This window comes from Rhineura floridana, chromosome 1 (genome assembly GCF_030035675.1).
Source record: "Rhineura floridana isolate rRhiFlo1 chromosome 1, rRhiFlo1.hap2, whole genome shotgun sequence".
Lineage (NCBI taxonomy): Eukaryota > Metazoa > Chordata > Lepidosauria > Squamata > Rhineuridae > Rhineura > Rhineura floridana.
The window spans coordinates 148,532,265-148,654,160 of NC_084480.1; the positions used below are offsets into that span (position 1 = coordinate 148,532,265).

A 121,896-nucleotide genomic window follows, 5' to 3' on the forward strand; every position below is an offset into this window, starting at 1 on the left:
TATGTCCACTGGATCACCTCTATCTATATGCTTGTTGACACTCTCAAACAATTCTAATAGGTTACTGAGACAGGACTTTCCCTTGCAGAAGCCATGCTGGCTCTGCTTCAGCAAGACTTGTTCTTCTATGTGCTTAGTTAATCTAGCTTTAATAATACTTTCTACCAGTTTCCCAGGGACAGAAGTTAAGCTAACTGGCCTGTAATTTCCGGGATCCCCTCTGGATCCCTTTTTGAAGATTGGCGTTACATTTGCCACTTTCCAGTCCTCAGGCACGGAGGAGGACCCAAGGGACAAGTTACATATTTTAGTTAGCAGATCAGCAATTTCACCTTTGAGTTCTTTGAGAACTCTTGGGTGGATGCCATCCGGGCCCGGTGATTTGTCAGTTTTTATATTGTCCATTAAGCTTAGAACTTCCTCTCTCGTTACCACTATTTGTCTCAGTTCCTCAGAATCCCTTCCTGCAAATGTTAGTTCAGGTTCAGGGATCTGCCCTATATCTTCCACTGTGAAGACAGATGCAAAGAATTCATTTAGCTTCTCTGCAATCTCCTTATCGTTCTTTAGTACACCTTTGACTCCCTTATCATCCAAGGGTCCAATTGTCTCCCTAGATGGTCTCCTGCTTTGAATGTATTTATAGAATTTTTTGTTGTTGGTTTTTATGTTCTTAGCAATGTGCTCCTCAAATTCTTTTTTAGCATCCCTTATTGTCTTCTTGCATTTCTTTTGCCAGAGTTTGTGTTCTTTTTTATTTTCTTCATTCGGACAAGACTTCCATTTTCTGAAGGAAGACTTTTTGCCTCTAAGAGCTTCCTTGACTTTGCTCGTTAACCATGCTGGCATCTTCTTGGCCCTGGCGGTACCTTTTCTGATCTGCGGTATGCACTCCAGTTGAGCTTCTAATATAGTGTTTTTAAACAACTTCCAAGCATTTTCGAGTGATGTGGCCCTCTGGACTTTGTTTTTCAGCTTTCTTTTTACCAATCCCTTCATTTTTGTGAAGTTTCCTCTTTTGAAGTCAACTGTGACCGTGTTGGATTTTCTTGGCAATTGGCCATTTACATGTATGTTTAATTTAATAGCACTGTGGTCACTGCTCCCAATCGGTTCAACAACACTTACATCTCGCACCAGGTCCCGGTCCCCACTGAGGATTAAGTCCAGGGTTGCCGTCCCTCTGGTCGGTTCCATGACCAACTGGTCTAGGGAATAGTCATTTAGAATATCTAGAAACTTTGCTTCTTTGTCATGACTGGAACACATATGCGGCCAGTCTATGTCCGGGTAGTTGAAGTCACCCATTACTACCACATTTCCTAGTTTGGATGCTTCCTCAATTTCATATCTCATCTCAAGGTCTCCCTGAGCATTTTGATCAGGGGGACGATAGATCGTTCCCAGTATTAAGTCCCTCCTGGGGCATGGTATCACCACCCACAACGATTCTGTGGAGGAGTCCGCCTCTTTTGGGGTTTCAAGCTTGCTGGATTCAATGCCTTCTTTCACGTATATAGCGACTCCGCCACCAATACGTCCTTCCCTGTCCTTCCGATATAGTTTATATCCAGGGATAACCGTATCCCACTGGTTTTCTCCATTCCACCAGGTCTCCGTTATGCTCACTATATCAATGCTCTCCTCTAAGACCAAGCACTCCAGTTCTCCCATCTTGGTTCGGAGGCTCCTAGCATTAGCGTACAGGCACTTGTAAGCAGTGTCTCTCTTCAAGTGTCTTTGGCACTTGTGGTTTGGCCTGTGGTAATTTTGCTCTTCTGAATTTATATCCTGTGCCCCTGCTCTCACAATGCCTACTTCTAGGCCTACCCCTTTTAAAATTTCATCATTTCTTTGGTTTTTATCCCAGGGGGGAGGTTTATTCCGAACCGGACCTTTCTCAGCTCCTGTCGGGTTTCCCCCCTCAGTCAGTTTAAAAGCTGCTCTGCTACCTTTTTAATTTTAAGTGCCAGCAGTCTGGTTCCATTCTGGTTCAAGTGGAGCCTGTCCCTTTTGTACAGGCCCGGCTTATCCCAAAATGTTCCCCAGTGCCTAACAAATCCAAACCCTTCCACCCGACACCATCGTCTCATCCACGCATTGAGACTGCGAAGCTGGGCCTGTCTGGCTGGTCCTGCGCATGGAACCGGTAGCATTTCAGAGAAAGCCACCTTGGAGGTCCTGGCTTTCAGCATCCTACCTAGCAACCTAAATTTTGCTTCCAGGACCTCACGGCTGCATTTCCCCATGTCATTGGTGCCAACGTGAACCACGACCACTGACTCCTTCCCAGCACTGTCTACCAAACTATCTAAACGACAGGCGATATCCGCAACCTTCGCACAAGGCAGTCAAAACACCTTGCGGTCTACACGCCCATCACACACCCCACTGTCTATGTTCCTAATGATCGAATCACCCACTACAAGGATCCCTCCACCCCCTGGAGATATATCCTCGGCACGAGAGGACAGCTGCTCATCCCCCAAGGAATGGGTCCCTTCTAAGGGATCGTTTCCCTCTTCCTCAGCTGGATGCTCTCCTTCCCCGAGACCATCGTTCTCCATGATAGCAGGAGAGCTATCATCGTTGGAGTGGGACACAGCTATAACGTCCCGGAAGGCCTCCACACACCTCTCTGCCTCTCTCAGCTTTTCCAGGTCCGCCACCTTGGCCTCAAGGAAATGAAGTCGTTCCCGGAGAGCCAGGAGCTCATTGCACCGAGAGCACACCCATGACTTCTGTCCAACAGGCAGATAGTCGTACATGCTGCAGGCGGTGCAGGCAGTGCAAAACACTGGAAAGCCCCCACACCCCTGCTGGCTTCTTACCTGCATAGTTTTGTTTAAGGTTTATTATGTCAATGGGTTGGAGACTGCAGTTTAGTTGAGGTCAGGGAACAGACGGGCAGAGTAGGGGGCCCTGGCCTCCTCGCCCTGCTGCCGAACTCGCTCTGCTGCTCATAATCCCACGGAGGGGAGTGTTCTGTAAACTGAGATGATGGCAATATAATCCACTGATTATAAAGGTTGGGATGGGGCTGCGGCTGAAAGACCGTACACTATTATTATTATTATTATTATTATTATTATTTATACCCCGCCCTTTACTGGAACTCAAGGCGGCTTCCAGATAAAAAGTACACATAATTAAGAACATACAAAAATCTGCATTAAAATATAATTAAACTATTGAAATATTAAAACCATTTAACAACATTTAAAATACTGCAAACTCAGTTTAAATAGCCATGCAGATAAAACAGTGACAGTACAGCACCCACTTCAAGCCCTGTCCTTAAGACCTTCAGGTCCCAAAGCCTGTAGGATGAGAAAAGTCTTTACCTGCCGATGGAAGGACTGCACAGAGGAGGCCATTCTTACCTCCCTATGAAGGGAGTTCCACAACCTAGAGGCCACCACCGAAAAGGCCCTATCTCGCATCCCCACCAGTCTAGCTTGTGAAGGTGTTGGGACGAGAGAAGGGCCTCTCCTGAAGATCTCAGGGCCCGGGCAGGTTCATATAGGGAGATATGGTCTGAAAGATAGCCTGGACCTAAGCCATATAGAGCTTTATAGGTTATAACCAGCACTTTGAATTTTGTCCGGAAACAGACTGGCAGCCAGTGGAGCTGTTGTAACAAGGGGGTTCTATGATCCCTGTAACCAGCCCCAGTTAGCATTCTGGCTGCAGCTCGTTGCACCAGCTGAAGTTTCCGAACAGTCTTCAAAAGCAGCCCTACGTGGAGCACTATCCTGCATTGTATTCCAGTGCTATTATACCCGCAGGGGTTGTCATAGCAGTCCACCTATATCATGTTCTCCATCATATCAGATGAGAGTACATATTGATAAATAACTAGTTTAAGGCTGTCATCTACATTTTATTAAATACACAACAGCACAGATCAGTGGCACAGGAAATAATGCAAGAATTAGTAGTTTGATTTTTTTTTAATAGTTTACATTGACCATAACAATATCTCCAATATTACAGGTTGGGAGGGACGATTGGTGAGAATTGCTTTCAACTCTAACTGCACAAACGAAGTTCCTCTCGCCGCGCAGCTGATGAGCGGGGCATGATTGCAGGTGGGGGTGAAGACGCTGCCCCCATCTGTTAATGGGGCAACGTCGCGTGTCGCGCCCGTGACGTCAGCGCAATGTGCAGTGTAAGGGGCGGGGTCTATAGGACTATTTGAGTCCAGCCGCCCCTTCCACCTTCCTCTTCTGCTGCTTGACGCACGTGGGCCTCCGGAGGCTTTCTGAGGCCAGGCTGACTGTGCGGCGGCGAGCCCCCCCCCCCAGCCTCATCGGGAGACAGGGAGGCAGCGGCGGCGAGGTGGCGCATAGCGAGGCTTGGTGGCTGGCACCAAGGCCTACGCGGCAAGGCTCCTGGCGTTGGGAGGCCCTGCGGCAGCAGCGGCAGTGCAGTCACTACGAGGCGGCAGCGCAGGATTGGAGCCAGCAGCGGCGAGGACCACAGGCGAGATGGCCTTTGGCGGGCAATTTTTAAATTTAAATTTTAATTTTAATTAACACGGGGGTAGGTGGTGCACGACCCCAACCACCAATCCTTGCCGCGTGCAGGCCAATTAGGCTCCCCCCCTGGATAATTGGGTGCTGGGAGGGGGTATAGAATAAGCAGGCAGGCCCCTTCACAACGTTTTGAAATCACGTCGTTTTGTAAGCGGGGCCCCAATCTCCCTCTCTAGACAGGGTTGGGCCAGGGAGACCCAAATCAGCTAGCTATGCCACCCAAGAAAGGACAAGGGGGGCCAAAAGGGAAAGGAAAGGCCCCCAAAGCGGGGGGGAGATGCCCACCCCCAGCGGCGGTGGGGGCAAGGAGCGGGGAGGGGCCACCGTGGGTGGCCATAAGTAGAGAGTGGCAGAGGCGCCATCCAGGGCGACAGAGTGGGTATAACAGGAGCCCTGCTGGATCAGGCCAGAGGCCTACCTAGTCCAGGGCTCTGTTCTCAAAATGGCCAACCAAATGCCCAGTATGGGAAGCTCGCAAGCAGGTCGTGAGCCATGGGCGTCCCCAACGGAGAGGCCAAGGGGGCACTTGTTCCTTCCTGGGTGAATAATGCTCCCAGCTTTCATTTAAAAAATAAAAATAAAAATAAAAATAGTATGTTTCTAGCATTTGTAGAACCTGAGACAAAACGTACAAGGGAAAACAAGTGAACAGGCAGAGGCTGATCTCTGGCAGCAGCATAGGGCCTAGTCCTCAGCATGTGCTGTCTGGGGTTATACTCTTTTCCCCTGCCTCCTTTCTCTCTAGATGCCCCTTTGTTCCAAGTTCTCTTTGCCATGCCAACTGGGGAGAGGGGGCAGAGGCAAGAGCAGTTGCCACCTCCTCTTCCTCATTTGCATTGTCTCCCGTGGCAGTTCAGTGCTCCTCATCCTTGCTGTTACACAGCCAGGCCTAGAGCAAGAGGGCAGGCGTGGCACTGGAGGCAGTGGCAACTGCTCCTTGCAACACTACTCACTTTCTGAGGCGTGAGAGCAGCAATTGCCCTGTGCCACTGGACTTCTGAGAAGGAGGTGTTGCTGTGCATGGCACAAAGTGGGGGGGAGGCATAGCAGACAACCACCCACCCACGCAATGGGGCTTGTAACTCCAAGGAGCTGCTGCTCCCAAGTAGTGTCTGTGAGTTTACCTGAGGCAGTGAGATCTTAGCAGCTGCCTTACAGTGCCAATCCCTGGAAAAAAAGGGTTGATGCTAGCACCATAGAATCATAGAGTGGGAAGGGGCCTTATAGGCCATCGAGTCCAACCCCCTGCTCACAGCAGGAAATCCACAGCTGGAGCATCTCCCGCAGATGGCTGTCCAGCCTCTGCTTGAAGACATCCAGCGAAGTGGATCCCACCACCTCCCTAGGCAGTCAGTTCCATTGCCGAACTGCCTTTACTGTCATGAAGTTCCTTCTACTGTCCAATCTGAATCTACGCTCCTGCAACTTAAAACCATTAGACCTAGCCCTACCCTCTGGGACAGCAGAGAACAAATCTGTACCCTCCTCTGTGCCTCCTCACCAGACTGAACATGCCAAGTTCCTTCAACCTTTCCTCATAAGACTTGTTCTCCATACCAGCTATCATCCTCGTTGCCCTCTTCTGAGCCCGCTCTAACTTGTCTATATCTTTCTTAAAGTGAGGCGCCCAGAGCTGAGCGCAGTATTCCAGATGAGGCCTGACTAATGCAGAATATAGTGGGACTATTACTTCCCTCGACCTGGAAACTATGGCTCTGTTTATGCAGCCCAAAACCGCGTTTGCCCTTTTTGCTGCAGCATCACACTGCTGGGTCATGTTCAACGGATATGTGCAACAGGGAGATAGGAGTCAAGAGGCCTTCAAAAGGGTAAGAAGGAGCCACCAGCTGCTTAGGGACAGGTGTCCCTTCCCAGTTAGACTCCGGGTACTATGAACTTGGTTAGCAGGCTACCCGGTTTAAGGGGAGGTTTGTTATGTTATGGTGTTTGCCTTTTGTTTCCCAGTCTCATACACCAACTCCTGGCTGGCCTTCATGGCCTCCAACTCACGGCTGGCCCTCATGGCCTACAATCTTCACCCCGTTTAGTCATGGCAATAACGGCTGTGGTCAGAATGTACAGAAGTACACTTGGTCACGCCAGTCTTATTCAAAGGGGCAGGCAGTGAGGGGTCCACACTAGTTAGTCTAGGATCAGTGAGCTGCACTCCATCATCATAGTGCGCGCATATGCCTTATGCATTTGTAGTGGCAGAACATTACCTACGGAATGCTATAATTCTCGCATGGAGTGCTTCAGAGCCTTCCGTGAGGGGGCAGTCAGGAGACAAGTGGGCTCCTAAGCAGTGGGGCACTATCTGTCTGAGTGGATGTTCATAGGTATGGCAGCTTGTGGGAGGCATGTTAGCACCTGAGGTTTCAGCTTATAGCATGAAGGATCCTGCCCCGGTGTTCACATTTCTGTAACAAGATTGACTCTTGCCCAGGGCTGAAAGCTGCACATGGGCAAGCTTGAACCGTCCCAGATGAGATCCTGGATTGGGACCATGAAGTGTTTCCTTTCGGCCCTCTTGATGTTAGGGGTCTTTAATGGGGTTATTATGCTATGATGGGGCTTGAACACCCATACTACGAATTCAGGGTTATGGCTGCCTTATGCACCGACCTGGCCGTGTGGTTCCCTTTCCTGTGGTTGCAAACCTGGATTCGGGAAGGGGTTTTAACTATGAATGTTACCTTTCATTAACTCTTTTCCGGGGTTGGAAGGTGACTTTTGGACAGAAGAGCTCATGGCCTGGGGTCGGGTCTCATAACTCTCTTATAATTAGGAACACTAGAATTCATGGCCCTTGCCTGTCCCGTTCTGGGAGAAATTTATGCAGGGAGTCAGAGAAGGCCATAAGCCTATCTATTGCCCTAGCATGATCACCAGCTATCAGAATGCAGAATAGGGCAGCAGGGGCAGTGTGAAGGGGGGCTAATCCCGTGAGCTGCGCGCTGGAATTCCCTTGGATTCAATGGGTTACATTGCCCCCAGCATGCTCGCCAGCTTCCAGAAACAGGTATTCAGGAATTCTGGGCCGGCAAGGGCTATATGCCAGAGTGGCCTTTCCGGTGACTCACCTGCTGATATTCCTGATAGACGGCACGGCAGGAGAAGGGGCATGGCAGTGGGAACACTTAGAGGTAAGCTTTCTTAGCCAGGCTGGCGGTTTTTTCCCTATCCCCATCGACCCTTCTCGCTGGACACTTTATGGGTGTAGTGGACCAGTGGGAAATGGTCTGTTCCTTCAGTGAAGACCCAAGCTATTCCAGGCAGTGGCTCATACACTGTTTTGAGGCTTTCAGGAGAAAAGAGGTGGTGGCTGGCTCTACGTGAGACCTCTCTCAACATGCCCTCCAGTTTTGATGTTTCCAGGGAGGGGGGGTTATGCTTGCTCAACGTGGAAGGTCTAGAACGGACCAGAGGTGTAAGGGAAGGCACGTACGGTTGACCTTGCCTCAGCGCCCAACCTCTGCCGAAGGATATTTATTCACCCAGGCTAATCTGGACCCCCTAGCTATAGGCCATATATGCCTGTCTGGGTCAACAATACCAGTTTTGGCGTTAACAAAACAAGCATTGCAGGGGCTGGGGTATGACCCCTTCCAGTCTGGAACCTATTCAATTAAAATGGGAGCTGCTTCTATGGCAGCAGGTTTTTGGTTTCCTCCCGGCACTGGTACAGGATGTGGGACTTTGGGCCTCTGATGCATATAATGGCTATATTCCCCCCTTTTAGAGGGCAGGGGGATGCGGCAGACTCACAAACGAGCATTGTAGGGGCTGGGGTACGACACCTTACAGTTGGAACCTATTCATCTCGAATTGGGGCTGCTTTTACGGCAGCAGGTTTTAGTTTCCCACAGGCACTGGTACAGGGCGTGGGACTTTGGTCCTCTGATGCGTACAAGGGCTATATTCCCCACTTTTAGAGGGCAAGGGAATGTAGCGGCCTCACAATCTTCATTGTTTTGACAGGTTGCTGGACAGGGATGGAGCAGATGCACATCATAATATGCGGCCACAGCATGGTCTTCCGGGCACCCTGGAGGGCAGCGAATTTGAGCATGGGCTCGCAGTTGGGCCTCAGTAGAGGGGCTGTTGTGCAGTGGCTGGACCGGCAAGGAATGCACGGGGAGTGGCTCCTACCCGCTCTGTTCCAGCAAGGTGTGGTGCAGATATTTCTGCAGGCAATGGTCATCCACCTCGGTGGTAATGACCGCGGCGTGAAGCAGGGCAAGGCCCTCAGCGTACAGGCATGTAAGGACATGCAAGTGATAAGGCAGCGTTGGCCTTTGGTGCGTCTGATGTGGTCAGACATGGCACGGCATATGGGATCCAGCTGGAATTGATCATGCATGGAAGAAGGTCAACCGGCAAATTCGGTGGGCTCTTCTTGGGCAGGGGGTGTTGGCCATTCCTCATCCCCGCATTCAGCACTGGAAGGGTGAACCGTACAGGGCCGATGGCGTTCACCTGTCTCATGCAGGTAACGACTTATTTTGGGCGACCTGCAGGGGTGTCTGCGAGAGATGTTTCTCGGCAGTGGGGTAAAGGGGGACTAAATAGAGATTTGTCCCCCTTTTGTGGCGGGAAGGTGCGGGAAGGGAAATAGGTAAAGACAGCTAGGTGGCCCCCTTAGGCACCTTTGGAGGTGATTGGCAGTTCCAGAGGCCTGTCTCTCAGGGCTTTACGGCTCGAGGGCAGGATATGGGCTGCTTCTGGGGCCAACTTATCCTCATCTACCCAGGGGTTATACGGCCCTGGGTGGGGATGATGTGGGAAGGCCCGCCTACTCACCTGCAGGGTGTGGCTGGGGTAAAGGGTAAGCAGATGGGCTTGCCCTTGCCCCAGCAGGGGCTGGTCGCCCGAGAGCTGTATGGCAAGCTACTTGCTTATAGACAGTTCCGCACCTAGGTTTCCCTCTGCAGGTCACTTTAAATTGGGTTTTGTTCTATAATTTAAATAAAGTGGCCCTTGTTCAACCCAAGCTGACGTCTCTGTGTTTTATTTCACCCCTCAACTGCAATGATTTGTCGACTCTAACGTCCTAGTTTCCATGGTCTCAAGTCTTGTGTTTTCCACAAAGCTACACTTCCTGCTGTCTACACCACAGACTCATAATGAAAGATTGAACTGGAGGGTGATTTCCATTTTCGTTATAACTTTTCTTTTTTCCCTCAGGTGTGGAAATGAGAGCTATCCACAGAAATCAATGGAGAAATCCAAGATTTTAGTGCAGATTTAACTGGACATCAGCCTGTCCGTCCAGAAATTAAATGTTCCAGCAAAGACAGAAGTTCCTGCTCTTTTGTCTGGAAATTTTATCTTTTACATTTAAAAGTGCAACATGGCTGCCCGCAAGTCAATGAAACGCAAGGTTTCTCTGTTCAACTAAGCACTGGATTTGGGCTGGGAGAGGGCTTTGCTGCAACCTGAAGAGCGTTTAGTTTAAGGAATGTTTGGCAGGAAATTCAAACCAGGTTCAGACCCACCTGTAGCCTGCAATATTAATACTTGGCTATATTGCAGTATTGTAAATGCCTCTCTGTCTCAACCTCAACCTGACCCTCAACCTGCAATAAGGGTATAAATGATCCTCCAACATCAACTTCGCTGGACCGGCCATGTTGTTCGAATGTCTGATCACCGTCTTCCAAAGCAGCTACTTTATTCCCAACTTAAGGATGGAAAATGGAATATCGGTGGACAGCAAAAGAGGTTTAAAGATGTTCTCAAAGCTAATCTAAAAAAATGTTACATAAGCATTGAGAACTGGGAAGCCTTGGCCCATGAGCGTCCCAATTGGAGGTCGGCCATTATCAAAGGTGCTATGGACGTTGAAGAAGCAGGAGTACAGGGCGAAAGGGACAAACGAGCTAAGCGAAAGGCACGTCAAGCAAATCCTCATCGTGACCATCTTCCATCTGGAAACCTGTGTCCTCACTGTGGGAGGCTGTGTGTATCCAGAATTGTCACTGTTAAAGACCTTACCCTGGAAGACAATCTTACTCGGCCACAAGTGATCGCAAATGAATGAATGACACTGTACTGTTGTGTAGCAGCCTCAGGCTGGCCCCAAATCTGCTATATAAACTCTGGACTACATTGCAGGGCTGTTGTAAGCCATTTTCTTTCATCCTCAGCTCCCCGCAATATTTTCAGTTAGAGCTATTTCTTAAAATATTTGAAACTCCCAAAATGTAAATGTTTCATATGAAATGATGTGAGTTAGAAAAGGCAAGAACTCCTCTTTTTGCTTGTACCTGGGGGAAGGGGTGTCAATGTTGAGGAACGTGCTGGTACCTGATCAATACAGGAAAATCTCATATTTTTCCATTCATTGCTATTTGGACAACTCTCACTTTAGCACCAGGCTTTTCCAATGTAAACCAATAAATTACCTATGCAGACAATGAGATTCTCCTGTTTTTCTTATTTCTGTGCTCTGCAAAGTTTTTTCCAGCCATATTGCACCATTCACCATATGCTCAGAGGCACATGTTACCAAATTCTTCCAAGCTATACAGGAAGTGGGTTGGACTGTGAAGAATGGAAATGGACTGCCTTCAAGTCAATCCCGACTTATGGTGACCCTATGAATAGAGTTTTCATGGTAAGGGATATTCAGAGGAGGGTACCATTGCCTCCCTCTGAGGCTAGTCGTTTCCAGCTGGCTAGGACCTGCTCAGCTTGCCACAGCTGCACAAGCCAGCCCCTTCCTTGTCCACAACTGCCAGCTGGGGGATCATTGGGCTCCTTGGGACTATGCAGCTTGCCCATAGCTGAAAGGGTGGCAGGGCACGTAACCCCTGGGCCACTCACTGTGGGGTGATCTTTAGCTGGCCCTTGACACCCAGGAGACACGAACGGGGATTTGAACTCACAGACTCTGGACTCCCAGCCAGGCTCTCCTCCCCACTGTGCAAGACCAACCCAAATTGTGTTTTCATTTTTACAAATTTGTAGGGCAGTACAATATCTCAGACAGGAGGTCAGGTTTCCTGCTCCCCTTGTGCATTCACTATACCTGCCCAATTTGCCTATTAGTGAATTTCTCTGCTTTTTAATCCAGGAGGTCAGAAATGGGATCTTGTGCAACTTTACTGAGAATGGATTCATCATTTGCATTCTTACTGAGTTCAGTGGGATTTACTCCCCTACAATCATGCTTAGGATAGTGAAACTGACCACAGGCAGATGGGGAAGGGAGGAGGGGGAGGGGAGCGGGGAGGAAGAGGGCAGGTTTGATCATTAGCATGTTTATTGAGTTCAGTGGGATATACTCCCGTGCAATCATGGCTAGACAATATCCAATCAAATCGTTCAAATAGAGATTGAATAGGGAAGGGGCTAATATAAAACCTTAACGGTCTCCCTTAGTGACAGAAATAGAATTTGTCAGGTTACCTTCAAATCCACACCTTACTTGAAGCATAGTGCGTTGGTGGAGACATTTGATAAGATAAAGCAATCTCTTGTCAATAGTAGAGTGAAGCAATTTGAGCCACAGTTTGTCTCTAGGGATTGAATCAAAAGCTGACTTCAGATCAATAAATGCTGTAAACAAACCATTTCCAAAAAAGTTCATATATTTCTTGGCCAAATGGTTTAAGACTACACAGTGGTTAATGGTAGATCGACCATTTCTAAAGCCTGCCTGTTCATTTCCCAAAATATTCTTGTCCTCTATCCAAGCAGCAACCCTCAGGTTCAAATAACTAGTATAGCTTACCCGCTATCGACAATAGACTGATAGGTTGGTAATTTGATGGATCTTTCCTAGCCCCTTTCTTGAAGATTGGTATCACAATAGCCTCTAACCAAGCTAGGGGGAAAAGACCAGTATTATTAATATGCGTAAATAGATTTGCCAAGAGAGGGGCCCACCAGGTTATGTTCGCCTTCAACATTTCAGGGGCAATTAAATCGGTTCCTGGAGCCTTTCCTGATTTGAGATGAACAATAAGAGATTTTATTTCAGGCTGTGTAACTGGCGACCATGTTGACAAATCATTAAGATCTGTAAAAGAAGAGTCAGCTGGTGGATGTTCCCTAGCTTCCGCAAACATTTCAGAAAAATACCGCTCCCTAATGTCGGCAGAGATGTTACAGCTAACCAGGCTTGATACAGTGCTGAGGGCACCAGTAACCAAAGCCCAAAAGAATTTAGAGTTATTGTTTAATGAGGAATCGATCAATGCCTTCCACTCATTTTGAACTGCTTGTTTTTTCTTTTGGGTTAGCAGTGATTTGTATTGCTTTTTATTTTTAAATGAATAATATTTTTGTGGTAGGGCTTTAAAGTTTTCCTTCCTATATTGGATATACACATTTCTCAGTTTTTTTTTCACTACGTGGCATTCCTTGTTGAACCGTTTAGGGACACTCTGCTGTACTATTGGTCTGGAAGTAGACTTTCGGGCTTAGGACAGGTTTCAAAAGGGAAATCAAGAACAGGTAAGGATTTAGGGCAGCAGAAATTTCTGTAGCTTATATGATAGCGCTTCTCAATTCTTCCCCTGCAGGGAAATTTAGTAGACCAATGACTTTAGTGTTTACATCTTTAGACCAATATAGTCTCTTATGCCTAAATTTTAAAAGTTGATCTCCATACAAATGATTAGAGTCCAAGTGGATAGAAGCTGATACAAGAGTAAAACTGAAAGGTAAATGATCACTTATCAAGCCTGTCTCCAACTGAAAAATCCTTAACCAAGCTGGAAAGAGAGTGGGAAATCAGCACGTAATCAACCACACTACTTCCATGCCTGGATACATAAGTGAATTCAGCACAATCATCAAAATTGTGGTTTCCATTCAGGATTGAGAGCGCAAGTCGCCCTACCATTTGTGTCAAACAAATACCACCAAAGTTCACTTTAAGATCTTTGGATCTTCTATCACAGCTAAAGATATAATTCTCAGTATCAATTTCCTCCCATAAGCCGGATGAAAAAAGTATATTATTATTAGGTCCAATTCTTGGATTAAAGTCCCCCATTAGCATTATGTGAGCTCTAGGAAATTTAGATTCTAGTTCTATGATACACGACTCCAAGTCTTCCCAGGCCCGTTTTATACCGTTCCTGGAGGGAAGAGGGGGAATATAAACATTGATAAACAAAAGGGACAAAGATCTAAACTCAAGTAAACCACCCACAGCAATTTTTCCACAAGGCTGAAACCATCTAATGGTTGATTGAAGGGAGGTGGATATCAGTATAGCCAGGCCTGCCTTTGCTCTACCTTTTCTGTTGCCCGGCTCGGCAAGAATATCATTTACCAAGTAACCATTCAGATCGATTTTCTTAGTAAACCAAGTTTCCTGGATAAAAATCACATCATAAGATCTTAGAAAATTGAGAAACTCTGAGTCCCTTTTTTTGTGTGGCCCAGCCAGCTACATTCCATGTAAGGATTTTAAGCTGGTTGTTAGTCATATCCCAATCTTTCTGTTTAACCCCAGGCCACCTGTTAAATGGAAAATTAAAAAAGCTAAATAAAGGATCATCTTAATGAATACTCTGTCAGTTGAGCACAATGATCAGGTCCAACTCCCCTTTCTCATCCACGAAAACGGATCCCATTCCTTTTGAGAGCTTAGTTGGCACCTTATTAGTTGTAACAGTTTCCCGTCTTGGTAAATGATCATAGTGACCCAATTCTTCTTCGTAAAGATACCTTGCTTGCAATCATTCTGTGCTTGCCATTGCTGACCCTGACTGGGTGGTAAAATTGGTGAAGGAGCAGTTCTTCCCTAGTTTGTTGATATCCCTTATATAACAGTCTTTCTCCTCAATATTCGGTTGATCAGCGCTCACTTTTTTATTTTATATCCTAGGGATCCCTGCTGGAGGAGATGGAACTTTATCTAGGGACCTAAGGTGCATAAGGGTGTCTTGCAAAGATGATAATCTAGCAATAATTTCTTCCTGAGACTGGTAAGGTAGAGATAAAAAGGAGGTTAAAATATCCTTTTCTTCTGGGACAAGGGGGACTCTGGGCTCCTTTACTGTGAGAGATGCTTCCTGCTTTGTAAGCTTTGTACTGTTGTGAGTTTGGGGTGGAATGGATCCCTGTGAGTCCCCTTCCAGCCTCTGATTTGGAATCCTGTGCCTTGGGGTGGGGGGCTGGCTCTGCTGGAGCTTCTTTTGTTAAGCTAATAGAGTAGCCAGGTTGTTTATGGGTCTATTAGGTACCTAGCAACTGGTGAATGAGTCAGGAGAGGCCCCCCCTCCTGGTGGCTAGCAGAGGTTTGTGCTCTGAGTGTGTTTGTAGAGTGGTCCAGAAAGGCTGGGAACTGGAGGCAGGCAGAGAGGCTGTCTCTCTTCACCATGGCTTTAGGATGACTCCTGTAACACTGATAGGAAAGCTGGATATTGGACTACTGATGCCTTGAACCCCTCCATCCTAAGGTTGGAATGTGTGTAAAGACACACATAAAGACACCACAGTCTCTGCTGACCTTCTTCCCAAAGGAAACCAAGCCCAGGACGAGCACAGGGACCCCTGAAATCTCACCACTTGGAGATTGGGGAGGTGCGCAACACTGGTGTTAGCAGTGGGATTGAGTTGCCTAGAAGAAGCATTGGGAGCAAGGTGTGCTTGAGTCAAAATGGAGGGAGAAACAGCAATCCTGGAACAGCTAAGACTGATGTTCCAGCTGCAAAGGGAGGACCAGCAGCAAAGGCAAAGAGAGCACCAAGAGGAACAGCAGCACTGGCAATGAATGGGGGAGATCATTGGAAGCTTCTTGGGAGAGGAAAAGGAGACCCCATGTAAGGAGGTGAGAGCCCTGCCTGACCAGCCGCTACAAGGGGTCGAGAGTGACCCAGCAGTCCAGCTGCAGAGCACCCAGACTGGGGTGGCTAAAGAGATCCAGAAACTGGATGGGCAGCTGGAGGGGTTGGACTGTGAGGAGTTGCAGTCAGCAGCAGAGGAAGAAGAAGAAGCTTTGACTGTCCAGGAGCCTGCCAGGGGGGGGAGACAGCAGAAAGCTGGAAGTAAAGCCCCAAGAGTTGAAGGAGGGCAGGCTGGAAAATGAAGAGGAAGATGCCTTGGAAGAAAGTGAGGTAGAGGCTGGAGAAGAGATGCTGCTCATAGATTTCTCTGCTCCATGTGAGCCTGCTGTTAAAGAAGTAATGCAGGAGGAAGAAAAGGCCTTGGAGAAAGGTGAACTAGGGGCTGGAGAAGAACAGCTGTTGATGGATTTCTTCGCCCTGTGTGTGCCAGCTGTGGAAGAGAAAGTGCAGGAGGAAACGTTGGAGGCATGTGTGCAAGAGGATCTCCCAGCGCCTGGGGAGATGGCTGTGCAAGAAAAAGTGCAGGAGGAGAAGCCTGAGGTGGGAGTGCAAGTCCAAGAGGAGCTCCCAGCCCTGGAGAGATGGGTGAGATAAAAACCCCAAGTGACTTTGCCCCTTGGGTGCCCCATAATGGTCTTGTGGGGTGGGATGCAGCTCCTATGATGGGTGCAGTCCCTGGGCAAATTCCAGTAGTGAGAGGCACCCAGAGCCCTGTGAGTTTGGAGGGCAAGAAACACTGGGAGGGTTACCTGCCTGTTTGGGCCCATGTTTTACACTGGAGTTTGTGAGGGAGAACAGAGAAAATTTCTTTCTGCCAGCCTAGGTGGGCTGGGCCAGCTAGTCCTGAAGAAGATGCCCCAGATAAAGACTTGTGGCAGGACTTTGATTTGGAGTTTGGGGCAGGAGATGAAGTGGACTGGCTTAAAGACTTTTCCCAGAGCAGAGACTGAAAAGAAAATGGCTACAGCCTGCCATGTGCTGATGAGGAAACAAATCTATTCCTGGACAGGAGTCCCAACACCCTGCAGGCAGCAGCAGGGCTCCATAAAGCCCCAAGACAAAGGGCCATGTGGGCAACCGCATGGTTTGGGGGTGGGGGTTGTGTTTATGGGACTGTGTACTGATTTGCTGTAGGAATTCTTCTGATGGTTTTAGTATTGCCTTTTGAAATGCTGTTGATCTGTGCTTTTTGCATGCTCGTGGGGATATGAGCTGTTTGATGATTTTTTAGAAAGTATGCTGATAGGTTTTTGCAATAAGGTTTTAATTTTTAAGATTTACTATTCTGTGTCTGTTACACTGTGGGTGTATGTACAACTGTGAGGGCTGCTGTGCTGCAGTGGCACAAGGCAAGACAAAGGAGCTCCAAGAAAGAAGAGAAAGCCTAAAGAGAGAGCAGTTATTTGAAAACTTGCTGTAAAGGAATTTATTGTTTTTGTACTTGTGTGGAAATGAGACTGTAATATGGCTATGCTTTTAATGATGTATATTTCAATATCTTACTAACCTGTACCTGTTATTTCTTTGTAGGAGAAGCTGTTATTCTGTTGTTTGTTTGCAGGTTTGGGACAGACCTTTTCAGGGAAGGGGATAATGTTGTGAGTTTGGAGGTTGGAATGGATGATCCCTGTGAGTCCCCTTCCAGCCTCTGATTTGGAATCCTGTGCCTTGGGGTGAGGGGGCTTGCTCTGCTGGAGTTTCTTTTGTTAAACTAATAGAGTGGTCAGGTTGTTAATGGGTCTATTAGGTACCCAGCAACTGGTGAATGAGCCAGGAAGATACTCTTGTCATTAAAACTCTTCATGAGAGCCTCCCCCCTCTCCTGGTGGCTAGCAGAGGTTTGTGCTTTGAGTGTGTTTTTAGAGTGGTCTGGAAAGGCTGGGAACTGGAGGCAGGCAGAGAGGCTGTCTCACTGCACCCTGGCTTTAGGATGACTCCTGTGACACTGATAGGAAAGCTGGATATTGGACTACTGATGCCTTGAATCCCTCCATCCTAAGGTTGGAATGTGTGTAAATAAATAAACCATATTTCATAAAGACACCACAGTCTCTGCTGACCTTCTTCCCAAAGGAAACCAAGCCCAGGAAGAGCTCAGGGACCCCTGAAATCTCACCGCTCGGAGATTGGGGAGGCGCGCAACAGTACTTTGGTGGTTTGGATTATGGTGCTGGCCCTCCAGCTTGGAATCCTCCAGGGTAATGAGTTTACCAACTCCTTCCTTCTTTTGTCCAGGGCTTGAGTTCGTATGACGTATAGCTATAGGAAAATTATTCTCGAAGAATCTTGTCACCTCCATGCCCATATTTAAAAATATGGTCTTTTTGTCATAAATTTCTCTAGTAATCTGCTGACTCCTAAATGTCACCACGGCGCGTGCATGATGGTAGTCGTAGAATAATACTCTATATTAAGTATGTCATCCATTTTAAGCACTTGCAGGGAGACTTCATCCACAAGTTGTAAAAGATGTAGTTTACACTGTAGTTGAGACAGCATGCCTCTAGGTTTGGGAAAATTAAGAAAGGCTAACTTTTGATGGTTTAAAATCAATTTCCACTTATGAGGTATAATTAACTTTGTTCCTTCTTCCTCCACCTTCTGTTTACTATATGTTAAAGCAGCCCTTGAATCAAGAACATATTGCCATGGGTCCTGTATTTCATCTACAGTATTTATTTATTTATTAAATTTATTAGTCGCCCATCTGGCTGGTTATCCAGCCACTCTGGGCGACGTACAACATAAAAACATACAATTCACATTAGAGCATTAAATCAGTTTAGCATTAGCCACTAAATCAGTTTTCCCATTTGTGGGTAAAGATAATTTTGAGTCTAATTGATCTATTTGATCTAAAGACTTAGCATCGCTGGGTTGAGGCATCTCGTTATTCTTAAGACCCTTCTGGGTTAATTTTGGTGTTTTCATAGGTGTTTTCTTAGGTGAGTAGTAATTTTAAAAGTCCATTAAAACCCATTTTCTTGTGTTTTTAATTCATTTTTTTTTTACTTTTCCTAACGATGGTAATATTTTTAGACTTTTTAGTTTTTTTATCTGGAATTTCCTTTAAACACGCTTTCTTTGCCTTACTTGTAGTTATAGATGCTATATCCTTTAAATGGCAACCACATACACATTCCCCGCTTCCCTCATGTTCGTTCTTGGTATCATTACTTTTGGAGTATGCCAGTCCTTCGTCTTTCTTACAGAGTTCAGCCATAATGACTAACAGACCATAACACTCTGATAAAAAGTTCTTAATTAGTTCCAATTCTTTAATTATTAACTCAGAGTAGTTCTTAGAGATCATTTCTTTAGGGACTGAGATTCCCCGTGTAAGAGTCCTGTCTTGCTGATCCTCATTAGAGTAGGAGATTTGATTTATGTTCTCAGGAGTCCCAATTCCCTCCAGAGGTCTCAAATTGTTCCAGGTGCTATAGATCATCTCAGGAGCTATGTCTTCACCATGAAGAATGTGGGGGGGGGGGTTCTGAGTCCAACTTTTGCAGTCTTCCTTTAAATAAAGAGCCAGGGCTTCTCCCTACCCCAAAAGTTAAACGCTTTAGTTTTTCAGCTTGAGCGATTTCAGTTGCTAAATCTGTCTCTGCTTGTAATGCCCTTTCTGATGTTTCAGAAGTTCCAAATCTGTTCCATACACCATCCACTGTCCAATCGAGGACGCCAGTATGAGTGCTAAATACTTTCTTTTTCTTGCCTTCATTTAATGAAGGAAAATAAGATGAAATCTTTCCTTGTTTCCTTTTCCTCTGAGGAGGTTCAAGGGCAGGAAGGGGGAGAATCCCCAGGTTTGCCCTGCCATATCATTTCAGGGTGGGATATTCTTCCTCTGATTAGCCTAATGAACCTGGTTAATTGAACCATGCTAATGGATACAGATCCCTATAACAAGGCCTTTTTAAAAAGTGAACAGCTGCAATGATCCCCACCTAAATCAAATAAAACTGGTCTAATTAGGTATCTCTTTTCTTCCTTCCTTCCAGATGATATCATCCTCACAGACTTGGAGGCTGAAGATGAAACTTTTTATGAAACTGCTGAAGATAAATATTTCAATGAGAGAAATAAAAAGGTGCCGGAACATGGTTTCAGGTGCTTTTGCTTTGGAATCCCATTTCCTCTTTCTCGTTCTTCTCCTCTCTGTTTGCTTGTTTCTTTAATGTTGCAGAACTTACAAAGCCCCCAAAAGAGATATATAGTAAGAAAATTCCCTTCAGTGTTTGTAACGGCATTTTTCAGTTACAAAGAACGCGTCCATAATGCTCATGCAGAAATTAAATACTCTTTCCTCAGCTGTTGAGGTCTGGTGCTACCCTGGAAAATTAAGCATCACTCCTGAGCCTGCATAAAGATAATTGAATTCCCCTTACACACACACACACACACACACACACACACTGAATGGGAGGATCTGACCCTTTGGTCTCACACCCAGAATTGCAGGAAAGCCAGACAAGTCTGAGTCTGGCCTGTTTTATTGTTAAAGGATCTGTCAGTGCACCATTTTCTGCTAATGCCATCCTCGTGGCTACTACAAGCATGAAAGTTATAATACCTTTACACTGTATGGCCTCCTGATGTATATCCCATATATTTAACAATGTTTGTAAAGGAGTTAATGGAATTTGATGCCCTGTAAGATTTCCCTTCTCCTCAAATATTTTTTAATATAAAAAAGCCAGCCACCATATATTCCCAAATCAAGTAAAAATATCTCCCCTGGGAGCTGCCTTCTCTTTCTCGTTCTTTTTCTCTCCCTTGCTCTTTTTCTCTTTTTTCTCACACGCTTTCTCCATTCTCTTTCTCCTCCCTTTTTTCCCCTCTTTTTGACTTCCCTTCTTTCTCTCATTTTCCCCACTCTCTCTGGAGCGCATAACACTGGGATTGGCAGCGAACGGAGGCTTCACAGTGGTAGAACAGCAGCTTTCTCATTTGAAGCAAACATGGAGGCTGGGAAAGATCAAACCCACAATCACAGAATGAACTGGAGGCTTCACAGCAGCAGTTTCAGGAATTGCATGAACAGTCTGAAAATCTCAAATTTGCAATTTCTGAATTCCTTGGAATTCAAAGGCAGGTGATGTCATGTGCTTGCTGGCTGATCCAGGAGGATGAAAGGCCAATAAAAATAGTGTGGGTGGGTCGGGGGGAGAAAATCAGGAATTAAATTGGAAATTTGAGGAGAAATTAAGTGTCTTCACATCTCGTACTGGTACTAAAACAGGGTCAGGGCTCAGTTCTGGATCAAAATCAATTCCTGTGTTGACAGCCCCAATGAAAGGTTACTGAAGTGGCAATATCAATATCCCTTATTTAACAGGAACAAATAAGGCACCGAAGATCTTTTAACAGGTATTCTACTGAGAGCAGGAAAAGTGTCTGGGGCCAGTCTGCTCAGTTCTTCAGACCCCCAGCCTACTGAAGATGTCGACCAGTGTGAGGTAGTTGTGAAAAAAAGGAAATTCCAGGCAAGGTATTATCAAGGAAAGGGTTGAAAATAAAACTGTCAATATTAAATCAATTCAAATTTATTTCTCCTTTCTTTCTCGTTAGCCAAACAGGCTACTTGCATGCACAGACTATAAAAATAGCAAAAAAAAAAAATGGGTACATACAAAAATACATTAAACTATACTGAAAATTATTTGAAGAATTATACCATTACAATAACTCATTAACAAGTAAAACAGTAAGCAACTTCCGCTTCCTTACAGTCACTTGATGCCAAAAGCGGGGCCAGGATACAGAATCAAAAGCTGTTTGAAGATCTACAGACTTCCGGGAAGGGTGACTTAGCCTGTGCCTGCTTTTGAGACGGGCTCCTGCCTCAAAAGAAGCTTATTCAGATATATCAGTCAGTTTTTTCTTTTTTTTTTGACTGATTAAACTTCTCCCGGGTAGGGAGAAACGAAGAGATTAACCTCAAAGCCTATTTTTGTTGGGACGACCAGATCTCATTAATTTATGGGACGAGGTCCAGCCGACGAAGGTGGGACGGATTTTTAACAGCAAGCTCTATCTGATAAAGCGAACGTTCACCTTATCTTCTAAGAGAGAACGCACTAACAGGCAAGCACCCTTCTTTCTATATTTTTCTTTTACTTGACTTAAATTGTTGCTGTTTAAAAGAGATTTGCCAGATTGATCAGTTTTTGACATCTCACTGGGGAGCCATAACTTCTCTCTGCTACGCACTAATTAATAGCTTATCTCTGTTTTTGTTGCAAAAAGCTGTCCTGGATTTGCATTCTAAAGATATACACAGAAGAGGGATTTCTATTCCAGATTTTTATTTTGAAAAATATTATACTGTTTTGAGACTACTCTCTTTTTGGTCTATTTTATTTTGACGAATCTGTTTCTTGACGATTGCCATTAATTGTTTCGATCCTGGGAACTGCATTTTGTTTACTTAACTATTGGAGAGATAAGGCTGTCTGCTCTGTTTATACTGTGATGTCACCAAGTTTGGAGTATTAACCCAATTGTTGCTGAAATAAGAAGTGGTTTTCCTATATTTTTCTTTTAAAATGGCAATTAAGAAAGTGGCTGAAAATCTGGAAATAACTATGTTTCAGAAAATAATGGATGAGATTGAGATAATGAAAATTGAATTGAGTAAAATGAAGCAGGAGATTAAAGATATAAGGGTCCCTGTGAGAGAGGTGACCCTGGAAGGGGTCCCTGTGAGAGAGGAGACCCCGGAGATTGGAACAGGGGTCCCTGTGAGAGAGGTGACCCTGGAGACTGGAATAGGGGTCCCTGTGAGAGAGGAGATCCCGGAGATTGGAACCAACGTGGAACAGGAACAAGATTTGGAGTCTATGGACTTTAGAAATAAAATCTATTGTTTGGAACTCAATGTTATCTCTGAAGAAATGAATGAAGATTCTAGAGATAAAGTTATCAATGGCATGGATAATCTTCTGGACTGGAATGATGTGATGGAGCCCAATATAGAGAAAATCTATGGAATTAACTGCAGCCATGTGACAATGGAAAAACTTTTAAGAGATGACCCAGTGTATTTTGAAAAAAAGAACAGAGATATGATTTTACAGCAGTATTTCAGCAACCTATTCAGAATGGATGGCAAGAAAATATTTGGGATAGAGGTAATCCCCATCAGACTCTTACTATATGACTATGGCTTTGACAGCAAGATTATTATGGAATACTGATAATGGAAGATTGGATATTGAAATTACTGGACTTAACAAGACTACTGAAGATGGAAGATGGAAAATGGAACTAATAGAGATAATAGAACAATGGCTACTGAAATTATTGAACCTAACAGATTCTGATGTGATGGATTAATTGAAATGTTTATTTTGACTATGGTTATGACAATAAGATTATCATAATTAGTAATGAGATGGATTAATCGATATGCTTATCTGGAAAAAAAAATTGATAGATATATTTCTTAAAGAATTGAAACCTCTCTTTGACTTTTTGTGGAAAGAATAAAGTAATGTTTATGAGATTTGATGATTAAGTAAGATAACTACTGGAGGAAAGTGATTTTATAATATGACTTAAGAGACAGGATTGTTATATATTATAGACTTATAACTGATTTGATCTTTGACAAATGGGAAGTCAATATTTTACTCTTTATTTTTTATTTTTGTTTTTTTTTTTTCTTTCTTTTTTTCTTTTTGTTTAACTATTTTTGATTTTGTTTTTTGTCTTTGAATGTTTTATGATTTTGTCTTGTATGTTTTATGAAAATCTGAATAAAAATTATTGAAAAAAAAAAAAAAAAAAAGCTGTTTGAAGATCTACCAAGGCCACATAAAGTGAGTAGTAGGGGATGAGTTCACCAGCCTAGCCACTAAGAAGCGTGTTCCTGGTAAGGCCTCCAGCCAGCCTTCTAACACTGTTTGGAGTGACAGATGGTGGAAAGGTGGTTTCAGGAAGAAGAGGAAGAGACACCTTCTTTAAGTCCTCCTAACATGTTTCCCTATTGTAGTACAAAGGGTCTTAGGATTACAAAGCTAGCACTTGATTGCTATTTATTAGGGGAGGTTTCCGAAGAATGGGAAAAGGAAATCTTTTTTCCTTTACTCCTTCCTCCTGAAGCCGCAGGCAACAGAGCTTTTATGGCACATGTACCCCTCTGCCTCTACCCTCCCCATCTAGGGTATTAAAAGCTGTTAATGCTTTATGCTGGCCAATTCTACCCCCTTTCCTCCCTTCCACAAGCACAACTGACACCCTGAGCAAATGGAAATGGACTGCCTTCAAGCTGATTCCAACTTATGGCGACCCTATGAATAGGGTTTTCATGGTAAGCAGTATTCAGAGGGGGTTTACTATTGCCTTCCTCTGAGGCTGAGAGGCAGTGACTGGCCAAGGTCACCCAGTGAACTTCATGGCTGTGTGGGGATTTGAAACCGTCTCCCAGGTCGTAGTCCAACAATCTAACCCAGCCTTTCCCAACCAGTGTGCCTCCAGATGTTGTTGGACCACAATTCCCATCTTTCCTGACCATTGGCAATGCTGGCTGAGGCTGATGGGAGTTGTGGTCCAACAACATCTGGAGGCACACTGGTTGGGAAAAGCTGCTCTAACCACTATGCAACACTGGCTCTCAACACCCTGAGCAGTCCATGGCATTTGAAGGCCAACAAGCATACTCATTCCTTGTCAATTTTCCCCCCTTTTAACGGGGAACTGAATATGCCTCTACATAGCGGTGACATCCCCTCAGCACAAGAAAGAGCTCCCTTATTTTTGAGTGGATGTGTTTTGCTGCCCAATTGATAGTAACCGGTCCACCCACAATTTGATTTTAGACATGCAGTAAAATGTTGCAGTGCATGCAAAAGCCCTAAGAAGAATGCTCCAGTTCAGGTCTCCAGACATCATAGGAAAAAAATTGTTGCAGCTTTGTTTGTTTGGCATGTGAAAAGTTTCAGAAACAGGGAAGTTAGTTTACATTTTTTCCTTTCCTCCTAAAAACATCTTCCACATAGTGGTAGAGCTCAAGTTCAGGGCTGGGGGTGTTCTTGAGAGCAGAAAAGGGAACTTGTGTTCCTTGTGCTTTTCTTTTTCCTGAGAAACCTGTCCGTATAATGCAGGGACAAAACGTTTTTAACCTCACAGTGTGACCCTAAACCACCTCCAACATACACTATAAGCCATGAAGGGCTCAAGCAGACAGGGACTCAGTTGTCATTGCATTTCAAAGCTCTAAACTAAAGACAATGGTGTTTCCAAGTCAACACCATTCATAAAAAGCTCACTGCAAGAACTATTCTATATCCACTTTGCTAACTATTAGATTTCTTCTACATTTAAAAATTCATTCATGAGCACCAGAATATGATTGGAATTGCTGTTATTGTATTAACTAATATGCCTCCTAACCATCATTATAGAATGAGAATGTTTACAGCGCAGTCCTATGCATGTTTACTTGGAAGATCTCAGTATGTTCAAAGAGACTTATTACCTTGTCAGTGTGTTTAGGATTGCAGCCTTTATTTTTATAGTGGATTGTACCTGAAGTGACATTTGCTATACAAGTGTTCCAAAATGAAAGAAAAGCATTGTGGACTTTAGGGTGAAGAATGTAAAAACTGTTGAAGGCTTCCAAAAGTCAGCAGAGGGAGATGTTGACTTGTAGGTTAGGAGCACTGCTAATATCCATGATTTTACAGTATCTCTGTTCATTCCTACACACAGTTTCCCCTGTTGTGATAAATGACTAAACTGTCTGTAAGACAGGAGTGTTGCTCAGTACTTCAAGGGCTCAGGGTACAGATCTATGACACAAATTTGCATATACTAAGCTATATGCATAGATGCCTCTAGCAAAATAAGACGATGTCTTACCAGCCCAGTGCTGCTGCAGTGTGTCTAAATGCTCTATAAGCAAAGCCAAACAAAAAAAGCCAAACAAAAAATGAGGCTTAAAAAGGCACAAATGACAATGGGTCTGAGCCCCCAGGTCACCCCCTAACAATTCCCCTGAATTGTAAGGTATCCCTTCCATTTCTTCTTGCGTAGCTTTAAAGTAGGAGCTATTTGAAAGCTCAGCCAGGAGTCACATGGCTGTGCAACGTAAAATCTGCTGTTGGTTCAGAGCTGATCATGTTAATGTTTTCTTCAAGGAAATTTCAGAAAATATATCTGAAATTAAGTCATGAGAGTAGAACCCTGCATTATTCCAATGAAGGCTTTTTGTCTAATAGGAGAAGCAGATTTTTGAAACCCTCCCTTATGATATGTTTGTCATAGGAGTAGCAGTCTAGGAATGACACAGATTGGAAAGGAAGGGGCATTTCGAAGGCCCGAGGAAAATCTCCTGCAGGCCAGATATCGTCAAGTAGATTGCCCACTCCTGGAACAGACGCTGCAACAAATCCAGATTCCAACTCTGTATCCACTCAAGAAACACTATTCAAAGACAGCATCACTCACCTGCTTATCCCCCAACAGGATAAATGCGTTCACCTGCTAGCAATACACTCCTGCTTTCTACATAGGACGAACAGGTCAGGTTCTATGGAAAATAACAAATGGACACAAATCTGCCATCAGAAATGGTAAAATTCAGAAATGAATGGGAGAATAGGTCAGTCTCAGGATACTCCACTGCTGACTTGAAAACTACAAAGGGATTTCAAAGGGAGACTCTAGCCTAGTGTGCAAATTTAATGAGAACTTATCAAGAAGTTTGATTCCATACATTTAGGCTTGGATAGAAATCAAGCTTTCCTGTCGCACTATGAGATTTAATTCACACAGCAAAAGTAGAATAACCACAATTTTCAGAGGGGTAGACAAGTTCATCTGTTGCAACGAAAACAACAGTCTTGCGGTACCTTCAACTCTTAACAAATGTATTACGGTAGAAACTTTCCGCCTGGATAAGAGTGTTATGCATAAAACAGAACTTTAATTGACACACACTTCATTCATGCAACGGTGGGCCAAGTCCAGGAATAGCCAACGTGGTGCCCTCCAGATGTTATTGGGACTACAACTCTCATCACTGCTGACTACTGATGGTGCTGGCTTGGGCTGATGGACGTTGGAGCCCAAAAACGTTTACAGGGCCCCACACTGGCGATCTGTGAGAACCAATGGAAACTTATACCATAGCAAATCTGTTAGAATGTAAAGTGCCACAAGCTGCTGAGGCCTCGGCGTGCCTCTGCAAACGGCTAGCGCTATTTACTAACACGGGAGCACAGGCCACTGCTTTGTACTGCCTCAGCCGATTTTTCCACCTCAGTATTGTCATCATTGCTTGGTAGACAGGGAGATGCAGGGACTGAAGCTGAGACCTTCCCTGTGCAAAGTAGATGCTCTTCTACAGGGCTCTGGCGCTTTCCCATAAAAGGAGGTGATGGAATTCTGGACGATGCTATCGCCAAATTGAAGGTGGGAGTCATATTTTTGAACGTTCTCAAGTTCATTGAACGTAGGGAACTAGCACAATTCAGAGACTGGGTAGTTCGCTCCATGCATGCAGTGTTTCGTGTGGGCGGGGGGAGTGTTGTTTGTTTTTGTCAGACGGGGCACCCGTCACTTGGCCTTGCACAGTCCTTTCCACCGCCTTGTCTTGCCAAGTATGTAGGCGACGCTGGTTACGCAGTCCCTCTGGCCCCGCCAACCCAGGCAGCCCCTGCCGCTGGAGAGCTCTTTGTCGACCCCAGGGAGAATTCCGCCCGCCCTAGGGCGGAGCACCAGAGCGCTTTGCGTGCCCTAGACGGGACAGCTGGCCGCACCCCACCCCCCCGCAGCGTCCAACGCTGAATCGGCGGTTAACCGAAGGTACCCATAGCCCTGCCTCCCTCTCCTGAGGCTGCCGGACGGTAGCTCGGGAAAGCCCCGTCGCTGCCTTTGCCGCTGCCTCGCAAGGTCAAAGCGCTCTCGCTATGGAGGAGACTAGGCGCCTTTCACCCAGAGGAAGCGACTCCCAGGCAGGTGGGCTCGGGCTTGGCGCCTGGCGCGCTGCGCTGCCGGCGGGTTGGACTTGCGTATCTTCGCGGGGTGATTAGACGGTGGGGAATCGCTTCGAGTCGAGCGTCTCTCTCTCGAAGCAGCAGAAAGTTCCTTCTGTCGCTGCAGATCTCGCTTCTCTGTAAGCAATCCTGCTATTGGGCGCTCGCGTCTTCGGGGGAGGGGTGGTAGTTATGCTGCTTTCTTTTGCATGTTGGTTTTACGGGGGGGGGGCTTTCTTTTTTGCATTTTTGATTATCCGCGCTAAAGTGAGGCAAATTTGTGCTCCGTTTTCATGCTGCCGCTCACCGGAGCAGTGTAATGTAAAGCTAAACGACACCGGTACTTGTGTAGAGTATTAAGGGGTCTGTTGCCTTCCGTGTGATCCCTCTTTATTTATCTCTCTGCAAGTGCCTTTGGATTGTTCAGTAAAAATGAATTTGGAGGCGTGTTCTGAATAGGAACTTCGGCTGCGATCCTATACACACGTTTACTTGAGAGCAAGTCCCATCGAATGAGGTGGGTTTTGCTGCCGTTGCCTGACTCCTGCAGCCCCATCCTAGGGATGTTTCCGCGGAAGAAAGTCCGGCTGTGTTCAGCGGTGAGGCGGTGAGCATAAGACAGCAGCCCTGAGGTTCATAAAACTCATTGGCACCTGTTGCAACCGTGTTAAGGATTGGCTGCCGACGTAATAGCCGTGACGTGGGTTCTGCAATCCTTACTGGTCATGTTTTGTGTATTGTAAATCACGTGTGCATCAAAGTAAAAAAAGGTAACTGTTGATCAGAATGATTAAGCGCCCCTTTTCAGCGAGGTTAGAACTGGAGCATGGATTATATTGGCACAATTTGTGACATTGAATGTTCTAACGATAGAATTGTAACTGCAAACATGCAAGATGTTACTGGGTTGTTGTTTTAAAAAAATAGAGGACACAATCTAGGTGAAAGTTCTCTTGCAAGAGCTGCATTGAAACAAAAAAGGATCTACTCAGGAGTATGTTTCCATTGTTTCAACTGGACATGCTCAGGAGTATTCTTAGGGATTTGGACTCTACAGCTACAGTCCTGTGCACACTTGCAAGAAAGCCCCATTGAACACGACTTGCTTCTGAGTAAACATAAATAGTATTGCGAAACAACAGGTAGCTGAGTCTATACATGTTTACTCAGGAATAAGTATTTTATTCAATCAGAGTTCAATCTAGTTTATTCCTAGGTAAGGATGCATAGGATTTCAGTGGCTACAATCCTGGCTCTTATGGAGGCATAAAAACTCAGCACTGAGATCTTTGAACTTGCACAGAATTTACTCCTAAACAAGGATAGTTTGGATTAGGCTGCATGAATGCAGCCCCGAGATTAATCCATAGAAGCAAATCTCACTAACATCTGTGGGGCTTACACCTGAGAAAATGTGGTTAGAATTGGACTGTAAATTTCTTGTCAGTGGTTTGCAACTTCAGAAGGAGATTTCATCCAAGATCAAAAGGAACACTTATAAAATGTTATCAGTTTGTTGTTTCCCCCCCCTCAAGGATACTCTGCTTTAAAAGAAGAACAGTCTACTAATCCCGTGACAAGATAACTTCTTAAAAAATTGTTTGGGCCCTTTTTTACTTTTCTAGTCTCCAGAGTACTGAAGCATCCCTTAAAAATTCATAGATTGTTATGCTTGGTTGGTGTGCACATGTTCGGGTTTCCTTGGGTTTCATCTGTATGCCAATGCAGAGTTGTGTGTACATGGGATGGGTTACTCAACCAATGCTTCCTTTCCTAAAAGTTGTATTGCAAGTTATGTCAAAATGAATAGAGGAAGGGAAGAAGCAATAACTGACACCAGTGGACAGAAGCAATTCCATCTATAGTATTTTTTAAAACACTGATATTTTAGACTGAAGTAACACACAGCTCCTGCCACTAAAACTCCCCCATGCCACTCCATCGTTCTGTGGCTGTGTTAGTTTTCGCCTTTCTGAATAGAGAGATCACTACTGAGCACTATGGGATCTGATATTGTTCCTATTGAAGACTGTTGTTGCCATATCTGTATGGGATGATTTGTCAGGTGGGAAGAGTTATATGCATAGCGGTGGACTCTTTTCTTTGATTTTATGAAGTCACCTATTGTTTCACATTCATCATTAAACGATGTGGCATTTCATGTAACATTCTGCATCTGTGTTGGAAGATGTTTTTTAAAGCTGTTCTTAGATTTTTCAAAAGATGTTTTGTTTTGATATGCTTTAAAGTTTTTCATTTTTAAGATGTTTTAGAGTGCTTTTAGTGTTTTTGTTTGCTGCCCTGGGATCCTTCTGGGAGGAAGGACAGGATATAAATTTAATAATGAAATAAATCAAACAAATAAACATTGATTCAAATTAACAGGTTTAGTGCGCTTGTTCTCCAAGAAACAGGCTTGTAAATAGTCAGCCACCTGGTTGCCTATAGTAAGAATTGTTTTTCAGACATTCAGGAAGAGAAGTGGGTTCTTAGATATTATTAAATAATGAATATTACATTAAAATGAACACAAAACTAAGAAAGAGAACAGAGAGATACAAGTAATTGCTTAGAGGCTTACACAGTAACCTTAAGTTCTGCATTATTATTTGCTCAGCATAACTTCCATATAGTTCTACAATGCACAAATAGACACAGGCAGTTATTCTTCAAGACTGATGATGGCCAAGACTATCCATAATTTAGCTTTTCTTCCACAACTGAAGAAATGGTTGAGAACATGGTTGATCGTTGTTCTTTTCATTTAAGTAGGTTTTGTAGTCATGCTGTACAGCACAGAAGTCTGAACTATCTGCCATTCCCTTGACTGAGCAAATCTTGTGTGTCAATTGATCTTAAGTCACAATTAAGCAGAGCTTGGAAAAGTTACTTTTTTAAACTACAACTCCCATCAGCCCCAGCCAGCATGGCCACTGGATTGGGCTGATGGGAGTTGTAGTTCAAAAAAAGTAACTTTTCCAAGCTCTGCAATTAAGCATGTGTGGGCAGGTGAGCCAGTAAATATTCTTGTAGGGTAGTAGTTTATATGGGCTTGTTTGTGAGGCTGAAGACTTTGTTGATCATCTAGCTTATAAAAATGTTTAAATGACTAAATGAAATATAACCTTATAGGTGCTCCCTCCAAAATGTAGGTGGTGAAATAGTGTTCTTTCTAAATTGCCTCCTGAAATGCATCCAGCAGATACATCTTTCTCTCTCCATAAACGAAATCTCTTCCTGCACACCCTGGCAAAGTGTATTCTTTCCCTCTCTCATTCAGTGCAAGATGTGCCTACTGTCCCTTTGTCATTCTTTCTCTCCCCTCTGTAGAGGGATCCACATTATTTGTTCTTTCATGTCCACACAAACATATACAGTCCTCTTCATCATCAGCATCTGCTTTATTGAGGATCCTTGCAAAGCAGCTTTGGGGAAGAAGTGGTTTCATCACTTGGAGGATAAAAAAAAAGTCCTCCTGTGAAATCTCACTCTTATCCATCATCGCCCTTAGTCAGTAGAGGTCACTGTCAGGCCACAGTAAGGACAGGCTCTAGGATGTGAATGGTTAGGGAGTGTGCTGTCCATTCAAGTAGGTCAGAAATATGGGATCCAAGATGCACAGGGATCAAGTTCCAGAGCTGCAAATAAAGACCAAAGGGGGGTCAGAGTCAGGAGCATAGTCAGAGCCAGGAAGAGGGTGAGGCAGCAATTGGTAACCTGCTCATCCCTAATTCTAGGTCAGTCATGAACAAGTTAAAAAGCACAGGTCCCAGTCTTCATCCTTGAGGTAACCCACTTCTTACAGCCCTCCTTTGTGAGAACTGTCTATTCATTCCTACTCTTTGCTTCCCGTTCTTATTATTGATATGTAAGAGAGCCTGTCCTCTTATCCAATGACTGCTAGTCTTACTCAGAAGTCTTTTGTGAGGACTTCATCAAAAGCTTTTTGAAAGCCTAAGTACACATCTATTATATCACCCGTATCCATATGTTTGTTGACACTCTCAAAGAAGTAAAAGATTGGTTAGACAAGACTTACTTTTGTGGAAACCATGCTGGTGGCTCTTTAAGACTTGATCTTCATATGCTGGTTCTTTTATTTGTTTATTGTAGATCATTTGTGTATGAAAAATAAAGATGTAGCTGGTGGTGATCACAATGTTTTAAACATAGTGTTTTTCAGGGAAATTGAAGTTGGAACAAATATAGCACCATTTGTGAAATCAAGTGTTCTAGCTAGCAATAGAATTGTAACATATGCAAAATGTGGTTTTAGTTGTTTTAAAAACAATTGTGCTTAGTAGGCACAACCTGCATGGACGTTCTTTTGCACAAACTGCATTAAATAAAAGGGATCTGCTCAAGAGCATTATGCTCCCATTCATTTCAGTGGGACATAGGAGTAATTCTTAGTGAATTGGGATCTAGACATCCCTGAAGTTCGTTGCAATTCATGGAGAACTTGGTGGACCTATGTGTTCTTCATGTCCTGCCTTGCCAAAGGGCAGAGGCACTTATACCTAGGTAGTTGATGGGTCAAGGTGTGAACGTCTGCTAAAGGGGTTATAGAAATAATGTCAGGGGAATAACAAATGAGCAGTTGGAATTATTTAGTTACTTAGAAACAAGACAACTATTTGTATCAATGTATGCTTTTCCAAATGGTCTAGAGCTAGCCTTTCCCAACCTTTGGGTACCCAGATGTTGCTGATCTATAGTTCCCATAATTCCTGACCATTGGCCATGGTGGCTGGTGCTGATGGGAGTTGTAGTCCAGCAATATCTGGAGACGTAAAAGTTGGGAAAGGCTGGCTAGACGAGTGTGTCTAACAAACCGTTCAAAGGATTTCTGCCATATGGACAAGAGGTCTTCAGCGGCCCTTGCAGTGATTTAAGTACCGCATGAGGATGTGCAATAGCTTATACAATAGCTGACCATCTAAATGTTGCTGATGTGCTGCTGCAAACTGCCCAAAGCTATTTTGGACTGTGGTAACACAATGTATTTGATGTGAAAAGTGACTGTATCACCCTGCTTGTCTCTGATTAAACCTGAAAATACTGTGCCCACTTCTGTCTATCTTATTTAAAGTTCACAAGGAGCTCAAGATGATTCAGAAAAGAGCAACTGAACAGAGAAGTGTTCAGTGTTTATAAGGTCTAGACTAGATCCCTGCCTGTGACAGAATATCCTTCACTCTGCCCATCCTTTCCTTAAATATTTCAAAGGAAAGAGATGTAGCATTTTCCCCTGGCAGCTTATTCTGTTCCTGAATTGCTCTAACAGTTCTGGTGTTTTATTCCTAAAGTTCAACCTAAATATATATTTCTTTGGTTTGAGAACCATGATTTTTTATTTTGTCCTCAATGGGTCGAACAGCTCTATCCCTGTTTTTGATTCAGAATTTGAAAATGCGAGAATATTTTTCCTAGGGTTGAAATTTAATATTCATGATCAGAAGCTTAACATCAATGATCAGATCTTCCATCTCTTTACAATTTTGTAAAAGCAACCACAGGAGGTGATCTTTGTCAGGAGAATGACACAACAGAAAAGTGTTAAACCCCCACTTTCCCCAGCATTGTGGTGCCAGTCCAAACTGGGAGCCTTGTGACTTAGTGGCTGCATTCTTGTGTCACGCTAAGCCAAACTATGGCTTAGTGTGAACATGTTGGTTCCGAAGGAAGAGATGACAGCCACTTTCCTCCTCCCTGGGCTTTTTAGGTCAGCACGGCAGCTAAGCCAAGGTCTGATTTAATGTGTCATCCAAACCTGGGGTCATGGTTAAGGTCTCTCCACCTTAATCACTGTCTGTAGCTATGGTTTGTCCCATAGTTAAAGGCTGCAATTGAATAGAGACCTTAGCCATGAGTCCAGATTCCTTTCCAGGGATGAAGGGAACCTTAGAGTGACTGAATGTACTGAGTAAAATAAAAATGTGTTTGCTGTTGTCCTGGTCTGTAACTGCCCACAGCCAGCAAGCGCATTCTAAATATATATTTTATTTAACTCTTTGAAGACTGTGCACTCTGCTCCTTTGCATAACCACAGTTCCCTACTTTAAAAAAAAAAGTAGCGGTAGAGGTAGCAAATCTATTTGTCCTGCAGCAACACTGCCTTTCTCCATCCAGTCTGTGGGCACAACATACTGTTGGTACTAGAAAAATTTTAAGGCCGAAAGAGTGTGTGTCTTTTCCGTCTGGAAAGTTGGGGGTGGGGGAATTCTTTACATCAAACTTGAATGTGTTTCCAGACTATGGAATATTTAGATCTCCTCTGTCTTCCCTCCTCTCCCATGCCCCCAGCCGATAGTTGTGAATAACTGAGCAGTAGAATAGGGTAACTTCTGAAATGTCCTTCTGTGGATATAAATACAATGAGACTGGCTAAATATTGCCAGGATTAGAATCTTGTTGCTGTGGGGCAGGGGTGAGGAACCTCAAGCCTGGGAGCCAGATGTAGCCCTTCAAGCTTCTCTCTTCACCTCCTAAGGCTCTCTGAGGCCAAATCCACACCATACATTTAAAGCACTATTATACAAGTTTAAACAGTCATAGCTTTCCCCAAGAATCCTGGGAATTGTAGTTTGTTAACAGTGCTGAGAATTGTTAGATCTTTAGAATAAAGCACCAGCTCTTCTTCCACCTAAATCAGGTGATTAATGTGGACCTTCTGCCAGGGGTAATTCAGCTTACCCAGGTCTTGGCTAATGCATGAGGTGAAGGTGCATGGAGGAAAGCTTTACCTGCACTCATATCGTATTACTTTCTGGAACTTCACACTGCAGCTTGTTAGCTACAGCTTGCTATTTTCATATAAACCTGAAAAACTCTGGTTAACCTTAACTATGGTTTGTTTGATTGAAACAAGTCAAATTCAAACCGTGAGCTAAGAAATGGGCTTATTTCAACAAACTATACAAACAATAAACTACAGTTTAGGGTTTGGAGACAATGCTAATCTGCAATTAATAAGAAATGGCCATGAAAGCTTCCAATCTTTTACTTGCAGCCAGACCAGAGGAGCAGGCCTGTAGCCTAGCGGTCGGGAGGAGGGAAGGATGTGCTGCCCAACCCCAGAGCTGTGCTTTGCCCCCCCCCCGGATTTGGGGGAAAATTGTCTTCTTTTTAATTTGTGACATGACAGACAATGACAACCTCCATTTAAATAATAATTGCTTGTTTTAGGACCCTCTGAAAATTCTGTAAATAAGGCAGGGTGAAAGCACAACAAAAGCCTCATCTGGAAGAGCCCCCAGAAGTCTGATCACTCAAGACTTTTCCTGACTGATGGTGGGTTTTTCATGATCACAATCATCCTTTAATTACTTTAAGCAATCGTGAAAAAAACCAGGCTGTATGACCATTGAAGAGTTAATTATTAGAACTTTGTATTATTGGCTAGAGTTAGACTCCACCCCTTGGACTTTGCTTTGCTTTGCCTTTCAGTTTCAGTTTCAATTGTGGTGTCTACACAGCCAGCAATAAAGAAGCATGTGTGTTCGCCTGCAGTAAGAAGTAAGAAGGTGTTTATTCTGCAGTTATTATGAGTAGAGCAGGATTGGGTGCTTATTGCTAAAGGGTGAAATAGAGAGAAATATCTGAAAAAATGGCTATCCTTTACTCTTTTAAAGCACACACTATATTCACAATTATTTGTTGTTGTTATGTGTCTTCAAGCTGATTACAACTGATGGCGACCCTATGAATCAGTGACCTCCAAGAGCATCTGTCATGAACCACCCTGTTCAGATCTTTAAGTTCAGGTCTGTGGCTTCCTTTATGGAATCAATCCATCTCTTGTTTGGCCTTCCTCTTTTTCTATTTCCTTCTGTTTTTCCCAGCATTATTGTCCTTTCTAGTGAATCATGTATTCTCATTATGTGTCCAAAGTAAGATAACCTCAGTTTCATCATTTCAGCTTCTAGTGATAGTTCTGGTTTAATTTGTTCTAACACCCAATAATTTGTCTTTTTCACAGTCCATGGTATCCGCAAAGCTCTCTTCCAACACCACATTTCAGATGAGTTGATTTTTCTCCGCTCTTTTCACTGTCCAACTTTCACATCCATACACAGAGATCAGGAATACCATGGTCTGAATGATCCTGATTTTAGTGTTCAGTGATACATCTTTGCATTTGAGGACCTTTTCTAGTTCTCGCGTAGCTGCCCTCCCTAATCCTAGCCTTCTTCTGATTTCTTGACTATTGTCTCCATTTTGGTACTCACAATCATAGTGACTATTTTCCCTTCTTTTTCTTGATTACTTGATGAGAAAGGATGAAAACAGCCCTAGAGGAATAGCAGTATTGCTGTATAGACTACAGTTGGCTGGCTGAAAACCTAGGCTGTAACTGAGGCCTAATTTCTGATTTTCCCAACATGCGCAGCTCAGTATGAAGCCTTTTCAGGGTTTCTGAAAAATCAATCCAGCAACAAGTAAAAAAAGAACCAATTGCTTTCCACAATTAGTTTCCAACTGCATAGTACATCCTATATATAGCAGCCAGTTAAAAAGTTTTCCCTTAATTGTCCAACAGGAAGGAAGATCTAAAGGGCACAAACAAGACTAGAAGGAGGGACTCTCAAAGAGGAGTTAACAAACACACTCTGTAGTATTTATTTTCTCTCTGCCCCTCCCTAAACTTGTAATATGGACAAGTTTGTTTTTCAGGTGGAATCTAAAACTGAGATACCTAATGCACCATCAAAGCCAAGCTCTGGAGCTCACTATTTACCAATGTAGTTCAGTTCATGAAGAATCAGAACACAGGGACAGACCATAGGTGAAAGGGGACTGTAGCTATAGGCCAAGTCAAAATTTTGAGACTGGTATTCCTGGGAATCTCTCAAAAAAGGGTGATATAATTCAACAGATTAAACTTCATTCATGCATATTAACACATTCTCTGGATGGAGGAGTGCGGGAGAGGGTCACTGCCTTTCCCTTCCCCTGGCCTGGCCCTCATATCCTCTCCCCCATTAAGCGGCGATGGGTGGGATTAGCTTGCATTATATGCCTCTCCCACCAAATGCCCCACCTAGAAATGTGGCTGCCCCACCTAACAAGAAAGGCTGGCTACAGGGCTGCAGAGGACGAGGGGGGAAACATGTGAACCCAAGGCTTGCTTATTGCTTATTACCATTGCAACAGACCAGGACTTACTGTGACATCTCAGTTGGCCGAAAAAGCGCTCAGATAGGGATTAAAGTGGCTTAAAATGCCAACCAGCCCTATGGCTATAATTGCTAGACAATGGGTCACCTTAAATGCTTGTGGCACCAGAAGATTTGGCGGGGGCATGGGGGCAAACCCAATGGCAGGAAAGGAAGACTATTATTCTGTATTAAAAGCAATCTGGTTTTGGTACTTTGCAGATCTAAATGATGCTTCATTTCCTCTAAATTCAATCTAGAGTTCACATCTGTGTGAGAGGGGGAAAACAGGTCCTGTTTGTTTGTGTGTTGATACAAGAAGTCATTTCTTCTTAGAGATGGCAAGAAGGCACATAATGGCCAGAACTCTTCCCAGCTGTGTTTCCTCTGGAATCATTGTAGCAAAATACAATCAGAGAGTTGGAACGTACCATGGAGGAGGTTATCTAATCCATCCCACTGCTCAGTGCCATGTAGGAGGCAACTGCAGCATCCCTGACATACGGCCATCGAGCATCTGCTTAAATACCTCCAGTGAAGGAAAGCCCCCCCACCCCCAAGCTGATGGTTGAACAGCTCTCAAAAAAGGTAAAGGTGTCCCCGCACTTGTAGTGTGAGTCGTTTCCGACTCTTAGGGTGACGTCTTGTGACATTTACTAGGCAGACCGTATATGTGGGGTGGGATTGCCAGTTCCTTCCCTGGCCTTTCTTTACCCCCCAGCATATGCCTGGTACTCATTTTACCAACCACGGATGGATGGAAGGCTGAGTGGACCTCGACCCCTTTTACCGGAGATTCGACTTCCTCCTTCCGTTGGAATCGAACTCTGGCCGTGAGCAGAGCTTCGGCTGCGTTACCGCCGCTTACCACTCTGTGCCACGGAGGATCTGTGTGCCATGGAGGATCTTACTGTTAGGAAATGTTTCCTCATGTTTCGCCTAATATGTTCCCCTGCAATTTCTGCATATTGGTTTTAGTCCTTTTCTTGGGGGAAATAAAAAAGTCTGCTCCATCTCCTCCATGACAACCTTTCAGATATTTGAAGACTGCTATGTCTCCTCTGAAAGTTTCCATTTTCCCAGTAAAACCCACTTGCTCTTCCAGCCATTCATCCCAGGACTTTGTTCCCAGACCCCTGGCTAACCTGGTTGTCCTCCTTGGCACACACTCCAGTTTGTCAGTGTTTTTCTTAAAATATGGCACCCAGAACTAGTCACAACACTCTAGATGCAGCTGATCTGCAACTCCCATCATCCCTGATCATTTGCCATGCTGGCTGCAGGTGGTGGGGGTTGGGATGCAGCAACATCTGCAGAGTACCACAATGCTAACTTTTGAAGGTGAGGATAAAGTACTCTTGTTTTATTTGACCTAGTGGCCTTATTTGACCAGCCATTTATTTCCAGCTAGTGATGACAACATAATTTGCTTCAATCATAGCTTGGCATATGTACATTAGGCAGTGGGGCTAGAAGGGAAGGGTGAAATTGAATCCTGTTAAAACTAATGATGGCACCATTTCCTGGCTCAGTGTATACCTTTATTCCAACATAAAGTGCTTGGCTACATCATGAATCATGTCCCACAGAACTTCTTCTCTCACATAATGTTAAATGAGAATCTGTATATGTGCGGTTTGCATTTAGCAGACCACATACTAAAAGCCAGCTTTGTAGCTGCATGTAAGTTATTTAATGTTAACTCTTTACTCTCAATGAAACTCCCGTTGAATACTGTGAAACTATGCAATTTTTTTAAAAGCTGGCATTTTTTATTAAAAAAAAAAACAAGCCTGTGAGAATGCCCAAGCCGTGACATTGCAGCACTTGTATTTGCACCAGCTTGAATCATGCATGGGGCAGTGAACAAAATTACAATTCCCAAGGGCAGTGCATGTGCGCAGCAAGCATCAACATTATAAGCTGGAAGAGCCCTTTCAGAAAACACATGAACTTTTTCTAAACACTTGCTAAGCTTTTTAGTATCTAGCTTCTTTTCTAAATTGAGGTGAGAGGATCTTGTCAATTCATAACTAAACTGGTGGCAAGAGAAAGAAAGACTCTCATAATTATTAGAAACTAATCATTTCTTCCTTATCTCTGTTCTGCCTTTGTATCTATTTCCCCTCTGTCCATAGTACTGCTGAGAATGAGAGCCTAATAAGGTGTTTTTATCCTAACAGAGAGACTGCTATCCAGACTGCTATATAAAATAATAATCATACATACAAGACATTCTTGCTTGATCACAAAATACAGTCACCCTTCAAATGCCTGCATAGCACCTCTTCCCAGCAACCAGACATGGAGCAAGTAATGGGATATTGCTTTGCTTTTTAAAGCTGCCATCCCTCCTGCCTCCCTCCCACATAGATAGCACTGCTCACCTTCCAAGAGACAGGTGGTCTCAGTAACTAGTTAAAAGATGCTGCAGTGAGTTATTAATTCCAGCTGGGCCAGGAAAGGTGCAGAACCAATCAAAGAGATGGGGAGAAAAATGTGCCATGATGCGTACATTACAAACAGATTGTTAGTAATAAATAATAGTAAAATTTTATTTTTGAGTCGCCTATCTGGCCGAATAAACGGCCACTCTAGGCGACGTACAACAACATAAGAAAATACAATATAAAAACAAGAGGAACACAATAAATAGTTATCTAAATCCCTCTTCCAGTTAAAACAACATTAAAACTAACCCATCCCAGAGATATTGTAGGCCTGCCTGAATAGCCAGGTCTTCAATGCTCGGCGGAAAACTGCCAGGGAGGGGGCATGACGCAGATCGAAAGGAAGGGAATTCCAGAGGGTGGGGGCCACAATCGAAAATGCCCTCTCTCTGGTCCGCACCAGCCTCGCTGTTTTGACCGGCGGGACCGAGAGAAGGTCTTGCGTGGCTGATCTTGTCAGGCGGCATAATTGGTGATGCTGGAGGCACTCCTTCAAATAAACTGGGCCGAGACCGTATAGGGCTTTAAAGGTCAATACCAACACCTTGAATTGGGCCCGGTAAACAACTGGCAGCTAGTGTAGATCTTCTAACACCGGAGTGATGTGATCACGACGGCGGCTGTTCTTAATCAAACGAGCCGCTGCATTCTGTATCAGTTGTAATTTCCAGACCGTGTTCAAGGGTAACCCCACGTAGAGCGCATTACAGTAGTCTAAGCGAGAGGAGACCAGGGCATGTATCACACGTGGGAGCAGATGGAAAAGAAGGTAGGGTTGCAGTCTCCATATCAGATGAAATTGATACCAAGCTGCCCGGCTCACTGCCGAAACCTGAGCCTCCATGGACAGCTGGGAGGCAAGAATGACCCCAAGGCTGCGAACCTTGTCTTTCAGGGGCAGCTGTACCCCATTCAACACCAGGTCTATATCCCCCAACCTTCTCTTGTCTCCCACGAGTAATACCTCGGTCTTATCGGGGTTCAGTTAGGGGGACAGAGGAGTAACTAATTGGCTGAGCTGCACCTGTGGTGCAGTTGTGCTGGTGTAAAGATATGCCAGTGTATTCCTGATGTTATGCTGGCATAGGGCCCCCAGTCAGCACTCTTCTAGAACCACTCAAGCAGGGGATTCATTTGGGATCCTAAGGCTCTCCAGGCAGTTGTCCTTTGAGCATAGGACTGCACCTTAAAATATCAAAACAAAACAGCACAATGGCAAATAACGGCAATAAACTAACAAGATGAAACATATCCAAACACTAAAAACAAAAGAAAGAATAGGTGAAGAAGGGCATGGCCCCATCACAGCAGCAGGAAGAACAAATTAAAGAAGAAAAAAAGTTCCAAGTGACACAAGGAGAGACTAGGTCAGATAAGGACTGATCAATTAAAAAACACCAAAGATGATGGCCCTTCTGCATGGCCACCACCCAATCTAAGGATCAGTTTCCAATAACTGTTGCTTCCCTGATGTTCCTTAAAAAGATACTAGAAGCCATATATCTTTGGATGGTGGTAGATTTCTTCTTGCTTTGAATCAAGAAGTCAAGACAAGAGGTAATTCCTTCAGGTGCAAGATACTGACATGCAGGTGGTGGGAAAATAGCACCGGGCAATCAATAAACGGAGGGAATAATATTGACTAACAAAGGAGTTAAGTGTGAGGAAAGATGTAAAAGATGCAAAAGAAATAGTACGACAAGCATTTTTGGAATAACAGTAGCTAGACCAGCTAACTATGACAAAAGGGCTGACTGAAAAACTCGTTTCCTTCACAATTGTTAATGTTTTACTTTCTTGACTTTTGTGATGTCATCACTTTATGAACTGTGCAGTTGCTATAGAATCCTTCAGTGCACATACATCCTGAAAAATGGAAAAGTGTTTTTAGCCCTTCTTTCTGCATCATTAAGACAATGGCACAAAGACATATTTTGTTTACTTTCTTTTTTAAAAAGTCCCATGGGCTTTGGTAGTTGCTCTTCTCAGTATATTGGTCTCTGGCCCAGGCTACTCTATGCTTGGGTTTTTATGTGGGTGCATTATTAACTGAAAAGCAAATATTTGTAGCGTCTTGAATGAGAAGCTCGGGAAGGGCTGGAGAACACATGTTCAGTACGGACATAGTTAGAAAAGCAGTCTTAGAGCTAACTCCTTTCTGTTCCCCTAATTCCATCTTGCTGCATGTTGTCTTTGTTTCTCTGAGTCGCAACAAGATTTCCTCTTTGCTGACAGTGCAGCCTCAAGCCTGTTATCTGAAAATCAACCTGGGCTTGTTCTGCTTCAGTACAATATCTCCCGCAGTGAGTGATCATTTGAACTCATCTGGGTCTTTTGATACCAGCACAGGTGCAACTCTCATAGTGCTGACATAAGGGGAAAAACTTGCTTTAGTGAAGTGAAGTTTAAAAACATAGGAGCGGATATGGGTAGCAGTCAATTCTTTTAAAAGAATTGCTTTATTTGAACTCAAAGAAGCCAAATGGATTGCTATTTATTAGGATGAAATGCATGTTGATAGTATGCAAAAAAAACTTTATCTTAATACCAATCTTAACCAAACCTCCTTAACGAAAGCTTTATGAGTACAATAAAGAAAAATAATTAATTTTAACACCTGTATTTATTTTATTACATTTGTACCCTGTCTTTCTTTCATCAACGAACCTGAGGCAACATAAATGTGGTTCCCTGGTAGTCTTCTATCCAGGCACTGACCAGAATCAGACCTGCTTAACTTCAGCAAGGAGGTGGCCTCATGTCCCTTCAGACCTTACCCTAGGACTTAATTTACTTATAAAAGTATTTATATACCGCCCTCTCATAAAATATTGGACTGGTGTACAACACTATAAAAACATTAAAAAAAATTAAAAGCAGTACAAAACAATAATTAAAATGTCTGACTTTGATATTGTACAAGTTTCTAAAAGCTTTTCAAGCATATTTGTCCTTTTTCGTTCCTGGTGCCAAGCATGCATGAAAAAGGATAGAAATTGTTTATTCATAATAGTCAGATCCCAGGGTAGTTTTTAAAATCATTCTCTGATCACTGGAATGTTTCTTTCCTCCAATATTTAGCATGCACAAACTGGAAGCCATAGTCATATGAATGAAAGTTGTTCTTTCTGCCTACTTACAGCAACTCTAAAATAAGTCAACAAATATACTTTAGGGTCAGGAGCAAATTAACCTTTAACATCTCATTTATTATTATTATTGTCTTAAGATTGCAATCCTATACAGATACTTAGGAATGGTCTAATCTATTTCAACACACCAACGCAAATGTACCTTAGCTCTAAGACATACACATTATTTTTATCCATGCTATAAAGGTTGCTCTACAGCCTAACACTTTTAAGTATCTGAAAAATATATTCCCATTCTAATTGATTACATACTCTTCATGTAATTCACATAATCATATTTTTAAAAAGATGTTTTTAAAGCTTTTAAAATGTTTTAAATATTTTTTTAAATATATTTTAAAGTCTGCTTTTATGATGTTTTAAAGTGTTTTTAGTGCTTTTGTTTGCCACCCTGGGCTCCTGTTGGGAGGAAGAGCGGGATATAAATCAAATAATAAATAAATAACTATATAAAATATATAAAATAATATGTATTAGTTTATAATTTTCAGTGAAGTTATACTAACATTGATTTCATGATTTAACAAGTTTAACAGTGTAACCTTACAGCTGTTTGACCAGAAGTAAGTCCCACTATGTTGAACTTATGCCTAGACTAATGTACAGGTTGAACTTACTCCTAGGCGAGTGTATATAGAGTCATAACCTTACACAACGCAATACTCAGCACACCTACTAGAGGATAAGCCCCATTGAGCTCAGTGGGACTTACTTCTACGTAAACATCCTTAGGATTTTATTTACTTAAAAGATGTATAGCCCCCCGCTTATCTATGCAACATATAATAAAATACATATTATACAACATATAATAAAATACACTACCAAATATATATACAGAAAGCAATAAAATACTGGTACAAGCTAGGACTGTGGCCTTAAGTATCATTCTTGCTCAGGGTCTTTGCCAATATAGTATAAAAATTACTTTAACAAAGATATAATAAAACTAAGTTCTTTTGAGGTTTAGGAGTGGCTATAATTTGTGCTTCTGTGTTATGTTTTTGTCATCTTTGCTCCACATAACAGTGCATCATTTTTAAAGATTTAGCTAATAGCATGGCCCAAGGATATGGATTGAAGGCACAGGAAGATGCCATCTTCCTGAGGCTAAGCAGCTCTGGTGTGATCAGTGCCTGGATTGATGACTGTCTGGGAATCACAAGCACACTGCTTTGGGTTCCATGACAGAAGAAAGATAGGATACAAGTGTAATAATTTTTGCTTTTTTTCATCATTTTTGCTTTTTTTGTTTTGTTCATTTCTATTACATTTACCACCTTTTACCTAAATGACTCTTATTGTCTTCAATCATTTTTGAAACCTTTACCTTTTATAAAAGCATCTGCACCAGATAATTTTTTTCATGTTCCTTTCAGGCATTTCATTCATTCCCAACTATTTCCAAAATGTCTCTTTTTCTGTAAATAATATGTAATCCTAATGTTATGTAAATGCCTTAAATGTCTATTATCCAGATGATAGTAAAATTAATATCTAGTGGTGGTGATTCTTCAACTGAAAAATGCCATCAGTGGTTTTGCAAAAGTTGATTGCGGGATATTAACATTTATCTGCAACTCCAGTTTTCAGCCCAGAAGGTTCCCAGCGCAGTTTATATAAGATCAGCAACAAATAAGGCAGTCCCTCTTCATACACTTAAAATCGAATGAACAGGACACAAAGAAGAGGGGGGTGGGGAGGGAAAAGAAAAAAAGGCAAACATAGGGATGGAATGATCTGTCCATTTCAGTTCTCTCAGTTTCTCATTTTACCAATCTTATATTCCGTTCTCCACATTTCTGCAGCAATTTGCGATTTTTGTTTTAAAATCCTCATAAAAATTCATCAGCATTTTAGTGCCAATTTCTCCTAATAAATACATTTTTGTAGGTAGTTTTGACTAATGTACATATTTTTGCAAGCAATTTCTCCTAATAGAATGCATTTTTGTATGTTGTTTTCACCAATATATTAAATTCATTTCCCCCTATTATATGCATCTTTGTAACCATTGTTTGGCTGGACCACTGTACTGAAAAATGCAGATAAGCATGAATTTTGAAGGATGGCTGTTTCGGTTTTCATAGTGTTTCGGAAAGTGCAGATTTGATAAATTCGGCTTTAAATGTGAACTGAATCAAAATTCTTTCCCATCCCGAAACTTAGATACCAGTTCTTACATAGTTTCTTAATTACCAGCTTGAATGGAAACGGCTTAGAAAGGAGAGGCTCAGAAAGCAGCTGGTCTCTCAGACTAGCAGATGGAGGGGGCCTACATTCTCATCCCTCTGCTGAAATATTTACAATGCAATCCTACACCTATTTGAGTTGGGGGCTGAGGCGAAGTGGTTTAAAATGGTGTCTAATGTAAGCTTTTAGAACTGTCCCTTACTTTATTTTTGGTCTAAATTAGCAATTCCCAAACTAGGCATGGTAGAAAAGCACACAGACCTCTTATTTGTTTTAATTCTTCTTTATTACTTCCAAATAATCAGACCAAACTGAGAGTACAGCACACTCATGCATGTTTACTCAGAAATAAACCCCACTGTGAATGGGGCTTACTCCCTGGTTAATGAGTTTAGGATTGCAAACTTCATGTTCGTGATTTTAAGAAGAATGACACTTGAATTTTCCAATGTGTACATTAGGATGTTTGTTTAAAAATGTGCCTTTGGCACTAATCTTAAGAGTTTTTGAGCATTTATAAAATGTGACTAGGGTTGCCAGGTCTCTGGTTTTCACCCAGAGACTTTGGATTTTGGGGATCGTCTCCAGGTAAATCATCTTAATCTCTGGACTCTCAGCTTTCGTTTTTTTTAAAAAAAAGTTTCTAGGTGGTCTGGTTCACGAGATATACACCAAAACGTCAGCCACCCCCCCTGCAGCTTCTGTTACTACCCCTTCAGGTTTGTAGCCAGTAAGTGAAGTCAGGGTTGTGATTGCCAAGGGACTTGTTGACCTTCAGGTAGTAGCTAGACCCAAGAAAACTGTTTTCCCCCCTGCTTATTTGAAAATCTCATAAATTCAGTAAGTATATAGCTTTCAGCCTTTTTCTCTCTTGTGTGCAGGAGTCAAATGAGTTTAAATTTTCCTGGGCTGCTGAAGAGGGCAGTGTTTTGAAAACCTTCCCAATATGAAGCTTTAATCCAATACTCGCTTTTCTGAGAGTAAACCTCCAGTGCCACATATCCCACATATCCAGAATAAGCCCCATTGAATTAAAGAGGACTTACTCTTGAGTAGATGTGGTTAAGATTGTGCAGCAAATTAATGGGACTTTTGAGTGAACGTAGCAAAGAATTGTGTTTGTGTTGTAAATCTTTCTCTCTCCTTCCAATCCTATTTTTAAAGCAATCAGGCAGGAATTACTTAGCTATCACAGCATTTATTATGTAGAAAACTAATACTGATTTACTTTTTAAAAAAACATATGTTCTGCAATGACCAACTGGTTTTGACAATAAACTATTATATGGGGTGTATGTATATTCACATCTCCAGTGTGTGTGTATATGGAGTGTTTTCAACAACCCTGTGAGGTGGGATTGCCAACTAGAAACCAAGGCAGCTCACAATAAGAAATGAATACCTTTAAAATCCAATAACCATAAAAACAAGTATAAACATTTGCAAAACAACTTAATGTGCCATGATTCTGAATTTTGGGTTGGGTGAGTGAAGTTCCTTATCACTAGAGGTTGCAGTCCTGTATATGCTTCCCTGTTTAAGTAAGCCCTATTGAATACATTGGGACTTGCTTCTGAGTAAACAAACATAGGATTGCACTATAAATATCCTTACAGATTGTGTACACCTTTGACATATAAATATATATACAGTATAAATATAAATATTCATACTATGTCCCAATAAGTATCTAATTTCACACTATGGTTGTACATTATTATTTCCTCTACATTTTAAGTGTACCCTTCTTCCTTGGCGTGGTCATGGTTCCCTTCTGTTGTTTTCATGCTGAGGGGCAGATTAGGCTGAGAGATGGTGACTAGCCCATGGTCATCCAGTAAACTTTATAGCTCATGTCCATTTAAAAATATTAATTAAAACGATTTACATGCAGGCAAAGTTTATTAACTTGATTACATATTAAGTAGATCCACACAATACAATACATTTAAAGCATATCCAACTTGTATTTAAAGCACATGAGTTCCTCTAAAGAATCCTGGGAAGTACAGTTCCCCCCCCCAGTTATAGTTCCCACCACCCTTAACAAACTACAATTCCCATGATTTTGTGGTGTGATTCATGTGTTTCAAATGTGTGCTGAATGTGCTTTAAATGAATGGTGTGGATCTGCCCTAGGTGTGATTTATTTATTTATTAAATTTATATCCCACCCTTCCTCCCAGGAGGAGCTCAGGGTGACATTCATTAATGAATGGAAAAGAACAATTTTAAAAGATACTTCTTTAAACAGGGCAAGGGTGTAGCTCAGTGGTAGGGCATATGCTTTACATGCAAAGGTCCAAAATCCAATCTCTGGAAAAGTCTATTGCCTGGAATCTTGGAGAACCAAGACTAGTCAATGTCATCAGTACTGAGCTAGATTGTACCAAATGGCCTGAGTTGGTATAAGGCAGATTCCTTTGTTCCTAAAAGTGGAAAGAGACCCAAGGGCCACAGTGACTAGAAAATGTATTTATGTATTTTATCTACAACATTTATATACCGCTTTATTGTAAAACAATCTCAGAGCAGTTTATAGAAGGAATTAAAACAATAAAATTATTGGCAAAAACAGTTAAAGACACATATTTAAAAACATCCAAAATAATAAAACCAACAATGAATTAAAAACAGATAAAAAACATAACTTCCACATACCTGCTAGGCTTGCCTAAACAAAAATATTTTTAGCAGATGCTAAATGAAGTAAATGAAGGTACAATGAAGGTGTCTGTCAGGACCCCACCCGTGGTCACTGCCTTGTCATGGTCCCACCTCAGGGTCCTGGTCTCTTAGCAGTTCTCTCACCAGCTCTAGCAAAGATTTCTGAAGATCCCACTGCTATGCAGCACCACCAGACACTCTCTGTAAACAATATTGCCTTGAGACTGTGCCTTCGTCTCCTCCTGGCTTATTGCTACTTTGTGTCTGGGTGCACTTGCAGGCCACAATCCCCCTGTATCTTTGTGCCTATAAAGAATACAGCCCTGGGTTGCTCTGGATACCTGATGATGTTACACTATCTCTTCAGCGCTGCCACCATTGATACTGTTTCCCAACCATGGTATATGCCCTGCCCACCCTTCTGGTCTGTGTAAACCCAGCCAAGGATCAGGCATTTGGGTAAACCAAGAACTATTTATTTATATACACAGAAAATAACAAGATTACTTAAAGGTTTAGTCAACAAACATGTGGTTTCATAAGATGCGTTACTCTTTGTATTTCTTAGTCATAAATAACCTGCCTCACTACCCGCCTAATCCAATCCATGCAACAACCCTCTCCAAAACCATCCAACCCTCCAAAACCCTCAGAACCAACCAACAAACCCCCTCTCAACTGTCATCCTCTCATTTATACCTTCAGACACTCAAACACTCAGCCAATCATCATACAACACTCATCAACATTCCAACCCATGTACTCCTCCCTCTCACTCAGTCCACTTACCTCATTTACTCTAATAAACCCACACTTACCATATTTACAGTATTATATATACAGGGACATCACAGTGTCTGCCTAATGTCAATAGGCAGGGAGTTCCAAAGCATAGGTGGTGCTACACTAAAGGACTGATTTCTTACAAGAGCAGAACAAATACTATGTGGTTCCCATAACATGGAAAGCACACCTAGAACATGGCTTGGTAGCAAATCAGCAACCAGTGCAGATTCCAGAGCAGAGGTATTATGAGCTGATCGGATCTCGTTCATGCCAGTAATCGTGCCACAGCATTGTGCACTAATTGCAGCTCCTGGGTCAGGTTGTGCTGCATAGGGATTTCTGTGACTTTGGCTGACTGGCTGCCAATATTTTTTTAGTTTGGTTTTTGGTTAAGAATCCTGACTGGTTGTGGGGTGCTGGGTTTTCTGCTTTACTCATAGGAATATTGTTGTGGTTGGTATGCTATTGCATTTAGGAAATCATCACTATCTTTTCTTTTTCTTTTTCTGTTTGCCTTTACCTTTAACCTCACTCCCTTACATCCATAGAAACAACAACAGCGGTTCCATGTGGTCAGCTCAACCCCCTTAAACTCACTGATGATGCACCTTGTTGGTTGCATGACCGTGTGTTTCTTGCCCAGTAGTGGTAAAAGAGAATTCACATCCTGGGAAGTGTGGCTGCAATTGTTGTCCCCAAACTGCTGCCTGTGAAGGTAGGCCAAACCATGTGTGTTTTCTCTCTGTCAACTATTTCTCATTGAAATTGAGTTGGCTGTCAAAGTGTCTTTACAGCAGCCCATAGGGTAGACAGAAAAGGGTAGAGAATCTTCTTACTTACTTCTTACTCATTTCTCAGATCTCTTTATGAAATGAATGGTCAAGTCTGTAAAGAAGTTTGAAGCAGCCATGTTAAAAAGTAGGGGCGGGGCATTCCAGGCCTGCTTGGAATTGGATAGATGGGAGCACTCAGGAGTAAACATGGATGCTCCCAAAGGCTGCAATTCTAAGCACGCTTACTAAGGGACTGTAGAACTTAGTCCCTTTGTAAGCGTGTTTAGAATTGCAGCCTTCAGGGGCATCCAACTTTTCTCCTGAGTGCTCCCATCCAACATCACAACACTAGGCTCCCTTCTTCCTACAGTGACCTTCTGGTGACTGGGCTGGCCTGAGGGCACTAAACCCTTCTTGCGAGAAGCAAATAGGCTAGATTAAGTGTTCCCTACCCAGGTTCCATCTTTTAGCTAAAATTTCTATCTTAATGTCCATTCAGAGAAATGTTTTTGTTTGAATTGTATGCGCCAAGCAATTATGGTTGATGCTTAATGTATCATGCTTAATTATATCACTAGGGCCCGCCCCTGTGACATCTCTCAGGCCTGCCCTGTGATATCACTAGGACCCGCCCCTGAAATCTCAGGGTTTGGGATGCTTCTGACCTGGCAACTATAAATTGCCATTTGCTAAATTGACATCTTAAGACATTTGTAAAATAAAGGGAGAGTTACAGAAGGAATAACCTGAACTGGAAGCACAATTCGTCTTATTATCCAGCAAAATGTTATCCAGCATCACATATTCTAGAGGGTGTGTGTAAAAAGTGCATATTGGAGCACTAGTTTTCTCATTATCTGGCCATATACTGATGTGTTTTGAATGAATGGCAGTGCTCGTCACTTGAATTTCCCTGTGTCACTTTCCTTTCTGCCAAGTAAAATAATCTATTAACTCTGCAATAATGACAATCCATTCAGAGAGCTGAAAGCAAAGTCTTTGGGTTGGGAAGGGGGCGGGAGTAGATTAAAGAAACCCAGAGAGTGAATCATTCATAAACATTTGCAGAGATGATGTGTCTGTCTTGTATTGGCTCTCTTTATAATTTCAGTGGTAATACCCACAGAGGTAGCATCAGTCATCATTAAAAACAAAAATGTACTATTAAGTGCTCAAAGCAGAAAATCTTTTTTGAAGTTCTTTCTCTCTTTACTTTCTTCCTTTTCTTTCCGATGGCTAAAATAGGCATCACAAAGCTGTTTTTTAATCGCACTCCTGCCCCTGCATTTTTCCAACCCAATTAGGCCATTACCAGGACTAAATGAGGCATAGAGCCTCCAAAAGTCACACCGTCGTCCCGGAGATGGAACGTGTGTTGCCGTGGACTTGGCAGGGAGGTGAGCTGGCTGATGCTCATTGAAGGGTAACCCTAGGTATTTGTGCATTCCAGCTTGTGCAGAAAGATCACCTTCACAGCGAGAAAGTATAAAATATAATTTGCTTAAAAAAAAAAACCTTCCAAAAATTATTGTAAGGGACACTATGTGTTTTAAGCAGGGTTGGCCTCATTACTGTTCATTAGTTAGTATCCCAGGTAGAATCAAGTATTAGCTCTAGTTGAAACAGTACTTTGTACAAGTTGCAATTGGGATTAAAGTCACTGCTGCACGGCTTCTGCTTTGCTTTCAGACCTATGTTCTTTTCTACTCAGAGCTGTGGTGGCATCTGCATAGGGGCCATGTAGGGTTGCCAGGTTCTTGGCCTGAGACTGATCCTGTATCTTTAGGAGAAGAGAAAGTCAGCCAAGTGCAGGTGTTTGTGGAACCCTGTAATGAGAAAAACGACAAGGTGAAATTCTCCCTTCCCCCTGCACAACTTTTAAAGATACAGAAGACCTCTTGGTTGCCAGGCTCGGCCTCCAAGAGGTCTTCTGTATCTTTAAAGGTTGTGCAGGGGGAAGGGAGAATTCCACCTTGTGGTTTTTCCCATTACAGAGTTTCAAGAACACCTGCACTTGGCTGACTTTCTCTTCTCCTAAAGATACAGGATCAGTCTCAGGCCATGGACATGGCAATCCTAGTTCTGACATCATCATGCAGGCTAATGATACAAGTTCCAAAGTGTAGGTGCTGCCACACTAAAGGACTGATTTCTTACAAGAGCAGAAGTAGTACTATGTGGCTCCCATAACACGGAAAGCACACCTTGAACATGGCCTGGTAGCAAATCAGCAACCAGTGCAGATTTCAGAGCAGAGATATTATGTACAAGAAGCGTTTAAGTGCCTTCAGGCCAGGCCAGTCACCAGAAGGCCGTTGTAGGAAAAAGAGAGCCTAGTGTTGTGGAGGTGTTAGATGGGAGCACTCAGGAGTAAAGATGGATGCCTCCGAAGGCTGCACAGTTATTAATGAACTAAGCCCTTACTTCTGAGTAGATATGGTTAGGATTGTGCTGTTGGTAAGGCTTGACTAGGAATCCTCTGTAAAGATATCCATATTCAAGCAGGGTTGGCAACCCTCTGCCTGGAATGCCCTGCCTGCCTTTTAACGTGGCTGCTCCAAACTTTCTTACAGACTTCACACTTCACTGCAGAGAGAGGTTTGAGAAATGAGTAAGAGTTAAGATTATCTACCCTTTTCTGCCTACCCTATGGGCTGCTATAAACCCACTTTGACAGCCAATCCAATTCCAGTGAGTAATAACTGACAGAGAGAAAACACACATGGTTTGCTCTACCTTCACAGGCAGTAGCTTGGGAACAACAGCAATTGAAGCCACACTTCCCAGGATGTGAATTCTCTTTTACCACTATAGGGCAAGGAACAAACCGTCATGCAACCAACAAGGTACATCATCAGTGGGTTTAAGGGGGTTGAGCTGACCACATGGAACCACTGTTGTTGCGTCTATGGATATAAAGGAGTGATGTCAGAGGTAAATGAAATGCAAATAGAAAAACAAAAGAAAGTGATGATTTCCTAAATGCAATACCATACTAACCACATCAAGATTCCTATGAGTGAGGTAGAAAACTCAGCATCCCACAATAGTCAGGTTTCCTAACCAAAACTAAAAACATCCTGACAGCCAGCCAGCCTCACAGAAATCTCCATGCAGCACAACCTGACCCAGGGGCTGCAGTTAGTGCAGAATGCTATGGCATGATTGCTGACATGAGTGAAACCCTATCAACACATAATACCTCTGCTTTGAAATCTGCACTGGTTGTCGATTTGCTACCAGGCCAAGTTCAAGGTGTGCTTTCCATGTTAGTGGTTCCACATAGTACTTGTTCTGCTCTTGTAAGAAATCAGTCCTTTAGTGTGGCAGCACCTACGTTTTAGAACTCCCTGCCTATTGACATTAGGCAGATGCCTTCATTGTACTCTTTTCAGCACCTGCTAAAAATATTTTGTTTAGGCAAGCCTACCCAGGCATGTAGAAGCTATTATGTTTTTTATCTGTTTTTAATTCATTGTTGGTTTTATTATTGTGGATGTTTTTAAATATGTCTTTAACTGTTTTTGCCAATAATTGTATTGTTTTAATTCCTTCTATAAACTGCTCTGAGATTTTTTACAAGCAGTATCCAAATGTTGTAGATAAAATAAATAAATAAATTTTCTAGTCACTGTGGCCCTTGGGTCTGCTTCCTCTTTTAGGCACAAAGGAATCTGACTTATACCGACTCAGGCTGTTTGGTACTATCTAGTTCAGTACTGGTGACATTGACTAGCATTGCCTCTCCAGGATTCCAGGCAGTAGTCTTTTCCAGAGATTGGATTTTGGGCCTTTGCATGCAAAGCGTATGCCCTCCCACTGAGCTACAGCCCTTCCCCTGTTTAAAAAGTATCTTTTAAAATTGTTCTTTTCAAGTCACTTATGAATGCACATCATACCTAGGGCAGATCCACACCATTTAAAGCACATTCAACACACATATGAAGCACATGAATCACACCACAGAAACATGGGAACTGTAGTTTGTTAAGGGTGGTGGGAACTATAAATGTGAAGGGGAAGCTACACTTCCCAGGATTCTTTGGGGGAAGTTATGCGCTTTAAATGCAAGTTGAACGTGCTTTAAATAATATTGTGTGGATCTACTTAATAAACTTTGCCTGCATGTAAATCATTTTAATTAATTTTTTAAAATTGACATGAGCTATAAAGTTTACTGGGTAACCACGGGCTACTCACCATCTCTCAGCCTAATCTGCCCCTCAGAGTGAAAACAACAGAAGGAGACCATGACCACCCCAAGGAAGAAGGGCATACTGAAATGTAGATTAAAATATAATAATATACATCCATAGTGTGAAATCAAATACTTATTGCAACATAGTATGAAGAATATTTATATAAGCATGACCATCAAATACATTTATTATTTACACAGCCTGTAAGTATATTTCTAGTGCAATCCTATGCATGTTTACGCAGAAGCAAGTCCCAATGTATTCAATGAGTTTACTCAAACAAGGAAGCATGCACAGAACTGCAGCCTCAAGTGATAAGGAACTTCACTCACCCAACCCAAAATTTAGAATTGTGCCACTTTAAGCTGTTTTGCAAATGTTTATACTTGTTTTTATGGTTATTGGATTTTAAAGGTATTTATTTCTTATTGTGAGCTGCCTTGGTTTCCAGTCGACAATCACACCTCACAGGTTGTTGAAAAGACTCCATATACACACACACTGGAGATGTAAAAATATATACAACCCATGAAATAGTTTATTGTCAAAACCAGTTGGTCATTGCAAAACATTTTAAAAAATAAAAATAAAATCAGTATTATTTTTCTACCAAAAAAGCAGTGACACTTAGGTAAGCCCTGCCTAATTGCTTTAAAAATAGGATTGGAAGGGGAGAGAAAGATTTACAGCACAAACACAGTCCTTTGCTATGGCCACTCAAAAGTCCCATTGATTTACAGCACAATCCTAACCATGTCTACTCAAAAATAAGTCCTATTAACATTGCAGCTTTTCTTCCAGAAAAGTGAGTACAGAAGTAAAGCTTCATATTGGGAAGGTTTTCAAAACAGGCTATGAATTAGAGAAATAAACTGCCCTCTTCAACAGCCCAGGAATATTTAAACAAGTGGCATGTACACTTCTTTTAAATTTCTATTCAATAATGGTTTGAAAGATAAAATTTATAATATGTTGTTTTTGGAAGTACTTTAAAAAACCCTGCATGTACAATTTTTTATAACTGAAATTGTTTGCAGTAAACATTTTCTACCAAGATCCTATTGTGATTTTTTTTGTTCTACATCTCCTGACCTGCACTCAGAGAGAAAGCTATAATCCAGGAAAAGACAAAAGTCTTCTGGCCTTGCAATGGGTTCTAGCTATTGCCTGGAGCTCAACAAATCCCTTGTTGTTCACAACTCTTTCACTTATTGGTTATAAATCTGAAAGGGCGGGGTTAGAGCAACCAGCGACGAGCTGATTTAACAAAAGTTGCTGGGGGCAGCTGACATTTTGGTGTATATTTCGTGAACCAGACCACCTAGAAACTTCTTTTTTTAAAAAATGTAAAGCTGAGAGTCCAGAGATTGCGGTGACTCACCCAGAGACCTGGAGAAGAAGCTCAAAATCAGGAGTCTCTGGGTGAAAACTGGAGACCTGGCAACCCTAACCTGCTGTGTAATATAGTCAGAATAGATTTTTGACATTTCACAATGTTAAATTGAAAATACCCCCATGCCATTCTGATGCTTCCCATAAGCTCATTTCAAAACAAAACCTTACAAAACTTATAGTCCTGAACTCAGAAACGCTTGCTTAACAACCCTCTAAATTTTCATGGTGGTACATAAAACAGTCAGAGATAATTGAGAGTTCAAAGAGTAAAAAGAGAGAGAAAAAACAGGGCCCTTTTGGACATTTTTCTGTCAGAGATCGCATAATTTGTTGAAATTAATTAAAGATCAGCCATGTTCACAGAGTACCTGTAATCCTATTCCTGACCTTGCCCCATACTCTGACCTTCATCTTCTGCAGTTTAAAAGTTTAAAAAATGCCTGGCTGATTTTTAATTAGTTTAAGAAATTTAGCATTGAAGTCAATGATAAGGCCAGACATGCTCAGTAAGAACCAACTGTCAGTGTTCTAAAAGCCAGACTCACAGCTGCTGGGCTTGCCTAATCATGGGGCTACACCCATGCCAGACCTTTATTTCACTTTGGACAGTCATGGCTTCCCCCAAAGAATCCTTGGAAGTGTAGTTTGTGAAGGTGGCTGAGAGGAGACTCCTAGTCCCCTGACAGAGCTCCAGTGGCCAGAATGGTTCAACAGTCAGCAGCTCTGATTGTAGCTCTGTGAGGGGACTAGAGCATCTCCTAGCAACTCTCAGCACCCTTCACTAACTACACTTCCTAGGATTCTTTGGGAGAAGCCATGACTGTCTAAAGTGAAATGGTCTGGTGTGGATGTGGCCAGGGACAGCTTTGGTTTAAATTTGAGTAGGAGGCTACATGTGCCTGCTGTAGAATAAAAAGTTGGGGGAAACCCTGAAAAAGAATGTTACTGTTCACAATGTTTTCCTTTTGGAAAGGAAAGGTGCTTCCCTTCTGCCTAGTGCCCACCCACCCAATCTCTTTCCCTCCCACTTCCTCTCCCTTCCTCCCCCCTCCAATTCCTGCCCTCCTCCTCCCCTCCATGCCCCTCCCCCAGGTTAGTTTCACCTATCTTAAGCATGATTGCACAGGAATAAATCACACTGAACTTAAAAAGCATGCTAATGATCAAACCTTCCCTCTCCTCTCTCCCATCACCTCCCTTTTGCCCCTTCCCCTTCCTTCACCCCTTCCCTCCTTCTGCTCCCCCTTCCTCCTTCCCTTCACTCTTCCCTCCCCCTCCCCCTCCCCCATGGTCCCCTATCCTAGCCATGATTGCACGGGAGTAAATCCCACTGAACTCAATAAGCATGCAAATGATCAGATCTGCCTTTCCCCTTCTTCCTTTCCCCTTCTTCCCCTCTCCTTCTTCCCCTCCCCTCTTCCGTTTTCCTCTTCCCCTGCCCACTCCAGGCCTCCCTCCCCATGGTCAGTTTTGCCTTTCCTAAGGATGATTGCACGGGAGTAAATCCCACTGAACTCAATAAGCATGCAAATGATCAATCCATTCTCAGCAAACTTGCACAGGATCCTCTTTCTTACCTCCCAGATTAAAAAGCAGAGACATTCATTAATAGGCAAAAAACCTTGTGGTTTAAGAACATACCTATAGCCAACAAATATTTCTATCAAGCTTTAAAAAGCAGGGAGATTGGGCAGCTATAGTGAATGCACCAGGGGAGCAGGAAACCTGATCTCCCCTCTGAGATATATTGTACCGCCCTACAAATTTGTACAAATGCAAACACAATTTGGGTTGGTCTTTCACAGTCCAATCCACTTCCTGTGTAGCGTGGAAGAATTTGGTAACATGTACCTCTGAGCATATGGTGAGTGGTGGCAACACCTGCAATCAGCCCAAATTTGCGAATATATGCTTAATAACAAAATAATGAATGACTTTAAGATCAGAGATGTGAGTTGCAGACTTCATGATGAGTACCCTAACTTTGGGTGTGTTTCTGTTGACAGGTATAAGGGGCCTTATTATTTGCTTTTTTCACAAAAGTTACTCAAAGTGACTTACAGAAACATTAAAGTCGAAGTATTATCACAAGACTTGATTATTACAATGCACTCTGTTTAGGTCAACCCTTATGCCTCATCCTATAGCTCCTGCTGCAGCTTGACTGTTGACTGGTTTATTTATTAAATTTATATCCCACCCTTCCTCCTATGAGGAGCCCAGGGCATGATGGGGACAGACTATTGCTAGCATATTACTCCGGTGCTGAAAAGCTTTCAGTGGCTGCTCGTATGTTACTGGGCCAGTTCAAGGTTCTTGTATTAATTTACCTATGCAGCTCCCTCCCAACTGAGATTAGGCAGGCACCCTCTTTGCTGAACTTCAGGCACATGACTTTATTGTTCCAGCAGGCATTTTAAGGTAGTGTTTGGTTTTATGATGCTTTTATTGTTTATTTTACATATGGCTTGTTTTTATGTACACTGTTTAGAATCCACATTATTAAGGGGTATATAAATGTTTTAAATATAAGTAAGAAGATTCAGGGGAAAGAAAATTGAATGGCTGTTTAAGCTATATAGTCCAAATGTTACTCTTAGGATGGGGAAAGAGACTATTTTACTCTATGGACACAGTTCAGAGTGATTTCTTTGTATACCTGCGGTGACTTCCTTTACATCTCTATTTTGTTTTTAGGGGTTCTTAAAGATGGGCTCCCTGTAACAAACTAGTGGTCCTGAGAAGGCAAGGACTTGCTGGGCTGGGCAAATTGCAATGGAGAAGACCGCTGATGAGACACTCGCTGGAACTATGGCTGCTATCCTGTGGCTTACCTTACACCAGACATGCCCACCAAATCCACAGTGTGCAATGTTCAGAAGAGAAAAGGCTTGTTGAAGATTATTAGGCCTACTCTTATGTACCCATTTTGAAGTTCGCGGCATAATCCCTTGTAAAGAGGAGGAACGATGACTTTTTATAGTTTCTGTTTGCTCCTCTTTGCGTTTACTTGGAATACCTCTGCCTATGCCTATGGGCCAAATCAAAGGGCACAGAAGAAAGGAGATATTATTCTTGGGGGACTATTCCCCATTCATTTTGGAGTGGCTGCTAAACACCAGGATTTAAAATCTAGGCCAGAATCTGTTGAGTGCATAAGGTAGGTGAAAATGTGTAAGAATCACAGCCTCCTAACCACCATGGTCAAATGCAAATTAAGTGCTATACAGTAGGGCCCGCTTACCGGCGTTCCGCTGGTGCGGCGGCTCTCAATTAGGTAAATTCCCCATTTTTAAGCCGATTTTGTGATTTTATGGCATTTTGCGACATTTTCGCATGACGCAGCACATTATAGTCAATGGGTTCTGCTTTACGGTGATTTCCGCTTTACGGCGGGGGCCTGGTCCCTAACCCGCCGTATAAGCGGGGCCCTACTGTATATTGCTAAACAGCCTAAAGCCTTGTCCTGATGTTATTTAAGTGGCCTGGTTTTCTAATCCTAACATAAATGTAATCAATTAATTAATTAATTTAGACACAGCTTCCCAGTACAATTGACAGTGAGTGCTGCCTGTATATGAATGTTGCAACAGACTTAGCACCAGCTGCATTCACCCAAGAATTAGCCCAGTGCTATCTTCTTTCACTGGTAGGGGTTCCCCAAGGTCTCAAGAATACTGTATTCCAGAACTACAGTACTATCTGAGATCCTTTAACCGGGGGGGGGGGTAACTTGTGCCGTTCCAGATGTTCCAGATCCAGATTAGTCTATTGAGCACTCTCAGCTATCTACAGCCGTGTTATGGGCTTGGTTGAGAAGCAGTGCTGGATTTATGCACTAGCTAAGTAAATTTGGGGCCTCAGATTATGCGGGGGTCTCCAAGTACAATTTTTTTTACTATTTTTCAGGTTTTACATGATTGGTTAAAAATAAATAGGCTTATTGAAAGATACATGTTTAAATTAGACTGTTAGTTTTTTGTTGCATCCTCACCTATGTACCAATGGAATATAAAACTTGATTATTTCTGTTTCCATTGGCCTTTCTGCTAGAGTAATTCACATTGCTTGTTAATGTTATGGGGCCTCTTAAACCTGACATAGTTTAGGGTTGCAGCGTGTCTTATTCCGGCCCTGTTGAGAAGGGGGAGAACAAAGGACCAGAAACGCAATAGGGGACAGGAGCAAGATCTCCTGGGATGACTTTCCTGTCCAGCCTTCCCCACACTTGCACACACACACCCTTGACACCAAGCTAAATGTGCCATCCTACTCACGACAGAGGGGAGCTGAGAAGAGGCAGCAGCATCTGGGTTTCTGCCCAGGCGCTGTTGGAATCAATCTTTCTTGTGAGCCTCCGTAAAAAGAACAGCTTTGTAGCCAGTGGCTGCACTCTGGACACATGTGAAGGACCACAGTTAGGGTGTTTATTTATTTATTTATTTATTTATTGCACTTGTATACCGCCCCAAAGCCGAAGCTCTCTGGGTAGTTTACAGCAACCAAAAACATTAAAACAAATGTTGGCCTTCTGGTTAGGCTCTCCAGCAAGATTGGCACGAGACAAGGCAAGACTGCTAGGACTTAGGTGAACTAAAGTAGCACAAGAAAGAGCACTGGGGATATAAGACAATAAACAGAATTCTTCTTTCGCTGCAAACTTGTTAGACCCAGTAATAAAGATGTAAAGATCTTCTACCTTGCTTGCAAAGTAGGCAAAATTACAGCAAAGTTGCCTGCATTGGGAGCACTGGGGGGGGGGGGAGGAAGAGGTTAGCACTACCTTGCTGCTGCTGGCCTGAGAGCTCTCCACAGATGTGGTGCTGGCTCTTGCTTTCAATGCTTGCATTCTGAGCATGACTAAAGGAGGCCAGCAGCTGGAGCGCTTGAAGTTGATTGGTTGTAGCACCACCACAAAATAACTTCTTTATGCAAATAAATGTTTTGATTGGGTAGTTGATTGGCTAGGTGTTGCCAGTCACAAGGAGAGACAAAACTGAACTCTGAGGAACCTGAACAATAGTTTCACATGCCTATCTTTTGGAACCTACTTCCCCAAAAGGCCTAGGGCCACATCAAAGCAGTGCCCCCTTCCCCAGTCCTGTCCCTGAGAAGGTGCTCCAAAAGAATACCTCAGTCAATGGTATCAAACACCACTGAGCGGTCCAGGAGAATCATCAGAGTCACACAACCCTGGGCCCTGTCACTATCCAAATGGATCTTGGTCTGATCCAGCAGGGCTCTTTCTGTGTAATATGTGAAATGGCCATTTGTCTTGCTGTTTTGGGTTTACTTCTTTGAAACGAGTAGATACATATCTCTTTGAAGAAAGATGGTCTTTGACCATGCCCTTTTGTTTACTCAGGCATGCTTTCTTCACATTTTCACTCTTTTTTCCACTTTCTAGCCAGTTGTCTTTATGTTAATTTCAACCCCCCCCCTCTTGTTTTGTAGGTATAATTTCCGTGGTTTCCGTTGGCTTCAGGCAATGATCTTTGCCATCGAGGAAATTAATAACAGCCCTACTCTTCTTCCCAACATGACCCTTGGATACAGCATATTTGACACCTGCAACACGGTCTCCAAAGCCCTGGAAGCCACGCTGAGTTTTGTGGCACAAAACAAGATAGACTCCCTGAATCTGGATGAGTTCTGCAATTGCTCAGAGCACATTCCTTCCACAATTGCTGTCGTGGGAGCAACTGGCTCTGGGATCTCTACTGCTGTGGCCAATCTTCTGGGTCTCTTTTACATACCTCAGGTATTGAATATATGTCATTATTTTGCCTAGTAAAAAATGGAATGGGTGTGTATAGGGTGGGGACTTCTTTAGCCTATCCTATAGGATTAATGAGCCACAACACAATTTCATATATGATTTTCTTGTTTATTTATGAAAGCATTTATATGTCACCTTTCAATCCTAAGAAATCCCCTCCAAGGTGACTTACAATAATTAATATCTCATTACAATTAAAACCAGAAATCATTAAAAAACCAGAATGAAAACAAATAAAAACAAATCCACGGGCAGCAAGGTTAACGTGCTGTAAAGCCTGGCAGAATAAGAATTATATTTATACATCATTCATAGTCTGCCTGTCTTCATGTTGCCCGTTTATACTGAAGTTCTGCAGAGTTCTATCTTATCCCTCATGCCATTTAACCTCTACTTGAAGCTGCTGGATGACATTGTCTGAAGATTGCTATCAGCAGATATGCAGCTGACTGTATCTCTCCTTTCCATCTCAATATAGATGGAATATATAAATACTCCTCTCTCTATATATGTGGATGTGTTTGTGATATAAAAGGGAAGCTAAAACACTAAGGAAAATTAGTAATTCTTACTAAAATTCCATCTGAAATGCCTGAGCAAAAAGGAAGGACTTAATCTGGCACTGGAAAGATTGTAATGTTGGCACCACATACGCCTTTTTGTGGTGCCACCACAGAAAAGGCTTTCTGCTTTGTGACACGGGCAGACTGGTGTGGGAAGAGGAACTCCTTCAAGTGTGTGGGTTGCTAGCCATGTAGGGCTTTGAAAGTAAGCACCAGCACCCTAAATTGGGTTTGGTAGCAAATAAGGCTATCTGAAAACGATGTGGGCAAACACACTAAAAGTTTAATCATGAGAGGACAGAAGTGCTGTTGGTTAGTGGCACTGCAGGCCCAGTGATAGGGGCTCAGTCTGTTTTGGATAGGCAGCGCTCTCCATGAAAAATCAGGTTTGCAGATTGGGGTTTGGTGTTGCTTATAAATTCTTAAATGGTGGTGACAACCAGAAATGATTTTATGTAGCTGGTGTGCTAACTACAGTATGTCTGTACCTGGAAAAGGTGGATCTGGCCATAGTCACACACGCCTGAGAAACTGATTACTGTGATGCACTCTAGCGGGGGCTGCCTTCGAAGAGCATTTGGACAGCTGGTTCAGATTGCAGCTGCTAGGGCAGACTTTCCCAACTGGTGTGCCTCCAGATGTTGTTGGACCACAACTTGCTATTTGTGTTTTTTAAAAAAAACGCCACCTAAGGTTAAACTACATGAGAAAGTCACATCTAGTTTGGCCCTAAGAAAAATACCGATGTATGTTTCCATGAGTGAATGCTTTCCTTAAAGGCTGTAAGTGGGGTCCAAGCATATTGTGGAAAGGGTACACTTTACCAGGACCTGAAGACCCAGGGGCCCCAGCCCAGGCTTCAATCTCACTACCACAGTGCTAATACCATAATGCTTGCAGATATTTATAGAAAACCTATGCACCTATTGTCCAAGTCTTGTGAGATTTGCCAGAGTCAATTAGCAAAGCAGTGTTCAAACAGAGTAAGCAACATTCTGATAGCTAGACCAGGCCCTTCTCTGGAATAGAGATAGTATTCTTGTACAGTTAAACTAGGATTTGTCTGAAAGAGAGATTTGTGCTTCTCTATAACCTGGTTTGCACATAACCCTAAGCCAAACTCTGATGTAGCATGAATGAGCAAGTGTGCTGGTGCACATTTAAAAAATCACAGCCGCGTTGCTCTTTACCCAGTCCTGTTGCTGCTGCACTATAGGAAGTTAAACCATGGTTTGGCTTAGTGTTACATGCAAACCCGGGCTTGTAATTTGTCTACCACAAGGTTTATTCTAGATTTACTGCTCATGGTATGTTTGGGTGAGACAATCCACAAGCTCAGGTTCTCATGTAATGCTGAGCCAAAACATGGCTTAGCTTCCCATAGCATGGTATCAGCAGGACTGGAGAAGGACTGAAGCGGATGCAGTTTTCTATATGTGCCCCAGAACATTTGCTCATTCATGCTCAGCCATAGTTTAGCTCATCATTACATGTGAACAGAGCCTATCTTGCAAGGTCTCTCAAGAACTAATAAAATAGAAAAATGTCTTTAACATCATGAGGTTGTGTGGGATAGAAGTGTAGGAGGAGCCCATGTTACAAGTCCTAGAGTTCCTTGTGCACAGACAGCAGGGAGGGCTAACTAATGGAAGGAAAAAGCGCCATCATAATCAGGGACATTAAAGTAGAATTTATAGGCCCAAAATATGTGTTGAGTAAATATCATTGCACATGCCCCAGTCTCCGAGTGGGGACAGACATCAAGGGTTCCTGCACTTAGGATATATGGTTTTATTACACATATATACAACCCGAGTATAAGATGGCAGGGCTCACATTAACACTCCAGGAAACCTTGCTTCCCCATTATGTTTCCAGGGAGTCTCCCCAAAGCCATAACTTTGGTCTCAGCACAGACAGCAAGTTCAGCCTCTGTGTCTTTCCAGCTCCCAAGTCTAGGCAAGACTAAAACAAATGCTAGCTCCTGGCCTATTGTTCTCCAACCTCTAGGATGAGATAGAGGTTGGTTCCCCCCACTGCCAGCAGCCATGTGATGGAGGAAGTGGGGGAGAGAACCTGTTTTCTCCTTCTGGAAGCACCATGAGTTAGTAGTTCCTATGGCAACATGGCCACCTCTTCAGTCATGCAGATAGGATGCTTAACAGACTTGGCCAGGGCCCTTATCTTAACAAAGAGACTGGTTTGACGACTTCAGTGGTTCTTTCTGTTTTAGATTCTAGTCTTACAGATACAGAATCACAGGCTTGGAAAACACCCGAAGACACACCATACTGCCATGCTGACTATAGTTACAAATCAGGAGAAAGTATGAACTGCCAAATTTATCTTACTAAATGAGATTTAACACACACACAAAAAACCACCTGCTGCTCATTTTCAGTGAAGTGCACATAGCCCTATGCACTATTTTCAGACACCAGACTAAGATGCATCCAGACTCAGAGGAAGGCAACGGTAAACCACCTCTGAATATCTCTTATCATCAAAAACCTATGAACAGAGTATCTGAAATGCAACATGAGATAGTGCTGGAAGATGAGACCCTCAAGTCAGAAGGCACTCAACGAGCTACTGGGGAAAAACAACTGACAAGAACGAGTGGCGCTGTGACTAATGACGCCACTGGGTCAAAGCCAAATGGAAGCCCAGAGGTTGATGCGCACACATGCGAAAGGAGTATGTACGACATACAAAATAGGACCATGGAATGTGAGAAGCATGAACCAGGGAAAGTTAGAAATTGTCAAGCAAGAAATGGAACGCATCAACATTACAATACTTGGTGTGACTGAATTAAAATGGATGGGAATGGGACACTTTCAGTCAGACAAAATATTTTGTGCAGGAAATGAGAAACTAAGAAGAAACGGGGTTGCGTTAATAGTGAGAAGTGATGTAGCAAAAGCAATTAGGAGCTGTAACGCAAGGTCTGAGCGAGTGATAGCAATGCAGTTTAACAGGAAACCTATTAACATAACCAACATCCAAGTCTGTGCTCCAACGGCAAACACAGAAGAGGAGGAATTGGAGGACTTCCGGGAAGGGTTGCTTTGCCTGTGCTGCCTCTGAGCGAGCTCTCGTCTCAGAAGAAGCTTTTTCAGCTCTAAAATCAGTCACAGCGTTCTTTTTGACTGATAAAGACTTTCTCCCGGGCAGGGAGAAACGTAGAGATCAACCCCAAAGCCTGTTTTTGTGGGGAGGACTGGATTTCATTTATTTATGAGAGAAAGTTCAAACTGCAATGCCGGACGGACTTTCATCAAGCTCTAGCTGATTATAGCGACACGTTTATCTTTTCTTTAAAGAAAACGGACTCTAACAGGCAGATAAGCATCCTTCTTTCTATCTTCTTTTTTTACTTGGCTTAAATTGGTGCAGCAAAAAAGAGATTTGTCAATGAATCAGCTGTGAAGAACTCTTAGGTGAGTTTTGGCTTTTCTCTTTCACTAACGAAATTAAGGAGAAAAGAAATCGAAAAAGCTTATCTTTGTTTTTATCACAAAAAGCTGTCCTGGAGGTACATTCTAAAGATATCAACGGAAGAGGGATTTCTATTTCAAGGAGGGGGAAAAAAAATTCTTTTTGGTCTATTTCATTTTGACGAATCTGCTTGTTCACGACGCCACTAATTGTTTTGATGTTGGGAACTAAGTTTGTTTTGTATTCCTGAACACATAGAGATAAGGCAGGCTGTATTGTCTACACTGATACAAGCAAGCCTGAAATATTAACCCAATTGTGGCTGAAATAATTTTTGTCTCTGTGTTTTTAAGAATGACAACCAGGAAAGTGAATGAGACCATGGAAGAAATTATGTTTCAGAAAATAATGGGTGAGATTGAGATAACGAAACAAACCCTGAGACAGGGTAGACAGGAGATGAAAATTGAACTGAACAAAATGACGCAGGAGCTTAAAGAAATAGTGGATTCTGTGAGAGAGGAGTTTGATGGGATAGGGAAGCTACAAGCCCTGGAGACTGGAACAAATGTGAAATTGGAAAAAGATTTGGATTTTATGGATGTTAGAAATAAAGTTGATTGTTTGGAATTCAACGTTGTCTCTGAAGAAATTAATGAAGATTTTGGTGGTAAAGTTATCAATGTCTTGGATAATTTTCTGGACTGGAATGATGTGATGGAGTTTGACATAGAAAAAATCTATGGAGTTGGCTACAGATATGTGACAGTGGAGAAACTCTTAAGAGATGAGCCAGTGCATTTTGTAAAAAAGAAGAATAGAGATATGACTTTGCAGCAACACTTCAGTAACATATTCAGAATTCTTGACTGGAATGATGTGATGGGTCCTGACATGGAAAAAATTTATGGAATTAACTACAAATATGTGACAGAGCAGAGATGCACCCAGAACAGAGATGTGACTTTACAACAATATTTCAACAACATATTCAGAATTGATGGCAAAGACGTATTTGTGATGGGGGAAATTCCCATCAGACTCTTGTTATATGACTATGGCTATGACAGCAAGATCATCATGGGTTACTGATAATGGATGAATGGATACTGAAATCACTGGATTTAACAGGACTATTGAAGATGGAAGATGGAATTAATATTGATAATGGAAGAATGGTTATGGAAATTATTGGACTTAACAGATTTGACGAGATGGATTAATTGATATGTTTACTTGGACTATGGCTATGACAACAAGATTATTATGGGATATTGATAACGGAAGAATGGCTACTGAAATTACTGGACTTAACAGGATTATTGAAGATGGAAGATGGAGTTAATATAGATAATGGAAGAATGGCTATAGAAATTATTGGGCCTAACAGATTTGAATTAGATGGATTAAGCGACATGTTTATTAGGAGAAAAATTGAAAGATATATCTTTCAAGAAATTGAAACCTCTCTTGGACTTTTTGTGGAAAGAATAAAATAATGTTTATGAGATTTGATGATTAATTAAGATAATTACTGGAGGAAAGTGATTTTATAATATAATTTTAGAGATAGGATTGTTATATATTGTAGACCTATAACTGATCTGCGACAAATCGGAAGTCGACATTTTATTTTATTGTTTAATTGTTTTTGTTTTGTTTTGTTTTTTCGTCTTTGAAAATTTGAATAAAAATTAATGATAAAAAAAAGAGGAGGAATTGGAGAGATTTTACGCAGAAGTACAGGAGGAAATTGATCACACACCAAAACAAGATGTGCTGATAAACATGGGGGACTGGAATGCAAAAGTAGGGAACAGAGAAGAACAAGAAATTGTGGGGAAATGGGGCTTAGGAGATAGAAATGAATCAGGAGAAAGACTTATTGAATTCTGTGAAGCCAATAATTTGTTGCTAGCAAACACATTTTTTGAGCAACCAAAAAGACGACTGTACACGTGGACATCACCAAAAGGTCAATATAGGAATCGAATTGCTTATATAATCGGTAGCAGAAGATGGAGAAGTTCCATACTTTCTATGAAAACAAGACCAGGAGCAGACTGCGGTACAGATCAGGAACTGGTAATATCAAAAAATCAGAGTAAAGCTAAAGAAGAACAAAGCAATTATAATGCCAAAATACAATTTAAATAACATCCCAGAAGAATTTAAAGATCAAATAAGGAACAGATTTGAAGCTTTAAACTTAGTTGACAGAGAACCAGAAGAACTATGGATTGAAGTCAGAGATATTATCAGGGAATGTGGTGTAGTGGTTAAATGTTGGACTATGACCTGGGAGACCAGGGTTCGAATCCCCACACAGCCAGGAAGCTCACTGGGTGACCTTGGGCCAGTCACTGCCTCTCAGCCTCATTAAAACCCTATTCAAACATTTTTTGAGCAACCAAAAAGACGACTGTACACGTGGACATCACCAAAAGGTCAATATAGGAATCGAATTGCTTATATAATCGGTAGCAGAAGATGGAGAAGTTCCATACTTTCTATGAAAACAAGACCAGGAGCAGACTGCGGTACAGATCAGGAACTGGTAATATCAAAAAATCGGAGTAAAGCTAAAGAAGAACAAAGCAATTATAATGCCAAAATACAATTTAAATAACATCCCAGAAGAATTTAAAGATCAAATAAGGAACAGATTTGAAGCTTTAAACTTAGTTGACAGAGAACCAGAAGAACTATGGATTGAAGTCAGAGATATTATCAGGGAATGTGGTGTAGTGGTTAACTGTTGGACTACGACCTGGGAGACCAGGGTTCGAATCCCCACACAGCCAGGAAGCTCACTGGGTGACCTTGGGCCAGTCACTGCCTCTCAGCCTCATGAAAACCCTATTCATAGGGTTGCCATAAGTCGGAATTGACTTGAAGGCAATACACATTTACATACATTATCAGGGAAGAATGCAAAAAGGAAATACCTCTAGTTAAAAAGAGAGAAAGACCTCAAGAGATGACTGACGAAACTGTTAAAATGGTTAAAGATGGAAGGAAAGCAACAGCAAAAGGAGACAGAAACACGGCCAGAACCCTAAATGCAATAATACAGCAACTAGGACGTAGGGACAAAGAGAACTGTTACAATAGTAATTGTAAAGAAATAGAAGACAACAAAAGTAGAACAAGAGCCCTATTCCAAATGATTAGAGAAATTAAAGGAAAATTTAAACCAAGAGCAGGGATGTTGGATAATCAACAGGGGAACACACAGACTGACCAAGAGAAAATAAAAGGAAGATGAAAGCAATACACTGAAGAACTATATGAAAGAGATGCAAGGATGACAGCTACTCTTAAAATACTTGGAAGAATCAAATCACCAGGAACAGGTGGCATACCAATAGAGTTGCTACAAATTACTGAGATTGAATCTGTCCAAATTTTGACAAATATTTGTCAACAAATACGGAAAACTAAGCAATGGCCCACAGACTGGAAGCATTCGATATATATCCCAATTTCAAAGAAAGGGTATCCCAGGGAATGCAGTTATTATCAAATTATTGCCTTAATATCCCATGCAAGTAAAGTAATGCTCAAGATTCTACAACAAAGGCTCTTACCATATGTGGAGCGAGAAATGCCAAATGTTCAAGCTGGCTTTAGAAAAAGAAGAGGTACCAGCGATCATATCACAAACATACGTTGGATAATGGAATGGAGCAAGGAATTTCAGAAGAAAATCACCCTGTGCTTTATAGATTACAACAAAGCCTTCGATTGTGTAGATCATGAGAAACTTTGGAATGCTTTCAAAGAAATGAGGGTGCTACAGCATCTGATTGTCCTTATGTACAACCTATGTTCTGGACAAGAGGATACTGTAAAGACAGAATATGGAGAAGGCGATTGGTTCCCAATCGGAAAGGGTGTGAGACAGGGGTGTATTTTATCACCCTATTTGTTTAATCTATATGCAGATCATACAGAAAGAGGGATTGGAACAAGATGAAGGAGATGTGAAAACTGGAGGGAGAAATATCAATAACTTAAAATATGCAGATGATGCCATACTACTAGCAGAAACCAGTAATGATTTGAAATGAATGCTGATGAAAGTTAAAGAGGAAAGCACAAAAGCAGGACTACGGGTGAACGTCAAGAACACTAAAGTAATGACAAGAGAAGCTTTATGTAACTTTAAAATTGACAATGAGGACATTGAACTTATCAAGGATTATCAATACCTTGGCACAGTCATTAACCAAAATGGAGACAATAGTCAAGAAATTAGAAGAAGGCTAGGAGTAGGGAGGGCAGCTATGCGAGAAATACAAAAGGTCCTGAAATGCAAAGATAAACACTAAAGTCAGGATCATTCAGGCCATAGTATTCCCGACCTCTGTGTATGGATGTGAAAGTTGGACTGAAAAAAACAGATAAGAGAAAAATCAACTCATTTGAAATGCATACCATGGACCGTGAAAAAGACAAATAATTGGGTGTTAGAACAAATTAAACCAGAACTATCACTAGAAGCTAAAATGATGGAACTGAGGTTATCATACTTTGGACACATAATGAGAAGACATGATTCACTAGAAATGACAGTAATGCTGGGAAAAACAGAAGCGAGTAGAAAAAGAGGAAGGCCAAACAAGAAATGGATTGATTCCATAAAGTAAGCCACAGATCTGAACTTACAAGATCTGAACAGGGTGGTTTATAACAGATGCTATTGGAGGTTGCTGATTCATAGTCACCATAAGACAAAATCAACTTGAAAGCACATAACAAGCCAGTGGTTGTGGAAGAAGCTGAAAGAAGTTTCAGCAAGCTAGTTCTCATAAAAAAACTAGGCATTGTACTATGAGGCAAGAAAGGTTAAGCCGCATAGCTATTTTGTCTGACTATGAATGTGAAAGAGAAATTGATTTCGGGAGATAATTATTTTTCAATGAAAGAAAAGAATATAATAATAATAATAATAATAATAATAATAATAATAATAATAATAATAATAATAATAATAATAATAATAATAATAATAAATTTAATTTCTTCGTCGCCTATCTGGCCAATGGCCACTCTAGGCGACTTACAAAATTGTTAAAATACAATTGATAAAATACAGTAATGCAATATAAAAACAACACATCTGCAGCAACAATATTAAAACTGGGCAGGAGGCATTTCAGTTATAACAATTAACCCTCCCCAGATACCCCGAAGGCCTGCTGAAAGAGCCAGGTCTTTAAGGCTTTCCGAAACACATTTAAAGAAGAGGCGTGCCGGAGATCTTTTGGGAGGGAGTTCCAAAGAGTGGGGGCCGCCACTGAGAATGCCCTCTCTCTTGTACCCGCCAATCTGGCTGTTTTTGTTGGCGGGATTGAGAGAAGGCCCTGTGTGGCCGATCTTGTCGGGCGGCATAATTGGTGGCGTTGAAGGTGAGATAAACTGGGCCGGAACCGTGTAGGGATTTAAAGGTCAATACCAACACCTTGAATTGGGCTCGGAAAACAACTGGTAGCCAGTGTAGGTCGAACAACACTGGTGTGATGTGATCTCGGCGGCGACTATTCGTAAGTAGTCGAGCCGCCGCATTTTGTATCAGTTGTAATTTCCGGACCGTTTTCAAGGGTATCCCCACGTAGAGCGCATTACAGTAGTCCAAACGAGAGGTGACCAGGGCGTGTACCACTAGTGGGAGCTGGTGAACAGGAAGGTAGGGTTGCAGCCTTCGTATGAGGTGTAGTTGGTACCAGGCTGCCCGGCTCACTGCCGAAATCTGAGCCTCCATGGACAGCCTGGAATCAAGCACAACCCCAAGGCTGCGGACCTGGTCCTTTAGGGGTACACTCACCCCGTTGAACTTCAGGTCAATGTCGCCCAACCTTCTCTTGTCCCCCACAAGTAGTACCTCGGTCTTATCAGGGTTCAACTTCAGCTTGTTCCTTCCCATCCATCCACTCACGGATTCCAGGCACTTGGACAAGGTCTCCACAGCCAACTCTGGTGAAGATTTAAACGAGAGATAGAGCTGAGTGTCATCCGCATATTGATGACACTGCAGCCCAAATCTCCTGATGATTGCCCCCAGCGGCTTCATATAGATGTTAAATAGCATGGGAGAGAGGATAGAGCCCTGTGGCACACCACAATTGAGAGGCCAAGGGTCTGATACCTCCTCCCCCAACGCTACCTGTTGGTACCTATCGGAGAGAAAGGAATGGAACCACTGTAATACAGTGCCTCCAATTCCCAATCCCTCCAGGCGAAGCAGAAGGATACTGTGGTCGACGGTATCAAAAGCCGCTGAGAGATCGAGGAGGACAAGAAAGGTGGATTCTCCCCTGTCTAATGCCCTCCTCAAATCATCTACCAGAGCGACCAAGGCTGTTTCAGTTCCGTGACCAGTCCTGAAACCCGATTGGTATGGATCCAAATAATCCGTTTCATCCAAGTGTGCTGACAACTGGTTGGCCACCACTCGCTCAATGACCTTGCCCAGAAATGGCAGATTCGAAATTGGGCGGAAGTTATCGAATACTTGGGGATCCAAGGAGGGCTTCTTTAAGATGGGCTTTACAATTGCCTCCTTGAAGGCTGATGGCATCACACCCTCTTTCAAGGATGCGTTTACCACCGCTTTGATCCCCTCGCCCAATTTCTCTCTGCAGCTCACAAGGAGCCACGAAGGGCAAGGATCAGTAAGACAAGTGGTAGGCTTCACAGATGAAAGCACCTTGTCCACTTCCTCAGAAGGGAGAAGCCGAAACCGATCCCAATTTACCGGCATGCAACTGGCCAACTCTGGTTCATCCACTGTGTCCACGGCGCACGGGATCGAGCTCCGTAAGTGTTCGATTTTATCGGCGAAGTGTTTTGCTAATAAGTCACAGGAGGCCTTTGACTGTTCCAAGGGTTCCTGAGCAACTGGACCGACCAGACTTCGGACCACCTGGAACAGCCTCCTGGGACAGCACTCCGCAGACGCAATAGAGGCAGCAAAGAAAGCCTTCTTTCCTACCTTTATTGCCACTTGGTAAGCAGCTACTGCTGCTCTAACCTGTGTCCGGACATCTTCGGAGCGGGATTTCCGCCACCGGCGCTCTAGTCGTCTCACCTCCTGTCTCAGACTACGCAACCGTGGTGTATACCATGGTGCTAGCTGAGTTCTATTCAGGGGGAGAGGACGTTCCGGAGCCACCCGGTCTAATGCCCTGGTGATCCCCACGTTCCACTCCTTCACCAGGGTTTCGACCGGGCGACCTTCAGCAGGTTCCAATTCCCCAAGCGCAGTCAGGAATCCATCCGGATCCATCAGGCGTCTGGGGCGGACCATTTTAATAGGTCCTTCACCCCTGCGGAGGGGGCATGGCAACGAGAAGTCCATATTTACCAGGTAGTGGTCTGACCATGACACAGGAGTGGCAAGAATCACTCCCAACTTCAGACCACTTCTCTCCTCTCCCAGGACAAATACTAGGTCGAGAGCATGACCGGCTACATGGGTGGGCCCAGTATTACTTAGGTACAGTTCCCAGGAAGCCATGGTTTCCAGGAAATCCCGAGGGGCTCCTATGAGAGCGGCCTCGGCATGCACGTTAAAGTCACCCAGAACCAACAGCTCTGGGGACAATGCCCGTACAGCCGAGACCACCTCCAGCACCTCGGCCAGGGAATCTGCCGTGCAGCGGGGTGGGCGGTACACCAGCAAGATCCCTAAACTGCCCTTCGGGCCCAACCTCCAGTACATACAATCAACAAATTGAGTCCTATGGAGGGGAGGTCTGGCAAAAACCAAGGACTCTCGATAGATGACTGCCACACCCCCTCCCAGCCTTCCCACCCTCGGCTGCTGTGCGTAACGGAAACCTGGCGGACTCATGGCCTCAAGAATTGGAGCAGAGGCTTCGTCCAGCCAAGTTTCCGTAATACATGCCAGGTCTGTGCGCCCATCCAAGATCATATCATGGATGAGCGAGGTTTTCTGAGCCACAGACCTGGCATTACATAACAGCAGTCGAAGGTCGGTAGGAACCTTGCATCCCCCAGTTTTCGTCTGGTTCTGAGCAGACCCGGAACATGGGATGGATATAATGCATCTGTCCCGTGTTCCCCTATTCCGGCATGGTCTGCTAGCAGCACCCTGCTGCCCAAACTTCCTATAACTTGGCCCCCCACCTCCCTCTCCGGCTTGCACATGCCTCTATCTTTATCTGCTTATCAGCAGGCCACCCACCCTAATAAAATTCGTCCGGAGACCCGCCTCCGTACCCTATAGCAGCAGTATTTACCAATTTAAAACAAATTAATTAAACCAATTAATTAATTAATTAAACCAATTAAATTACATCAAATTAAGTTAATTAATCAATTAAACCAATCAATTTACATCAAATTAAGTTAATTAACTAAATCAATACAATTCAACTAAATCAATACATTTCAATCCAATTCACATTCATACACACACGCACATTCATACAACTATACATCCATACATACACCAATATAAAACAAGAACCGGGTTGTGATAGCCGGCCAGAATGGTAGTCGCAGCCGGCCGCAATGATAAATCAGAGCAGAAGCATTGAAGCTGTATTAACTATGGAATACTTGGTCCGAGTCACGGCGATAAGGTCCTAGCCAACCTGGGCGGGCAAGTAATGGCAACGACGACAGCACGATGGCGATATAAACAGCGTCCCACCAACTGCGCACCCCGGGATCAGGACGGCCCACAGCTGCACAATGGCGTCAGGCAACAGGCAAACGGCAAGCGGCACGGCGACAGCAACACAGCAACGCCCCGATGCCCCAGTAGCGGCCAACCTGCGATGGCAGCCACAACGCACGAGCTGGAAGCCCAGGCAAGCAGGCAGGCAGGTCACAGCCGCGGCGAAGGAGAAACAACAGGCCCCGGGGCAGCACAACCCCCAACAACAAGCAAGCAAACAGGGGCCGCGGCGACACAAAATGACGTAGGTCACACGTGACGGCAACGGCGTCCCGACCACAGCAGCAAGCGACAAAGGGGCGGCGAGCCACAGCAAAAACGCAGCAGCAGCCATAGGCCGCAGCAAGCCCTCGGGCCAGAGTAGCCGCAACGCCGGAGGAGCCAGCCCACGCCAAGATGGAAGCACGACCGCAGCGGCAACGAGAAGGAACACGTAGCAACCGGTATAGTATCAAAGGGAGGGAGACAATTTCTAGCTCACCTCCTGCAACAATCAAGGGATGTTTAAGATGTTAGGATGTTTTAAAAGTCGTTTTAAGATGGTTTTAAGATGGTAATTAATAAACGTCGGAGGAGCTCCAACTCCACAACCTCCTACTCCGCCGCCATCTTCATCCGTTACTTCATTGTTATAAAAAGTGGTAAGTTAAAAATATCGGAAAAAAGACGAAAGCAATGTATGTCTCTTTAAATACACTAACGTCCTTGAGCTTGCAGTTTGCAGCTCCCAAATGAGTAGATGGCTAAATCACAATAAAACATTTGTGGAACATGAAAACAGGGTCAAATAAAATACATTTGTTCCGCAGTTGGAAGCTACTGTTAATTCGATAACAGAGAAATGTTTTACGGGTGTTTAAAGGAGAAAAAACAGATACTGCTTCTTCCGGTCTTGGTAGCTTGTGAATACAGTAAATAAAAAGTTGATAAACTGTCAGACTGGCCAGTTTAGCCAGGAAGATGTTTATCCTGCTTCAAGGACAGTTTGGTGATAAAATTGTAGCTGGAGAAGTAGTTAAATGAGAAAATTGTCAGCAAGGGACGGAGCTACTCAAAAAACTCACCGTCATATAAAGCTTTAAAGTTAATTGGTCTATTTATAAAGCATTTGCTGCATCTCTAGTGTCACATATTTTAGAATTGATTAGCATGTAAAACCAGTGTCAAGGCCAGTCCCTGCCATAGAGTATGTTGCAATACTCAAACCTGGAGGTGATGAAAGTGTGGGTTACCATTTCAAGGTCTCTCAATTCAAAAGAACAGACATAGCATTCAGAGCAAAAATAGCAGCACCTGGGTGTTTAGTAATTTAGAAATATAGATTTTTTTTGGTTTTGAAGTCAGTGGTGGAAACTAGATCTCATTCAGAATCAGAGGGTTGCTCTGAACACCAGCACTATGAAGCCCTCTTTCACATATTCATTGCATAAATCGACTGTACCACTGGTCCTGTTATTTGCAGAGATATCTGCAGGAAGGAAGCCTAAATATGAGCTTCGATGTGATTGGGACCTCTGCAATCAGGAGTGCCCTCACAAAGAGCAGTAGATCCATATTTAGAACCTCCATTTGGAACTTACGGATCCTGTAGCTTTATCCTTGGTTGTAATCTTGGGTATGTTGGATGTTGCCTCTCGTCTGTGGAAGAAACTAGCGCTGGATTCTTTGCTATGAGAAAGATAGAAAACAATGTATGTATAAGACCGAACATTGGGGGGTCTTTTTTCCTTGCTCATCCCTCTGCTAACTCATTAGAGGTGGAGGCCATCAAGGGAATATAACTCCCTCAGCTCCTATAGATAAGGACTACAGAAAATTGGACATGATTGGGAGGCAAGTTTACTCTTCATCAGGTTTGACTTTCCAAATTACCAATGATCAGGCCATTATGGGAAGATAAGGGTTGTTTTTATGGGAGCACATGTCATCTTATCTGGCTTCTCTCCCAGATGAGAAGCAGTTGGATAAGGTTCTGCAGACGGAAGCATTTAGATTAACCAAGCAGCAAATGAATTCTGCTTGTCATCTACCATGATTGTACAGGGAGGAAATATTGCTATATCTGTCTTTCTAAGAAGGCATGCATGGCTTCATTCTATGGAACTACCAAATGAGACAAAGGCATGCATGAAACAATGCATGTCTCATGCATGAGACAATGAGACAAAGGCATCCACACACACACCCCACATACCATTTTGAGGATTCCAAGTTCTTTAGTATTCAGACTAGGGTTGCCAGGTTCCTGGCCTGAGACTGATCCTGTATCTTTAGGAGAAGAGAAAGTCAGCCAAGTGCAGGTGTTCTTGCAACCCTGTAATGGAAAAAACCACAAGGTGGAATTTTCCTTTCCCCCTGCACAACTTTTAAAGATACAGAAGACCTCTTGGTTGCCAGGCCGGGCCTCCAACATGGCAGCAGCTAGGTGCCCAGGCAGTGACAGCAGGAGTCTAGTGGCTGCAAGAAGTGGGAAGGAGCATGGATGCGCCATCATCCTCACCACACTCCCTATAACTTGAAATTGGGCTGGGTCAGGGGAAAAGTTCCTTGTTGGGCAAAGAGGGGGATCCATTTATGGATGTTTCTGTACACTTGACAAGTTCAAGTGCCTCAAGCAGCCCTGCTTCCATTTCCCTCTTCCCTACTTCACATATTGCTTCCTCCCATTTCAGGATATCTATTCAAGCCATGTACCCACTTACACGACAACACTTTATTTTTCAGCTCGTGTTTTGGTGAGCTATAAGGAAAGAAAGCTGTGCTGAGCTGGGGGGAGGGCAGGGTAGATTTTAGTGCTGGAAGGAAAGTGAAGAGGCAACTGTAACTGTTTCTGTTCTGAACATGGACGTGCCATGGAATGGCTCTGAATGCCTATAGGAAAGACAACAATGGCAGGTGAGAGAATGTAGAGGAGGGTGAAAGAAAGGATTGAAATGTCTGACGGTAAATAGAAGGTAGAAGAAGATGCCAGCCAAGAGGGAAAGGCACAAGGCCGGCAGCTTGGTGATAGAAGGTGATGAAAGTAGGTGAAACAAGGGACAGTGTGGCAACATGCAAGGAGGAGGCAAAGATAAAGCAGCGAGTGAGAAGAGATAAACCCAAAGGGAAGACAGGTGACAGGAGAAAAAGTGCAAAAAGGTAGAGAGAAAAAGGCAACAGCAGGTGACAGAAAGTCACAGAAAGCAAGAGGAGATACAGAAGGCCAGGGAGAGTTGGATCCTTTTGGATGTGCTCCAGAAAAGGTTAAGGTACAGACATGAATACAATGTTATAAAAAATATCAAAAATTTAATGTATACAAACAAACAGTGTGAAATCCTTGTAGGTGTTCTCATGTAATGATGCAAAATAGGCCAGAAAATTTTGGAAATAACTCAATACCCATACATAGTAAGAAACAAAATATATGATGTGGTCAAAACAATGTGAAGGGCAACTTATGAACAAAGGCCAATAAGCATAATCTAATGCCCATGAAAATACAAAATGTGCCAAATGCATTTCGACAAGAAGTCTTCTTCAGTGGCCTTGAGAATGGATATACATTTTATATTTTGTATGCTATGGACTGATGTGTGGATTGTATGTAAAATCAATGATTCCTTCTGTCTCTCAATTTTAAAGACGTATTTAAAAAATTTTCCACATGCCATGCATGCTTTTTTGGCAAGAAAACAGTCATGATGACTTGTCCTCTTACTCAGTAAAAGATAGGCTTCACTGTAGAGAAAACCCCCAGAAAGCAAGACAACACAACTACTAAAAGGGTCTGGAGGTTTGACCAACAACATATGAAATATGGGTTCACGTGTATTGGGGAAAAAATAGCATACCAATACCCCAGTGTGTGAAATGTGGCAAGACACTAGCAAATGAAAGTTTGAAACCATCGAAGCTGTTGAGGCATTTAGAAACAAAGCATGACAATTTTAAAAACAAGCTACTTGATTCCCCCTACCCCCAAAGAATGGAGATCCAGTTTCTGAAGAGCAAAAAAACTTTGCTCTGTCTATGACATAAAGGAAGAATGGTCTGATTCAATCTGTTCAAAAAGTGACTTGGATTCATTGCTTTCTCCACAGATAAGCACTAGTTTCCAAACATATGAGTGAAGTTCTGCATTCTGTTCTAGAAAAAAAGTGTGAGAATTGTTAATTTCATCAAAGCCAGTACAAGTCCTCTGCAAAGAAATGAGTTCTGAACACAAAAATACACACAGAAGTGAGATGATTGTTACAAGGAAAAGTGCTCACAAGGCTATTCTGGAGCTTTTGAGAAATAAATCAACATATGCTTTTTATTTCACAATTCATTGTGGCTTTTAAGGTTGGCATACCTTGTAGATGTGTTCAGCTGCTTGAATGATATACATCAAATCAGGGAAGAAATTTTACCATGTTTAACTGTGTTTTAAAAATAGAGGCATTTAAAAAACACTGAAAATAGTTTTAATCAGAAAATTCCATTGATATGTCTCTCCAACTGTTACACGGGTTTTTGAGGAAGATCAAACAATAAATTTTGCATCTATCAAAGGAAGTGTTATGCAACATGTAGAATAATTAATTGAATGATTCAGTGCCTATTTTCCCCACAATTTACGTGAGGGGATACAGTGGATACAATCACCATTCACTGTGGACACGGAGTCACTGGAATAATGATACAAGTTGTGGAAACAATTCCTTGAACTTTGTTGTGACACAAGCTTAAAAGTGCAATTTCAGCAACTAAGATTACTAAGGTTTTGGATTTTGGTTTGTAAAGAATACCCAGAATCGGGAAGTGAATTTATCATCCATCTGCTGCCATTTGGTAGCACTATCTTTGTGAGGAAGGCTTCTCAACAATGGTGACTCCCAAAGCAAAACAAAGGGTAGAAATACACTCATCCTTCTCTGCCATTTCTAGTGCGTCTCCACCTCTCTGTTCTGAAAACAGGGGCTCACAATGCTAGTCAAACTCACCCCCTTTTACTGTAAAACCTGGTGGGAGCCGCTTGAGTGCAGTTTTTAAAAATTCAGCTTCAAAGAGATTTTGCAGCTGATGGGCAGATCAACCTGTTCTCCCTCCAGGTGTTGCCAATGGAAATGCTTTGATCTGGCAACTAGGTGTTTACAGCCAAAGCTAGTTTAGCTGTAGGAACTGAGCTGCGAATTAGACTTTCTAATATTCACTGGAATGAAATCTGGAAGAACAAACATGCTGAGGTGTCTCGCTGAAACTGGGAGTGAGTCTTCACTGGTTTTCAGTAACTTCTGGGCCTTTTAGCTAAGATCAAGTATAAAAATAACTGGTTTTCATTTAGTAGTAATGCTAAGGTAACACTGGGGATGGCATTTAATGCTAGTCCTACTCAGAGTAGACCTACGGGAGTTAATAGGTATAACTAACTTAGGTTCATAAATTTAAATGGGTCTACTCTGAGTAGGACTTAGTTGAATACAACCCTATGTATATTGCTCTGTGAATTGCCATTTTAGGATTAATAATGTGCGTTTTTAGTACTATTAAATATCAAAAGTGAAAATGTGAAAGTGGGCTGCATGCTGGAGGTTGGGAGTCATAGGTGGATCTTGGGTCTGGACCAGTTGAAGACCACATAGCAACTGGGATTTCTGATCCGGGAAGTAGCATATAGCCATCGTGGCTAGTAGCCTTGTCATCCATGAATTTGTCTCATGCCTTTAAAAAAAACCCATCAAAATGTGTTATGGCAAATTCCATAGTTCATGTATCATCATGACCTCATGGTACAACTCCACATTTTGGGGAGACAAAGCTATGGATTTGGAGGAGATATCAGAGTGAGAATTGCCCTCTGAACTGGCCCTGAATGTCTCCACTGCTCCTGAAGCTCTAATATAAAAGGAGCCTGTACCCACCAGGACTTTATTGCCATCCTTAAAACTCCAGCCCAAACGACTCACTGGGTCTCCCCTGCAGTGCTGGAGTCAATGGCTGTTTAAGCAGACAATGCCATTTTATCTGAAGATGCTTTTCACTGCAAATGGAACTAGCCATCGAGATAGAACTGCAGTTCTATTTAAGGCTCAGCTGGGTTTGCCTGTTGACTGATGTTCCTTCAAGCCTGCTTATGTTATATTACTCTCCATCCACAGCTACATATGGAGCTTTCCAGGGTGCTGGTTGCTTTGTTTGGGCTTTTCCTCATCAGAACCTGCCTTCTGCTTTGCCCTGCATGATTGGAAACCCAAAGGCTCCAACCTTCTGGAGGCCACATGGCAGCAGTAGGCAGAGCCAAACGTGGTGGAGTCATCCCACACTCTCCCCCACTCTCTCTCTCTCTCTCTCTCTCTCTCTCTCTCTCTCTCTCTCTCTCTCTCACACACACACAGAGCACACACACACACAGAGCACACACACACACAGAGCACACACACAGAGCACACATCCTTCAATTTTTTTCAAATTGTAACACATACACACACATATAATTTCATTTGTTTTACTCTCCACCCTCTGGCCCTGGAAACATGCACAGGCAAAAACCATTTCTTCACTCATTAGTTTATTCAGTCACACACCATTTTCTGCCCCAGTATCTTGCATGTAGCTCAGAGTTTAGCCATGACTGACTGGAATAAAGGAGAGCCCTCATCAGCAGAGCAGTCCAGAAATTGACTGAACTGGACCATTTTTTAATACCAGTGTGAACAGTTACTAGGTGAGCAGAGTACTTTTCCAACAGCTGTGGTCTCTCAGCACTTCCAGCATGGGCTGTTTGGAACTGCTCATGTGCTTCTGAGGACTATTGAGCACTTCTGGAATGGCACAAGCCTTTTATATCTAAAGGAAATAATCCAACATGCAGACTCTATGCAATTGCTCCCCACCCCAACCGCAGCAGCAACAACATCTGTATTGGGACTGGTTCTTGTTCACAAATGACCTGGCATTAGGGATGAATAGTGAGGTGGCCAACTTTGCAGAGAACACCAAATTATTCAAGGTGGTAAAAACAAAAGTAGATTTTGAAGAACTGCAGAAGGACAATCTTAATCGTTATTATATATGATAATATATCTGAACTGGAAGTGACTAACCACAAAGGGGTCATGGGGAATAGCTCAATGAAATTGTCAACCTAGTGTGGGGCAGCTGCGAAAAAAGACAATTCCATGCTAAGGATCATTAGGAATTGGAATGAAAATAAAACTGCCAGTATAATAATGCATTTCTACATTATGGTGCAACCACACTCTGAATACTGTGTGCTGTTTTGGTTGCTGCATCTCAAAAAAGTCATTGTAGAGCTGAAAAGGTTGCAGAAAAGGGTAGGAATAACTTCCTTATGAGAAAAAACTATAATATATGGGGCCTTTAAACTTAGAAAAAGAGGTGAATAAGAGGGGAGCCTTAATATGCATTTATAAAATTATGTGTAGTGTGGAGAAAATGGATAGAGAGACATTTCTCTCTCTCTCTCATATAATACTAGGATCCAGGGACATCCATTGGAGGTGAACAGTAGAAGAATCAGGAAGACTATAGAGAAAGAACAGTAAAAGCACTTCTTCATAAAACACAGTGTTCTACATCAGGTGGTAGTCTCTCATCAGGTGGGGCAAGGCAATGTTCAGGTTCCAATATAGCAGGGGGGTGGACAACTGGCCTGCAGGTAGATGGAGCGCTAGACAAAGTCTGAGGTAAGTAGTTGGAACAACAAAAGAAAACAGCTTTTTAAAAAATGTAAATGATTGGGTTTGGGGCATCACTTTCCTCATGTCACCATAAGAACTCCAAGATAGCAAGAGCAAAGAAAACCTTTACAAATTGTTTTTGCTGGCTTGTTGGGGTTTTTCCCCTCAGTTTGCTTAACTGCTTCTTCACTGTCCCTTCTCACAGGTTAGCTATGCTTCATCCAGCCGTCTGCTGAGCAACAGGAATGAGTACAAATCTTTCCTACGCACCATCCCCAATGATGAACACCAGGCCACTGCCATGGCAGACATTGTCGAGTACTTCCGCTGGAATTGGGTGGGTACCATTGCAGCAGATGACAATTATGGCCGGCCAGGAATTGAAAAGTTCAGGGAAGAAACGGAGGAGAGAAACATCTGCATTGACTTCAGTGAGCTCATCGCCCAGTATTTACCTGAGGACCAGATCCAGCAGGTGGTGAAAGTCATTGAGAATTCCACAGCTAAGGTGATAGTTGTTTTCTCTAGCGGCCCAGATCTTGAACCCCTGATCAAAGAGATTGTCACACGTAACATCACTGGCAGGATTTGGCTGGCAAGTGAAGCGTGGGCCAGCTCTTCACTGATAGCTATGCCACAATTCTTTCACGTGATGGGTGGCACCATTGGATTCGCTCTGAAGGCAGGACAGATCCCTGGCTTTCGCGACTTTCTACAGAAGGTGAACCCAAAGAAATCGGTTAACAATGGATTTATCAAAGAGTTTTGGGAGGAGACGTTTAACTGCTACCTGGCAGATGGTAACAAAAATTATCCAGGCTCTGCTTCTTTTCAGAAGAGCCGTGAAGAAGGCACTGGAGCTGGAAATGGCACAACTGCCTTCCGCCCTCCATGTACAGGGCATGAAAACATCACCAGTGTGGAGACTCCATACATGGATTATACTCACCTGCGGATATCTTACAATGTATACTTGGCAGTATACTCCATTGCCCATGCGTTGCAGGATATATACACTTGCACTCCTGGGAAAGGGCTGTTCACCAATGGGTCATGCGCTGATATCAAGAAAGTTGAGGCTTGGCAGGTACGTTTTTCACTGTAGTATAGAATGTCTGTATGCTGTGTTTACCAGAGAGACACCAAATTGAATACTATCTTGAATGTTAAACATTATTCAGTGTTTTTAGCAAGAGCCTATCCGTGGCAATGATGGAGTGCTTGGATGATACATTCACCTCTAGACTCAGAGGCCCTCTCATGTAGGCAATGCTAGGCAACCCCATACCCCACCCATTTTTATTGGCAAAGGTCACGTGTGGACCCTTGCGGAACATACTGGTTGGCATACAGGAAAGGGAGTTAGCCTTTCTTCAGGGGTCAAGGCAGAGGGTACATACCAGGGAGCCCACATTTTGCCTGTGATGGCTGGTGGCTCCATGTCAGTGGGGCAGTGGAATCTGCTCCAGATTTTAGTTCAGCACCTTAGACTGCTCCTTGAAAGTTTGGACTAAAACCTGGAGTGGATTCCACTGCCCCACTGACATGGAACCACCAGTGGCCATTGCATTTTAAGTCAATTCTTTGATCCTTCCCCCTCTCTGCCACATTCCAGCCCTCTTCTGGACTGGATCATTTATTTCGTTATTCATTCATTTTTCCTCACCTTACTTTGTCATTCTGTTCTTCCTCTCTACTTATTCCTTCGGATTCTCTATTGAATGCCAAACTCTGGCTCTCCTCTTTTTTTTCCTTTTTGCCCTTCAAAAGCTCTCTTATTCCTTCGCTGTCTTCTCCCTGCTCCCTCAGGGTCCACAGAAGCTTTCTAAATGCCTTATTCAGCACTTTATGGCTAAAACTTTACAAGAAGGAATTCTTCAAAGAGAAAGTAAGTGTAATGTGGCAAATGAGGGCTGCCTCCTCAACACTGCCACATGGATGACTCAAGCTGCCCTGCCCCTCCCCGTACATTCCATTCTCTCCCCGTACGTTTCCATTCTTTTGAAAAAAGTAGTCGGTTTGGAGCACAGCAAGCTAAATGTGGGGTACTATGTGGCTTGTAGATACCAGATGTGCTCAAAAATCGTACCTATTTCTGAAAAATCCCCGTGTGTGCGGGAGGGGGGCACCTTTACTCTTTCTTTCAATCATTTGTCTCAATAATCTGTCTGTCTTTCATTTTTAATTTGTCTCAATACTTTTTCTTTCAGTAATTTGTTCTTTCTCTCTGGCTTTTCTATGGGTTGGTCTGAATATCTGCATCATGCTATATATTGCACTTTCCCCCCTTTATGTGGTGATCTGCACCTGAATTTTAGTGGCATGGTATTGTTATAGGATTGAGGGGATTGGTTTGGATGCCATCTTTGGGGCTCCTCCAAGGCTGTGGCTGTTGGAATCTGTAGTAGAAGGAACTGCTGAAGTGGTCAAACAAATCTCTTTGTTAAAGGCCCTAGCCAAGCCTGTTAAGCAGCCTTTTTACATGACAAAAGAGTTGGTTGTGTTGCCATAGAAACAACAGGCTAGTGATGCTTCCAGAAGGAAAGGGCAGCCCTTTCCCCCCTCACCTGGCTGAAGGCTGTGTCATCCTAGCTAAAAGAGAATGATAGGCCAGTGTTCATTCTTTGGCTAGTTTTGTCTGGAGCCGGGAAGATACAGAGGCTTGATTTGCTCTCTATGTTGAACCACCCTAGAGACCTAACAGGGGAGCAAGTAGAGTGTTAATGCTGCGAGCCTCTCCATCTCATGTTCAGCTTCCACATATGTGTATATAAAAATGTAAGCCCTCATGTTGTCACACTGTCATGATGTCACTGTGTGACGGTGGGGGCAGGACAAGTCGGCGAGCTATCTGGCAGCACAGCCAGATCTTCGGCAGCCTGTACAGGTGGCCAGGTGACAAGCCTGGGCGACAAGCCAGGCGACAAGAGGCTGCTGCAGCTTCCAGTTGGGTGGGGGATGAGAAGCTGGGTGGAAGGCTGCTGCTGTTGCTAGCAGCAGCAGCTCAGCTGTGCTGGCTTACTGGGCAGCTGAGGCCGGCCGGGCAAAGCCTTCCGGGTAAAGCCAACCAAGTAGGCAGGAAGGCGCGGGCGGGTGGGAATCTGACCACGGCAGCTGCAGCCTGGGCTATAGGCCAAGCGGGAGAGGCTGGTGGCAGCAGTAGCAGCTTGGCCACGCTGACTTATTGAGTGACTGAGGCTGGTTGCAAGAAGCTGGGCAAGGCCAGCTGGGCAGAAGAGGCCAGGTGGGAGGTCAGCAGTGCCAGCAGTAGAGGAAGAGACTGTGGCCCTCAGTGTTTGGGTGGGAGGCCAGACAGCAGCTAAGGCGATTGGTGGCGGGGGAGAGGGAAGAAGGAAAGGGAAGGGACCTCTGGAGATCCTTGGTGGGGGGGAAGGGAAGAAGGGAAGGAAGCTCTGGTGACCTGTGGGTGGGGGAGAGGACTGCATTGAATACCTGAGCATGGGACTATTGAAAGAAGTTGGCATTTCTGTTTCATATGGATTGGCTGCAAAGACACCAGAGGAAGCTTACAAAGTTGCAAAAGAAATTATACAGCCACGAGAGTGGCTTTATACCATAGCCATCGTGGATTTTTCACATTCCGCAATGTTAAATTGAAAATAGCTCCCATGCCATTCTGATGCTTCCCATAAGCTCATTTCAAAACAAAACCTTACAAAACTTATAGTCCTGAACTCAGAAACGCTTGCTTAACAACCCTCTCAATTTTCATGGCGATACACAAAACATTCAGAGAGAATCGAGAGTTCAAAGTCTAAAGAAAAAACCCCAGACCCCTATTGGACTTTTTTCTGTCAGAGTTCTCATAATCTGTTGAAATTCATTAAAAATCAGCCATGTTCACAGAGTACCTGTAATCCTATTACTGACCTTGCCCCATACTCTGACCTTCATCTTCTGCAGTTTAAAAGTTTAAAAAATGCCTCGCTGATTTTTAATTAATTTAAGAAATTTTACCTGGAACTCAATGATAACATTGGGCATGCTCAGTAAGAACCAACTGTCAATGTTCTAAAAGCCAGACTCCCAGCTGCTGGGCTTGGCTAATCAGGGGACCACACCCACACCAGACTTTTATTTCACTTGAGACAGGCATGGCTTCCCCCAAAGAATCCTGGGAAGTGTCGTTTGTGAAGGGTGCTGAGAGGAGATTCTTATTTCCCTGACAAAGCTCCAGTGGCCAGAGCGTTTTAACAGTCAGCCACTCTGACTAAAGCTCTGTGAGGGGAATAGAGCATCTCCTAGCAACTCTCAGCACCCTTCAGAACTTGGAAAAGTTACTTTTTTTAAACTACAACTGCCATCAGCCCCAGCCAGCATGGCCACTGGATTGGGCTGATGGGAGTTGTAGTTAGAGCTAGGAGCTGTTATAAAGATCTGTAAAACAGATTTAACAGTTGGGGAAGGTTGTTGTTTGACGTTTTGGTGTATATCTCGGGAACCAGACCACCTAGAAACTTAATTTTTTAAAAAATTGAAGCTGAGAGTCTGGAGATTAAGGGGTGCTAGCTGGAGAAACGGAGGGGCCCCCAAAAACCAGAGACTCCGGCCGAAAACCAGAGACCTGGTAACCCTAGGTAGCACAAGGATTTGCACTTGCACAACAGGATGTTTCCTTCTCTCTTCGCCCGCATGCATCCTGCACCCTCCCCAAATCTGCTCCAGAGGGTTGGGGAAACCCAGAAAACAGAGGGAGGAGAGATGGAGAATGTTTTGATGTGAAAGGAGAAAGGGACAATTTAAATCAGGAAAAGGACATGGGAGGAAGAGCAGATGGCCCAGAACAAAACAGTAACAAATGCACATTGAAAGCAGAAACGCTTGTTGCCTCATAGACGGACCTGCAGTGAAAGTCCTGTCTGGAGGGACCCTTTGCTCTTACTATATTTTTTTCTGTGGCTTTTGGTACTTGTCATGGTGCGTTTCTTTCAGGGCCGGCGCCAGGCATGACTGGGCCCTTGGGCACCAGCTTGTCCCGGGCGTGCAGCTCCTGCCTGTTCCACCTACCTCTCTCTTGTTTCCTGTTGCTGTACGTTCTCCATGCGCTGTGTACACAGGGCTGCCATCAACTAAGATGGCAGCGGAGGCTTCTCTAAGGGACTGATGTGTCCGCCACCATCTTGGTTGATGGCACACATGCACTGTACACTACGTACACGCACATGCCTGCCATCAACCAAGACAGCAGTAGGAGCATCAGCCCCTTAAAAAAGGCTCCGCTGCCGTCCCAGTTGATGGCAACCCTGCCTCAGAAGACAGGAGAAAGAAGTAGGTGAAGCGAGAGAACGGGGGGCGGCTTGAAAAGCTCCCTTCCTGCGATCCACGGCAGGGAGCCTGCAGCAGATCGCGGAAGGGGAGCGCTACTCCCCCACCCTAACGAGGGGCCCCTGTGGGCTGCGGGGCCCTTCGCCTGGGCCCAACCTGGCTGCCCTTTGGCACTGGCCCTTGTTTCTTTGATGCTTTTTTCTTTACTGGCATTGATATGACCATAGGAGCTTGCAACTATCTGGGAGTCTCCCATCAAGTCGTTCAGTACATACTTAGCAGGAAGATTCTGGAAGTCTGTGGTGGGTGGTTGTTTGTGATCTGCAGTTCTGCCTCATAAATGAGATATATATGAAATCAATGAATAGTGCAGTTTGGTGAAGCACCATCAGTACGCAGGTGACATTCAAGTCTCTCTTTCTCATCCACTTCAGGGCTAGTCTGTGTTACCTTTCTGCCACACTTGTGCTGAATTTCCATCTTTCCTTTTGGCGAACTTCTGGAAGAAATTCTGAACCCCTGCATGCCTTTGAAATCTCATATAATTAGCTAAAGAGCCCTTTCTTTGTGTTGGTTATGGAAGTGTGGTATGATGAGGGTGCATAGATGAAGTGTCAATGGCCATTTGACATAGAAAAGGTGAAGGAAAAAGTCCTGTCGTGGTTCTTTCTTGAATCACTTTTTCCTGTGCAGGATGGCTTTCAAAGGCTAGGGGCCTTTGATTAGTAGATATATAGGTGGGCTGTAATTAGAGATGTGAAGGCCCAGGGGGAAAAAACTGGAAAATTTGGAGAAAAAACCACACACATTTCCCCAATTTTCTCCATTTTTTTTTAGAAAAGAACAAAACAAAACCCTGGAAATTTGGGGGGGGGAATGGGGGGGTGTTTTTTCTGAATTTGCCCCAGTTTTTTCCAGACCTTCACATCTCTAGTTCTAACCTTGTCATGTAGTAATTTATTTTAGAGATTTCTACCCCATCCTTCAAAAAGGTCCCTAGGGCATCTTACAGATAATTAAAATGCAACTGGTTGGAGCCAAGAAAGTACAAGTGGAATTCTGCTCATGCAATAGACTTTTCTCACTCCTCCCCCCTGCAGTCCCTGTGCCCCCTCTGCAACAGCATGGGATGGGAGGCTGCAATAGCTTGGTCGGTGGGGGAACTAGCAGAATTCAGGCAGGGGCTGCCTTGCATAAGAGGAAGTGTCTTTCTGCTCCTGCAAGACACCTTTGGATCCATACAAAAACAACATACCAAATGCAACAAAACCTAAAAGAGAAGTGTAAAACATCTAAGTTGTGTGTGTGTGTGTGTTTATATCTTAATGGGCTTAGTTTTAGAGCGTGGTTATAAGGTTTTAAGAACTGGGGGCAGAACTTGCTTCCCCCCCCCTTTTTTTTTTAAATTATGCCTTTTAGATTGCTGAATCTGAGAAAAGTCCACTAAGCCTAGCATTCTGTTTCTATTCAAATACCTCTGGTACATTGCACTCGGGCATGAAAGTGATGGTCTGGCCATATTGTTTGACCATATTACCAGATACTCAGGAGATATTCTGCCTCTGAACGTGGGAGGTTCCATTTAGTTTAGGGCTAACAAACAGAGCTGGCACCAGACAGTAGCAGGTCCTCTGCAGTGGTGGTGCGTACTACCACTGCCACCAGGGGCTTAAATGTACTTATTTTTATCTGGAAGCCGCCTTGAGTTCCAGTTTGGAAAAAGGGCGGGGTATTAATAAATAAATAAATAAATAAATAAATAAATAAATAAATAAAAATAATAATAATAATAATAATAATAATAATAATAATAATAATAATAATAATAATAATAATAATAATAATAATAATAATAATAATAATAATAGACTTGGCCACATCAATGTGTTATTGACACCCCCCGCTGATATCTTGTATGATGGTAGGTTTGCATCCACAGTATGCTAACGTGCTGGTGTGGCTGGACCTGTTTAAACCCCTGGTGGTGGTGGTGGTGGTGGTGGTGGTGGTGGTGGTGGTGGAAGTCACTGCTGCCGCCTTCTTCAAGGGTCTGCACCAGCTGGCGGCAGGGGGGGTTGGCTCCCAATCTGCAATCTGCACTAGCATCTGGTTGCAGGATGCATGCTCCACGACCTGATGTTAGCGAGTATTGTAGCGCAGGAGCTACACCTGCCCAGCCCCAGCAGAAGGAATCCCCTCTCAGCCGCAGGGTTCCTCAGCCAGTGCCCAACCTGACTGCCTGCTGGCACTGGCTGGGCCTGCTAACAAGAACATAAGAGCCCTGCTCAATCAGAGCAAAGTCTGTCTCACCTAGTATTTTGTTGCAGTAATGCATTTGCATTAAATTGATACCCTACAAACTAATCAATCATATCTACCATGCTATTTGTACACTGGAAAACTAATACCCTCTACATTTTTCATGAAAAGAAGTCATTTTTAAATTTCTAAAAGAAAGTATAAGAGGCAACAAGTTCAATCCATTTGATCTTCTTCATGTATGAAAAGGAAGGTAACTAAATGACAAGCATGCTAGAAACCATGTTTTAGTGCATGTAAAACAACTTATTGGAACAATAAAAATCTTGCACCCTTAACTAGTGTTATGAATACAGGTTTCCTAGTAAAGCAACATCTTTCAAAAGTAGCTACTGTATTCTTATCCAAGGCTTTCTATGTGTTAAAACATAAACCATCTGTAAGCCAACTTAGACTAAAAGGCAATGTGGTTGTTACGTACCTTCAAGTTATTATGACTTATGGCCAGGGCTGTGGAGTCGGTACACCAAACCTTCGACTCCTACTCCTCTATTTTTCTACTGTCCGACTCTGACTCCGACTCCACCCAAAATTGCTTCCAACTCCACAGCCCTAGAACGGGCTGTAAATGCCTTTTTAAATTGGAAGCTCTCATAGGAGCATTTTTATCGCTGCCTGAATATGCGCTGATCTTGGCATCACAGCATTTGTCTTCATCTGGGTCCTGTGTCACACAAAATGTTTTCCATCTTGAGTTATGGTGAAATGCTCAACTACAGCTGACTTCATGGGAAGCTTCTTTGACATTTTAAATTTATATTTTTAAAAATTTGTCAATCAAAATTTATTTTGAAGCCGGAGTTGGAGTCGGTACATTTCTACCGATGTGAATTTGACTGAACACAAGAGAGAGCTCATCATCGAGCCTGCACTGTGGAAAGGATGCTGGGTGACTACCACCTATTGCAACCATGGGATGCCATCTAGTGAAGCTTTTTCAAGTGAAGGGGTTATTTGAAGCATTCTCTCTTCAGCACTTTGAGCACACAATCACTCTTGAAGCACCTCGACCTGGATGCTGCAGTTTTCCCGTTCTAATTGAGGGATATACCCAGAGCACTATCTACTCCTATCTTATAGGATAAATACTATATGTCTGCTCAATATTTGAAGGGGATTGGTCCCAGGATATCTGGAGGATCATATGTTCCCATACGATCCTACCCACTCACTTCATTCTATTTCAGATGCCTTGCTATGTGTCCTGCCACTCTTAGAGGCACAGTTGGCCTCTAAGAGATCAAAAGAGGCAGACTCCTCCACAGAATCGTTGTGGGTGGTGATACCGTGATACCGTGCCCCAGGAGGGACTTAATACTGGGAACGATCTATCGTCCCCCTGATCAAAATGCTCAGGGAGACCTTGAGATGAGATATGAAATTGAGGAAGCATCCAAACTAGGAAATGTGGTAGTAATGGGTGACTTCAACTACCCGGACATAGACTGGCTGCATATGTGTTCCAGTCATGACAAAGAAGCAAAGTTTCTAGAATTTCTAAATGACTATTCCCTAGATCAGTTGGTCATGGAACCGACCAGAGGGACGGCAACCCTGGACTTAATCCTCAGTGGGGACCGGGACCTGGTGCGAGATGTGAGTGTTGTTGAACCGATTGGGAGCAGTGACCACAGTGCTATTAAATTAAACATACATGTAACTGGCCAATTGCCAAGAAAATCCAACATGGTCACATTTGACTTCAAAAGAGGAAACTTCACAAAAATGAGGGGATTGGTAAAAAGAAAGCTGAAAAACAAAGTCCAGAGGATCACATCACTCAAAAATGCTTGGAAGTTGTTTAAAAACACTATATTAGAAGCTCAACTGGAGTGCATACCGCAGATCAGAAAAGGTACCGCCAGGGCCAAGAAGATGCCAGCATGGTTAACGAGCAAAGTCAAGGAAGCTCTTAGAGGCAAAAAGTCTTCCTTCAGAAAATGGAAGTCTTGTCCGAATGAAGAAAATAAAAAAGAACACAAACTCTGGCAAAAGAAATGCAAGAAGACAATAAGGGATGCTAAAAAAGAATTTGAGGAGCACATTGCTAAGAACATAAAAACCAACAACAAAAAATTCTATAAATACATTCAAAGCAGGAGACCATCTAGGGAGACAATTGGACCCTTGGATGATAAGGGAGTCAAAGGTGTACTAAAGAACGATAAGGAGATTGCAGAGAAGCTAAATGAATTCTTTGCATCTGTCTTCACAGTGGAAGATATAGGGCAGATCCCTGAACCTGAACTAACATTTGCAGGAAGGGATTCTGAGGAACTAAGACAAATAGTGGTAACGAGAGAGGAAGTTCTAAGCTTAATGGACAATATAAAAACTGACAAATCACCGGGCCCGGATGGCATCCACCCGAGAGTTCTCAAAGAACTCAAAGGTGAAATTGCTGATCTGCTAACTAAAATATGTAACTTGTCCCTCGGGTCCTCCTCCGTGCCTGAGGACTGGAAAGTGGCAAATGTAACGCCAATCTTCAAAAAGGGATCCAGAGGGGATCCCGGAAATTACAGGCCAGTTAGCTTAACTTCTGTCCCTGGAAAACTGGTAGAAAGTATTATTAAAGCTAGGTTAACTAAGCACATAGAAGAACAAGCCTTGCTGAAGCAGAGCCAGCATGGCTTCTGCAAGGGAAAGTCCTGTCTCAGTAACCTATTAGAATTCTTTGAGAGTGTCAACAAGCATATAGATAGAGGTGATCCAGTGGACATAGTGTCCTTAGACTTTCAAAAAGCGTTTGACAAGGTACCTCACCAAAGGCTTCTGAGGAAGCTTAGCAGTCATGGAATAAGAGGAGAGGTCCTCTTGTGGATAAGGAATTGGTTAAGAAGCAGAAAGCAGAGAGTAGGAATAAACGGACAGTTCTCCCAATGGAGGGCTGTAGAAAGTGGAGTCCCTCAGGGATCGGTATTGGGACCTGTACTTTTCAACTTGTTCATTAATGACCTAGAATTAGGAGTGAGCAGTGAAGTGGCCAAGTTTGCTGATGACACTAAATTGTTCAGGGTTGTTAAAACAAAAAGGGATTGCGAAGAGCTCCAAAAAGACCTCTCCAAACTGAGTGAATGGGCGGAAAAATGGCAAATGCAATTCAATATAAACAAGTGTAAAATTATGCATATTGGAGCAAAAAATCTTAATTTCATATATACGCTCATGGGGTCTGAACTGGCAGTGACCGACCAGGAGAGAGACCTCGTGGTTGTCGTGGACAGCACGATGAATATGTCGACCCAGTGTGCGGCAGCTGTGAAAAAGGCAAATTCCATGCTAGCGATAATTAGGAAAGGTATTGAAAATAAAACAGCCGATATCATAATGCCGTTGTATAAATCTATGGTGCGGCCGCATTTGGAATACTGTGTGCAGTTCTGGTCGCCTCATCTCAAAAAGGATATTCTAGAGTTGGAAAAGGTTCAGAAGAGGGCAACCAGAATGATCAAGGGGATGGAGCGACTCCCTTACGAGGAAAGGTTGCAGCATTTGGGGCTTTTTAGTTTAGAGAAAAGGCGGGTCAGAGGAGACATGATAGAAGTGTATAAAATTATGCATGGCATTGAGAAAGTGGATAGAGAAAAGTTCTTCTCCCTCTCTCATAATACTAGAACTCTTGGACATTCAAAGAAGCTGAATGTTGGAAGATTCAGGACAGACAAAAGGAAGTACTTCTTTACTCAGCGCATAGTTAAACTATGGAATTTGCTCCCACAAGATGCAGGAATGGCCACCAGCTTGGATGGCTTTAAAAGAAGATTAGACAAATTCATGGAGGACAGGGCTATCAATGGCTACTAGCCATGATGGCTGTGGTCTGCCACCCTAGTCAGAGGCAGCATGCTTCTGAAAACCAGTTGCCGGAAGCCTCAGGAGGGGAGAGTGTTCTTGCACTCGGGTCCTGCTTGCGGGCTTCCCCCAGGCACCTGGTTGGCCACTGTGAGAACAGGATGCTGGCCTAGATGGGCCACTGGCCTGATCCAGCAGGCTCTTCTTATGTTCTTATGTTCTTATGTAAGGCAGTGCCTTTTCTACTGCAGCATCCAGGTTGGGGACCTGCCTCAGAGTGGTTTTATTGGCTCCCTCTCCCCTTACCTTTAGGGGCACGTTTAAGACCTTTTCATTTCCTCTAGCTTTTAAATTGGTCTGCTGATCTTTATTGGCGCTCTTAACAAGGGCCTGATCTAGTCCAGCTTTCACATGCAGTGCTGTGTACATGCAGCTGCCCGTTCAACAGCCACTGCAGGAAAGACGAGTCTGGTAGCAGGAAGCTTGCACACATGAAGGAGGTCCTGCACAAAGATGTTACAAGGACACCAAAGGCTTCCAGATTTTGCCTTATATTTGTAAAAGGGAAGGAAATTGTGAGCCTTTTCAATTATTAGAATATGTTTTACTATGGCAGGAGAGGAATTTCATTAGGATTTTTTTCACATCAGGTGATGGTTGCCATATTGCCCGATTAGTCAGGTTTTACTTAGATTCTAGACATGCTCCCCATGCATGCCTAGACCATTAAGTGGCCCAGATTCCCAGCTTTCATTTAAAAAAAAAACAAGTTTCTAGCCCTTGTGGATCCAGAGATACAAGGCAAAATGTGGAGGCAGTTTTCTGCCCATTTGGTGAGAAATCAGCCTATTCCTGCCTTCCATTGTTCTTAGCCAATGGAGGGGCACCACAGCTGTCCTGAGAAAATCAAGAATTTTAGTTTGCCTTCCTGCTGCATACGCAGAATCTAGCTGTTTTGAAAACTGTGCATGCTCATTTGATCAACACATGCAGCTCCACCCCTTATCCATAGACTTGTTGAATCAGTAAGGAGAAGCAGCTTTCATCTCAATTGCCTTTGTGTCGCATGGTAAGTGGTGAATGCAATGGGAGGGTCTGCCTGCCCTCATAGATGATGGAATAAGGGGTATGAATCCACTCCCTCCCCTGAACAAATACAAGATATAAAATCAGACCTCTCTGTAGAAAAGGCTGAGGTATTAACATTTGCTTTTTTGACCTTGCCCCACCCTGTTAAATGGTGCTTACTCCCAAGTAAAGTTGCATTGAAATATAGCCTCACTCACCCTGTTGCCTGGCAAAGCCTCTTTAGCAACTCAGAAAAGGCTAAAAAGTATTTTTTGATAGATATCCCGCCTTAAGACTAATAGGAATGGAACAACTGCCCTGTATGATACTAGCACAGCTTGCCAGGTCTCTAGAATTTACTGTATTTTTTATTTTATTTTTTTTAAAAGAGCTGCCAGCACTCAGGTCTCCATCAAGTTCCAGCCTTTATCACAGAATGCTGTGTTTCCCCTCTCCCTGATCTGGTATGTGAAAATCAGTGTACTAAAGATACTTCTCCCATGCTCAGACACTACTTTCTTTAGATAAGATGATTGACTGAACTGATAGTACTGAAATCTTCATTTCTATCTGCGTTACTGAGTTGTAGTGGTGTGCTCATTTCACATTTCTTAATTGTTGGTACGGACAACCTCTCGGTCACAATACTGCTTTTAATTTATGCTTTGCTGGCTCTTTATTTTATGCTGGATTTTTATACTGCTACATTGACTTGTTTTGTGCTTGTTTCTATTTTGTGTTTTATTATGTTTTTTAATTGATTGTGTATTTTTATTATTTTTATTATGTTTGTAAGCTGCCCTGAGCTGTGTTTTTAACAGTGGAAGGGCAGGATATAAATCCATTTAATAAATCAGTATTCCATAGTGCTGGAAACTAGAGTCTAGGCATTTAGGGCTAAAAATAAAAGGATTTTTTTAACAGATTCCTCACGTTCTCCCCCAGTTTTTGGTGGTAATTACTAGGTACAAAAACAAAACAACTGAACAATGCAACCATTAACATGCTTGATTTGCATAATTAGCAGACAATTTGCATAATATGCAAAATAGCCTGACCAGATTTGTGAAACTGGAACATGGCAACCCTGCATCAGGTAGCAAAATATATGCAGACAGTCCTGTGTTTGTGTCTATCCCCATATAAATGACAAGTTCTCACTAAAATTCCTCCATGTGATTTTATATCAGAGTAGATGATTGTATGCAGAGAATAAGTGCCACTTTTGTTGTGGGAACTAGCTGTTTTGCTCCGATGTTGTATCAGTTCTGAGGAGTTTATACCAAATGGCTCTGCAACTCATCCATAAAATATTCACATTCAGAGGCTGGTAGTTTGACGCTGTGTCATTGGGTTCATCTAATGGGAGACTCCTAAGCTTCACAGCAACACTTATTTCAACACATTAGTCTCAATAAAACTATGGAACACTTCACATACTGACATTTGCCTTTCCATTAATCAACAGATGGATTTTAGCAGGTGATGTATTTTTTATAAAATAATTCAATATCCATTTTGTTTTCAGTCTCAGGATTAGCGTAGATGGGGCTGATATATTAGTTGGAGAGCCCATGGTTTGCGTGTAGAAGGTCCCAGGGTCCGTCCATCTTGCTCCAGCTGAAAGGGAACTCTGATAGTCAGGCTGGGAAAGGCACTTAAGGGGACAATTCTGGGGTAGAAGGGCCAATGGGCTGGCTTAATAGAAGAAACATTTGTATGTTTAGAAAGTTACCATACTTAGATATAGTGGCCTGGCATCTTCCTTGCTTCTATTTTCATTTTATTTTTAATTTGTATACCACTTTTGCCCATTATTGTACTCAAGGTGATATATGAATTATCTGCTACAAAAGATTGTGTCTTAGTTTGCTTAGCAATAAAGATAGGCAAGTTCTATATACAAGACACCAGAGAATTAGTTTTTACTTGTTTGCCCTGAGAATAATAAGAAAACATTACTCTGGAAAACAAAAACAATATAAGGAGTAGAAAATCTCAGAGGAAATTGCCATGATGAGTAAAGAATTCTCTAACTGGAACCACTGGGAAGTACTGTACAGCATATAAGTAATATATATTTTATAGTACTTTTATACTGTAAGTTGTGATGTTCCTATATTAATGTATATATGGTAAGTGTTGGTTGTTTAGAAGATACATGGTAAGTGGAGTGAAAGAGGAGGGGGAGTGAATGGGCAGTAGAATGCTAGATGATTGGCTGAGTGTTTAAAATGGCTGAACGTATAAAAGGAAGAGTGAGAGTGGAATCTGGGTGGTGGATGAGGTGAACTGAGTGGGTTGTTTGGTGGGTTTGAGAGAGTGGTTTACCAGGAGAGAGTGGAGAAGGAGGGGGGTGGAGTTCGGATTAGTATTGAGTAAAACCATATGCTTATGTGCCTTAAGAAGAAATCTTGTTAATCTTGTTAGCTTTGTTATCTTTAATAAATACTTAATTTGGTTTACCAAAGGCCTGATCCTTGGCTGGGGTTTCACAGACCAGAAGGGAGGGTAAGGTAATGACCAAGGCTGAAGGGAAACTGTAACAAATGGTGGCAGCGGTAAAGAGAATAACAATACCAGTATTCAGAGTCTCTGGGAATACTAGTATTAGGACGTGACTGGTGGTGCTGCCTAGCAGGGGGATCTGTTGAGATCTGTGCTAGAGCGGGGAGAGAAACAATAAAAAAAGGACAGTCCGGACTGGTGGAGTCCCTGGTGGTGCCTAGTGACAGGCAGTATCTCAATAATCTCTACCTTTTTCCCCAAGGCAGACAGCCGCTCTTCCCCCTCAATTTTTATCCTTGCAACAACCTGGTGACGCAAGTTAGACTGAGAGATAGTGGCTGGCGAAAGGTCACCCGGTGCATGTCATAGCTAAATGTGGATTTGAACTTGGAACTTCCAGTTCTAGTCTTGCTGTTGGCATATACACCCCCTGATCTTAAGTGCTGTGACATTTCACTAGCCCTCCCCAGACCCAACCCACTTTGCCTGAATTCCTTGCTTCCACTGACTCTTTTCCTTAGGCCTCATTCTTTACCTTCCTTCTTTCAGCTACCTCATTCACAATCCTTCTGCACCCTTTTTATGCCTCCTGGTCTCTGCATTCCCTGTTCTGTATATTCCTTCTCTGGAGCCTCTTCCCAGGCCTCAGGCTGCTTCATGCAGGCATAAGCTGGTCTGTAAACTATTTATAATTCGCTGAGGAATTCAACACTGAACAACAGTGACACCGTTTCGCTGTCACTAGTACAGTATAGATTAGTTTATCACTTGGAGGAAGAAAGGAGATCTATATGATTGACAACAAGATAGGAAGGATTGTTAATATAGGGCAGGTGTAGAGAAGCTTTGGCCGTCCAGATGTTGCTGAACTACAGATCCCATCAACCCCAGCAAGCCTGGCCAATAGCCATGGATGGTGGGAGTTGTAGTTCAGTAATGTCTGGAGGGCCAAAGGTTCTCCACACCTAATATAGGGAATGATTTGGGAAATTATACATGATGAACATGGTGACGTGTGGTGAAATGTGTCTTTAGGTTAGATGCACAGCAAAGGAAGAGTTAACTTTCTGTAGAGGGTATTACACACCCTAGGGGGAGCTAGACTGATTTAGTTACTGGAGTTAGTTAGTCAGTGTTGTGGTTGGAGGCTGATGAACACAGATGCGAAAGAAGAGTCCAGAGTTGTATGACGTACACAATAGGAACATGGAATGTGAGAAGATGAACCAGATGAATTGTCAAGCAAGAAATGGAACGCATCAACATTACAATACTTGGTGTAAGTGAATTAAAATGGATGGGAATGGGACATTTTCAATCAGGCAACGACAAAATATTTTATGCTGGAAATGAGAAATTAAGAAGATACGGGGTTGCTTTAATAGTGTGAAGTGACGTAGCAAAAGCAATTAAGAGCTATAACTCAAGGTCTGAGCGAATGATATCAATGACATTAAAGGGGACACCTATTAACATAACCATCATCCAAGTCTATGCTCCAATGGAAACACAGAAGAGGAGGAATTAGAGAGATTTTACGCAGAAGTGCAGGAAGAAATTGATCACACACCAAAATAAGATGTTCTGATTATCATGGAGGACTGGAATGCAAAAGCAGGGAACAGAGAAGAACTAGAAATTGTGGGGAAATGGGGCTTAGGAGATAGAAATGAATCAGGAGAAAGACTTATTGAATTCTGTAAAGCCAACAATTTGTTTCTTGCAAACACATTTTTTGAGCAACCGAAAAGACGACTGTACACATGGACATTACCAAATGGTCAATATAGGAATCAAATTGATTATATAATCGGTAGCAGAAGATGGAGAAGTTCCATACTTTCTGTGAAAACAAGACCAGGAGCAGACTGTGGTAGATAATGAACTGGTAATATCAAAAAATCAGAGTGAAGCTAAAGAAGAAGAACAAAGCAATTATAATGCCAAAACACAATTTAAATAACATCCCAGAAGAATTTAAAGATCAAATAAGGAACAGATTTGAGGCTTTAAACTTAGTTGACAGAGAACCAGAAGAACTGTGGATTGAAGTCAGATATATTATCAGGGAAGAATGCAAAAAGACAATACCTCTAGTTAAAAAAAGAGAAAGATCTCAAGGGATGACTGACAAAACTCTTAAAATGGTTAAAGAAAGAAGGAAAGCAACAGCAAAAGGAGTCAGAAACACGTCCAGAACCCTAAATGCAACAATACAGCGACTAGTATGTAGGGACAAAGAGAACTATTACAATAGTTATTGTATAGAAATAGAAGAGGACAACAAAAAAGGTAGAACAAGAGCCCTATTCCAAAAGATTAGAGAATATAAAGGGAAATTTAAACCAAGAGTAGGGGTGTTGAATAATCAATAGGGGAACACACTCACTGACCAAGATAAAATAAAAGGAAGATGGAAGCAATACACTGAAGAACTATATAAATGAGATGCAAGGATGACAGATTCATTCACAGAGGAACCATATGATGAAGAACCAGAAATGTTAGAATGTGAGGTAAAAGCTGCTCTTAAAATACTGGGACAAAACAAATCACCAGGAACAGATGGCATACCAATAGAGTGCTACAAGTTACTGAGACTGAATCTGTCCAAAGTTTGACAAAAATATGTCAACAAATATGGAAAGCTAAACAATGGCCCACAGACTGGAAGCGTTCAATATATATCCCACTTCCAAAGAAAGGGGATCCCAGGGAATGCAGTATTATTGAACTATTGCCTTAATATCCAATGCAGGTAAAGTAATGCTCAAGATTCCACAACAAAGGCTCTTACCATATATGGAGCAAGGAATGCAAGATGTCCAAGCGGGATTTAGAAAAGAAAGAGGTACCAGAGATCATATTGCAAACATATGTTGGATAATGGAATGGACCAAGGAATTTCAGAAGAAAATCACCATGTGCTTTTTAGATTACAGCAAAGCCTTTGATCATGTATATGTTGTACACCGCCCAGGGAGCCATTGGTTATGGGCGGTCTATAAATGAAACTAAATAAATAAATAAATAAATAAATAAATAAAATGAAAAACTATGGGGTGCCACAGCATCTGATTGTCCTGATGCGCAACCTGTACTCTGGACAAGAGGCTACTGTAAGGACAGAATATGGAGAAACCGATTGGTTCCCAGTCGGAAAGAGTGTGAGACAGAGGTGTATTTTATCACCTTATTTGTTTAATCTGTACGGAGAACATATCATACGGAAAGATGAAGGAGGTGTGAAAACCGGAGGGAGAAATATCAATAATTTAAGATATGCGGAGGATACCATACTACTAGCAGAAACCAGTAATGATTTGAAACAAATGCTGATGAAAGTTAAAGAGGAAAGCACAAAAGCAGGACTACAGCTGAACGTCAAGAAGACAAGTAATGACAACAGAAGATTTATGTAACTTTAAAGTTGACAATGAGGACATTGAACTTGTCAAGGATCAATACCTCAGCACAGTCATTAACCAAAATGGAGAGAATACTCAAGAAATCAGAAGAAAGCTATGACTGGAGAGAGCAGCTATGAGAGAACTAGAAAAGGTCCTCAAAGGCGAAGATGTATCACTGAACACTAAAGTCAGGATCATTCAGACCATGGTATTCCTGATCTCTATGTATGGATGAAAGTTGGACAGTGAAGAAAGCGAATAGGAGAAAAATCAACTCCTTTGAAATGTGGTGTTGGAGGAGAGCTTTGTGGACCGCAAAAAAGACAAATAATTGGGCTAACACATATTAAACCAGAACTATCACTAGAAGCTAAAATGATGAAACTGAGGTTATCCTACTTTGGACACATAATAAGAAGACATGATTCACTAGAAAAGACAATAATGCTTGAAAAAACAGTAGAAAAAGAGGAAGACCAAACAAGAGAGATTGATTCCATAAAGGAAGTCACAGGCCTGAATTTACAATCCACTTGAAGGCACATGACAACAACAGTGAAGCTGTTGGGAGTGGTCATTAGAAGGTTTGGAAAGAGACTTCATCAGCATGCTGATGACATTCAGCTCCATTTCTGTTACATCTGAGTCAGGAGTGACTGTGCAAGACCTGGACCACTGTCTGAATACAGTGGTGGGCTGGATCAATGTCAGTAAGCTGAAGCTGAAACCTTATAAGACAGAGGCCCAGTCGGTGAGCAGTTCCTATGTTTGGGAACTGGGTAGTTTGCTTGTTCTGGATGGGGTTACTTTCCTTCTTAAGGAACAGGTATGTAATCTGGGGCTGCTGCTTCATACTAATAGCTGCTGGAGGCCCAAGTAATCTCTGGCTAAGAGCACCTTTTACTAGCTTCAGCTGGTATGTCCACTACAACTGTTCCTGGAGAGGGATAGTTTAGCCACAGTGACCTATGCATTGGTAACCTCAAAATTGGACTACTGTAATGTACTCTATGCAGGGCCACTCAAGGTTGGTATGGAAGCTGCAACCTGTGCTGAATGCCATGGCTAGGTTGCTACATGGAGCATCCTATCATGTGCATGCAACATCTGTGTTAAAAGAACTGCTCTGACTCGCAATTTGCTATTGAGCCAAGTTAAAGGTTCTGTTATTTCCTTATAAAGCCCTGAACAATTCAAGACCAGAATACCTGAGAGAATGCTTCCCTTCCTCCACCACTTAAAGACCCACACTAAGATCTTCAGATTGTGACTCTGCTGTGACCTGCAGAACTTCATCTTGTTAAGGCATGGAAGAGGGCCTTTGTGAAATGCTTTCCCCTCTGTGATACAGCAAGCATTAATCATAATGTGCTTTTGCCTCTGTTAAGAACATTTTATTTGCTCAGATGGTCCTGACCATCAATATCAGTTCTAACTACTACAGTCCACAATATTTGCAATAGTTTACTGAGTTGTTTTTATTGTCGTTGTAAACCACCTTGGAATTATCTATTTATGAAAGGTAGTATAAAAATGTTTTTTTTAATAAATAAAATTAAAATGCTGCCAATATAGTATTTCTGCAGATAAAGCAAACACAGTCGTATTCCTAGTAGAGGGCCGTTTGTAAACATTTGTGTGGCCTTTTTAGGAATAGTGTATAGAAGGATAACAGGATGCACTATTCCTAGGAAGGCTCAGATGTGTTTGAATCTTATAAAGGTGTATCTTTCATTACTTCAGTTTTAGCAGTTCTTTTTTGTGGGGAGGAAGATAACTGCAATCTGACCCCCCCCCCAAAGAAGGAACCGCTAAAACTGAAGGAACAAAAGATACACCTTTGTATAATTCCAAGAGTTTGGTTCATTTAGATTGGAGAAAATATATATAGCTGCAACCAACAACTATTACAGTGCCACAGGAGAAAGCATTTCAAGGAGAAGAAATAGCTGTAAACGATCATTTATAAAGTGGCCACTAATATATTTATTGCAGAAATCAGAAACCTTCTATAACTGTGTGGAGAAGGAAGCTCGTGATAAGACTGTGTCATCAAAAACTTTCTATCAAACAAATTCTAGAGTCTCCCTAGAACAATTGTCGAAGGAAATGTCTAATTCATGTCTAAATACAGGACCTGAGCCAAATGTTTTCAGCACTTATGAAGGATACTGTGTGGTTCTTCTAAGCTTCTTCAGTTGTCCCATTGAGGTCAGATAGGGATAAGGCCCAGTTATTAAGTTCTTGGTGTGCTTTTTCCCATTAGTAGCTTTGCATGATTGAAACTCTTATATAGTATTTGTCAGGGCTGGGGGAACTGTGACCTTCCAAAGGTTGTTAGACTCCAACTCCCATCAACCCCAACAAGCATGGCTGGGGGCTATGGGTTAACAACATCTGGAAAGTCACAGGTTCCCTACCCCTATTTTTAAGGGCGGTATTCAATGCTAGTCCTACCCTGAGTCCTTTCATTCAGGGTTCCGGCCACTCCATTCCATCCACCTCCTCCCCACCAATTCTCAGTCAGCATTCTGTGCCCGCTGAGTGTTCAGTCCTCATTGATCTTTTTTGGGTTTCCCCCCTCCATTTGGTATTCCTTCATTTGGTTTGGTTGTTGTTGTGGGGGAGGGGTGGACTCACTTGTGTGCAATAAATTCATTCGTTTCTCCATTGATGTCTGTGGACCATCCCGGGAAACATGGAGGGGCAGGATTGGAGCTTGAGATTGGTAGACAAACGGTCAAGGAATACCTAATCACTTTGAACAAGTTCAAATTGGCAGAGCCCGATAAACTGCATCCTAGAGTATTGAAGGAACTGGCTGAAGAACTCTCAGAACTGCTATCTATTATCTTTGCAAAATCGTGGAGCACTGGTCAAGTACTGGATGACTGGAGGAGAGCTAATGTTGTCCCTCTCTTCAAAAAGGAAGAACCAGGGAACTAAAGACCAGTCAGCCTAACATCAATGCCTGCAAAAACTCTGGAGCAGATTATAAGGCAGTCAATCTGTAAGCAACTTGAAAACAATACAGTGATTACTAGGAGCCAACATGGATTTATGAAGAACAAATCCTGCGAAACTAATCTTATCTCATTTTTTGATCGGATAACCTCCCTTGTAGACTGTGGGAATGCTGTGGACATAATATATCTTGACTTCAGCAAAGCTTTTGACAAAGTGCCCCATGATATTCTGATTAGCAAGCTAGCTGTCGGAAGGCAGAGCTGGGGTCCCAATCCCGGGGAGCTGGATCCCGGAGAGTTGGGAGAAGAGTATTCGGATGGATGGCAGAGGGAAGGGGGAGGAACTTCCCCCCTTTGGAGCGAAGACGAAACAGAGGAACTGCCAGTGATAAGGTCGCTTAGCAACGGGGAGCCTGAGCCCTCCCTGGACATTCTCACGCCTCCCCCTCTTTCAGGCTCAGAGCAAGAGGGGAAAGAGGGAGGGCTGCTCACAGCCGAAAAGCGGGGAGGCAGTTTACCATCAGTCCCTCCCCTATCCCCCATCCTGGAATCGGAAACTTCAGAAGAGGAGGGGGTGATGCTTCCCTCCTCACCGCGCACATGCAGACAGCTGAAAAGACAGGAGAGAAGGGGGGGAAGGCAGGCAGTACCTGAGGGGCAGTTAAGGAGGAGCGAAAGATTGCGCGCCCGTTTGGCCCCTTCTTAAAGAACAGGCGGGAAGAAGTCCCTTGCTCTGTCAACTTTCTCCCAATGCCGCAGGACCTGTATCCCTGTATTGCTTCATGAGAAAACGCAGTCTTTGTTTGGACATTACCCTAATAAAACACGAATTAACTACAGCCGTTGGTCTGGTTCCTGAGTCACATCCTGGGCCTGACACTAGCTAAATATGGGCTGGATGGAACAACTATCAGGTGGATCCACAGTTGGCTCCAGAATAGTACTCAAAGAGTGCTTATCAATGGTTCCTTCTCAAACTGGGTGGAAGTAACGAGTGGGGTACCAGAGGGCTAGTCCTGGGCCCAGTGCTCTTGGATGAAGAGGTACAGAGCATCTTATCAAATTTGTAGATGATACAAAATTGGGGGGCACAGCTAATACCGTGGAAGACAGAAACAAAATTCAAAGGGACCTTGATAGGCTGGAGCATTGTGCTGAAACAACAGAATGAAATCCAACAAGGATAAATGCAAAGTTCTACACTTAGGAAAAAGAAACCAAATGCACAGTTATAAGATGGGGGATACTTGGCTCAGCAATACGACATGTGAGAAGGATCTTGGAATTGTCGTTGATCACAAGATGAATATGAGCCAACAGTGCGATGCGGCTGCAAAAAAGGCAAATGCTATATTAGGCTGCATTAACAGAAGCATAGTTTCCAAATCGCATGAAGTATTGGTTCCCCTCTGTTCAGCACTGGTTAGGCCTCATCTTGAATACTGCATCCAGTTCTGGTCTCCGCACTTCAAGAAGTATGCAGACAAACTGGAACATGTTCAGAGGAGAGCAACAAGGATGATCAGGGGACTGGAAACAAAACGCTATGAGGAGAGACTGAAAGAACTGGGCATGTTTAGCCTGGAGAAGAGAAGATTGAGGGGAGATATGATAGCACTCTTCAAGTACATGAAAGGTTGTCACACAGAGGAGGGCTGGGATCTCTTCTCGATCATCCCAGAGTGCAAGACATGGAATAATGGGCTCAAGATGCAGGAAACCAGATTTCAACTGGACATCAGGAAAAACGTCCTGTTAGAGCCATATGACAATTACCTAGAGTGGTAGTGGGCTCTCCAACACTAGAGGCATTCAAGAGGCAGCTGGACAGCCATCTGTCGGGAATGCTTTGATTTGGATTCCTGCATTGCGCAGGGGGTTGGACTTGATGGCCTTATAGGCCCCTTCCAACTCTACTATTCTATGATTTTATGACCATTTATGCTCTTGTCCTGGGGACATTTAAAAATAACCTCTCGGTGTAAACTAGGCAGTAGGGAGTGACCTATCCAGACAATTATAGGTTTCTTTTTACACATACACACATATATAGGAGTCTGTACATTCCACTGGTTCAGACTCTCTTTCCATGCACATTCTGCATTTCATATCGATGGGGCATTTTTCTACTTAATAATAAATAATCCTTACCTTCCTCTGGAATGCTTTTTTTCTCCAAAGCATTTTGAAAAATCCACATCCTCTGCCCTTATCACTGTGTGACTTTTGCAGCTTTTTATAGGTTACATACTGTCAATGATTAGCCAAAACAGTTCACCGTTAAGAGCTTGTCATGTATGTTTTGTAACTAAAGATAGCAACATAAATGCCCAAGAATCAATTCAGCAGCATTTAAAAGAAGCCTAGTTCATTCAGGGCAACTCTGAGCAGGGGCTAAAGGGATAGTTAAATTAGTATATTAGGCTAGTAATATGAAACAAAAGGTCTTATTTTTAAAAGGCCATGGGGCAACTGGCTGAGGATTGCTGGCTGTAACAATGCTCACAGAAAAGGACATCTAACTTTCCGCCTCTCCAGCTGATGCACCTGCTTCCGACTGATAAGAGCTGAACTCTTTGCTGCCAGAAATTGCTCCCTAGATAGACAACCTGTAGAGCTGCTGCTTGTAAAACCATAATAGCAGAAAGGGCCATCATCATTTATCACGGGCTGGAATAGGAATTATGAGGATGTTAATGCAAAGGAAAGGAGATACTGTTTACTATTACATTAAATTATGAAGGAAATTCTACTTCATTGCTTTGCCTTTTTTCCTTTGGTTTTCTGCTCTTCAGAGGGTGGGTTGCAACTCAGCCCTGGATGGATAGGTTCAGCTAAGGCCAGAGATAGAGGCAGAATCCAGCAGATGACAACACAATCCTAACCTTGTTTCCTTAGGGAAAAAAATCCATTCATTTCAGTGGGATTTGTTCTTAAATAAGCACTCGTACTTGGGAGTTAAATCCCATTGAACATAGTAGGATGTACTTCTGAATAGACATGCAAAGGATTGTGCTGTAAGTAATTGCAGCCTTTGGCTTGGATTACAGGACTATGATTAGATTAATAAGTGGCAGCATTTAAAAAAGGAAAGAAGGAAAGTTCTTTTTTAGAGATTAAAATTGTGGTGGATTTGCACAATTTGCACACTGCTTGCACAGCCACACCACACCCTCTATACCCATCAGTCAAAGTCTGCAGGATGTCAGCAGCACAGTGTGTCATGTGAAGTTTTGGTGCTGTTTGCAGCAGTGGTGCTATCGGCGAGCTTTCCAGTATGTTACAGAATAACTCAGAATATTGTTTGAATTTGAAGCCATGTTGCTGTTCCATTTGTAGTTTGAAGCAGATCAGAAATGATTGGGTGTGCCAAAATCACCCATGTCTAGAAGCACTCCTCGTGTCAGAGAGCAATTCCTTGAATTTCCTCTTCTCTTTGATAAATTGGACTTCAGTCCAAATTATTTAAGGTTGTATTTCCCACTTCCCCCAGTGGTGAGATATGCCAGGGGTAACACTTGGAGGGTTTAGTCCCTCTGGATGGGAAAGCACAAGAGTTTGTAATACTTATTTTATAAGCATATATATTTGCAGAGGATATAGGAAGCAAACCATCACTCATAGTTGGCGTAGATCAACTAACCTTGCAGCAGATTCACAGAGAGAGACTTTGTGTCTCAAGGTACGTCATCAGTTATTTCACAGCTCCAGATTCTCTCTGCTACTGTCTCTCTCTCTAAATCCAAAATGGCAAATTTAACTTCAAATTGTTTCTCTATTCTCTTCCCTCTTGTTCTGTGTAGGGTTTGACTTTTTCAAACTCTGATGAGTATTATCTTTCAAACGCAGAAGAGAGATTGCCAGCTATCAAGAGATCATTCAGATCCTTTTGTTAATTCCCTGGCAACTCAATCAGTGACCAAGAGAGCCAAACTTGCAACAATAGTACATATTGCCAGTTCATATTGAAGAAAAGTATCATCTTCATTACACACACACACACAAGTCCAGGGACTTCCTAGGCATGACACATGTCCCAGCCTTAAGCATTGTTCTCTCATTTGCATGAGGGAATAATCCGTCCAAAATACTTTCTCAGCACAATTTGTGCCAATGGACTCCTGCTCCTGGGTGCTCCTCATACCATTCTGAAATCACCCACCCATCCTTACAATAATTGGGCATGATGCAGCGGGAGTGGAGAACCTTTGGCCCTCCAGATGTTGCTGAACTACAACTCCCATCAACCCTAGCACACATGGCCAATGGCCAGGGATGATGGAAGTTGTATTTCAGCAACATCTGGAGGGTCAAATATTCCCCAAACCTGCTTTAGAGAAAGAGGTTATAAATAGTCATCGCAAATTATCCCCCTAGGAGGACCTTCTTCCACAAACCATACGTTTGCCCTATCTTAGCGTGACAGAGTGCAGTAACCCTTCAGTCCATACCGCTGTCCCCCCACCCCAGATTTGGTCAAAAAGGCATCATGATCCCCAAACTCCATCAATATTAACTGGCAGGAATGCATGATCTCCATGTTGGCAGGGGAAGGCATAATGCCCATCCTTCCACCACTGAAGTCCTAAATATCACTTCCTTGCCGCTAGAAATCCTTTCCCCACTCCAGTCCTGCGGATCCTTCTCACCACTACATCCAAGGAATGTTGAGAGAGATTACATATTGGCATCCATTGCCATGCATCCTTCAGTTACCAAGTGAGAGGTACCTTCATATGAGAGGGCACAGCGACCTTCACTGCCACCACCTCATCACAAAGTTTTTTGTTTTGGGGTTGTTTTTTGCATGAGTGAAGTTGACTGCACTTTCTATGCCTAATGTCAGTTTCATTATTTGTATTGCATACAAAACACGTCAATATTTAATATTAGAATTACTCAGACAGTATTACTGTTTCTGTTACATGAAGCAGACCAACATTTGTGTAAACAAAAGAGAAAGCAGGACTCTTGGTGGTAGGCCACATAGTTTTGCACGAGGTAGGCCCACAGCCCAATACTTGGCATCTCCAGTTAAAAGAATCTCAGGTGGCAGTGCCAGGAAAGACCTCTGATTGATGGATTGGCTCATATTTCTATATTTGCTACTCTTCAGGTTGCGCAGATGCCTGTCAGTGAAGGGAAGTAAATCAAACAAATATTCTCATGTTAGTTAAGCTGGAGAAAAATGTGTCAGACATGTTCAAGGTCAGTCATTAGCTGAGCATGAGCTGATGGACTGAGCAGATTCTCCAGGTTTTGCTGCTATGCATGATTTTAGATAAACCCTCTTGTTGTCTCTTTTTTCTTGCTCCTGTTGCATTTCCATTTTTATGATGAAATTGATATTAAACAAATGCCATTACAACACTAGTCAAATAGGAATGAGGGGGAATGGAATAGCTGAAGGTGGTATCTTTTAATAAAGGAATCCTAATTTTAAAAGTCACAAGCTTTTGGCTCACATGTGGAAACAGGCACTGGGGTTCAGAGCCATATCTCTCTTGCCTTAGTTTCTTTGCTTTACGTGCATTGTATGTAAGTAGAAGTGGAATCAGAACCTATAACAGTTGCTTGCTCTACCCAGAAGGCTGAATAAATGTTTTGTCATCTTGTCCCCTACTGCACCTATCTACCCAATAAGCTGCATAAGAGACCAGTTCCACACGCAAAAAAATTTTAAATTAACTTTCATGTTAATCTCATTGGTAATCCACAGTAATGTCTAGAATGGTCATCACACTAGGAATAGTTGTAGTAGAGTGTTCTTTTTTGCCTTTGTGCCTTGAAAACAGCAATCTGAATAGCAACCATAACCTTTAAGAAAACAGTATTTTTGACAGTTAAATTCTTAAGTTTTTTTTACTAAGTTATTATTGGCCTTGTAATTGTGCCTGTAATAGTAGCCTAATTTGTATAAATTAAGCAAGATGTACTTTTCCTGGCATGGAGCTAAAAGGTGTTGGAGAAAGTTTCACCTGCTTAATTTTGTCACATCATGCTAATATTAAAGATACAAGAGCAGGGTCAGTTAAAAACTTTGTAATCCTTACATGAAGAATTCTTTAAAGAGTTGGCTTGCTACTAAACAAGAAAGATGGAGGATCTCTACAGACGTTTGTGTTTATTGAAGATCCACACCATCTCCTAGGCATCCTTGACAAGGTAGAATATATTCTGTGTATATGTTAATGGATTTTTCTACACAGCCTATCTTCACTTTTCAGGATGGTTTACATATTTAAGAATAAAATATGCAATACAGAATAAATAAATAAACACAATCAAAACAGCAATTAAAAGCAGCAGAAAGAATAGGATTTGGCAGTGATGTCTCCTCTACTACTAGTGCAAGTCTGCTTGGCCGCCCAAACTTGCCAGAGGACACAAGATCTCTGAAATCGAATTTTGTTGCGAGAACACTAGGCTACATCTTCTGCAGTAGTGGGCAATGACAATAGAAATCAGTGCAAAATTGAAGCCAAATGTCAACTTGTGTTGTGATAGGAGTCAAACTCCAAATTCTAGATGGGAATGTAGGAACATGAGGAAGCTGCCCTATACTGAGTCAAACCACTGCCCATGTCTATACTGAGTGACAGTAGCTTTCCAGGATTTGAGATGGGAGTCTTTCCCAGCCCTACCTGGAGATGTTGGGGATTGAACCTGGGACCTTCTGCATACAAGGCAGATGTTCTACTTGGGTATCTAAAGATCTGCCTTTTCACACAAGTCTGTCTGTATACAAAGGTCATTGTGAAGGATAGATTATTCCTGAGCCAGGTTGTATCCCCTTTTATACGTATTCACCTGCTTATATGTCCTGCCCTATTTCCATGGAGATTTGCCTACCACCACCCCAAAAAGCCCCATACAGATTTTTTTTGGGGGGGGGAGTTAATTCCTTGTCTGAGGGCCAACCTTAACCATTTTTTAAAAAAGAATAGGTACTAACCACCTGGTTAGTTCAGCTTCTGTCACATGTGTTGAAAATGGGGCCGAAACTGGGAGCAATGGCATATGATGCCCGGGCCCTGAGATCCTCAAGAGAGGCCCTTCTTTCAATACCTTCATCCGCACAAGTACAACTAGTGAGGATACCAGAGATAGGGCCTTCTCGGTGGCTGCCCCTAGGCTTTGGAATTCCCTCCCTAAGGAGATAAGAATGGCCTCTTCCCTGCAGTCCTTTCGTCAACAGGTAAAAACTTTCTTATTTCAGCAAGCCTTTGATTCCGAAGGCGGCTAAGGATAGGCCCAAAAGGAGGTCATATTGTTCTTGCTTGTTTATTTTTTAATTATTCTGATTTTATGAGTATAGTTTTTAATTATCAGAAACAGTTTAATGCTATTTTAAATTAGAGTTCATTTTTTAATTATATCTGTCTATATTTATTTATTTATGTATTATATGCTTTTAACTTTGGTAGGTTTTAATTGTATCTGATTTTTATCTGGAAGCCGCCATGAGTTCCAATTTGGAAAAACGGCGGGATATAAATAAAGTTAATAATAATAATGATGATGATGGTATCCTGTGCCAACCAAGAATATTGTACTGAAAAAAATGTGGCTGTCCCCATGATACCCACTGACGTTCTTTGAAGGCTCTCAGGGACATTGTATGTGGGAAAATATAGTTATCCCCATTTGTCCATGGGAGTAGCCATCTTTTTTCTTTTCAGTACAATATTTATGGTTGGGATAGCACCTCCTTACATATCACATCACTCCCAGAGGCTTTTATGGCCCCATTTCCAATGTGAATGACAGGGATAGCATTTTTAAGTCACTTTAAGCAGCTGGTACCTGTTAAAAAAGGAAGGGGGAATGTGCTACATTACGCTTGTGTATTACATTGTACAAATTTGTCGTGGTGTGGATGCCTACAGAACATCGTTCCAAACTGCATATTAGTCCAGGAGGTGCAGGTCAGGTGCATGTGCGTAGGAATTTAAATCCAGCAAATTCCCAAGAATCCCTACCTATGATCACTAGCCTACTTGCTCTGTGAAGTGAATGGGGTGGTGATGATTGGAGAAAGAGGGCTTTTCCAGCCATGGTATCTTACAAGCGGAATTGCCCTTCCCAGGAAGGCTTGCCTAGCCCTGCCTTTTATGTTCTTTTGACAGCAGGCAAACGTATTTTAATTTAACCCACACATACACACACCCCACTTAGCTCACTTCAAAAATCATGTCTGAGTGTGTTTATTTTCAAGCATTCCATGGAAATACTTTGAAAAAAGTGAGGAGGGGTTTTTTTAGACTTTGCCTAGGGATCTCAACCAAACACGTTTTTAGCACACACCCTTCCACCGACAGCCCTCTCCCCAACCCAAATACCTCTGAGAATGAAAAGAACATAACTGCCAACAGTCCAGTTAGGAAGACACTACAGACGCTGGCAGGACTGAGCATCCCTGGTTCCTGAAAACTCCCTGGTCAGGAGTGTAATTTCTAGTTCAAGAGAGGCTGGGCAGACTTCTCCTGTCTCCAGTAAGCTTTCCCTTTACCACCTATCCCCCCCCCTTCTCAAAGTTAAGAGGTTTTGTTTACTGGGTGATTAACAACAACTGGTTATTGTAGTTAGTGACCACCTTGGAGCAAACCCCATTTCAAGCCAGCTCCAAATTCAAAGGCATTTCGGCCCAAATCAGAATGGGATGAAGGTTTTCAAAGGAGTGTGTTTTGAGCTTCCCCAGTTGTAAGTTTGCCCACATCACTGTTCATGATGAGGATGTCACCACCCAACAGTTTGCAAAAGGAGGTATGGACAATATGAAGAGCATTTTACAACTAAATGGTTCCTGCAGCAGCTGCAGTAGCTGCTCATTCAGTTTCTCTCTTTTCACAGGCATCTTGTGGCTTTTACTTTTGGCACAGAAGGGTTTGTCCCTCAAGAGATGCCAATATCAGTGACAGCCAGTTTCAGCATGTCTCTGTATCTTTCTCTATAGGTACTGAAGCACCTGCGGCATTTGAACTTCACAAATAATATGGGGGAGCAAGTGGATTTTGATGAATCTGGGGGCCTAATAGGGAATTACTCAATTATCAATTGGCACCTGTCACCAGAGGATGGCTCCATTGTATTTGAGGAGGTTGGACACTATAATGTTTATGCCAAGAAAGGAGAGAGGCTGTTTATCAATGAAAACAAGATTCTGTGGAGTGGATTCTCCAAGGAGGTAAGAGACACCAGTCACCCTGAACTTACATTAGTATTTACCATACTTTCCCACAAGGTCCACAAATTTTGTCAGAAATCCTTTTCCATAGCCAGTGAGCCACTGTTTTCTTGTTTCATGCTCTGCAGAAGCAAAGTAAATACTGTATATAATTGTACATAGTGCTGCCAAGCAGGGCTGTGGAGTCGGTACGCCAAACCTCAGACTCCAACTCCTCTATTTTTCTACTGTCCGACTCTGACTCCACCTAAAATTGCTTCTGCCTCCACAGCCCTGGAAAGGGCTGTAAATGTCTTTTTAAATTGGAAGCTCTCATAGGAGCATTTTCATCGCTGCCTGAATATGCGCTGATCTTGGCATCACAGCATTTGTCTTCATCTGGGTCCTGTGTCATACACTGACACACAAAATGTTTTCCATCTTGAGTTATGGTGAAATGCTCAACTACAGCTGACTTCATGGGAAGCTTCTTTGACATTGTGAATTTATATTTTTTTTAAATTGTCAATCAAAATTTATTTTGAAGCCGGAGTCGGTACATTTCTACCGACTCCACCCAAAATTGCGACTCCGACTCCACAGCCCTGCTGCCAAGTGAAAGTGTATTTTAGTGCAGGAGGAGCAGCCGAAGTGTGTATATGTTAGGGATGGGTGAGAAGTTTGATTCAGTTTGCATTGCAGGTTGAATCTATCAAATTTGCACTTTCCAAAACAATATGAGAATGGAAACGCAGCCATCCTTTTAAATTCTCACTTATTGAAATACTGCGATACAGTTCGCCAATCAAGGCTTACAAAAATGCATATATTAGGAGGGAGTGTGCATAAAAATGAATATATGAGTGAAAATAACATGCAAAATGCATTATATTATGGGAAATGGCTTGCAAAAATGTGCACATTAGTCAAAACTCCCTACAAAATGTGTTTATTAAGAGAAATTCATAGTAAAATGCTGCAGAATTTTCATGAGTTTTTTTTTTTTTAATTACAAATTGCTGCAGAAATGTGGAGAATGCAATTTAAGACTGGAAAAATGTGAAACAGAAAACCAACAGATTTTTCCATTCCTAGTATATGTGTGTTAACTTAGTAACAATAGGTCTCCTCCAATTCGTCACACTGATTCTGCGTCCCAGCACAAGACGCAGCCTGGCACTACTTTGAAAAAAGCATTTGCTGCCTCTTTGTACTGCTAGCTTTTTTAAAAACAATGTCAATCCTGTGGTGAAGCATGCTGGGAGTTCTCCCTGCTAGTCACTAGAATTACATTTCCAGTTGCCTTTGATGGGCTTGCGAGTACCTGCTTTTCTAAGTATCACTTTATAGCAGAAAACTTCCTTAGCCTGCTAGCTTCTATACAACATTTCATCTCCATTTTTACATGGATTTTGGAGGGAGGGAGGAAATCTTCCTGAACTGCAGTATTAGATTTAATGATTTTTAATTACAAAACCAATTTGTGATCTCTGATATCCTGCTGACTCAAAAGTGACCATTCCAAGGAAGTATGAACACTACTGGTGAGAAAAATAATATATTCCTGACATTCTCCAGTCCCAGTATGTTGTGCGAGGAGAATAATATTTACAGTAGGGCCCCGCTTTACGGTGCTTCGCTTTACGGCGCTTCACTAATGCGGCTGTCTCAATTAGATGCAATTAGACTAAAGCCCCACCCATATGGTGCTTGTTCCACTTTTATGGCGGTTTTTGGGTGTCACGCCATTCTATTCAATGAGTTCCGCTTTTTGGCGGTTTTCGCTTTTCGGCGGCGGTCTGGAACGTAACCCACCGTATGAGTGGGGCCCTACTGTACTTGCTAGCTAGTGCTTCTATTGCCATTTTAAAGATTGTGGTTGTGTGCAGGGCCGGCACCAGAGGGTGGCCAGGTCGGGCCCTAGCTGAGGGCCCCTGTGGCCCAAAGGGCCCCCTGAAGGGTCCTCCTTAGGGTGGGAAGGTAGTGCTTCTGTTCCACAATCCATGGCAGCATCGACTCCCAACCCTGCTGCAGATCACAGAGAGGGAGCTCCCGGGCACCCCCCCCATACAGACCACGCAGATTTCAGTAAGCCCGCATGCACACCCCACCTACTTCTCCCACTGATGTGAATGCTGTGCGCGCTGTGAGCACACACCTGCCATCAGCCAAGATGGCGGCAGAGGCTTCCCTAAGGGGCTGACACCCCTGCTGCCATCTTGGCTGATGGCAAGCATGTGCATGCATAGGCATGCACATACAGCACGCACAGCATTCACATGAGGTGACAAGAGGTAGGCAGGGTGTGTGAGTGGGTGCTGTGGGCCAGGGGCAGGCTGGTGCCCAAGGGCCCAGTCATGCCTGGCGCCGACTCTGGTTGTGTGAGTGCCATGCAGCACAATCCAAGATATGCTTACTCAAAAATAAGTCCCACTGTTGTAAAAAATGGGAGTGGGACCGTCAGTGTGAACCCATCTCAGTTGTCCTTATGCTGATGTCCTGGAGGCCCGTAGAACAGCGTCGTGACTTTGTGCATCCCTGGGATCCCTCCCATTGCAACGTGCTCTTTTAGTTCTGCCCCTTTATACTGATCTCCTGGCCATGTGCCTGGCCATAGAATGACCTGCTGCTGCCAACCCATTTGACTTCTCTTCAGGCCTTTTTCTCAACAGTCGTCTTTAGCCCTTAAGCTTGTGCCCTTCCTTCTTCTCAGTTCAACAACAAAGGAAAACATAGCTTGGGTCTTTGACCGTACAATAAAAATTTGAACAAAGGAAAACAGACAGACAGACACCCCCCACACACACACACAAGCTGCTATTGCCTTGTTATTTGTTACTTAATTAAGTTACTTCAGTACTGTTATATGTAGTTGGCAAATTTTCATAGCCCTGGAGAGACAAGGCCGTTCCATGGCGTTATTCAAATACTAGAGAATGTTCAAGACCAGACCACTAATTCAAAAGTCACGATTTTGATTTCTGCCTCCATCTGGTGGCAGTTTAGCGTATGTGCAAAATCTGCCATTAGGTTGGGTGTGGCAGTTCCCTGCAAAGCCAGGCACCAGGGATTGCTGGGATGGTGCACACCATGGATTTTAAACTGATTCACTCTCTAACACAAGGGAAGATAGCTGTCGAATATGTCAACAGGATACTATGAGAGCTATATTGCCGTGGAGTTTTCTTGCCACTGGCAGTAAAAAAATAATTAGTTGCCAGTGTTAAAATACTGACAGGCAGTATGCAGATATGCATCATTCTTCTAATAACCCCATAGCCCAAGCATTATCCTTGCATTTCATCATTCAAGTCAATTTGGGACTCCTAAGGCCTGGCTAGGGGGTGATCCTTTTCACATATTGCAGGAGCGGGCACACACTTCTCTTTCCATATCTGCCCTCCCCATAAATGGTTATTCTGCTCAGAATCCATAAATCTGATACGTGTAATCTTTCTCTCAGGCTAACCCATCCTTTGATGCAGCTCTGAGGACCATAGTGCCCTAGGAGGGCCCATCCCTGATCCACCACCTCTGAGAAGGAGTAGCAGATACTACCCCCTGCCCCCCTCTCTAGTCAGTGGTAAGGATTGGGCCCCTCTGGTCCAGCTGCTCCTCACATCCACTGCACCGAGGGAGGCCACATTCACACCATACATTTATTCCACTCTTATTCCAGTTTAAACAGTCATGGCTTCCAAAGAATCCTGGGAAATGTAGTTTGTGAAGGGTGCTGAGAGTTGTTAGGAGGCCTCTATTTCCGTCAGAGAGCTACAGTTCCTTGAGTGGTTTAACGATCAATCCCTATTCCCAGGGATCTCTTGGAACTGCAGGTCTGTGAGGGGAATTGGGGTCTCCTAACAACTTTCAGCACCCTTCACAAACTACACTTCCCTGGATTCTTTGGGGAAAGCCATGACTGTTTAAAGTGGAATAAATGTACAGTGTGATTGCAGCTGGAGAGAGTTGGTGACAGCAGCAACAGCCACTCCCTGCCATCACTATAGCCACTCACATCACTGTAGCCAGTCGCTCACTTGCTCAAGCAAGCAGGCCAGCAACAGTGATAAATGCAAAGAGCAGCCAGCACCGATTCATTTGCCCGGTACCTCTGTCTGGCACTGTTTGATGCTACTCAGCAACATTGCAGCTCTCTCACCAATCTGGGCAGGTTAATGGTTGGCAATGGCAACAAAGAGCAGTCTCTTCAGCTGCCACCTGTCCTCTTCCTCTGTGAAGAGGAGCCACCACCACAGACAATGGCATTTAGTAGTAGGGGGACCTGCTGTTATCCCTTTGTGAGTCTGAACCTCCACCTGGAGGGCTTTCCCTCATACATGACATTTCCTGCTTGGTGGAGGGGATTGCAGCCACTTGTCTATAACTGGTGTGAATTGGACCAGAGCATCCTTATTGGGGATTCCGCATTTTGCCTGATGACCATGCCTCTTCCTCCTTATGTAACCAGATTGCTTTTCTTCTCTCAGGTCCCATTCTCTAACTGCAGCAGAGACTGCCTGCCAGGCAAAAGGAAAGGCATTATTGAGGGAACGTCTACATGTTGCTTTGAATGTGTAGAATGCACCGATGGGGAGATCAGTGATGAGACAGGTATGGTCTGATGCTGAGAAATGATGCTGTGCTCTCTTCTTGTTAGAGACATTTCCCAAGATTGGAGTTGGAAATCGTGTTTTGAAATTGGGGCCCACAGTCAAACAGTTTGGGCAAATTGCTGCATTCTCAGTTTTGTCACAGAAGAGAAATTTAGCCTCTGGAAGAATCTCATTGCCTCATCAAAGGGAAGTCAGTTGTCAGAGCAACAAACTAGGACAGCGTTTGGAAGGAATACCTTGTTTTGAGTAGTAGAATCTATTGTAGATCACAGCTCTTAGAAATTTTATTTGCAGTGCCTACACTTCGTGATATTGCCCTGGTACTGTCTTTATCTCAACCAGGTCCCATTTGGGGCCTAGTTCTGAGGTGGTAAACCTGCTTTCTAAGATATACTGTTTAAAAGTCCATATGGGGCTCATATGATGGAAACACAATTCCGACAGATAGAAAACTAGCATAAGAACATAAGAAGAGCCTGCTGGATCAGGCCAGTGGCCCATCTAGGCCAGCATCCTGTTCTCACAGTGGCCAACCAGGTGCCTGGGGGAAGCCCGCAAGCAGGACCCGAGTGCAAGAACACTCTCCCCCCTCCTGAGGCTTCCAGCAACTGGTTTTCAGAAGCATGCTGCCTCTGACTAGGGTGGCAGAGCACAGCCATCACGGCTAGTAGCCATTGATAGCCCTGTCCTCCATGAATTTGTCTAATCTTCTTTTAAAGCCATCCAAGCTGGTGGCCATTACTGCATCTTGTGGGAGCAAATTCCATAGTTTAACTATGCGCTGAGTAAAGAAGTACTTCCTTTTGTCTGTCCTGAATCTTCCAACATTCAGCTTCTTTGAATGTCCACGAGTTCTAGTATTATGAGAGAGGGAGAAGAACTTTTCTCTATCCACTTTCTCAATGCCATGCATAATTTTATACACTTCTATCATGTCTCCTCTGACCCGCCTTTTCTCTAAACTAAAAAGTCCCAAATGCTGCAACCTTTCCTCGTAAGGGAGTCGCTCCATCCCCTTGATCATTCTGGTTGCCCTCTTCTGAACCTTTTCCAACTCTATAATATCCTTTTTGAGATGAGGCGACCAGAACTGTACACAGTATTCCAAATGCGGCCGCACCATAGATTTATACAACGGCATTATGATATCGGCTGTTTTATTTTCAATACCTTTCCTAATTATCGCTAGCATGGAATTTGCCTTTTTCACAGCTGCCGCACACTGGGTCGACATTTTCATCGTGCTGTCCACTACAACCCCGAGGTCTCTCTCCTGGTCGGTCACCGCCAGTTCAGACGCCATGAGCATATATGTGAAATTCAGATTTTTTGCTCCAATATGCATAATTTTACACTTGTTTATATTGAATTGCATTTGCCATTTTTCTGCCCATTCACTCAGTTTGGAGAGGTCTTTTTGGAGCTCTTCGCAATCCCTTTTTGTTTTAACAACCCTGAACAATTTAGTGTCATCAGCAAACTTGGCCACTTCACTGCTCACTCCTAATTCTAGGTCATTAATGAACAAGTTGAAAAGTACAGGTCCCAATACCGATCCTTGAGGGACTCCACTTTCTACAGCCCTCCATTGGGAGAACTGTCCGTTGATTCCTACTCTCTGCTTTCTGCTTCTTAACCAATTCCTTATCCACAAGAGGACCTCTCCTCTGATTCCATGACTGCTAAGCTTCCTCAGAAGCCTTTGGTGAGGTACCTTGTCAAACGCTTTTTGAAAGTCTAAGTACACTATGTCCACTGGATCACCTCTATCTATATGCTTGTTGACACTCTCAAAGAATTCTAATAGGTTACTGAGACAGGACTTTCCCTTGCAGAAGCCATGCTGGCTCTGCTTCAGCAAGGCTTGTTCTTCTATGTGCTTAGTTAATCTAGCTTTAATAATACTTTCTACCAGTTTTCCAGGGACAGAAGTTAAGCTAACTGGCCTGTAATTTCCGGGATCCCCTCTGGATCCCTTTTTGAAGATTGGCGTTACATTTGCCACTTTCCAGTCCTCAGGCACGGAGGAGGACCCAAGGGACAAGTTACATATTTTAGTTAGCAGATCAGCAATTTCACCTTTGAGTTCTTTGAGAACTCTCGGGTGGATGCCATCCGGGCCCGGTGATTTGTCAGTTTTTATATTGTCCATTAAGCTTAGAACTTCCTCTCTCGTTACCACTATTTGTCTCAGTTCCTCAGAATCCCTTCCTGCAAATGTTAGTTCAGGTTCAGGGATCTGCCCTATATCTTCCACTGTGAAGACAGATGCAAAGAATTCATTTAGCTTCTCTGCAATCTCCTTATCGTTCTTTAGTACACCTTGACTCCCTTATCATCCAAGGGTCCAATCGTCTCCCTAGATGGTCTCCTGCTTTGAATGTATTTATAGAATTTTTTGTTGTTGGTTTTTATGTTCTTAGCAATGTGCTCCTCAAATTCTTTTTTAGCATCCCTTATTGTCTTCTTGCATTTCTTTTGCCAGAGTTTGTGTTCTTTTTTATTTTCTTCATTCGGACAAGACTTCCATTTTCTGAAGGAAGACTTTTTGCCTCTAAGAGCTTCCTTGACTTTGCTCGTTAACCATGCTGGCATCTTCTTGGCCCTGGCGGTACCTTTTCTGATCTGCGGTATGCACTCCAGTTGAGCTTCTAATATAGTGTTTTTAAACAACTTCCAAGCATTTTCGAGTGATGTGACCCTCTGGACTTTGTTTTTTTTTTTTTTTTTTTTTTTTTTTCGGGGAGCAGCCTAGTTAGAACCCTTCTCCTAGACATAATAGTATTCTGTGTGGAGGGATTTTTTTTTTGCCTGTGTGTGAATGCATATTTACTACCTCACTGAGGTCTAGGCCTAGAACTGCCTTGCAGCTGTTTGGGCTTCCGACTCCGTATTTGTGAGGAAGGAAAAGAACTTGCAAAAGAATGAGGTTTCTTCTTACCCCAAGCACGTTATTGGCACTGTTGAAGTATACATGATAAGCTTACCTGATACAGATTTTGTGGTCCTCTGTATACTAGACAAGCATGCAGAGGTAGCTACAACTCTGGTGCCCATTCGGGGCTCTTGTTCTAGGGGGCTTGTTGTGCCAGACCCCTCCCCCATTCCTCCCCTCAGCAATAAACATAGAAAGCAAAGGAAAAAAAGGGGGGGAAGACAGATGAGACCCTGAGGTACACCTCAGCCTGACTTAGCTAGGTCCATCCTCACCATATATGTATAAATTCTATGGTTGTTGTTTTAATCATGTTGTAAACTGCTTTGATGTTTTTAACGAAATAGTGGTAAGCAAATATTTTTATAAATAATAAATATTGCAATTTTAACAGAAGATTAATGCTTCCAAGCCTGCAAAATGGTAAAAGCTTATACAATTATACCTGTGTTTTTTGTTCATTCATTGCTTTCTGTGATTTGTTGTAACATGCCCTGGGGTTTTAAGACATTTTAATAAATGAATAAAATAAAGCTGAGATAGCTACCTCCAGCAGCAGATTTTGGGTGGCCATTAAAAGGTGCAAGTTTAATTTATTATTATTATTAACCGTCACATTCAGTGGCCTCCACCTCTTGCTGTGTTGTGAGAGGAAATGGCAGGAGGACAGAAGCAAGAGTCACGGTGGTGGCTTTGCTCCTACACTGGGAAGGAAGACTGGGAGCGGTAAAAGGACCAACGCAGATGTAATAGCAGGGGACAGGTCAAAACATGCAGATGGAGCCACTTTCAGGCAGGAATGAAGCAAAAAAAAAAACAAGCCCCAAACATCCCTACATGTGGCAAGAATGCAGGAGCACAATACCTGGCATGTCTTGGGCATGAGATGAGAGGGGGAAAAAGTAGCTTCACCTAGTTGGGAGGGGAAGAAAGGACAGAAGGACCACTGGGCTGGGTAATGATGAGTGAGCACGGTTAGTTGATTGAACAGATAATAGCAGAAGCAGATGTTAGGGGAGGGGCAGGCATCTGTGGCAGGAATGAGGAGCCTGTGGCCCTCCAGATGCTGTTGGACTGTAACCAAGAGTGTCTTGTCTCTTCCAGATTCCAGTGCATGTGAGAAGTGTGATGAAAACTTCTGGTCTAATGAAAACCACACATTCTGTATTCCCAAACAAATAGAATTTTTGTCTTGGACAGAGCCGTTTGGGATCGCTCTCACCCTTCTCGCTATACTAGGCATCTTCCTAACCTCATTTGTCCTGGGTGTCTTTACCAGATTTCGCAACACACCCATCGTCAAGGCCACAAACCGTGAACTCTCTTACCTCCTCCTCTTTTCCTTGCTGTGCTGCTTCTCCAGTTCCCTTTTCTTCATTGGTGAACCACAGGATTGGAATTGCCGCTTGCGGCAGCCAGCCTTTGGTATCAGCTTTGTCCTCTGCATCTCCTGTATTCTGGTGAAGACCAATCGTGTCCTCTTAGTCTTCGAGGCCAAGATACCCACAAGTCTCCATCGCAAGTGGTGGGGTCTTAACCTTCAATTCCTCCTGGTCTTCCTATGCACTTTTGTACAGATAGTCATCTGTGTCATCTGGCTCTACACGGCTCCCCCTTCCAGCTTTCGGAATCATGAGCTGGAAGATGATATCATCTTTATCACCTGCAATGAGGGCTCCTTGATGGCACTGGGGTTCCTGATTGGTTACACTTGCCTCCTGGCTGCTATCTGCTTCTTCTTTGCTTTCAAATCCCGCAAGCTGCCTGAAAACTTCAATGAGGCCAAATTCATCACCTTCAGCATGCTGATTTTCTTTATTGTTTGGATCTCTTTTATCCCTGCTTACGCCAGCACCTATGGTAAATTTGTCTCAGCTGTGGAGGTGATTGCCATACTAGCTGCCAGCTTTGGGCTCCTGGCTTGCATTTTCTTCAACAAGGTCTACATCATCCTCTTCAAGCCCTCACGCAACACCATTGAGGAGGTGCGCTGCAGTACTGCTGCCCACGCCTTCAAGGTTGCAGCCAGGGCTACGCTGCGACGCAGCAATGTGTCTCGCAAGAGGTCTAACAGTCTTGGAGGCTCCACAGGTTCTACTCCATCCTCATCCATTAGCAGTAAAAGTAACCACGAAGACCCCTTTTCACTAACAACACCAGTGGACCAGCAGCAGCAACATGGGTGCAAGCAAAAGGTGAGTTTCAGTGGTGGGACTGTCACATTCTCACTGAGCTTTGAGGAGCACCAGACAAATGCAGTAGCCAACCAAAATGCAAAACACAGGAACTCTTTGGAAGCCCAAAACAGTGATGATAGCCTCATGCGACACAAGGCCCTGCTTCCTCTGCAGCCCAGTGAACCTCTAGGCATTGAGTCCAACTTCCAGACACCCACAAGTCACGACTCCAACACACAGGAATCAGTAATGGGAGAAACCAAGCAAGAAGGGCAAAACTCAGAAGAAGAGCAACCTCACTTGTCAACTGCACACTTCCGGGATTTTGTAGGCAGTGACTCCATCACAGAGAATACCATCCATTCATAATCAAAAACAGAGGAATCGGTTCCCTCTGCTCTTCTCTGGAATTGGAAAAAAGGACTGGATACATCTATGACACAGCCAGCCACTTCTTACTGTTAGAATCAGCAGGGTAAACTCGCCTCCAAAGGGATGCGGGGGGGGGAGTTTCAGAAGCATACGCCTAGTGATCCTTTTAGTGAACGTCTGTGCTGGGTGTGGAAAATATGAGAAGAAACCCCTTGGGAGGACTAGCACTTTTTTTTTCCAGCTGGGTTTTGGCAAATTTTTGTTGTTATCACCATTCCACTATAGTGGGTCCAGACCACCACCTTGCTGGCTACTGAATATGTCTGAACAGTTCCAATAGCATGCTCTGCTTTTACATTGATGTATATTATCCCTTTTCTTTATGATGTATAATAGTTCATCTTTATATGTAAAACTGCTTAGCCATATTACAACAAGGAAAACCTTGCTGCTGTACAGAAAACAGGACATGCAGTTTGACTTGGGGGAACATCATCCTCAAGTCCCCAGGGAAACATGGTAAATAAATTTCAGCTGGTGGACTCAACTTGTAAAGTATTTTAAATAATAATAGATATTACTCCTTGTGTATACATAAGAAGATTGGCCAATTTATGCAGTTTCAGGAGGAATTATATACTATAGTCTTGAGAAACATCACTGCATTCCACAGAGCCTAATTTCATCAGGGGGAGCGGATCCTATGGTGCTGGGAATGGCCTTTGTAGGTGCATGTACACCCATGGGTGCCACATTGGGACCCCTGCTCTACCATTTGCACTGTGCTGGGTTAACTTCCATCAAACTCACAGCTGCTTAAGGGAGTAATCCAAGACATTTTCAGGCATAATTGAGCTAGCAACCTAAGCATTAAAGCAGAAGATGGTCAAAACAAAGAGGCCCTCAAAAGTGAAGTAAAACATCCCCAAGCAGGTTTTCCAGAAAGGTGAAACTTTTTATGCTCTAGAAGTATATGCCAGGACTTAACCTAGGGTTTCCCCAAGTCATGTGTCCAGCAAGT

General features: G+C 43.0%; 1 protein-coding gene and 1 long non-coding RNA gene across 7 annotated transcripts; one reads left to right on the forward strand and one right to left on the reverse strand.

The window, feature by feature from the left end:
* Positions 1-26,999: 26,999 nt before the first annotated feature.
* CASR (calcium sensing receptor) lies at positions 27,000-121,410 on the forward strand. 6 transcript variants are annotated; one of them, XM_061636533.1, is made up of 7 exons: positions 27,000-27,470; positions 56,801-57,263; positions 59,558-59,864; positions 80,466-81,347; positions 110,569-110,799; positions 115,266-115,389; positions 119,431-121,410. In XM_061636533.1, the coding sequence occupies exons 2-7, from the start codon at positions 57,073-57,075 to the stop codon at positions 120,870-120,872; spliced, it is 3,177 nt and encodes a 1,058-aa protein (XP_061492517.1). In that variant the 5' UTR covers positions 27,000-27,470; positions 56,801-57,072; the 3' UTR covers positions 120,873-121,410. The 6 variants fall into 6 exon arrangements, with proteins under 6 accessions (XP_061492517.1, XP_061492526.1, XP_061492536.1 ...); XM_061636542.1 differs by having other exon boundaries at positions 27,000-27,313; XM_061636552.1 differs by lacking the exon at positions 27,000-27,470 and adding an exon at positions 49,887-49,906.
* Positions 29,785-74,899, reverse strand: LOC133389264 (uncharacterized). The gene is made up of 3 exons (XR_009764052.1): positions 74,791-74,899; positions 74,177-74,264; positions 29,785-30,968 (listed from the first exon to the last, which is right to left on the reverse strand). It is a non-coding gene; the product is annotated as an uncharacterized LOC133389264 (long non-coding RNA).
* Positions 121,411-121,896: the final 486 nt, after the last annotated feature.

Excerpts from the sequence above, each read along its gene's own strand:
- CASR (XM_061636533.1), top strand. The coding sequence starts at position 57,073 with ATGACTTTTTATAGTTTCTGTTTGCTCCTCTTTGCGTTTACTTGGAAT. Across the intron at positions 57,264-59,557 it reads GAATCTGTTGAGTGCATAAG|GTATAATTTCCGTGGTTTCC; the intron begins GTAGGTGAAAAT and ends CTTGTTTTGTAG. Across the intron at positions 115,390-119,430 it reads GGAGATCAGTGATGAGACAG|ATTCCAGTGCATGTGAGAAG; the intron begins GTATGGTCTGAT and ends TGTCTCTTCCAG.